Here is a 144,179-nt window from a genome sequence, read left to right as displayed (position 1 = left end):
CTACCTTCAAAGGAGAGCCACAAGATTGCTGCCCACTGCTCCTGAGGGATCTGCTGTACTCTGCAGGCTCTCTCCATTGCAGTAATCCATTTATGGATATCATCCCCAGATTTGTAGGGGGGCACAATCTTACTCAGGTTTCTTTTATCAAAAGACCTGTCTTTATCCTTGTGGATATTGTTGCCACCAGTGGGTTCTATTACCCCACTCTCTCTAGGCTGTCTTGCTCTAGCAAGTCTCTCTTGGACCAGGGCAACCTCTAGTTCTCGCTTCTGGATCCTAAGCTCAGCCTCTCTCATTTTGGCCTCATGTTCCCTTCTCTGAGGGCTAGTCATCTCCCTTCTGGAGTGACCATGAGAGCCTCTAGAAGCATGGGAGTTGTCAGAGTCACCTGAGTGAGTCCTTCTCCTCCTAGGCTTCTGGTTAAGTCCACCTGGGGGTCTGAATGGGTTGTTACCAGATTCATTCCCAAGTTGGCTTAAGTTAGCCTGGTTCAGTCTACTGACCAGCACCTGACTATTTCTGTCATCATCTGACTCACTGCTTTCCACCAATCCTCTTCTTCCTCTTCCTCCTCTTCCTCCTCATCTACCTGAGGAGCTCCAGTGATGGGGGCTTCCTCATCTACCAGGATGATAGGGACAGGGGTATCTACAGTGTCATCCTCTGAAGGATGGCCTCCATCAGCATTCCCAGTGGGGTTTGCCTTAGAGGGCTTTAGAGTCTCAGACTGGTCTAAGAGCTCTCTTAGGTGGTCTGTAGTAGGGGAAGGCCCTGTCTTCAGACCCCTTAAGACACAAAGCTGTCTTAGTTCCTTAAAGGAGAAAATAGCAAATTTGTATGGTGCCCTTGGAGGGTCACTCTCAACAGGAATGTTCCCAGTGGAACCCTCTGCTCCAGACATTGCTCTAGTGTGGGTGGATGTGTTGCAATCTACCTACACTGGTGTTTACCTACTAAACCTATCTAGTAGTTGTAGCTAGGGTGTGCTACTCCCTTTGCTCTGCAACAACTAAGTTCAGTAGAACTTAAGTATACTAGTCTTGTTTTATATGTACCTAGCAGGTACCTGTGTGATCTTTCAAATGATAATCTCAAAGATTGTAATGGTAAAACAACAGCAAGCTCAGATCCCAATCCGCTGCTCACCAATGTGAGAAGTTGGCCTGGTATATAATGTTCACTTATTCTTAGTGATCACTTTGTACCATGCCAAGCAACCCTTATTATGATGGTTGTAATTCAACCTTGTAGACCAGTTATCCTAGTGGTAACGTGGACAAAGCAGTCTTAGGCTAAACTCTGAAAGGCATGTGAAGCCAGCTGTATTACCACACACAACCCCCTTGAATACCAAATGAAAGGACACCACACAGATATATATTGAAAATATATATTGATTTATTAACTATAAAATCCCCTGGACTCTTTATGAGCACAGAAGCACAAGCGTTAAATCACAAGACAGTTTAAAATACACAAAAGTTGCACAATATGGATGAGCCCTAGGGGCAACCTAAACCATATACTAATAAAGTGGTATAAGAGATACCAATAGGAAAGGGAACAGGCCTAGGGCCTTGGGAATCGCTGGAGCTATTCGAGACTAGCAGTGACTAAGTCGGGAAAGGCCCGCGGAACTCGGGTGCAGTGTTCAAAGTGCACGCACTTTCCAATGCAAAGTCTATGGTGTGTAAAAAGTACAAAGTTAGAAAGTTAGGAACCTTCCAAGTGACCTACGGAGCTGAAACTTAAGACACAGGCCCTTGAGATGTGTACCAGTGTAGGAACACTGGCGGAGCTGAGTTACCTCACCCACAGGAAGCGGGTGCACTGGGTCGAAGTAGTGTCGGGTTTCGTCACGCTGGTCGATGGTGCTTGGAGCTGAAGATGCTGCAGGCGGCTCGAGGTGAAGAGTTCCGGTGGATCCAAGGGTGGATCTGAAGATGTGAAGACCTGAAAGCAGAGGGGACAATGTTCAAAGTCACTAGCCAGTGACTACCGTGGAACCAAATTGGAACCAGGCGATGTCGGGTGCAAACAGGCATTGTTGGGTAGCTACTCTCTGCAGCCACGTGGACACCGGGGGTCGAGGACGTCCAGGAGTCGGTCACGAGCTGTCCCACGCAGGCTTCTCGCTGTTGGCGGTGTCGGCAACTTGATCGGAGCAAACAGGCCTTGGCAAAGGCAAGCCACGCAGAAGTTGAAAGATGCTTAACACTCGGACCAGCAAGGTCAGAGCGGGTGCTCCTTTTTACAGGAGCTTGGGTAGGTCTGGAGCAACCAGACCTGCTGTGTAAATTGTCGGTTTCGTCGCCAAGATGGCCGCTGACCACGTGGCTAGTGGCCGGGATGGCGCATCGAGTGGCACCATGCAAAAGGGCCCCACGCAGATCGTGGAGATGCTGGAGGGCTGATCTTCGGTGCAAGGGCTGCTCGGTGGTGGGGGTTCTCAATCCCCAAAGCACAACGTCGAGGATGCCTCAGAAGCTGCGCAGTCAGCTTTTCAAGTGTCTTCCAAGAGGTCCGGTCCCACGTCACTCGGTGCCTCCATGGGTCCCTTCTTTGCAGGGACTGTGGATCGGGCTCTGAGAGGTCTGGGAGTCTGGTTCTTGTCGGGCTCTGGGCTCGGGCTCCGGCGGGAGGCAGCGGCAAAGCAGACGTTGAGTTGCTGGTTGGTACCTGTGTTCACAGGGTGGCCACTCCTAGGCCACAAGGGAGATTCTCTTCAGTCTTCTGAGCAGCAGAATGTCGAAGTCCAGTCGTCTTCTTCGTGTAAAGTTGATTCAGGATGATCTGCTGTGCAATGGCACTGCTCCCACTCTTATTCCCAATCTGAGGGGTGGATCACCTACTAGGTCCCTCCTCTGGGAGGAACCAGGAAGGGGGCGGTTACACCCCCTTTCCTTTGTCCAGTTCCGCGCCAAGACTGGGTCTGGAAAGTCCCAGGACCGGTTTGGACTGGCCTATGCACGGGGACACCTTGTGTGCCCCGGGCATGTCTGATTCTATTCAGCCCTGTCCTACCCAATACACAAAACCCTGTCTGGGGTGGTGCTCGCACCTCCCAAGGCAGGAAATCCTTTGTCCAGGCCACCGTCTGCCGAGTTTCTGTCAGCAGCAGGATGCCAGACTCGTGTCTGTGGTGGCAGCATCCATTTTGTGATGCTGAGGCTCTGGTTAACTTTAACCGGGGTTAAGGCTACACACATGTCGTGTCCCTCTAGAAGGGTGGAATGCTATCCCCGTCGACAGAACTGTCGAGGGGATAGTATTCCAAATCGTATGACACCTTACTCGACATGTTTTGATAAAGCCAAACCAAAGATAGCAAATAACCGCAAGGATTATAATGCACTTAAGAGTATATGGTATGGCAATATCCCGGAACAGCTTAGGGAGTGGTTCCCGACAGCTGCAGACAGGCTCAGCTCATGCTAGAGCACCATCTCACATATTTCCAAGCACTCTGCCTCCAGGATTGATGAGGCCTTCCATAGGAGTGGCTGATAGGAACATATGTGTCCAGTTTAGGGTTAGGCACAGGCATACTGTACCTAAGTAAGAGGTGATTACACCAACTTACCCCAGCTGAGTGATCAGCCAGTTGTGTCAAATATGGAGGCCAGGCCAGGGGTGGCACAATACATGCTGCAGCCCCTGGTAGGCCTTGGATACACCTATGCCCTGGGCACCTATGGTGCACTGATACAGGGGCTCATAAGGTGAACCAGTTCCAATTCGTAATGCACCTAGAGTGCATTGGCAATAATTTAGAGAGAGAACAGCAGGCTGTGGGTCTGATTAGCAGGCCCACAGCCACATTAAGTCATAAACCAGTGAAGCAAAAAGCAAAAATTTGGGGTGACCATAGGATAGCAGACCCTACTCTCCTACAGGTTCAACAGGATTTCTTGGATTATTTAAGTGCGTCTGTGAACCATGGGGTTTTCCTGTTGCCGGTCAGGCCTGGGGGGTTCTTCAGTGGTGCGAGGACGTCGGCGCAGTTGGTGATCCACTGTGCGAGGTTGCGGGCTGCGTCGTTGGCATCGTTGGTGTTGGCTGGCGGGTTCTGGCTTAGTGATGAGAGCAGTTGGTCTGTGGTGATTTTGCTTCAGCATCTGCGGGGGATCTGTCATGTGCGGTGGTGGGATGTGTTCTTTTTGAAGGTGAAGTGGATACATCTGTGGTCCGTCCAGTGTAGTTCTGTGGAGTGGCTGAAGGAGACGTGGTTGCTGGTGGAGAAGATGGGGTAGAGCGTGTGGTCGGCGAGATGGGTGGGTGTTTCAACCAGTTGTTTGAGTCCGAGGTTGGCCATTTGTCGAGCAGGGTGGTGGTGTTGTTGTCGCTGTTTTTCTCCAGGTGGAAGTTCAGGTCCCCTAGGAGAATGTATTCTGGTGAGGCTAGGGGTGCGGGCTGATGAAGTCGGCGATGGTTTTGCTGAATTGTGTGCGTGGTCCCGGGGTTCTGTAGATGAGCGTTCCACTGAGGGTGGTTTTGGGGTCGATGTGAATCTGAAGTGTAGGTGTTCGGCGACGAGGAGCGTGTCTTCGGTGGCGGTTGTGATGTCGATAGTGTTCTTGTGGACGATGGCGATTCCTCCTCCGGTTTGGTTGATGCGGTCCTTCCGGGTGATCTTGTAGCCGTCCAGGATGGCTGTGGCGATGTCAGGGGCCGAGGAGGAGTTCATCCAGGTTTACTTGAGGAAGGCAACATCTGGTGCTGTTGTGTCGAGGCGGTCCCACAGTTCGATGGCGTGCTTGTGAAGGGAGCGGGTGTTGAGGAGGATGCACTTTAGGTGGTTGTTTTTGTTGCGGGGTTTGGAGGGTGTTGGGCGGGTTCGGAGGCAGGTGAATTTGCAGGCTTGACAGGTGAAGGCTCCGTAGGTGAGCTTCGGGGTGGCTCGGTAACAGGCGGGTGGTCGTTCGGTGTTGAGTGCGTGGAGGGCCGCGGTGTCGTATCTCAGTCGCGTCCTCTGGATGTGGTGGGGGCCAGGGTTTCTGGTTCTGGGCGCGGTCCAGGTGCGGACGGGCACAGACGGGCTTGGCTTAGGCGAGCCTTCGGCAGGCCAGCTGCGCTCGGCCGTACTGCGGCCGCCATTAAGTGGGAGGGGGGAGGAAGGGTCAGCTGGGAGGCAGGAGGGCAGGAACGCCAATGGGCATGGGGGGCGGGGCCGCACGGGAGTCAGCGGTGGGGAACGGGGGAGTAGCGGAGCGAGAGGTAAAGAGTAAAGGGAAACAGGGGCGACAGGCACACGGGGGTACAGAAATGAAAAAGGGCAGCAGGCACTGGCACACGGGGTGCAAAATAGAGAGGGGCAGCAGACACACAGGGAGGGTCTCCCAGGAGGGGACCCGGAGCGGAGCAAGGCAGGAAGTCGACGCAGGTCACCCGAGGAGCGAGGCAGCAGAACAGTCGGCTGGCAGGAGGACGTCACAGGCACAGGTGGCGCTGCAGAGGTGGGGAAGCGACCTACCCGGAGATTCTCATCAACAACGTGTTGCTGGCAGTCAATACTTCAATGTTATCTGTACAAGACATCCATGGCCACCTAGCTTTGTAGGTGAAGATACCAGACAGCTGGAGGAGCAAGAATTATGCCGTTGAGTTCCTTGAGGCCATCAATAGCGTGATACACTGTGAAGCTATGACAGAACTTCGGCAAGCTTTGTATCACACCTAGATAATTGATGAGAGCACAGATATTTCTGTTACAAAAATGCTCATCCTGCACTTCAAGTTCCGACCTGTAACATCAACAGAGCACAAAACGCAGTTTGGGGGCATAGTGAAGCTGACTGTAATGCTGAGGCTATCACTACTGCCGTGAAAGAATTCTACACTGCCAATGAACTGGACCTCATGAAAATGGTCATGTTCACATCCGATGGTGCGTCTGTGATGCTGGGTAAGAATAGTGGTGGTGCTACTCGCCTTAAACAATCCATTCCTCGTCTAGTTGAGCAGCATTGTGTCGCCCATCGAGAAGATTTGGGAGTTGATGATGCCTGGAAGAGGGTTCCAATGATTAAAGAGATGGAGACATTATTGAGGACTGTCTACACTGTGTTCTCCAGATCTCCTGCAAGGAAGTCCAAGCTGGATGAAATTGCATCGGTCACTGAATGTGAAGTTGTCTCTTTTCGACCACTGAATGAAGTCCAGTGGCTTTCAAGGCATTTTGCTGTTGCGGCACTATTTCGTAATTACGAGACTGTTCTTAAGTACTTTGATCATGAGAAAGTTGAGGAGAATGATCTAAATGCTAAATATTGTTATAAAAAGCTATCGAACTCCAACTACCATATTTCCCTTGCAGTACTCAATGACATTTTTGGTGAACTTGAATCTTTGTGCAAACTATTCCAAAAAAGCTCTATGACTACTGTTGAAGCTGTACAGTATGCAAGAGCAAAGATTGGCCAAATTAAGCAACAGGTATTTGGGGGCCATTGTCTTTTGAAGCAGCAATGTAAGAGATCTGATGGTGTTGTACAAGGAAAGGCAAGAGTTTGACAGTGGGCCTATTTTGTCTTTTGTTTCCTTTCTTTGTGAGCACATGCAAAAAAGGTTCCCTGAAGATGATCTAAAAGAATGGGCAAGTTTTGAGATCCAGGCAATAGCAACACAATCACATTTTGATGTTGGGACTGAAAAAATTCAAAGACTTGTTGAAAAGTATAACGATTTCTTGGCCCTGGGTGATTGTGAAAGACCAGAAGATGTTGTTCGACAGTACAGAGATTATGAATATGTTGTGACAGAACATGTAAAGGGTGGGTTATTTACCACCTTTCAAGACATGGTGAATTTCACTGTAAGCAATGCTGCCCAGTATAGTGTGGTGTTTCAGCTTGTTGATGTCTGCGCAACATTTCAGGCATCTAGTGCAGACTATGAATGAGGATTCAGCCTCATGAATGCTATCAAGAGTAAATTGAGGAATAGACTAGAGCAGAAGCATTTGGCTATGCTGATGAGGACAAAGGCCTACCTCCTGAATGGGAAAGTTGACCTAGACTGAGTTTATCAGCACTGGAAAAATGGTAAGGATCGCCATGAGAAGTAACCCAGTCACTCATCTAGTGACAGCACTTGATGTGTCTGAACAGCCCTCTCCCTTCTTGTGTATATGTGATATTGTATAGGCTAGCAACATTTTCCCACCCAATGAACTGTGCTCCAGTTGAGAATATCTTTTATAATCTTATGATGGTACCACCATTGAAGTCTTGTGCTTTTTTAAACTTGAAGTGTACTTGCCAGTGTAACCAATTCATGTCAAGGAGTGCTTATCCAATTTGCAAACTGCCCTTAAGACCCTTATTGTGGCGCTGTAAGTGTGAAAATGCACCATCTTTTCACTTTTTAAAGTAAATGTTTTGAGGGCCATTTGGCGCCGCAGACACGCACGGTTTAGTTCCTCACATAGCCATGGTTGCAGCACACAGAGACCCTCCACTGCCGCACACAGAGGAAAAAAATTAGAGGGAACATTGATAGTGACATGTGTCTGAGGAGAGCATTGGGTGTAGATCGCTCACTCCATGAGATTTTAAGAAATTTTGATATTTGTGAGATGTGACAACAAACCCTATAAACAACACGCAATGTCACAACTCTGATGCTGATACTTTACTGATTGGATGTTAGGGAAATATGTTGAAATCACATTGATTAGAGATATTTTGTGAACAAACAGAGGATTTAGGTCTCATGTGAGGTTGTAAAGTGTCACTTACCAGACTTTGCTTCTCCAGGGGCTCCTCCCAGGTGAAAAAATGTATGGGTATGCTGGAAGGACTGCCACCAGTTATCTGGACCTCCAGGTGATGCTTGGAGGCCAGGCTATGCACCTTTGAGCTCAGTTTGTTCCACTTCTTCCTTATTTCTCCCTATGTGAGTGGTATGGTAGCTACAGCATTCACTTTGTGGATTATTCTGTTCCACATTTCAATTTTCTGAGTGATAGTAGTATTTTGGACTTGGCTCAAAACAGATGTGGCTATACTCCAATGATTTCATCCACCATGACTCACAACTCTTGCTCAGAAAACTTTCTATATTCGGTCAGGGTATTATCAAAAAAGAGGAACTAACAGTACAACAACTAATTACACCCAGTTGAAAACATAAAAAAGCAGGAGAGGTGTGTCAAGAGTGACAAGTGATAGAAAAAACATGGCCTACCTTCTCTGTACCAGATTTACCTCACAAATGCTTTGGATCTATGGCATGGCAAAGAAACATCGTCTGAAATAGGGTGTGTTTTATAGTGTGCTATGCAGGTATCTCTAATTGACCAATGAACACCAGGGTGCTCATTATGAAGTCGGGCGGAAAGCCTCTGCCCAACACCGACTCTGACCATCCATCTGACCTCTGTATTCCGAAGCGACCGAACCCTGTTCGGTCGGAGTCCTATTGCTCACTATTGGAGCTTGCTTGTTTTCCACCCGACAACTGTCCATAACACAGGCTCGAATGAGGAAATGGGGTATTTGAGGAAAACTCTGCACCCTGTCACAGGCAGCCCATGGTGCCTGCCACACAGTGCAGGGTTATACACGGGGGTTGCTTAGATAACCCCTTGGCCATCAACCGTAGGCCCCAGAGGCAAGTGAGCCTTGCCAGGGCCCCCAAAATGTACTTGTCAACAGCCTTTCCATGTCAGACAGGCTAACAGGGAAAGGCTGTTGGAAATCAATAGCATAATCCTGAGGGTGGAAACGATGTCCAAAGGGGTGTAAAAAACATTTCTGACCAACGCGAATACTCCATGAGTCGCTCAGAACCGATTCGTAATGACCACACGGTATATATTCGACAGCGATAATCGTAATCGGGCAGTCAGAATGGAAACCGACTGAGTCAGTCAGAAGGGCTCCGACGCGGACTTGGATATTCCAACTGTCGGGAGGAGGCTTCCCGCCCGACATCGTTTTCGGCCCCCAGGTATGTTGCATTTGCAGCCATCCAATGAGCACTTTTCAGCTGCTTTGTTGAGCACGAACTGCAATGGTTTACTGAAATGATGGAACAGCCAGTTAGTTAGAGAACCTTGTAGCAGCAGGTAACGCTGTGTAGAATGTTTGAGTCACAGTGATGGTCTCCTTGAAGAGCGGGTCTGCGCTCCTGGGAGTGCGGTCAGTTGGCAGTTGAGGAGCCCAGCAGCCGGTCCTACTACTTGCCTAGTTGCTAATAAAGTGTTATTACTCACTTCGGGGTTGGGTCATCACTACACTTTTGTGGCGATGATTTAACAACCAAGTGGTGAGCACCGTGCGTGCTGTGATTCCTGTTTCACCTTTGTACTCCATCTCAACTTCGTACTTCGTATTGTGCTGTTGCGGAGATTCCAACATTGGGCTGGACGCACACTATGGTCACGTAAGGAAGGAAAACTTTGTTTTCCTCTTATAATTACTGTTGTGGCTGTTCAATACTGCTCAGGTGTCCCTGAATCTAATTAAAACAGTAGGCGTTAACGTTGCCTAACTACTAATTGGCTACTGTGCAGGCTCCTGATTGCTCTTCAAAGTTTCGAGTGTTGCCTAGCAACTGCTCAAGACCTGCATTGCTTAATAGACATGCATTTTCTGTACTGTGCCACCAGTTTGGGAAATTCTATGTGCTGATAAAGTGTTATTACTCACTTTGAGGTAGCGTTATTACTACAATGTATTTTAGTAATTTGCTTGGCAGCAATACGTCGCCAGGATGGCATTAGCATACTAATCATCAGCATTGTAGTCCGCTGCATCGCTGGTAAGGAGTACTCCGTCGTGGTGGTCTGCTGCTCAACCTCCTTGCACCATAATTGGGTGGTTGGAGCACCACTGCCTTGGGGATATGTTTTGGGCCGCCGCCACAGTAGTTTGGCGGTAAGACTGCCAAACTTGTAATTCGGCCCTGTGTCTGCGCTGCATCCAGAAAGTGAAATGTGAAAATGAACCAACACAAACTTGTTCCTGGACTTTAGTCAGTGGATCTAAAGTCCAAATCTGTAAATCAGGCCTAAAAGTGGGATTCAAACTTTCCCACGTGGTTCCAGTACCAAGGCACTTCACTTTCTTGCAAGAGAGGTAATCAGGATATTCAAAGAGCTGCTTTGATCCAGGGCTGTATCACTGATAGCCAGGCTCTAGGAGGTGAGGGGACATCACTTGAACTCAATTGAACTTTGCACATTGCACTGAAGAGCTGTGTGCTAGAGGAAAGAAGGGGTGACTTGAGCCAAATAAGCTGTTTGCACGAGGAGGAGAATCCCTGTCTCTAAATACAAAGTTGGTAGTGGCTCAGGCATGTTATACCAAAATATTAAAAATATCATTGCCTTTTCAGCATGATAACCAAAATATTGGTATCTGGAATGTTGCTGTTAAGAATATTGTTTTTTGGTGTTGTACTTATTATTGTTTCTAAAAATATATTTGTATATAAAATAGCTGTAGCTGCATGTAACATACCCCGAGGATAGAATTCTACCAAGCCTGGCCTCTACTCAAGAGATATGTAATTCTCTGAATAATTTCTTTGTAAAAAAAATCGCGGTTATTAAGAATATCATTCCCCCCACTACCCATATGGTCTCCGCTGACTATACTCCCATTAATCCACTCTCACTTACCCACTTTCCAGATATCTGCTTAACACCCTCTCAAAGCTCATGACCCGGGTCAACTCGGGTTCCCCTAAAGATTGCTGCCCTCCTCCTGTTCTTAGGGACATTTTTTCTGCCCTGCCCCAAAGTATTCTTCCCTTCCTCAAAGAATCCCTCAGCAAGGGCATAGTACCTAGCTCACTTAAGGATGATATATTGGTCCCCCTTTTAAAGAAACCTGGGGCGGACCCTTTAAACCCTTCCAACTATCGCCCTATTTCCCTTTTACCCTACCTGGCAAAGATTTTGGAGGCTCATGTCACTATGTGCCTCTAAAAGTTCATTGAAAACTCCAAGTTCCTAGAGCCGAACCAACCTGGCTTCCAGCCTGCCCATTCGGCCGAGGCCGTATTCCTGGCAGTACTAAATACACTGAGAGGAAACGCAGATAAGGGGTCCCTCCGGCTCTAGTGATCCTGGATTTGTCGGCCGCGTTCGCCACGGTCGACCATAACATTCTGTTACACCGTGTCGGGCAAGCAGGCATTCACGGTCCTGCCTATGAATGGATCAAGTCATTTCTGTCGGGCAGAACCCAAACTGTACGCTTGGGCTCTTTCACTGCCACTAAGCTAACTACAGTATGTGGAGTGCCGCAGGGCTCTTCCCTCTCCTCACTGCTGTTCATTCTTTGCATCCGGCCACTAATCCATTCACTCAAAACCAGGAGGATAACGGTCTTCAATTATGCCGATGATCTTCAGATCATTATTCCCCTGGACTCCCCAAATGCTGCGGCTGAATTTAAATCTGTGATGCTTCATATCCAGCAGTGGATGAATCACAATCAGCTCAAATTGAACCCAGGGAAAACAGAACTAGTACTGCCAGGAAACAGCGCCGCGCACTGGGGACCAAACTTCTGGCCGAATAAACTTGGTCCTCCCCCCACGCCGTCCCTTTCAGTGAAAAGCCTAGGGGTGGTCATCGACTCTGCCCTCTCACTCAAAGGACACTTGGGGGCCGTCATCTCTGTTAGTTTTTTCCAACTGCAAAAAATTAGGAAGATTTCCCACCTGCTATCCCATGAAGCTCTTGTGCAGGTAGTGATCGCCTTAGTGCTCTCAAGGCTTGACTTTTCCAACTCCCTCTACATAGGTTTACCCCAGACCTTGCTTAATCGCCTTCAATTCATCCAGAATCAGGCGGCAAGGCTAATCCATAAAACCCCTAGATGGCAATCTGCTAGGCCTGCGCTGCAAAAACTGCACTGGCTGCCCTTAGCACAAAGAGCTGCTTTCAAGACGGTTGTCTAATCTTCAAAGCACTCCATTGCAATAGCCCTGAATTCTTGAACAGTCTGATTGTAAAGCACGTCCCGGCCCGCAATCTCCGCTCAGCCCACCTTCACTTACTTACCATTCCTCCCATCAGGCTGAAAAAGCAGGGAGACCGCAGGTTCTCACACCTAGCACCTAGGTTCTGGAACTTTCTCCCCCTCGCTATCAAGATCAGCGACAACCTATTGAGCTTCAGAAAGGCCTTAAAGTCTTGGCTATTCACACAAATCTGCTAACTTGCACCATCGCTTCATCAGCATACATACCCAGCGCCGGGAAACTTATGGTGACAGTGCGCTTTACAAGCTCCTATTAACATTAACATTAACATTAACTGCACGCATACATCGGGATCCCTTTAGACGTAACCCCCCAGCGGACTAAGCCTAGGAAAATTCTCGTAAACTTTCATACCTACTCCTTGAAGGAACATATCTTAAATCAAGCACTTAAGCTTAAGTCACAAACATTATCGGAATAGAGCCTCGATTCTAACGTGTCCGCATCTCAGTAAACTCCAACACGGGAAAAAGTGTTGGAGTTTACTGAGATGCGGACACGTTAGAATCGAGGCTCTATTCCGATCAGGACGCTCAAAAGTTTGGATGCCGTACCTTCAGTGTTCTGAATAGAAAATGGATTTATAAAATCTTGTGGACAAAATTGTTACCTGTAAGAGCTGGGAACCAAATATTGGTTTTTTTCAATAAATAGAAAGTCAAGGATCACACTGTATGCAGTAATTACGGAATACCCGATTCACTCCAACATCTACCTATATAGGGATCACTATTTGGAAGATAGATAATAAATGACCTTCTGAAACTTTATATTTGGATTATTCCATTAGAACTTCTACTGTATTGTCAACCCTCGCTTCTCTGTACCCCCTGGATATCTGGGTTGTTTTATCGGAAGTGGTCCTGAAGAAGGTGGCCTTGAGCCGCCGAAACGCACGTCGACCAAGTGCGGGGTCTCACATTGACCTTGGAAACCTGTACTCATGATTTTTCTTCCGTGTTTCAAATGTTGTGGGAATGTGTGAAGTTTGAGTGAGAATGTGGAGATTGTTATGAACGTGTTTGGATGTTGGTACCTTTTCTCTTTTTTCCAGGGGTTGTTTCAATAATGTACTAGTTTTCAGTCATTTGATTTGTTATAAATGTCTGATTCATTTGCACTTTGTGATGTTTTCCTGTGTTCTCTTTTTCTGTATTTATAAAAATATTTTGTCTTTATAAAAATTGTAAATCTTATTATATTTGATGAATTCATAAAACAATGTTAATTGAAGCAAATTTAGGGAGCATATATTTATAAACATGAAATAAAAAAAATATATATTTTTTTGTAATATTGCAAGTCATGGTTCAGTCTTTGTCACCAATATTTGAGTAATTGTATTTATCAATTATGTGGTAGGTAAGGGAAAATTGTTCTTTCTTGTCATATCATTAATATCGCAAATAACATACAACAAAACCGTGTAGAAGACTCCCACACTGCAAAATGTCACAATGTGATGTGGTGCAGTCTGTGCTGCCTGAAGATGTGCTGTTTACTGAGAGGTTCACCACTCAGTTTTCTCCCTCCCACTGTGTACCATCCGACGTTTACTCTCGTCTTCAAGGCACAAAAGGATGAAAGTAAAATACCACTGGAACATCGAGATTTATCTATTTGAATATTTTATGAAACAAATATATGATTTTCCCAAATATTACTGTCCACAAGTGCTGAAAGAGACCAAGCGGCAGAAAAGTATATATTCAAGCAAAACGTTTTGGGAATATTAATATGAGCACAATGATGTCAAGCAGAAAGAGTACAAAATTGGCACACATCAATAAGCATAAATGTGCTTGGAATACTGTCCTTAAAATGCCTGACAGTCAATGATCTACTGCCTCCCAGGAACAAAAATGCCCCAGCAGTAGTTCCTGTAAAGCAAATCGTACCAGCCAAGTAAATGAAACAAACCACACCACTTGAGCGTACGCCTAAACCTAATACAAAAGATAATGGCTTAAAGTGGCACTGTATGTTTGCTGTGATTTGAGCTTATTATACAAGAAAACAATCCTACCTGTGCTAGTGTTGGTGGTACCTCCAGTCCAGATTAATACAAGGGGCTTATTTATGAGATCCTTGCATCACTTTTGCAGCACGTAAAGTGGTACCTGCCTGACGCAGAGCTCTCCATCTGATTTATGAAGTCAGGCAAAGCCACCCTGAGTGGCTTTAAAGGGTGTCATAATTCTTGAATAAGGCAATGCAGTGCAATTCGCTGTGTCACCTTAATCTGCGCCCAGGTGTTCCATGGTCGTTGTGGTGGGCTCTCCTATGCGTACACCTAGGACTCCAGGTGAAATGGTTATTTTCTTCTTATTTTACACTTTTTGGTGTTTATGTTGCACATTGCAGTAGCGATTAAATTTAAAGGTCCTGAAGAAGGCAAAGGATAGAAGTGTCCATATGTATTGCCGAAACATGTCGACCTAGTAACAACTCTGGCAGGTATTTGTTGAATCTGCCCGATTTTGCACTGTTTTTAACCTTGGGCATTTGAGTGATAATAATAAAACATAATGTGACTCTCAAGCACCCAATTTTAAGTCACCCTTTTTTGATACACTATTTATGCACTGCAATTCTTTCACCCATCACAAATCACTACCAGCTGACATCTGGAGGGCTATCCAGTGATCCATAATTTGATGTAGGCCATCATTATCAGGTCCTTTTGTTCATCATTTATGCTTCATGATGGAAATGCCAGGAGGAGGCCCAGATGAAGACTACGGCGGTATCGAGTGGTGACTGATGGGTATCCTTATTCTGAAGGGGACTTCTTTGCTCACACACACATAGATTCTTTAGGTTTTTTAGATTACTGCACCGGGCGGCCGCGCATGCGCATTGGGATGGCAGACGGCGGCGCGAAAGAGAAGAGGGAGCCCCGGGACGCCGCAGACCAGGTAAGTGCCTTTTAATTTACTTCTGTTGTATATTTACATTTAAAAGGGTATATAGGAGAGGGTGGGAGGGAGGCGGGCGGCGCGTAGTGGGGCTACACGGAGTGCGTGGGTGGGCGTAGTTTCAGGCCCACTTTGCGTAGCTCCACTCAGCCCCACTACGCTCACTACGCCCACCCTTAATTTGGAGTAAACAAGAAACATCACTTAACTGTGAGAATATTTTGATTTGCCTATCACTGGCCCATGGTGACTACATACCATAGTTGAGAAATGTCAGAAAGGTTTTGAAAAGATATGATTATCAGGTGCCTTGTCTTGGCCAGACTCAGATAATCTCTTGTCCAAGGGAATAGTAAAAAATTCTATTTCATGGAAAATGTGTTGAGGCCATGTTTTTATTAGAGGCTAATAATCAGAATGAATGCCTTGGAGTCACCTGCTTTGGCTGCTTGTGTCAAATCAGACCTAGACTCTGTTTCCAAGTCTGTTTTAGCTTGTGATATAACTTGGTTGCAATTTCTACACGCCTCTGGAATATATTTTATGGTCTCTACTTTTTAGGAGGCCCAGTAGTAAGGATGTTGGTATCCTACACTGGGTATTGAACCATGAGTGGGATTTGAAGCAATCCCTTATAGCTTTCCTTGGCCTGCTAGAAAGTGGATCCCTCAAACTAACAAGCAAATCCTAGTGTATTTGTATTCTAGAGTTTGGGTCTGTGACTATTATCATTGTTTGGCTAATTTTTTCCAAAACACCTCCCACTCTTAAGTAAACCAGGCTAATAAACAAATAGATAGTGCCTATGTTCTATTACAACAACACATCTGATTGAAGGGTATCTCAATGTTGCTCCCAATTGTTCGAAATGGGGGTCTTTAGTTGGCCAGGGTTTGCACTTTTGTCCAAGTAGGGACCCTTCTTCCTAGTCAGGGTAAGGGAGTTACACTCCTAAAATAACCCCTTCTCATCCCCTTCGTAGCTTGGCACGAGCTTTGGCAGTCAGGCTTATCTCAGAGGCAGTGTGTAAAGCATTTGCGCATAACCAACAGTAATACAGTGAAAACACTACAAAAGGACTTCACACCAGCTTAGAAAAATATCCAATATTTTTATATATCCAAAACAAGACCAAAATGATAAAATCCAACATAGAGTGCTTTAGAAATCTATACTTTGAAAGATATCCTCAAAATTGCATAAGTATCTAAAAAAAAAACAGTTCCTGCAAATTGGTAGCTCTGTCTGGGGCTACCATGATGCTGAGAACAACAGAGTCTAACAGCATGGACAGACTTGTGAACAGACTTGTTGCGACGGACACGTTGGTGTGACAACTGCTGCGGTTGCATTCAAAATGGAAGCTGTGCAGGGTTGGTACCCTCGGGATGCGGTGCAGGCAGCGGCTCAGTGATGATTGTCCAGGCGGCATCGGTGAGACCAAGGCTTACGGTGCAGGGACAGACGAGGCGGTGCTCGATGATGTGTTGGCAGGTTGCGTGCAAGCGACAGCAACGGTTAGGTGGAGCTGGCATCAGTCGGCCCAGAGGGCTGTGTGGGATGAGGCAGTGCGTTGTGAAACTTAAGAGCATTGCCCACAGCCACAAAGCGTTCATGGGTGCCGACGTCAGCAGCAGCAATGGCATTGGTGAGACCAGGACGACGGAGTGAACCGAGTCAGTGCGGCATGCGGTGCCCACAGATCACGGTGCAAGCAGCGGCTCATGGGCAGCGGCGTCAGTCGTCATCGTTGTGAGACCAGGGTTGAGGTGCGAGATGCAGACTGTGCATTCTGCATTGCCGTCAGGACAGGACATCAGCGACGGACACAGTGACAGAGTCGGTTGTGTTTCCTTCTCTGTGGCAACTGAAACAGCAGTTCCAGAAGTGGTATCCAGAGGTTGGTGACGTCTTTACAGTCCCTGAGACTTCAGAACAGAAGGCAAGCTCTACTCCCAGTCCTTGGAGATTCTTAGCACAAGTAAAGAAAGTTCAGTCCAGTCCTTTCACTGCCCAAGGCAAAAGCAGCAACTGCAGGCTAACCCACCAAAGCAACAACACAGCAATGGGGTAGTCCTCCTTGCAGCTCTTCCTGCTCTCTTCTTGGCAGGTTCCTTGATTCCAGCAAGTTCTAAAGTTCTGGGGTCTGAGCCCCAATATTTATACTTTTGTTCTCTCGGGCAGAGAGTGTCTGTGCTTAGTCCAAACCAGTTTGGTCCTCTCTGGCCCATCTTCCCAGCAGGAGGTGGAGACAGCATTGTCCACAGCTGACAGGCCCATTCTGGTGCAAGGAAACTCCTCCCACTACTCTAAATGCAGCCCAGGTCTACTCAGCCCAGCCCTGGCTCATCTAGGAAAGGCAAGACGCACCTCAACCACTCCAGTGGCTGTCTGAAGAGAATCCAGATTCCCAGCCTCTGTCACTCCAAAGCCAGACAGGCAATCCATAAACCCAGCAGAGGCACACAGAATGACTTAGCAAGAAAATACCTACTTTCCAAAAGTGGTATTTTCAGACACAAAACATAAAAATCATCTTTACTAAAAGATGAATTTTTACATTCTGAGTACAGGCATACTAAACTCCACTCCCCTATCATGTCCCAAAAGGAATGTAAGCTTATAAGATGTTATAAGTAAAACTCCCATTCTATTCTATGGGACAAATAGCCTTTCTACAGGAAAAAACGAAATGCTCTGTAATTCACTACCAGGACATGTTACGCACACCAGTACATGTCCTACCTTTAACATACACAGCACCCTGCCCACAGGGGTACCTTGGGCCTACCTTAGGGGTGACTTATATGCAAGTGATGGGACAATTAAGGTCTGGCAAGTTGGTGCACTTGCCAGGTCGACATGGCAGTTACAACTGCTCGCAGACCCTGCAGTGGCAGGTCTGAGTTACCTTTTCAGGGCTACTTCTGTGGGTGGCACAATAAGTGCTGCAGGGCCAGTAGTAGCATTTGATTTATAGGCCCTGGCACTCTTAGTGCAGTGTACTAGGGACTTAATAGTAAATCAAGTATGCCAATCATGGAAACACCAATCCATAACACAATTTACAACGGGAGCACTTGCACTTTAACACTGAACAGCAGTGAGAAAGGGCGCAGAGACACTAAAACAGAAAAAACACAGTCAAAAACGGGAGGTCAGGAAGCAAAAAGACAAGGAAAACACGCTAAAAGATGGCAAGTCTAACACCAATGTGCAGAATAGGTTTTTATTTATGAGAATTAAACACAATATTGTCCACAATTTAGTAACCTTTCTGGAAAAGGGGCTCTGGAAAATTAATTGTCCCCTTTATCCTTGTGATAACTCATCTGTTCAGTCAACAATACATTTGATCCTTTTCTGCCATTTCTATAAGGTACTGAGAAACGTGTTCCATTAACAATATTATGTACATATTACTTAAGATACTAGAGAGTTGCAATTTCCTTTCTACAAAGACTTTTTACATAAGCGATATGTGCCTCTATTGCTAGTTTTACTCACCATTCAATCAGATTAGGCAACCTGTTGATTGTAGCACACAGAGGTAATATTATCGCACCCTTTCAGGCAGTCCTTATGTTTGTGTTCACTTACTATTCAATTATGCTGAGAAGCAAATTAAGTGCAACATGCGGTGTTCCTTGAGATGACTGCATTAACCTTCATGCTGTCAACCTGAATGCACTTTATATTTATTGCCGCCATTTTTAATTATTCCTATTTACAATGTTAATACATTGAATGTATTTTTTACTTTACTTAAAGAGTTTTTACTCTTTTAGTCCAATTTTTATGTCTCATTTATGGCCGACTTGAGCCGACTAATGTACATTGACTGACTGACAACAACACCAAACCAATGCTAATATTCATCATCATCATCATAATTATAATACCAGGTGTCAATATCAACAAATTCAAAGGTATTCAATTTACTGACCTCAAAATGATGGGTAGCCCATGTCTGGATTAAATATCCATTTCAAAGCTTTATTTCGATAAACACATGATATCATAAAAGCGCATTCAAAAGATAAAAAGAAAGACCACAATTCATAGGTCTTTACATTTTGCAGAATTAGTTTCAGTAAAAACATTCATATTACAATAAATAAGTTAAGAAACATATTAAACAATAGCAGCTTTGTGAAAGTAAAAATTAGGAAAGTTTGATTAAAAGCTGAGTCATCTCAAGGATTTTGCTCTGATTACCCAGGCCCAGCTCAAAAATTTAGCAACCCCACAAACTAGACATGTGCTGGTATCGGTCTTTAGATTAAATATCATGACTAGCAGATCAGAACCAATGTCAGTAGGTTATGTTTAATAACTTGTCTCCAATGGTTAGAAGTCTGGGTTGAAAGCAGTGGTTAAAACATGGAGTTATTAGATATGACAAAGTGTGTGTCTGAAGTGACAAAATTGCCTGAATGAAGGTCACATTTTGGACTCGTTGCACCTTAGCGCTTTAATTCAAAAAGGTTTTAATATTAAAGTGTCTGGGAGTCTTTTTTGTGATTTTGGTGAGCTAATGGTAGAGCTTCAATTAAGTTAGCAGGAACACTCAAGGCTTCTGGGTACCGTAGATAGGTTGGTTGTGAAAAATGGTTTGACTAGTATATTTTCCCAAAGCACATCTCAACTGAAACTCTTTGTTTGTGTTTTTGACAGATAGTTATTGCGTTTTGCATTTTTTATTTGAGGTCTGTTTTTTTCCCACCTTCAAAACTCTTAAGGGCAGATGTACAAAGCATTTTTGTGGACGTAACGCCTGCGAGTCCCATAGTCACATGGTTTTCAGATGAAAAGAGCTTTTCACAATGTTCAAAAGCCATTTTATGAGCTGGAAACAGTTTCATTCAACCTCATAGAAGGACTTGGTGACCATTTCTCAATTGTAAATAGGAGGGGGTATGAAAGAGTGCTCCCCCTTGTAACTGTGAATCGGAAAGGGATGTATCAATGGTTTGTGACTGCTACTGCCCTGCAAACCATTGATCAGTTACCAACCTCTGAGTTTAGGTAGCAACTGATGTGTCCTTATTGGACAGCTTTGCCTCTCGGAATCAATCGAGCAATCAAAATTCTTTTTTACGCAATGTTTCCAATGCATATAAAGTACACAAGGTAAAAACAACTATAATAATAAAATATGTACATATGATAAAAAATGCATCATGGAAACACAATTAAAATTCACATTTAAAAGCCGAAAATTAAAAAGGCAATCATCCTGGAAATGTATATTGCATTGTGCCCTTAAAATTGATCATTAGTCGCCTCACTTTTATCGTTTGCTTTTCCATTCTGTCATGGCCCTTCTTCTATTCAAGGTGGAAAAGAGAAACAAAAAGGGATTGGACAGTTCTTTTATGAAATGGAGAGGAAGTCGACATTGTTTAAAATGCAATTTGCGCAAAAGGGGGAGAATTAACATTTTCCTCTGTAGTTTATATAGACTGCAAAAGGACAATAAATGCAAATCTAACTGGACTGACCTTTCGTCACAGGGGCAAACTGACAGTTCGTTTAGCGAATACATATTCTTTGGAAAGCCCATCATCAGAGGTATGAGATTCAAAGGAAACCTAACTAAGATAAAAAGATGTTAGGGGTTAGACATGAATGCTAAGAGTCTCATTTATGAAAAGTGACACATCGCTGCGTGAAAACAGCGATGCGTCACTTTTCATTGCGTCCTCCTTGCGACACTCCCGTTGCGGCATATTTACAGTATGACGCATCATTGCGCAAGGAGTTACAGATACGTCTGTATTTCTGACGTATCTGTATGGCACAAAAGTGACGCATTGCTGGAGTGTGCCACAAAAGTGACGCAACTCCAGCAATGTGTCCTTTCACATGGGGCAAGCCCCATGTGAAAGGGCCTGCGTCAGTCTTACGCCTGCTGTGAGGCAGGTGTAAGAAATTGACGCCCTAGAAGTCTTATAGATTTCACTTTGTCACTTCTATGACCTTTTCTTGCGTCAGAACGCCCCCCTGCATACATTATACCTGGTGCAGGTATAATGTAGCACAGGGGTTTACAAAGTGACGCATCTACCTAGATGCATCACTTTGTAAATATGGGCAACTAGGCACATTTTTGACACTGCTGGTGCGTCACAAAAAGTGACACACCAGCGGTGTAAAAGTGACGTAAGGGCTCATAAATGAGCCCCGAAGTATCATTTGCCAACCTGGGTGGAAAGGGGAAACGTAAGGTACAGCTTTACTAATTATTTTTTTGCGATTTACTTCCACTCTTTCTTCTGCAGTCTTCTCCAGGAAGATTTGTTTGATTCTTACTTTGGACACAGATCTACAACTAGATGGATTATCATATTGATCTCCCAAACTCTGGGTTCCCAGCTTGGAATTCACATATGCAACCAAGTGATCCTATGTAATTTATCTAGGAATGAACAGTCCCTGATAATATTTTGGGTCAGGCTAACAGTGTCCCTCCTCCAAATCGAGTGCCATAACAGAACAGGTGCTAACCTCACACTACCCAAAATATATGTGGCCTCAAGCTCTGTGTAACAACATAAATTTGAGCAATTTCTTGGGAGGGTTAACAATCTTTTATAAAAAAAAATCCTCTATTTTTTTGTAAAGGGTCTACTGCCGCCATCCCCCACACCCGCCCCGTACGAAGCTGTAGCACTAGATTTTGCTGCATACACCTTTTTTGTTGCCTCGATGGGTTTGTTCCACAGCTTCTTAATAAAGCTGAATATGGCCCTTACACTTTATTCTATTATTAGAGCTCTGTTGTCCACAATGTTTGACCATGTGTGTTTTCTATCAAGCAAAACCCCCAGATAGGAAAAGGCATCCACCACTGCCAACCTACGAGACTCTATATAGAAAGCAGGTAATCTGTTAGGGAATGCCCCTGCCACTAATACAAAAGATTTAGCTTCGTTAACATGAAGGTTATAACCAGTCATAAACTTTGAATAGGCCTCTATAAGTTTTTGTAGCACCACCCCAGTTCTTGCAAATAAGACAGGATTATCTGCGTAAAGCAGTATAGGGAGGGGTGCTACATCAAAACCGGAACATCTTTTGCAGTTCCAGACATGGCTGCCTACACCCCATTGCTATATATTGAAAATGGAAAGGGAGCAAAAATGCAACCCTGTCTTACACCATGTTTTATCTCACAATCCCTCATACACTCTCCATCGCTGCCATAATGGACACAGGCAGTAGCTTGGCCATACATCTAACTGATACAAATCTCTGCTTCGATACCTATTTGTTCCATGATAAAGGATAATTTAGGGTGGGAAATGCAATCAAAAGCAGTAGACAGATCCATGAAGGCCATATAGATCTTCTTGGGCTTTACCAATGTGAATTTGGCTATGTTCGGACACACGTTGAGGCACTGATCTATTGTTCCCTACCTTTTTGGAAAGAGTATTGCAGTGATATCAAGACGTTCCTCTCACTAGCCCAGTCCTCCAACCTATTCAACAGAAGGTGTCCCATCAGTTTTGCTGTGCTATCTAAAAGGGAGATGAGTCTGTAGTTTTGAGGGTTAGACGTACCCCTTCTTATAGATGAGAATTATTATTGTGGTACTCCATGAGGCTGGAGGACCCATCTTCCTTATTGTGTTAAAAAGCATTGATTAAAAGTGGAATCCAACTCTCTTGCTGAGCTAAGAAGAAATCTATCAGGACCCCATCCAGGCCTGGGGCTTTTGTGGCACTACACTGAGCCAGGCCCAGTGTGACCTCTGCTATATCAAAGACCAGGTTTTCCTTTTGTATTGTCTGCAGGAAGTTGGAAGGGATTTCTGCAGGTGCATCAACAGCCCTGAAACTTTGCTCAAAAGGAGCCACCATGCTCGCCAATGTGTGTGTCTAATTTTAGTTCAGTATCATCTTTCAGAAACAGGGCCGTTAATCACTCTCCGGAAATCCATGCAGTTTTTTAGAATTTGTGCATGTGACATGCTCACCCACCCTTCCTCCCTCAGTCCCCTGACTCTGGCTTTCCGTGCCCCCCTATATGCTATACGTAAGGCCCTCACAAGTTTTTGATCTCTTGGGGTGGTTCTAAGGGCAACGTGCAGATTTTTTAAGGTCTTAGAGCAGGCTACATCCAACCAGCCCACCGCCCGGGTCACATGGGAGGAATTCTTCTGGAACAAATTATTTTTGACCTTAGCCATTATATCTACAAATGCCATCATTAAGCCTTCCGGTGTGTGGGCTGGATCGAAACATATAAACACCTAACTCAGTTTTTTTTTTTTAATTATCAGTGGAACAACTCGGTCTTTAATAACCTTTGCTCATTTGAATGAGTAGCCGTTATTCCTTGCTAAAATTGGCTTGGGTACTTTATCAGTTGCTGGGTTATTACCCATGTTTTACTACAACATTTTTCCAATATAAGTTACACTTTTTTTGTTTTAGGCCAGCTGCATTTCAGGTGACTAATTTTAGAGTGCAACTGGCTATCCCCTTCGTAGCCACTAATTTCTTTCAACTGGTTTGGTGTGAGACGTGCTCATGGTAGAGGCTGTGGGGATGTTATTCAGTCAATCACAGGACTCTAGGTCTTGCAACAGGGAAAACGATTGTCAACCCTTACGGCGTGTCTAGCTTTGTCTATGAAATGGGGAAGATTGGACGGTAGATGTAAGTGCTATTCCTCATCATCCCAGAAGATATCAGCCTGGGGATCTATAAAAATACCCTAAGGGAAGGGCATGAACCCAAGACCCTTGAGGGGGTGCATTGTAAAGGGCCCTGTGTAAGACCCCCCCCACCCTTCTGTCATTAAAATTAAGGTCTATACAATCACACACTAGGACTTTCGAGGACCGACCCACCGACTCCACTCTCCTTGCCATGATTAAATACTCTGATTCACTTCCTGAATCTCGTCAACCAATGCAGGGCGTTGGTCATGAGTTGCTCCGTAGTCCCTTGTTGACCCTCTCTCAGTTCTGGGGTATCTGCCAGGATTATGACAAAAGGACATGCAGCCGGCGGGAGATCTAAAATAAGTGGCCTCCTCCTACTCTTAAGGACCTCTTCATTCTTTCTTTGCCTCTCAGTGGACTCAGGTGGAATATTTGGTCCTAGGTTCTGCATTGCCTGCTCTTGAGTCACAGCTAGTGATGTAAGATCGGACCTATATGGGCGTCTTGATTGTTGGGGACCTGCTACTTCCCCCTGACAACTAAGCTATCCTCGATTTTTCCTAGCCTTAGCATGAGCGGTTGGATCAATGATAAAATGATAAAAACAGTTTCTCCAGTCTATTGTACAGTTTGCCATATATTTCAGGATGTGTCTCTTTTGACAATCTATATGGGTCCACTGTGGAGGCCTTGTTGCACTTGACCTTCAAACTTCCCCTTTTCCTTTTAACTGAGGGTTCAATTGTGGGAGTTGCACCCATTACAACCTGGCATAAGGAAATGCTATATGGGCTTACAGGTTGACCCTCACGGTTTGTTTAATCTGTTTGTGGTGGTTCTAATGTGACCAAGTTCAGGGGGATCTCTCCTAGGTCTGACTCTCTCCTCCCTTCTTCCAGGGAGACACAGTGTTCAATCAATACAATATCTTTAGATAATACATGTGCCGCTCTTGTCAGAAAAGAATCTAAGTGTTAGTTACTCCCCCCCTGAATCTCGCTGTTGTATTTTTCGCTTACCCATTTTAGACAAAGATTTTCCAGTGTCCAGTTTCTGAGTCCACAGCTTAGAGTGGGCCCAGCCAAGCCTCTTCCGACTGCTGACGGGCACAGACGTGCCCACTCTAGGCCCGGTCTTCGCTTCGACATGGCCCACACAGCTGATGCCAAAGAACAATATGTTGGGGCCTCCGGGCGCAAAGCAGAGAGCCTCAGTGGCTCCAGCGGAAAGGACTGTTGGGGCCTGAGGACCACCCCTCTCTCCCACTGAGTTAAGCTTCCTGCACAGTGGGAAGCCACAGAACAATATGTAGGCACCTCTGGGCGTGAAGCAGAGAGCTTATAGAAGCTCCTGCTACAAGGACTGTTGGGGCCTGAGGTCCGACCCTCTCTCTCGCTGAGGTAACCTTCCCGCGCCGCGGGAGGTGAAAGAACAATTTGCAGGTGTCTCCAGGCACGAAGCAGAGAGCGTCAGTGGCTCCTGCTGTAAGGACTGTTGGGTCTTGAGGTCCGCCCCTCTCTCCTACTGCTTCTAGAATCATGATGCCCGCCTTAGGGGAAGCAGGTAGAAGCCCAGGTGACCTCTGCCTGTTCCACCGATATCTTACCTAACAGGTAGGATTTTCTAATAATAGCAGCACCTTTCCCTTTAATGGACACTGGCTGCTTAAAAAAAATATATGTTTCACATTTTGGAGAGCAAATGCCAAGACAGAGGTTTGCTCTATGTTGACGTCTTCCATTCTTGCATTCACAGCCAATCACAGGGGGTTGCAACTCATTTAGACCAGCAGTTCTGTACTTGTGGAAGAAAAGAAGCACAAATTATTCATTAAGTCATAGCTTTTTCATTTTTTTTCCTGATCTGCGATCATTTTTGTTATGAATGTTTATAGCAAGGCATGTTTGGAAAGTCGTTTACATTTTATCCAGGCAAAAACAAATACAGAATCTTACTTGAGCCATTCGAGTTCTCTCGTGTATCTGAAAGGTGCTACAGCATGCTTTCCACAATTCCTCACTAAAGAAGACAACATAAAAAAATAAATAGATATACAAATAGATAAACAAACAAAAACATATAAAATATCCTTGTATGATCAAACGGGTTGGAACAATTTAATTTTTATTAGATCATTTTTAAACATGGTTTTGCCCTGATTGCTCGTTTTCTAAGACTTAGATCTCACCAGCCACTTGACAAGCAGCAAAAAGGCATCAATGAAAAAAACTTTTTTGACTTCCGACAGCGACTTACGTCATAGCCACCTACTCATAGCTGGATCGAGACTAGCTGTAACTCAGAGCACTCTCAAATGATGCTGCAACTTGGACTATGTCCAGAGATTACATCAAGCAGGCAGACATGTGGCTTAATGCTGCACAACTGTGGAAGAAGACAATAAAGAAAAAATCCTCTCAGTGCTCAGTCTGTTTTTCCATTCTCCAGGGACTGCAAACAAAAGTGCGCATTTCACATCTTTCACAGGACATTGTGCAACTAGAGGCCTTTTAGTTTAGCTGAACATACACAGGCTCTGCAGACAAGCACATTTAATTGACCTTCATTAGATCATGTCGTTTTCAAGGTGTTCCATCATGATCTGCCACCTAGCAAGGCAAAATGCAAAACAGTGGCGCCATGTTTAAGCTTTTATGTTATTAAGCTAGTCTGTGGAAGTTAATTTAAAAAACAAGCCTTAAAATTATTACAGCTCATGAATTCATAAGTTTGAGAAATGAAGAGTTGGGAGCAAACGTGCGGATGCTTGAAAGGTAAAAAAAAAAAAAGCTTTCTAAAACGTTGTTTCAGTAGTAAGGCACATCTGAAGGCACAGGACAGAAGCAATTACAGTGAGCATGTACTCTGCCTCTCTTTGTAATGCGCAAGGCCGATACACAGCGGATGCAGGCCGCCCTGTCAGGCCAATTATATTAAAACAATTGTTTCATTTGGAAAGGATGCTGCCTGCGAGTGATCCGCCATTGTCAGTGACACATTCAATTAAAGGAACACGGAGTGGGTGTTCTTAGGCCCACTGTGGCTTGTCTGCTCGTATTAGTCAACAAAGAACAACCTGTGAAACTTAAGCAGGGACTGCTGCTCCTGTCAGGTGGCTTGAACAGGCGGTCCCTTCCCGGGGCCTCTCTGTGTCTTCATTCCCTTTGTCCCTCCCAGCCAAATGGCAGCGTTTTCTCAGCAGAGCTTAAGAACGCCATGCCAAGGAGGCTTGTGAAAGCAGAACAAGATGGCAGCTGGATTTTCTCCGACAGCTGGTGGGGGCACAGGGTGGCAGGTTGAGCCGGCCGGGGAGCAGTTGGGATAGCAGTGAGGTATGACCACCATTACCGGTCTGCAGATGTCGTTTTCCACTCCGGTGGTTATGCCATTTGACAGTCAGGCACCTAGTACTGCGGCAGAGCCAGGCGGATCTTTAAACATACAACAGAACCGTCCATGTTGTGATTACCTTGCTCTCGCGCAGGAGCACTACACCACAACCTGGTGAATGTCACGGAAAAATTAAAGAAAAAACCACAATAGCATTTATACATTTATTTGGTTCCAGCTGCGTTTCGCAGACACCTACGCGTGTCTGAGTGTTACACAGTGGTGGAAAAACGCAATATAAATGAAAAACAAAACATTAGCACACAATATATCCCAAAGTAAGGACAAAGAAGTCAATACTTACGGCCTGAGTGGGACCGTTGTCAGCACAAACTTCTGTTTGGTGACAAAATGGTGAGGTACAGATTGCGTCAGTGGATGCGTTCTCGCCCTTTTGTAGGGTGAAATAGCACAAAATGGTAGTTGTGCACCGTGTAAAACGTCAATAACAGAAGAATGCACAACAATTCCTATTCTTATGTATTTAACTAAGTTAATTATGCCCACGCTAATTAGTGCATCTGCATAAACAGAAATTAACACCCTTGTGATAACAGTAATTAGTAGATGCGTAATTTGCACCCAAAGTTGACAATCCCCTTTGTAAGTTAGCCATTAAAATACACCAAAAAATACATGGAAACTTCAAAACTAAATTAAATATAAGTTTACCAACAAAAAAACACAACTTGTATAGCACACTGTCTATACAGAATGGAGCTTTATTTAACCTGTGTATGTTCTGGGTATTGCCCAATTTGTTTTTGGTTGGGTGGGAGGGCAACGAGGTCCACACTGTAAGGCCATCTCATTTACACGGAATAAGGAATTGGAAGTTTTATCTTTTTGAATTTTAGGTTTTTCCAATTCCAGCCGGAACTGCTCCTTTCGAAGCAACCCTGTGCAGATACCAGGACTTTCAACTTGGTAGCCACAGGAGATGGGTTACCACTTTCGATTTATGGTAATTCTGATTAGCCTTGTGAGGGGTCATCTTGTCTCTTCACACTTTTTTTTAACCCTTTTGGATCTTTCTGTCTTTACACTGTCTACAATTCCGTTTATATGGTGATGGAAACATTAAAAGATGTGGTGACTGCCAGTTGTAAAAACGGTTTTTAGCTTTAAGTAAAGGTAAAATAACGGTCAGTGATTACCTCATAATGGAAAAGAGAGGACTACTTGGTATTTACAGTTTGTGAAACCTCACCCCCGTTTGAAAATATATAACCTAAAAAGAGGTGCCTTGTAAACCGGGTCTTGTGTTTTTGGATTGATTTTCTGGTAGGGTGCCAGCTTTGGTACCGTATGTACCGCCAGCCTGTGAGAGAAACTGAAACACCCAGGGTCCCTGTTGTGGCAGATATGCTTTGTGCACAGTCAGGCACAACATCTGGGTAAGTCAGGGGGTGATGAGCCCACCTCTCTATTCGAGCAGGAGGTAAACAGTTTTACAGAAACCTTTTTCAGAACAGTAATTTGCAATCAGAGCTGGAGGCATATAGCAGAGATGGTGTAGTTTCACAAATGCTCCCCAGACAGGGAGTTTTTGAGGTAGAGGAAACACTCCTAATCATGACATGATTTTTGAAAATGTGTTAATTCCAGAGCCAACATATTAGGAGTACGCACCTTCGCAAATCATATTTTATATTGAAAGGCAGCCGAAGCAGCCACACCAATGACATTTTCTTCTTTCTCTTCACCACTCATTAGGTCGAGCTTAGACAGCACCTGTGCTGTCTAGAAGATCTGTTGTATGTAGTTTTGGGGGCTTTAACTCCTCCTATTGGTTTTGATTTGTATATCTGCTTGACTCTTAAAATTCCTTGCTTACCAGATGGTGAATTGTCTTCCTGGTCCCTCCTTTTTGTAACTTGTTTACTCCCCTGGAATATGCCCCAGGACATCTTGACTTCTGCTTTTTTCTATTTGACTTTAGGCTCAGGAACGTTTATTTTTTTTCCAACCAGCTCTTCACATATGCGAACCCTCGGTCCAATACTTGCTCCCTCTCCTTGGGCTGAAGCAGCCTCCTCCTCCCTCCTGCTTGTTGGACTCTTTTCTCCCCTGCAGTTCATGCAGCGATGCTGATCCACCTTCCCTTGTTTTATTAGTGTCTCAGCTTTTCCTGTGCAGTGCAAAGAGGAGAAAGCGGAGCTTAGCGGAGTCCAAGGGGTCAGGGGCAGAGCTGCAGCATCAGAGGAACTCCTCTGATTAGAACTGTGTTGAAGAAAACAAGCTGGGGGTTGATGCATGGGCCAAATGTTGGAGCAAAGGCTGATTAATATATGTTGTGCAGAACCCTCATTTGTAGATGGCGTAAACATCAGAAGACTACAATGCTGTTGGTTCCGACAGCACTTTAGCTTCAAGAGCCCAAAAATAGCTTTTGGGCTGGGCGAGGTTGTGTGAATTGACGAGTCAAAATCCAGTAGGAATTGTGCATGGCGTGAAATTCTTGTGGCATTTTTCCGATTTTACACAAAGCAGCCACATGCAGAAATGTTATGCGTTCTATGCATGCAGCTTGCACACATAGTGGGCACATGTATGTTTGCATGTGGTCGACTGCCCTAGAGGTGACTGTGAATATTCCTTGTTCTCAGGTGGAGACTCAGTAAGCCAAAGTTGTCCCACCTTGGAATAATCCCCCAGGCACAACCCGTCCCTCTCCCAGAGCACCACCACAAGGGCCCCCATTAGACACAGAAAAAGTTCCGGAAGTACCACTGCATGATCGACTCAGGTAAACCAGGACACAGACATTTCATTAATGGAACTATATTTGAAATAACTGGAGGTAAGAGGTTTTATGTGTGTGCCGCGTTCATAAGGGATGTCACTAAATATATTTATATTCAACTGTCATTCTGAGTTTTTCACTTTAACAGCAGAGATTTCGGCTCCTGAGAACAGAAAGCTCTCTAGCTTTATTGTTGAGGAAGCTGCTGGGCCTTAGTCAATCAAATCAGTTAAATAAATAACTGGCTAAAAGCAAAAATGTGTTTTGGTCTCAAAAATCACCCATTGTCTTAGTAGTCTCTGGCATCACCTGGCCAGGATACCGTCACTCACGATGAAGTTAGCAAATGGGCTAATTGGGCTGCCTCACTGCCCCTTGCATGGGTGGAATTAAAATGTGAATTACACAATATCAGACCAATGGATATCAGACCAATGGATGAAGAGTGAAAAAACAACAGTTGATGGACAGAATGCAGAACAATGTCATACATTCACCCCAGTACAGAGATCTGGGCCTAACTCCATCGTTTTTTTGCTCACCATGCCATTCCAGTTTGAACCCAGCCATATGCAAATCAGTCTTGTCCCTGTGCCCCATGAGAACAGTCCAGCCTTAACTGCCAAGCCAGGTCTTCCCTGGACTGGAAGCAAGCATCCTAGGACCGGTTTCGGGCTTTCAGCCCTCATCAGCCAGGATAGCTTGATTCCAGTGGCATGGAGAGCACGGGACTCACATCTGAGCATACCCGTCCCACTCGGGGTGATAAATGCAAAAACAACAGTTGATGGACAGAAAGCAGAACAATGTCATACATTCACCCCAGTACAGAGATCTGGGCCTAAATCCATATTTTTTTGCTCACCATGCCATTCCAGTTTGAACCCAGCCATATGCAAATCAGTCTTGACCCTGTGCCCCATGGGAACAGTCCAGCCCGAACTGCCTAGCCAGGTCCTCCCTGGACTGGAAACAAGAACCTATGACCGGTTTCGGGCTTTCAGCCCTCATCAGCCAGGATAGCTTGATTCCAGTGACATGGAGAGCACAGAACTCACGTCTCAGCATACCCGTCCCACTCGGGGTGACAAATGCAAAAACAACAGTTGATGGACAGAATGCAGAACAATGTCATGCATTCACCCCAGTACAGAGATCTGGGCCTAAATCCATCATTTTTTTGCTCACCATGCAACTCCAGTTTGAACCCAGCCATATGCAAATCAGTCTTGACCCTGTGCCCCATAGGAACAGTCCAGCCCGAACTGCCAAGCCAGGTCCTCCTTGTGACAGAAAGTCCATATAGGTATATTACACAAATAATTTTAGCAAACTCAAAAGGTCTTGGCAAAACGCCAGACCTAAAAAGAATTGTTGTCAGAGACCAAGTCCCAGGGATTCACAGATGATCAAACGCAACTTCTAATTTGACGGCCTTTGAAAACAGCACATGCTTACAAACAGTATAATAAAAATATTTATTCCCCACAAAAGACCCAGCCTTTTGGAAATGTTATGTCACCAGGTTTTGGGTCTTTAAAATAACTGTGACCCTTCCAAAGGGTAGATAGGTGTAGTTAAGGCAGCAATACAGAGAAATTCAATTTGAGCCAAAATGATGATTCACTCTGCATCATTACATAAGTAGAGAATGTATTTCAAATTTTTAATAAGCCTATGCAAGCATGGGTCACTTGGTAAAATATGTAATTGGTCCCTCTCAGTATATTTAGTTACTCTAAGTCGAGATAAAGATGAGGAAATCCAGGGAAATCTGCTCGCAAATGACTGATTTCCCATACTCATCTAAAACCCGCCCTCCTTTCCGCCACTTGTAATGCACGTCTTTGTAATGGAACTGCAACTAATGGCAGGCTCGTCCTAGAAGGAGCGCCCTTTACTCCCCTGCTTTGCCTATAGCTGACATTGCTCTCTAGACCTTACTTGTATGTTTTCTTCATTCGTTGTTTACAAGCTTGAGTGTAGAATATTAACGCATCAGTGAACTCCACTTTATTATACACAACAGCTTCACAACACACACATCTTCGCTTTGCGTGCACTGCCATGCACACCAGGCGCGCAACACCCATTGGGCTCACCGGGCTTCAGCCCCCCCCGTCGTCTTCTTCAGCCCGGGCTAATTTGACACGCACTGAAATGACTGCGCATCAGAGCTGAGAATGTCATTTTTATGATGCTTTCTGAGGCCCAGCAGCCCGAGCCAGCCAGCCTCTGAACAGTTTCAGTGAACCCCCTGCCCCCACCTCTTGTTTTCCTTTACTGGCGCTGAGGTTATATCCTTGCCTGAAGGCAGGGATTTCACCTAAGCACTTGATGTGTTCAGCATGGGGTGGGAGTGAGAAGATGCACACAGCAGGGGGAAAGGGACGGCCAGTGCAGGTGACGCTTTTCCTTTGTAAAGGAATTCCTGCTGGCGTCATAGCCCAGGGTGTGCTTTCTGTGCACTTGTATGGATGTGTATTCCATACAAGTGCACAGACAGCAAACCCTGGGCTATGACGCCAGCAGGAATTAATTTACAAAGGAAAAGCTTCACCTGCACTGGACATCCCTTTCCCCCTGCTGTCTGTGCACTTGTAGGGAATTCACATCCAGGGCACTGCTCACCAGATAAATGGTGAACAGGGCCATTTCTCTTTTTGCATCCAAGGGCACCAACGATGCAGAAGCAGAGGAGGCCCTGGCAAGGAGAAACCAGGAAACATTTGACCCACACCTGTCCACACTGTGAGATTTTCGGGAGGGGCTAGATGCCAGGACGCAGTGCTGCTGATCAGCCCAACCCAACTGAATAGTATCAGAAGAGCAGGCAGCCGTTTTTTATGTACTTTTCAGTAATTTTAATGCATTTTTCAGCACAGCATTACCTACTGCCTGCATATCTAGGTTACTCTAAGTGAATGTTGTTTTTGACTTACATACATGGAAACGTCAAAGAGGAGAGTTCCCTCCGAATATGCAAATGTAGTGTAAGTTTATAGTGTTCATTTTTTGGGGTGCTAGTGGGTAACTTTAGGGTTCAGGGTGGGTGTGGGTTTTAGGGTGCCAGGGAGTAATTTTAGGGTTCAGGGTGAGTTACGGATTGGGGTGCCAGGGGGTAATTTTAGGGTTCTGAGTGGGTATGGGTTTTAGGGTGCCAGGGGTAATTTTAGGGTTCAGGGTAGGAATGGGTTTTGGTGTGCCAGGGGGTAATTTTAGGGTTCAGGACGGGTATGGGTTTTGGGGGCCAGGAGGGTAATTTAGGGGTTCCGGATGGGTGTGGGCTTTGGGGTGCCAGGGGTAATTTTACGCTTCAGGGTGGTAATGGGTTTTGGGGTGCGAGGGGGTAATTTTAGGGTTGCATGTTTTCTCCGCTTAACCTGAGCATTAATCGATCCTGATTATCTGCCATTTTAGCCCCACCCCATTGATTAACATTAGCCACGCCCCTTCATTTGCCATGTTAGCCCCCCCCCCGAAATTAAGACCTAGTTGCGCCCCTGATGCACACCAAGTTGTGGACGTAGTTGCATGCGTGTTTGGATGCTTCCTCCTTCAGAGTAAGGCGTAAATACATCTTCTGGTTACCAAACTCAGTCCTGATAGCCTGAGGACATTGTATTATAGCGCAAGTGGAAACCACCTGTCATCGCGTATCTGCACAGCTAAAGTTTTATTGAATGCACCTCTGCCTTTTTCGGTCTCCTTACTAATTAAAAATAATGGTCTGTGATGTCATGATAATCCTGCAGCACCTTTGTCAGTCGCAAACCTTTGATTATGTGATGTCACATCGCAGAAATAGTTCCTTTTCCTAGCCACGATCATCAGAATGTTTGCTTGCATGATGTCATAATGCACCGTCCCTCTCATGACCACATCTTTTAGCATGTTTGGTGATATCACAATGCACCACAGTCCCTTGAGGCACCTTTGTTCTAGTGTTTGTGAATATATATATCATCATTGAACAGTATTTCCTTTCCCATCTTTTACACTGCTGGATTGTGTGATGTTATAATGCACCATCCCTCTCAAATTCGCATTTTTTTGAACGTTTGAATGTGCTATGTCACAATGCACCAAAGCCCTTTAAGGCGCCTTTGTCCCAGTATTTGTGAGTATCTGATGTCATAGTAAACAGTATCTCCCTTCCCGTCTATTACACTGCTGGATTGTGTGATGTTATAATGCACCGTCCCTCTCAAATTCACATTTTTTTGAATGTTTGAATGTGCTATGTCACAATGCACCAAAGCCCTTTGAGGCGCCTTTGTCCCAGTATTTGTGAGTATCTGATGTCATAGTAAACAGTATCTCCCATCCCGTCTATTACACTGCTGGATTGTGTGATGTTATAATGCACCGTCCCTCTCAAATTCACATTTTTTTGAATGTTTGAATGTGCTATGTCACAATGCACCAAAGCCCTTTGAGGCGCCTTTGTCCCAGTATTTGTGAGTATCTGATGTCATAGTAAACAGTATCTCCCTTCCCGTCTATTACACTGCTGGATTGTGTGAGGTAATAATGCACCGGCCCTCCAATGACCACAGGGCATATTATCAAGAAAGGGCCTTACATTATCGCCGCTTTTATTGGCAGGAAACTGCTGATAAAGCGGCGATAATGGGCTTGATAATATGCTCTATGAATTCCAATCGAAGCCCATGTTAGATGGGAAGACATGTAACATGGGCTTCGATTGGAATTCCATAGAGCATATTATCAAGCCCATTATCGCCGCTTTATCGGCAGTTTCCTGCCTATAAAAGCGGCAATAATGTAACGCCCTTTCTTGATAATACATCTTTTAAAATGTTTGACTATGTGGTGTGACAATGCACCACAGTCCCTCAAGGAACCTATGTTTATGATGTCATGGTAAGGGCCACTGGAATTATGTAATTGTATGGCCACTTCAATTCTCTCATAATTAAAGATTTGCTGTAGATTATTTAAAAACAATTGTTTCTCACTCAAACGGTTCAAAAGTTACTAAAAATGCAGCCACACGTGTTGCCATGCAGTGAAAGGATCTTTTCAAAGCTGGGCTGGTCACCTTTCTGTTGGTTATTGCTATGCTTGGCTATTAAACTAGTACTAACGAGGAGCAGAAAATGCCCAGACGGGGGGCCCGATTCACAGAATGAACTTAAGACTCAATCCTAAACTTACTACTATTTTGGTATTCCCAGAATACACTTACTACTTTTGGCATTCACAGAATGAACTTACTACTTTTGGTATTCACAGAAGTTAGGATTTTGTCTTAAGACAAACTTAAGACAAACTTAAGACAGACTTAAGACAGACTTAAGACAAAATCCTAACTCCTGTGAATACCAAAAGTAGTAAGTTCTTTCTGTGAATGCCAAAAGTAGTAAGTGCATTCTGTGAATACCAAAATAGTAGTAAGTTTAGGATTGAGTCTTAAGTTCATTCTGTGAATCGGGCCCAGTGTTACCAAGTTTACAAATGACAAAATAATGAAGTAATACTATTACAAAATGGGCTGCATTATGCAGCATAATTTGCCTTTTCTTGCCACAAATTGTACTCAACCCTGCCGCATAATTTAGCCCTCTCCTGCCGCATAATTCCAGTGGCCCAGGTCATAGGGCACAGTATCGCCCCTCCCATCTTCTACACTGTTGGATTGTGTGAGGGCATAACATAATGCACCATCCCTCTCATGACCGCGTCTTTTAAAATGTTTTTGTGGTATCACCATGCAGCACATCACCTCAAAAGCACAGTGTTTGTGACTATATGATGTCATAGTGAACAGTATCTCCCTTCCCGTGTTTTACACTGCTGGATTGTGTGATGTCATAATACACTGTCCCTCTCATCACTGCATCCTTTGAAAAGTTCGACTGTGTGATGTCACAATACACCAGACACCTCGAGGCGCTTTTGTTAGAGTGTTTGTGAATAGATGACTGTGTAATGTCATAGTGAAATGTATTACCCCTCCCGTTACACTGCTAGGTTGTGCAAATAAATAATGCACCGTCCCTTCTATATTCGCGTCTTTTAGAATATTTGACTGTGTGATGTCACAATGCACTACAGTACCTTGAGGAATGTTTATTCCAGTGTTTGTGATTATTTGATGTCAGAACGGTATTTCGCCTCCCATGTTTTACATTACTGATCCGTGTGATGATATAAAGCACCGTCCCCATTAGTCTTTCTACACGGAAAGTGTCTTCTTTTTGTTCTCTTTATTCTCTGCACCGGGGTGGAGGGAGGGTGTGCTATCGTCCACCCCCTCTTTCCGCGTACATACCCGGCCGGTGGTATGTTTACACCTCCAGTCTAATATGTAGTATCGCAGATCAACCCCCACTCTCTTTTGATCTTCTGTTGTATGTAAACAACCATTTATTTAACACAGATGTTGTGAGCATTTTTATATGCTTTGAGTCCTGAGCTAATTTTACACACAGGACTCGCGTTCTTTCACTACTATTTTTACCCTTTTGCATGCTTCTTATTTGAACAGGCTGTATTCATTCTAGCAGATGCATCATGTTATGTGATGCTGTGTGCAATGGAATGTGCGGTTTTTGCAGCTATAAATAAGATGAGGTCTGAAAGGGAAGGATGGGTTTTGCTAGGTAATTTTAATTAACCAACCAGCCTTTTAACATCTTATTGCCATCACCAGGGCACTTTTGTTCCTTTCCCAGCTATGGTCAATGCTTAATGCTTAATGAATGTGGAAAAACAGTAGATTTCATGCCTCATTCTTTCTATTTTATTACTTAAAAATAGAACATTGTTTACGTACTCTGGCCAGTACGGATGCTGGCCAGGACGTTCTACTGTTGCTCAGTGTCTTAATTTATCTATGATACTGAGCAAATATACTGTTGCTCGCCCCGGAACTATCCATCTTGCCTTCATGGACCTGTCATCCGCGTTTGACGGTGTTAACAGGGTCAGGCTGAGGCAGTCCATGAGGGCAATGGGGGTGGAGAACAATATTGTTAATTTTCTTGAGGACCTGCATAAATCAACTAAAGCTAACGTCAGGTTCTCACAGGATTTGCGGGTCGCTAGTGACCTTGAGATCAAGAGGGGAGTCCGGCAAGGATGCATTCTGGCACCTTTTTCATTTAATTTTTACATAAATGAATTGGATAGTGTATTAAGAGCAACTGGAGTTGATTACCCCTGTGTAAGGCGGAGTGGCATTCCTGTCCTGCTATATGCGGACAACGCCGTCCTCATATCCAGGACTGAATTGGGTCTGCAATCCCTTTTAACTACACTCTCTAGATTCATGACTGATGGGGACCTGGCAATTAACAACTCCAAGTCCTACGTCTTGAAAGTGGGGCAACAATCGAAAAAGAGTTTTCAATTTAGTGTTGGCCCTGCTAAGATCCCCCGTACAAATGTATTTTCCTACTTAGGAGTTATTTTTGATGATCAACTTAAATGGGGACCTCTAATTTTGAGGAAAAAGGGGGATCTGGCTCGGGTAAACACAGCAATTTTTAATTTTGCCTCTAAAATAGGGAAGAAACCAACAGGAGCCATGGTGCAGGTTTATCAAGCCAAAAGCTTGGCCTTGGCTACCTACGGTAGTGAAATTTGGGGATATACTGCCGCAGATTCCCTTCACGTAGTGGAGAATGATTTTTTGAAACGTCTATTGTGTGTTCCGCGTGGAACCTCTAATCTAGCGGTCCACGAGGAACTGGGGGTCCCCTATTTAAGTGATGCTCTTGCTCTGCAACCACTGATTTTTTGGCTAAAGTGCTGACTGAATAAAGATTTGACTCTCAACCATTTGATTCTAAGAGAGTGTATGTCCCTTGACAATTCATCCCGTATTCCCTGGATTAGGTATATTAAAAGTAGTTTTGAAGGGTTGATGAAGGGCTAAAATCACGCTCTACCATCTGATCACCAAAAAGAGCACTCCTTATCTGCCTTGATAGCGAAAATGTCACATATGGCCCTACCAGAGAGAACCTGAAAATATGCTTAAAACCCTCAATTTTTGCTGTGCATGATCAGCAAACCAAATCCCACAAATTCCCTGAATCCTGGGGTTATAGACCCAAGACAAAGGCCAAAAAGACATGCCTTAAGCTAACAAAATGCACTAGGCCACAATAATGTTAAACATGCACTCATTGCATCGGAAAAAACTCACTATTACACCTCCCAAATTAACCAGGCCAAAAACTCTGTAGGAAAACTATTTCAGGTGGTCACTCATTTGTCCAACCCCCCTGCTCCGCGTTTAGAAGGATCACAGTCTCTATCGGACTCTTTAGCCAAATTCTTCGAAGATAAAGTTAGTGCCATCTTCTCGACCTTTTCCCATTCTCCCTCTTCCCCTACCCCTATGGCATCCCCTACCAATAACGCACCAAACATTTTAGCCTTCGAAGAGACTACGCAGGAACATATCCAACAGCTTGTTGTTTGTACTAAATCGGGGTCACCCCTTGACCCTTGTCCACCCGCCATCCTTAATCTCATCCCTGAAGCCATTTCCCCTGCTCTGACCACCATCTGCAATGCAATGTTCTCAACTGGCATTTATCCATCTGTTTGGAAGGAGGCTATTATTAAGCCACTTCTAAAAAAGCCCACTCTAGACCCTCTTCTTCCCGCCAGTTACAGACCTATTGCCTGTCTCCCTTTCCCTGCAAAAATTTTCGAAAAAATCATGAACACACAACTTTCGAACTATATAAATGACAACAATCTACTTGACAACACCCAATTTGGGTTCAGACAAGGTCACGGAATGGAGACAGCGCTATTAAAAGCAGCAGACGAGATAAGGACTACAATGGATAAGGGAGGATCTGCGGTATTAATACTTTTAGATCTCTCCGCAGCTTTTGACACGGTCGATCATGTCACCTTGATCGACCGTGTCTCGGCCTTAGGAATAAAAAACAAAGCCAAAGAGCTTCTTGCCTCATTTTTGGCCAACCGTCCTCAGACAGTGAAGATGGGCAATTACATCTCCCAGACCTTTTCTCTGCCTTGCGGAGTACCACAGGGCTCCTCGCTAAGTCCGACACTTTTCAACATTTATGTCTCGGACTTAGCGAGGGTTATAAAATCTTATGGAATCGCCCTAACAACCTATGCGGATGACACCCAATTGGTGTTATCTGTATACAATGATGGTATATCGGTTGCGGCTAACTTCCAAGAGGGAATGATGGCAATAAGCTCCTGGAGGTCATCCAACTGTCTTAAACTAAATTCTGACAAGACAGAGGTGATGACATTCGGGAGACTGCAACCTATCTGGTTCCCCCAATGGTGGCCACCTCAGATGGGAACCCCCCCCAACCAGTTACCAAGGTACGCAACCTAGGAGTCATATTTGACAACAAAATGACTTTCCAACAACACGCCAACTCTGTGGTTTCCTCATCCTTTTACATTTTAAAAAGGATCAAAAAATTAATTCCATACCTACCTCCGTCTGCGGGCAAAACTCTAATCAGTACCTTGGTTTTTTCGAAAACAGACTATTGTAATGCCCTTTTATTAAACGCCCAAGAAAAGGTCCTCAACAGACTTCAGACGGTGCAAAATGCGTCGGCCAGGACTCTACTAACTATCCCCAAATTCACATCCATCTCTCCCTATATCCGACAGCTGCATTGGCTTCCTGTGAGGAGTCGAATTAAATTCAAGGCTTTATGCATAGCCTACAAAGTCATCCACAACCAAGGCCCACTATTTCTAAAAAAAGCCTTCTGCCCGCTTGAGCATTCAAGAACTTTACGCTCATCATCAGCCCATCTGCTGAGGGTTCCACGTACAAGAAGGGCCAATTGGGGAGACAGATGTTTCTCCACTTCGACAGCCAAACTCTGGAATACGTTACCCCTCCACATTAAAACTGCTCCCACACTCATCAATTTCAGAAAAAAACTCAAGACCTGGTTGTTCTCAGCATAATTTATTTTTTTCCTTCCTCAGTGAGAGTTCTGTTACGATAGCGCCGAGACACCCATCTGGGTATTTGCGCGCTCTAAAAATCGCATAAAATAAATAAAATAAAATAAATAAATGCATTTCTGTTGCACTGAAAAACAATGTGGTAAATTAGCCTGACGTGAAGTACAGTAACTTTCCACAGCATCAAAACCAATGCCCACACACACGTACACAAGACCCAGCTGGTGCAGGTTGACACATCTTGGGAGGTTGACACATCTAGGAACCTTCCACTGAAATATTATTTTGAAACATTGCTTGCACGAAGTAAAAGCCGCAACCTCTCGCAATAGCAGTACCTATCGTAAGTTCCGCTCTCACATATATCTTTAGAAATATGTACAGGACAAGATGTTCTTTGTTTATGTTCTGTGGTCAAGCATGTCCAACCAACCGTTAGGACACCTGACCGTCCCCACTGTCCTAGGACAATGCAGTCAAGCCACCTGCGTCAGAAAGTATGTCAGGACAGTGTCAGTTCTGTGATTCTAGGTATAAAAGATTCACCATCACAATTAGAAGGCAGAACTCTCCAAGCTGACTTTTTGGGCGGTTCTCCGGTCGACCGACTATCTGATGCGGGACTGCCAGAACCTACTCTACCAGGTGATGCCTTCCTGAATAAGATAGCATTTCAATCTTCTTAATAATCTTAACTTGCCAGGTGCTTTATCATCCATACGCAATTCCTTGCATTATAAGGTATCATCTTAGTATAAGATCCTCTAGGGTTCTTCTCCCTAGATAGGTGCTTAAAGGCACTAGGCCTAATAGAGATGTATTCTGTATAATCCAGCTGAAAATTCAATTGTGCCTTTTCAATCTTAGCCTCTGATATTTTATTCTTGCTAGAATACCTAAACCTGCAGTGATGTTATTCCTCAGGAAAGTTGTGTGTAGACAAAGTATTTTCTTGAACAGGATTTGATGCCTGCGTAAAGCCTCCATTTTACACCAGAATCTACGTTTTACTAGATAGCTACTCCTGTTCACTTCGCAGTATTTTAGGAACAATTGATATCTTGCATAGTTTCTGGCAGAGTGAAGCCAGGTATTCTTAAAGAATGTTTCTTTTTAGCAATAAGCCTTATTGATATACATGTGTGTGTAAAAATAAACGTGCCACTCCAACTTGAAAAGTCGTCATTTCACATTAATGTTCCTTCTTTCTCAGTGCATTATTGAGATGATACTCCTGATCACAGTTGAACGTGGCCACACCCTTAAGGGGGCTCGAAAGGGCCTCAAATCTCCCTCTCTCAGCTGGCGACCACCTCCATCCTGCGAAGACGATTTTGCCGGTGTTGGGTCTGGAGTACCTCTGCAGATTGTGCCACAGGGTCCGGTCTCCTTTGCTGACCACGGGGTAAGACAGGGAGATTTTTTTTTCTTCCTTGCATTGCCCTTGATGTCTGATTGGAGGCGGGCTCTCTGGGGCCTCTCTGCTGGCTTTTGACCTGCTGTCGACAGTCTGTCCAGCCAGGATTAGTACCCTCTATCTTTTTCTCTCTCTCTCTCCTTGTGTGGCCACAATTTGTCACTTTTTTCTCAGATGCCAGTTGCAATTTAAAGTACCCGTTTCTCGCATGTGGTTCAGTGCTTCCTGTGGCTTCAAATGTGGCTTCAGATTCTGTGACTTTGTGGCTTTCTCCTGTTGTGCTTTGCCCCTGCCGGTTGTAAGCCCGGAGGGGATTGAGAGATTTTGTGGTATCCTCTGTTTTGTTTTGCCCCTGCCGCTTTGGTTGTAAGTCCGGAGGGGATGCTTCACACGTCAGAAAGGTCCTACGGTCCTATATTTCCGCTCCCTCAGCATTACTGATCACTGCATGGGGTCAGACTTTCAGTTTCCGACGGAATCTAGTTTTTGGTCCTAAGCATGCATGGCGTCGAGGTTTTATTCCACGACAAATTCTAGATTCATACTCCCTCGGTATTTCAGGTTTTGCATGGGGTCCAGGTTTTAATTCCTGGACAGATACTACGATTTGCCTGTCTTTAGTTTGATTTTCTTCTCTATTGTTTCATTTTGCAAACACTCCAGTGTTGTGTCTCTTATTTCGGGTAGTAGTCACTGCATTACTCTGTCTCGCATTCTGGTTTCACTCCCTTTTTATATTCTATAACAAATGTCATTTACTCTTTTCATTATGCTTTGGTATATACGGATGTCATTTACTGGTTTTAACATGATTTAAAATTGTGCCTTAAACTTTCGTTTCACATTCTTTTTACTCTGCATCTTACTCTTTGGAGCCTCTAGCCCCTGCAAATTCATTTATGAGGACTGCCTTTCCGCCCTTCACCCCCCCCCTTCCTTTTCCTCTTGATTTCTTTCTTCATGGATTAAGTATTTTTGTGCAAGGAGTGGGTATTGTTGTTTCTCTTACGCTTCACCTTCTCAGGAGGCAGCGCCGATCGCCTTTGACAGCTTGCCCTCTGCGCGCACAAAAAGAGGAAGTGGTTTGTCCTATTTGTAGAACACACCCTGCCACCGTCATTCATTACATTCCACGGCACTTCACACCTCCCTCTTCTACAGACGTTGAGCGCCTGCCGCTCGCACCCCCCACCCCCTGACCCCCACCCCCTATCAACTCTCTTTCGCTACTTCTTCATCCCTCTCCACATCCTCCATCTCTCTCTCTCTCTCTCTCTCTTCACCAGCCCCCCCACCTCCTCTCCACTCTGCATCGGCATACTTGCCTCACGACTTACTTCCCTTTTCAGGGTCCTACACCCGGCCTGTCTCATCCGCTCCTTCACAAACAGCATCTACATTCTTTCTGTTTTCTTTTTCATATATCACGTCCCTTCCTTCTTTTTTTTTTAAGATACATCCTCTTTACCTGATCACTATTTATTGCTCCATCTGTATTTGGTTTTAAAATGCATTTTTCGCTGTTTTGTTTCCTGTCCTGTGTTCATCTGTCGTGCTTCATGTCATCAGTCTCATTGCTTGTGCTTTTGATAACATTGCTTGTGCTTTTTGATAGCATCTGCACCATTGTCCACCCCTTGTTCCACCTCCTTCTTCCCAGCCCCCCGGTGTCTGGGGTGCATACTCACTGACATTACCTTTATTGCACCCTTGCTAGGTAGCATCGCCTTCTCATTTACAAACTGAAAAACACGTGCCTCGCACTTTCCCAATTCCATTACATTCTTTTGCCTATCATTTGCTCGTGCAATTGATTGTCAAAAGAGGAGGGGATAACTATATCTTGTCCTACCCCTTGCCTCCCTCTTTCTGCCCTCCCACACCGTCATGTTTTGTCTCCCCTTACATCAGTGATGTCCAACGCCCCACCAAGCATCATCCATTGTAATATCCAGTTTGTTAACGGTATTCCTGAGGCTGTTCATAATACTACCTCTGACCGAATAGCTCTCCTTGACGGCCCACGTCAAGACCTACTGGCATCCACCTGGGCACTCTTAGGCATCAACTTCACTCAAAACACACAAGTTCACATTTCTGCCATTTCTTTGAACGACATATATAACGCCCTCCCAGATATATCTCTCAACCCGCCATCTCAGACACTACCCGCCCTGACCTGCTGTACGCGGAAGAAGCCTCTGATTCCTCCACCCTATCTGCCCCCCCTTCCTACCCCGTGAATACCCAGGATACCCTCACCATCCCGCAAACTCACCCATCTTTATCACTGACGAAGAGTCCTCAGTGGATTCCATACAGTCAGTTGCCCCATCTGAAGCGGCGTCCATCCCACCCCTGGAAGGTGAAGATCCTGACTCCCCTCCACTCTCAGTCTCAGACACCAATTCTTCCTACTCGCAATCTGAGGACGATACAGCACCTCTGTTAAGGGCACTGTTGTCCGATTATTTGCAAGATCACGCAGGCCCTGCATCCCTACCTAACATCGACAACCTACCCCTCTGCTCCAACTTTATGTAGGGGAATGAACTATAATACTAGCGACAATATCACAATATTTCTAATCAACAATAACATCGTGGGTATTTCGGACGGACACCCATCTTGTTTTTTCCACGTGACACCCCTCACCAGCGCGGTTCTTCTCACAATCCTTCAAGTACTAAACATTGACGTTAGCCACACCACGCAAATTACTCTATCTATCGCACCTGCATTTTCGTGCCCCAGTGCCAAACACCTTCAAACATAGATGCAAATAGTACACCCTCACATAGGACACAACTCATTTCATTCCAAACCTAATGCAAGCACTTCGGGAAGTATTTGACAAAAGAATAATAAGCGTATCATCGCTTAAAACTCCCAGGTGGATCCACATACATGTCCGCCTAGTATCTCCAGGCTTAGAAATACCCACCACCTACACTTCTTCCTGGCCCCGAAACCCTATACAGAGTAAAATTATCCTGGCCCTTGCCCGTTATAATCTTGAATTTCCTGACTTCTCAGGTTCAGGGACCCGAAGAATTGGACTTAAGGCTAATACGTATGCACATTGTCTTCTGTGAAATTGGAGACAAGCTCATAAAAGATCAATTCCCTAACTTTCCCAGCATCTAGGGGGAGAGTACATAGGTGAGACACACACACCCTTCTGCACAGAACATACAGCATCACCAAGACGTAACTATCCCCATGCCCAGGATACTGAGTTCTACTATATACCAAACACCTACTGGCTTTTACATATACTTTATCCTAGACCTTGAGGGGTGGGGAGGACCGACAGTCCTATCAAGTGTTTTTCCCAGACACCCACTACAGTCTAAAGTAGCTGACGCCTGTTTTGGGGGACAGCTTCTGTTCCCCGGGTGTACCCCCTCACAAAACATTGCATTACAGGACACCATATATGACCGCATCCTTGAGGCAGTAGTAGGTGAACTCATACTTGATCTCTAGGACCACACAGACTGCACCACCCCCCATTGCAAAGTCTAATTTCTGTCCTCACAAATATCCTATTATGGCGACACCGCTCCAACATGTCCTGAAAATGTTTAGTGGACAGGAACAACGCATACTCAAACATTGTAGGGAGCTTCACAAATTGACTAGAAATATGAATATTCCGTGGCCGTCCGAAGGAAGTTTTGATGTAAATATTCTCGAACACGCCACCACCTTCCTAAACACCAAATAATCTGGTACCAAATTACAAAAAAGGAAGGCCACCTTAGATCTCTGGTGTATCTTTAAAGACGACATGCAAGAACACACTGCCACCCTGCCCCTTCGGCGCCCCCACCATACCAGGCCAATGGCATGTATACCGCAATAGCATCCGCTGAAAATAAAGAACTAGACTTACAGTGCACAACTAATAACTTACCAACTGTCGGATACGGTCAACTCCCAAGTGACCTCTTTACTACACCCGAACACCCTCAACCTGTTGGTGAAGGTGGTACTGCCCCATCGACACCACCCGGCACCAGCAGTGGCCCACTGATCTCCGTCACAGTGCCAGCCACCATACCCGTCACAGTGCCAGCCACCATACCCGTCACAATGCCAGCCCCAGTCAGTCCCCTACCTGTAACTTCTGTCGCCGGTGGCAGCCCAACACTGCACGCCACGGTGCCAGGGTTGCCAGGACAAATAAATGCGCAGTTTTCGCTACAACTGAGCCCTACCTGTTGAGGAGGACGAGGAAAATGCAGACAACGTGTCCCTAGCACCATCGAATAACTCGCACACGTCATCTCACCACTCACTTCGCCATGCACTCCCGCACTACCCTGATCTCAACAGCCTCGGTGATGCCAATGCTCCACAAATCCAGGAGCAGGACGCCATGCCCCGAGACCACATGCAATTCTGCGGCACAAACACAGGCGAGCAACTGATCACATTCTCCTTTGTCCAACAACAGAATAAGGATAGAGAACTACAGGGCCCGCCGGCACCATATTTGGTCCATTATGACGCATGGAGACTGGCCACAGAACTCAATAAAAGCTTAGAGTGCAGTCCCAATGGGGATGCCTGAACAGACATGTTCATCAGAGAAATGCCACACAGCCCCGAACATGACGATATATCCCAGGTAGTCCGACGTGCCTCATTAAAGTTAGAACAAATAACTGACAGATTATCCGAGACACTCAAGATTGCCCACTCTAACTCACCATATACCAAAGCAACAATGAACACTTCACGACAACTTACGGGACAGGCATACCCCTTTGAAATTATGGAAGGGACTGGGGAACTGGGCCATAGTAAACAACTGACAGCCCACTTCCCATCCACACCTTTGCCGAGCGCAGGTCCCTCCCGGAACATAGGAGACTACGAAGGACTGCCAGAAGTACAGTACCATAGGTCCCCCTCCCCGTGCCGTCAGACCGCTGCGCCAGACCACACATATACGACTGCCGGGACAACACAGGTCCACCCCGCACCCCCTGACATACCACCACGGCACCCTGCGCCTGTAGCGGATCCGTTTGCCCCACCATCCGCCACAGCCATGATAGATTCCTCCAGCCAGTCACGCGCCACGAACTTGACAAAACAATCAACAAACCCATTCTACGATAATCAGGAATTCCAAAACACAAGGGACACAGGGGGGAAAAGGAAGAAAAGAACAACAGAGGTAGAAAGACTTACAGTGGGAACACACGGACGACCAGAGGACATCGTATACGATGTCCCTGGCACCGACGCTCACATCAACTACAAGGTCACTGGCACTGCCTCCATGCGAAACACTCGAGGGAGAACAGGCAATGGCATGTTCCTCAGCAGGCCATGTGCCCTGCGGGACAACAACCTAACTGCCAACCAAATAGTGACAATCAGCGATAATTCAGATTATGCTGTCAACCCCTTCACAGACGATCTGGCTGGATGGACAGAATCCTTGGCCCCGCAGATGATCCCCTGGCCAAGAGAAGGTTCTTTCGAACCTCAGCATATGGCCACAGCAGTAAAATGCATCCTGCAGGGTGTAGGGGATGAGGATTGGGATTATGATTATATGCGAGCCAGTCTCGAAATTTGGCAGAAATATGCCATACGATATGACACCACAAGACCAAAGCATCAAGGTGCAGGAATTACCCGCCAGATGCCGCTATTATACAAAACAGCAAAAGACCCCCCGATATATAACTGCTGGTCTTATGCAGAGAAGGAAGCCATTAAAAAGAACCTTCCACCCCTCACGGAGGGTGCCAGCAAATGGATAGTGGCCCTAGAAAAAAATACTACAGGGACCAAACCAGGGGTTGGTGATATGAAAAGTTTGCTTATCTCCCTCATGGGAGGGGAAGCAGAAGAAATTTTCACAAGTATCAGTAGAGGGTTAATAACGATGAACGACACCACGTACGATGGAGAACCATTCGATAAAATAAGGGCGGCAGTCTGGACTAAATTGTGATTAAAATATCCTGACGTTCCAGACATTGGGTCTCTCATGTCACTGACAATGCAAACAAATGAGGACCCTATTAACTTCATTTCTAGAATGAAAGAAATATGGCACCAGGAGTTAGGTGACTCCTGGAATACCACTGGAGGGAACAGCAGGCTTTTTTACCACATGGTGAAGAGAGGGCTGCCAGAGGACGTGCAGGAAAAATTAGATGGGGTAGTAGCCATGGAAGCAAAACCATGGCATGAAATTCAAGACCACATCATACATTTCTGCAAAAAGAAAATAGAACAGGAAAAAAGTAGACAGCTAGCTATTGAAAACGCAGCTGCAAAATTAGTACAGCAGAAGCTTAATAAGAAAAAGGATGCAGTGGACAATGTCATGTTAGCAGCACCTGTCAGCCAAATGACGGCAGTCACCACCTTCCCACAGGCCGCTCAAAACGCGCTTGCCACCAATACCCAGTCTACTCCTCAACAAGTGCAGCAGCCTGCCATACAATATGTCCAGGCACCGGCTCCACAAATGCAGCAGCCTGCCATGCAGCCTGCCATGCAATATGTGCAGGCACAGACACAACAGCAAACACAGCCAGCCATACAGTACGTGCAGACCCCACCACAACAAGCAGTACAGTATGTACAGGCCCAACCACAGCCTACAGTACAGTACATGCAACAACAGCCCCCTGTACAATACGTGGCACCAATGCCTGCTTACGGGAATGACCAGCAGCACTACAACAATGACAGGAATAATACCTACAGAGGCACAGGGATGCAGGGAAGGGGAAATGGAATGGGACAGCAAAGAGCCCCACTGCAGGCAGGGACACGCACCTGCTTTTATTGTCACAAACAAGGCCACATGCTAAGGGAATGTCGTACCAGGCTTTGAGAGCAAGGCCAACAACCCATGGGCCCCATCCAGCAAGCACCACCACAACTCCAACAACAACGACAGATGTATACACAACAGCCCCAGATATTGTATGCCTATGCCCAACCTGCCCCACAGCAGAGTATGCAGCCCCAGCAGATGCAAGCCCCCATGCAGCCCCAGCAAATGCAAGCTCCCATGCCGCCACAACAGCAAGTATCCACGTACCAAATGGTGTCCCAAGCCAAAAACACTACACCCCAAGGAGGAGTGGTGATTACTCCCAACAATCCTTTCACACATGGCATCATCCAACAATACCAAGATGGAGGATACACTTGCTAGGACAGCCCACAGACAACTCTTGTGTGCCCAGTTTTATCATGCATCATGTGCGGTGAAGATGACCCCACCGTCCTGGTCACGATAAATAACAAAACATATAGCTTCCTCATTGACATAGGCGCCACGTACTCCTGCATTACAGGCGGACATCTGCCTATTTCTGATCAAGTAGCGGACACACAGGGATTCTCTGGGGCAATAGCAAGGGTCCCCTTTACCAAGCCAGTACCCTTGCAAATAGGAGACCTGGTGCTGGAGCAACAACTGCTTTATTCACCACATTCTCCAGTCAACCTTTTAGGGAGAGACCTCATGGCAAAACTGAACATGACAATTCACTTCCATGAGAACGGAACAATGGTTTGTTCTATACCAGGCACACCCCTAGCAAGAATGATGGCACTCACTTTTGACTCTTCCTTGAAAGATCAAATGAGGGCTCGCCCTGTGGATGAGCAAGCATTCTCCACTGCGGTACACATAGTTGTAGCCAACAGACCAGAACTGCACAATCGCACTGTCCAACTCCCAAAAGAGTTCCTCTTCCGCCCACAGTCCCAGAACTCCCAAACCTCAGGCAGAAACATGATCTTAGGCATACACGCTCTTCACGTTACACCTACATACAGGGCATTCATAGCAGGAGATGACTATATGTGCTCCTGGGCCTGTGTAATTTTCATCGAGCCCGGACACCAAGTGAGGGACATTTCAGATGAACAGCTCTTTGGTGACCTTCCCATAACAGAGATCATCTATCAGTATGAGGTACCTCTCTCGGTGACAGTGGAAAAGAGAACACCCACTGCCCCACAAAAATATGACTCAGTGCGTGAAGCAGACTTGGCTCAAGTCCCGCCACACCTGTGGACCACCGGTCCCAATGACGTAGGCCTCATTCGTTCTGCCACCCCATTTAAAATAACATTGAAACCAGGTGCAATTCTACCCAGAATTAAACAGTACCCACTATCTAAGGAAGCAGAGGAGGGCATTGCCCCTACTATACAAGCCCTGCTAGATCAGGGGGTCATATACCCCTGTGTATCGCCTTGCAACACGTGCCTGTTTCCTGTTCGTAAGGGCAAGACCAACCAATGGCGTTTGGTTCATGACCTGCGTTCGATTAATAACATAGTGATACCAGAGTTTCCCATCGTCCCAGACCCTTCTGTCATCCTCACCAATGTTCCTCCGAATGCACAATACTTTTCCATGATCGACCTGAAAAATGCGTTTTTCAGCGTCCCCCTTCACCCAGACAGTCAGTACCTATTGGCTTTCTGCTACAAAGGGGTGCAAATGACTTAGAGAAGGTTGGCACAGGGGTACTGTGAGTGCCCCAGCGTCTTCAACAGAGTGGTCAAAGAAGACTTATCAAATTTCCAATGTGACAGCACTCTGCTGCAATATGTCGATGACATTTTGCTCTGCAGCACCACAGAACAGGAGTGCAGAACAGACACCATCTCTCTACTCACCACCCTAGCTCACAGAGGCCATAAAGTGGACAAAAACAAACTTCAGTACTGTCAGACAGAGGTACACTACTTAGGCCAGGTACTATCAGCATCAGGAAGACGAGTAACACCAGATAGAGTTGAGGCTATAAGAAGCACCCCAGAGCCCCAAACTGTGAAGGAGATGCAAAAATTCCTTGGACTTGTGAATTATGTCCGCCAATAGATCTTTGACTTCTCCACAATAACTGCCCCCTTGCTGAAAGCAGTTAAAGGAGCAAAAGACAGACGCAACAGACTAGACTGGACACCTGCAATGACAGCTTCCTTCAAACAGCTTAAAGATGAGATAACAAATGCACCAGTGTTAGGGACACCTGATTACACAAAGGAATTATATCTTTTCACCCACTGCAATGATCAGGTCATGACTGCTGTCCTTACTCAGAAATACCCCATGGGCCACAAGCCAATTGCCTACTTTAGCGGCTTGCTAGACTCAGTTATGAGAGGTCACTATCCCTGCGAACAGGCTCTCGCTGCTGCAGCCTTTGCTGCGGATAAAAGTACCCCCATTGTCATGGGATCCTCGCTGACCATGTACACAGTGCATGCTGTCTTTGCCATAATCCAGAAAGCCAAGACAACATTGACTACACAGAGAGTGTCAGGTTAAGAAGTCATACTGTCATTACCCTCCTTGAAGGTTGTCAAATGTCACACAGTCAACCCTGCCACATTCTTTGCCCATCCCATTGCAGCCTCAGATGACGACACCCATGACTGTGCCACATACTGTCCTGACGAATCAGGAGCAGCAAAAGAGGACCCCCTGCCAGGCAGCACTGTATACTTTGTTGATGGGTCCTCCACCATTGATCAAGAGACAGGGATTAGGTACACAGGAGCTGCAGTAGTCAGGGCCCAACAGCACGACTCTTCTGATTCCCTAGACATTGTACAGCAAATTACATTGCCTCCACACTACTCAGCCCAGGCTGCAGAATTAGTGGCACTAACTGCCGCTTTGCAGCACGGGGCTGATGACCGCGTCACAGTGAACTCAGACTCGGCATACGTCACAACAACGACACACTCAAGCATCCTGCGCTGGAAAAGGCGCGGCTTTCTCAAATCAGATGGGACACCTGTATGCCACAAACAATTGCTGGAGAACTTGATTGAGGCCCTTACACTTCCAACTGAGGTAGCGGTTGTCAAATGTGCAGCACACACTAATGGACAGGACTTTGTCTCCAGAGGTAACGCTCTGGCAGACTGGGCAGCCAAAGCTGCAGCCAGAACCCCCTTACCTTTCACTGAGCCTGATCCGTACAACGCCCCAATACTACTTGCCCAAGCTGTAGCACCAGCACAACAGACAAAAAGACAGGAAAAAAGTATAGCTCCAGCACAGCACACAGACAACAACAATGACACAGACACCAGCAATGACACTCTTGACCCAAATGCCTCCTGCCCGATCGACAACACACAACAACACGATTCCATTGCCCAACTGCATCTCAGAGAAATACAAGAAAGTGCACCACAACAAGAGAAAGAGGTATGGAAGAAGAGGGGAGTACAGCAGGACCCTGCTGATTTTATTTACAGGCAGACCATGTCTGGGAAGCCTGTTATGCCACAAGCCTTACTGCAGGTGGCACTGGACCAACTCCACCTTCCCGCACATGTCTCCCGAGATAACATGTCCACAACACTGCAAACAGATTGGTTCATTCCCAATGCCCACGAATTATTACAACTTTTTGTCAATAATTGCCTCATCTGCCAACAGTACTCACCAAATCCAACGCTCAAAACAGTTGCTTCCACCATCCCCAAACCCTCTGGCCCCTTCAAAGAACTCCACCTTGACTATGTTGACATGATCGATAGGTGCCAAAATTACCGATATCTCATTGTGGTGGTATGCCCATTTTCGCGATGGATCGAAGCTGGACCATGCGTCCACTGCGATGCCAAAGCAGCAGCCACATTCCTACTGCGTGACGTCATCTCACGCTTTGGAATTCCCGAGGCCATCAGAACTGACAACGGGAGCCATTTTTCAAACGCCATCTTTTCCTCCCTGACCACAATGCTAGGCATCAGACACAAACTAACATCTGCCTACCACCCCCAAAGCAATGGCATTTGTGAGCGCCTCAACGGCCTGTTAAAAAATAAAATAAGCAAAATCAGCGCCACCATCGGTAAAAAATGGCTCTACTGCCTTCCACTTGCCCTCTACTCACTGAGAAACTCCCCAAGCTCGGATCACCACCTCACGCCCCACCAACTTGTCACCGGACGATCCATAAATGTAACTATCCCCTCCACCAGGCCCAAAACTGACAGTGAGTCATCGTCAGAGATAGTTAAAGCTGAGCTTTACGATTTTGTGTCCACACTAACTCGTGCTACGCAGTTCCTTTCTGCCCAGGAAGGCAGCAGCCGTGATGCGAAGTTATGTACTCTTATCACATTTATGTTCTGTATCATTGTTGGAGTGGCACTAATCACCCTTAATTGGTGTATCTATTTTCTTGCTGTGAAAAGTTATAATGATAGAAGCAGCCAAGATGCCTTACTGTCCACTGTTCCATCCACTGTACCAGCGGTCACACTCAAACATCAGAAAACAGCACACAGCACACTAGGTCCTGAACTCCCAGAAAATAGCACTGCTAGCAACACGCACACTAGTGTGCACCTTGAACTCTCACCCTTCACCTCAGAAAACAGGAATAGTACATGGGATGGGCCTGTCAACTTCTCAGTGCCACAACCAGTTTCCCGTCAGCTCCCCTCTCATCACCACAGGGTTCCCCGGTTTGCTATTTCTCCTCACAGAACAAAGCCCCTTGTCCCCCGCAAGCCTACGAACAAGAGGGCAGGGCACAAGACGTTCCAACACATTGTAGAAATACAAAAGGGCCTAGGGCCCATCTTAGGCCTACAACAGTCAGTAAGAGATCACTCCGTCCACTCCTCCCTAGTAGATAACTCCTGGTACAGGGACATGACAGCAGTAGGGAAGACAATAACAAACGATTCTTGCTATGTATGTTCATACATCCCCCATGCAGTAGGAGCGGATAGACTAATTTTCCCTAAAGAAGTCCCACCTCCCATTGCTATGTGCCTCCTGCACCTGTATCTTTGCCGCACACAAGGACCAACACAGATTACTAAAGTTGAATTGGATAGAGTATTTGTGAACACCACAACTTGGGACTATACCCCCATTGTACACAGGGTTCTCACCGAGACAGCCGCCCTGAAAGAAGAGATAATGAGCTTGCGGAAAAGGGGGCATAATAAGGAGGAGCTTGGATCAATTATCCTGAAACAAGGATATATCTCAGTGTCGGTGCCCGTAGCCAATTGCGATGATTCCCTACCACATGACAGCCGCACATGCCCATGCCGCGATAGAACTGTGCTGAAGTTACTAGCACAAATTTACACAAAGGGCAGATGGATCCCTGTGGATGGCCTAGTATGTAGAGCAGCCTCCTTAGGTCCCCCTTGGGCTGGAGAAACAGATTATGAGGGAGACGTCGATTGGAGGGTTGATGAGGACTGTGAACATATATGGGCTCAGGAAAGTGGCAGATACACCTGGAGTGGGGAAGGAATGTCCAAACCGAAAAAAGCTTTTAAACTAAAAAACCCTTCTCTCTGTTTCATAGGTAATGGCTCCGTCCCTGTTGGGCGTAACACAGACTGTAACTCAATGACCTTCAATTTCGATATGCAGTTCGGCACCTCCACATTAATGGACTACTACTGGGCCTGTAGAGAACGACTATATCTCCAACTTCCTCCTCAGTGGCTCGGACTGTGTTCTTTGGTGACTCTGCATGAAGTACATCTGGTTGTGCCGCCATTGAATGCTTCCCACATACTGTCACACCCAATGACAGGTGATGTGACATTCCTCCACTGACACCGGCGAACAGCGGAGTACTTCGCAACTGAGGCCCTTGGTAACGTGCCAGAAGAATTCCGCTTCTTCAACGAGGCCCAGCTGTTCTTCGGAGGGGCAGTTCCAATGTTCCAAACTCAGGCTAATGCTCGCTGGCTGGAAGTGACGCGCTATGAGGTCATGAAAGCCATCAACAGCACCAGAGACGGACTAAATGCAATCAGGGAAGAACTGCGCCCATTGAGACTAATGGTCTTGGAGCATCGTTACTTCCTCGACATGCTGACTGCCAAAGATGGTGGTTTGTGTCATCGAATCGGAAAATCCTGCTGCACGTTCATACCGGGAAACGATGAAGATAACGGATCAATATCAAGGGCCATTGAGGAATTGACTAACTTGGGAAAAGAAATGACCGACGAAGGAGGTGCCCCTGCGGACATTATTCCAACAGACTGGTTCACTCTTGACTGGATGCCTTCATGGCTAACAGCAATTCTGAAATTGATGATACCCCTTGTTGGGATTTTGATAATACTGTGTTGCGCCTTTCAGATAGGGAGCCATTGCATTAAAAGATTAAGTACCAAGGCAGTAGGGATGAATTATGCTAGCACAGGGATCTACCAGATAGCCAAGTATGAAGACATGGATCGACTTCCCGGGGATGGGACTGGAGTAAAATTAGTCATGAGCAAGATAGCTGCACCTGGCACCCACTATGGTGTGCCAACGGCTCCCCCACTCCCCCCAGGTAGGGACACCCTGAGCACAAGCCCTACAGCAGCCCAATACGAGCGTCTGCTTAAAGAATCAGGTGCCGAATATGCCGACATAATTGCTAGGCCAGATGGAGCTAGAGCAAAGAAAAAAGAGCAGTTCCACTGCAGCTTTAAGTGTTATGTTAACGACATGCCCTGGATACCCCCACTGGCTGAAGGGTCACCGAGATACTCAGTTGAGAGTGTGTTCATAAATGAACAAGACGGGGGAGATGATGAAGGGTTAAAATCACGCTCTACCATCTGATCATCAAAAAGAGCACTCCTTATCTGCCTTGAAAGCGAAAATGTCACATATGGCCCTACCAGAGAGAACCTGAAAATATGCTTAAAACCCTCAATTTTTGCTATGCATGATCAGCAAACCAAATCCCACAAATTCCCTGAATCCTGGGGTTATAGACCCAAGACAAAGGCCAAAAAGACATGCCTTAAGCTAACAAAATGCACTAGGCCCACAATAATGTTAAACATGCATTTCTGTTGCACTGAAAAACAATGTGGTAAATTAGCCTGACGTGAAGTACAGTAATTTTCCACAGCATCAAGACCAACGCCCACACACACGTACACAAGACCCAGCTGGTGCAGGTTGACACATCTTGGGAGGTTGACACATCTTGGAACCTTCCACTGAAATATTATTTTGAAACATTGCTTGCACGAAGTAAAAGCCGCAACCTCTCGCAATAGCAGTACCTATCGTAAGTTCCGCTCTCACATATATCTTTAGAAATATGTACAGGACAAGATGTTCTTTGTTTATGTTCTGCGGTCAAGCATGGCCAACCAACCGTTAGGACACCTGACCGCCCCCACTGTCCTAGGACAATGCGGTCAAGCCACCTGCGTCAGAAAGTACGTCAGGACAGTGTCAGTTCTGTGATTCTAGGTATAAAAGATTCACCATCACAATTAGAAGGCAGAACTCTCCAAGCTGACTTTTTGGGCGGTTCTCCGGTCGACCGACTATCTGATTTGGGACTGCCAGAACCTACTCTACCAGGTGATGCCTTCCTGAATAAGATAGCATTTCAATCTTCTTAATAATCTTAACTTGCCAGGTGCTTTATCATCCATACCCAATTCCTTGCATTATAAGGTATCATCTTAGTATAAGATCCTCTAGGGTTCTTCTCCCTAGATAGGTGCTTAAAGGCACTAGGCCTAATAGAGATGTATTCTGTATAATCCAGCTGAAAATTCAATTGTGCCTTTTCAATCTTAGCCTCTGATATTTTATTCTTGCTAGAATACCTAAACCTGCAGTGATGTTATTCCTCAGGAAAGTTGTGTGTAGACAAAGTATTTTCTTAAACAGGATTTGATGCCTGCGTAAAGCCTCCATTTTACACCAGAATCTACGTTTTACTAGATAGCTACTCCTGTTCACTTTGCAGTATTTTAGGAACAATTGATATCTTGCATAGTTTCTGGCAGAGTGAAGCCAGGTTTTCTTAAAGAATGTTTCTTTTTAGCAATAAGCCTTATTGATATACATGTGTGTGTAAAAATAAAAGTGCCACTCCAACTTGAAAAGTCGTCATTTCACATTAATGTTCCTTCTTTCTCAGTGCATTATTGAGACGATACTCCTGATCACAGTTGAACGTGGCCACACCCTTAAGGGGGCTCGAAAGGGCCTCAAATCTCCCTCTCTCAGCGTTAGGGTGTGGTGATCTATTTTATAAACCTGATGTTATTGTCAAGAAGGATGTGGAATTAATTAAGACAGCCTTCCTGACCTTAAGGAAAGTGGACAGGGAAGCCGAGGAGGTGCTGAAACCAAGTGTTCGTATGTTTTTAATGCTTAAAACAACTCTGATAGCGAAACCTTATCTTATGGGGTCCCTGTCAACACACAAGAAGTTTTTACTAACCAGGTTTCGGATGAATCTCTGCAATCTTTTGTTAGCCAGACCTAAGGGTTATAGTAGAGGTCAAGTGATAGCTTCCTGCGGCTGCGATGGACAGTCTCAGCAGGATCTGCTGCACTTCTTGTTTTTATGCAAATTGTATGAAATCCCCCGCAGGCACTTTCTGGTTATCATTTTTAAAAGAATGCATTTTAGACAGGCTCGACCTGCCCTTGAGTATCTTCAATTGTTGAAAGATGACTGCATTTTTTTTATAGTAGGGTTTTTAAAAGCTGCTGTAAAATCTAGGACATGTATGGATGTGTAGAGTTTGCTGATCTAGGCATGTTTACTAGTTTAGCTGAGTTAGCTTGCGGTATAGGATAACTTTTAAAATCATGTTTAAACATATAATTGTTTTTATGTACCTGTATTTGTGCAATTTTTAAGTTTTTTTTGTCCAAAACCGAATAAAGTGTATTTGAATTGAATACTTACTCTGGAGCCTCTTTGCTAAAAGGGATGTCAGGTTTAGTTCTGCAATGCTTCTTAGGAGGAATAAATATGTATCTCACAATGTATAAAATGTGCATGTCTATAAGTACAGATTCACCAACCATATATTTGTCACTTGTGTGTCTTTTATAGTTCAGTCTAGTTCTTCAATGTTGCGTATGAAAGCACTTCCAGATATGTGAGTTCAGACTACCTGTTATACAAAAAAACACTTTAAATAAATACTTCTCTACAAAATGAATAAATAAATAAATAAGTACTTCTCATTGCAGTGCTATTATGTGCCTAATAGTGTCAAAGATTACATGTTACAAAACTGTAGATGGTGTAGCACCCTGGACAATGCTCTGCATGGCTAAATACTTTTAAGGTCCCAAAGGGGAGACCTATTGGCTATGCCAGTGCTTGTTTTTTTCTTGGTCCTGCCCATTCTAGCCATCAGAGACAGCACATTGACCCGGAATTGACATTATAAATGTAATGCATGTATTACCCAGTAGAGGTTGCCACTGGGTAGTTATTTATCAGGACCATGTTTCCATAAGAGAAGCATTTTTTGGGTTCCTTATAACTTTGGCGCCATTTGAACAATCTTACAAAACTTTCCCCCTCAAAAAGTTTTGGAGTTATTTGTCAAGCAGGAGTCAATAAAAAAGGGGGCCCCAAAACACATTTTCCCTATTCATTTTGTCCATAGGAAAATTAGACACAGCTACAGCCCAAATGGCTGAATGGAATTACATCAAATTTGGCAGAAAGTTAATCTTGGTCTAAGAGCATAGTTATGTGTTTTGGTGTAAATCCATTAAGTAGTTTTGTGAAATTAAGGCTGATAAACTTTGTATATTTCACACCATGGAGGATTTCCGAGCCAATAAATCTCAAGATGGGATCTGATTGGCTGCCACCACATCAGCAAAGATGGACTCGCCCCTGTCCTGACACAAAGTATAAAAAACATATATGGGGAAAGGGTGTGAAGATCCTGCCGACTTAGGCCTGGTGGCCAAAAATAAATACAAACTTTTTTTCACTGTAAATGTGTGGTTGATCTGCAAATCTGCAGTAAAATGTAAAAGATAAAAGAAAACAGTCTTCTGCACTATTAAAAAAAACCTCTGGGGTGGGCCAGGGGGCTGGGGGGGCTATTATAGTTAGTGGAAGGGGGTGCGTGGTCACCATCCCTGAGCCTCCCTGAGGACCCAATTCTCTGGGGACGTATTACATTTGGAGGAGGGGCACACAGCCACCCTACCCGAGCCTCAAAAGGCCCCGGTTCTCCATCCCACATGACCAAAATTCAAATTAAGGAGTGGCATGCAGCCCCCTTCCCCCGGCATTGGAAGGCCTCTGGGACCTCATCCCTGGGCATCAAATTCAAAAAAGAGGAGTGGGCATGTGATCCCTCCCCTTGTCTCGAGGCCCTGGGGACCTCATCCCGGGGAAGGCTCAATGCTTGTGTGCCAGGAATATAGTCACTGAAAAAAACAAAAGTCAATGGGACTTTATAGTTAGGAGCAAATGTCAGTTAAAGTATACCATTTAAACAAACAAAACCATTAATTTCCCCAGTTATATTTATCTCAAGCAACTATAATTCATGCCCTGCAATAACTATAACTCACCCCCCATCATGCACAGTCTTGGCATCAATTATGTCATTTCAGATATGTAGTCATGTTATCAATGATGTCATGAGTGATGTAATATGTGAGTGTCACTATATATCTATATCTATATTCACAGAAAGAAACCAAAAGTTAAAGTAACGTTATAGTTAGGCGAATTTGTCAGTGACAACATTAACGTTTTGAACTAAAAACAACACAGAAGTTCAGCACTTATAGTTAGCAGTGCTAAATATAACTTGTGCCCACGCCATGCACTGCTTATGACCGCACATATGACATCACTCATGACATGTTCTATGACATCATTTATAACATCACTGATGACATCTCAAATTACATAATTGACTACATCACTGATCACCGATTTTGGCCCCAGGTACTTGATCCACTGGGGCCCAGCCACTTCTGGCCGTGTCCAAAAAAGGGGAATGGTGTTGGGTGGCCCCCTCCTCGATCCTTTTTTGGGCCCAAGGAGCCCAACCCCCAGGTCCTGGCCATACACACAAAAGAGAGGGGTGTGGTTGGAGCATGGCCCTGGGGACAGCATCCTCCAGAAGCCAGCTCCAGCTATGTCCTGGGGTGCCCTCCCCCAGGACATAGCGGTTTCCCTTCCTGCACTGGTGCGGACCGGGAAAACAGTTTTTGCTCTTGCTTGGCAGGAGCAATGTGAAAGCTCCTGCTTAGTGAGAGCAAACACTAAGGGCCTGGTTACGATTTTGGCGGATCGGATTCTCTGGCACAAACGTGACGAATATCTCATGCACTGTATTACATGTTCTAATGGAATTGTGATATGGCGGTTGGGATATTCTTCACATTTGTGATGGAGTAACCATGTCCACCAAACTCGTAATCTGGCCCTAAATCCACTCCCAGCAGGCCAAAGTTATGAGGTAACTATAATGTGCACCCTCGCCATGCACTGCTAATTACCCCACATATTACATCAGTCAAGACTTCTTCTATGACATCATTGATAATATCACTGCAATATTTGCAATAACATTACTGATGAGAAAACTGTGCATGGTGGGGGCACGAGTTATGGTTACACGGGACAAGTTATATTTACTTGAGATAACTTTAACTATGACTACTGAATTTCTATTGTTTTGTGTCTGTAAATTAGGAACCTAAATATAAAGTCCCTATATCCTTTGTTTTTTTGTGAATAAATATATATATTTTGATTTGGAATATGCATGGTTTTGATTAATTTGAGCATTACACCCATAACGTTTTTGTTTATCTCAATTTATGTGGCAGAATGAGGAAGACACTAGGCACATATAAGCTAGTATGAGTCACTGCAGAGTCTTATCACCATTATGCGCACACCTTAAAGGTTTTGAATTCTGGACTGGCTCAGAGCTATGTGCTAGATATGGTGGCTGGTATTGCAGGAGGTGACAAAGTGTGAAGGCTGGTCATGGACTTATGTGGAATATATAAAGCTGTGGAAGAATGATAATTGCAATACATGGACAGAAAGGATGTCCTCAGACTGTCAAAGGAACAGGGTACTGGGTAATAAGAATGCATGAAGGTTGGTAATAAGATAGTAATATTGAGGAGGTGATTATTTAAAGCACACTGATGTAAAATATGAGGCTGTCAGGGTTTTGAGTTGTTGACCTGCTAAAAGCACCTGCCACTGCACAGGTGAACAGATAAGTATGACAAAGCAAAAACAATTGGTGGAGAAACAGCAACAAAGAGTAAGAAAGAATTCCAGGACTGGAGCTTACTTTTCAATACTTTGAGCCTAATTTAGAGTTTGGCAATTGGGATACTCCATCACAAAAGTGACAGATATTGCTTCTACCATATTACGAGTACAATATATTTATTGACACTTGTAATGTGGTTAATGGTGTATCCGACATGTTTGTAATCCAGTATCCTATCCGCCAAAGTCTAAATCATGCTCTTTGCCTGTTTGAAGGGATGGCACCAATCTGTGTTGATAGTATGAATCTAGAGTAGGCCTGGCCAGCTGTATGGCACAGGGAAGAAGATCAACATTGATATCAGTAGGATGTAACATACAGGTAACACCTGAAATAAGTTTTACTGGTTATGTTATGGTATGTTATTTTATGTTATGTCATACTATGTTATGTTGTGTTATGTTAATCAAGCTTATAAAGCTCAGAGTCGCCAATCAGTATCATGGTGCTGAGGAGCAGATCGTATTTCAGTGGAGACAAAATTACATAGGTTGGGAGCAATGAGCAAAAATCTAGCGCCACCCAGTCTCTTCCTCTTAAACTTTGGAATTAACATGTAGTTCAAAGTTGAAAGAATGTAATGAGCGCTCAGGAGTGTACTTGAGTAGCCAGGCAGTGATAAAGGAGCGGCCTTTATTATGGAGTGATTTGAAAATGGTACATCTGACTTTAAGGATCGTTCTTTGTTCTACAGGCAGCCAATGGAGGTTTATCATGAGAGGGATGATGTGGTATTGCTTCGTTTGTTTATAGATTAGACGGGCTGCCTGGTTTTGAATGATTTGGAGCATATTAATAAGGCATTTGTGTAGGCCAACATTTGGCATAGTCAATCCTTGAAATGACGAGGGAGATGGCCGCTTGGATAAGGGCCTCAAAGATGAGGAATTTGGTATTTCTATTCATTTTACAGAGCATGTAGGAAAGATGGGGAGATTACTGAGCCAATTTGAGGCTTCATAGAGAGTTCAGTATCAATAGTTACTCCAAGACTTTTACTGCTTTTTCTGGATTGGGTGAGGTTCCCATCTTGGGAGGCCAAAGTGAGTTGGTCCTGCTAGAATATTTCACGAAGTAAGTTTAGAGAACTTAAGGCCATCTTTGGTTACTGTGGCTACGCGACCACCGGTGTTCCTGGTTCCTGCTGCTTTCAGCAGTGGATAATGAAATGACAAGTCCATAGCCAACCAGGAATCCATCGAAGGCCCCAAGCTGCTGTTGTACTCTACAAGAAATGGGGGTTAAAAGCCTGACAATCAAGAGGGCAATACAAAGGAAGGAACTAATGACGGGACAGAGAGCACTGAAAGGGTGAAATTATCAAACAGTGAGGAAAGCCAAAACAGGTGAAGGTCAGAAAAGCCAATGAAACCATGCAACTCCTTACCACTCACTTAGAAAAAGTCTCAGGAAGTCTTAATAGGGCTCTACCTCTCCTGACCTGGAAGTGACCTTGACCTGGGAGGTCAGTGAGTGAGCATTAACCAGGAAGTTAGCAGTCTAGTCATCCCACTTGTCTAATCTTCCACAGCCTGCCCCTTCAGCTCCATCGTCTTACTCGATTCCTGAAACTACCAATCCACACAAGAATTACTCCAGGAGTCAATGCAAAGCCCTATTTTTAATAGGTGTTCTCAGTCTAATTGTTTCACCTAGCTAAGGGCCTATACTAAATCTGAGGATTCCCATTATTTGTCTGAAATATAATATCCCTTCAAAGAGCACAAGCATTTTACCTAGCCTCAAAACCCATAGGAATCAATAATTTCCTCAACCTTGTATTCAGATTTAACATGATTGGAGGAGGCTTGTTGGGAACAACAGTGATCATAGGTTTAACCCTGAAGATGTGAAAAACAGGTGAATTTGTCTGTGGCGAGGGAGCGCTAAGTGTGTGGTTGACTTTACAATCTTTTGAAAGACCGAGAATGGTCCTACACATCGAGGGGTGGACTTAGAGGGGATTGCAAGAATGACATGATATTTAGTGGACAACTAGACCTTACTTTCAACCTCATACTCTAGAGCCTTTTTTCAATTACGGTCTGCAAAACACTTTTAATCAGCTTTTACAAAATTCTGATTGAAGGCTTTCTGTATGGCATGGTGATTCTGTAAGGCAGATGTTACAGAAGGGACTCTGAATATGGACACTTTTGAAGAATGATCTGTGGGTGGATTCCAGGTAAGCCAAAGAAACATGATCTTCCCAGAGAGAAGTGAAAATACACATTCAGGCAATGCAATCCATCTGTAGGTACAAACCACTTGGATGCTCCATTGAAAATGGACCAAGTACTGTTTAAGCATTCCATTTGATTATTGGTCTGAGGATGGTAATTCATGGATTTGAAATGGTTCATACTATCCCTTTTGATTAACTGTTCCAGGAAAGAGATGTGAATTGTTTTTCTCTGTCTCTAACACCAATTTCCAGAAGACCATGGAAACAAAAGATGTGCACATCTTTCTAGTTAGCTCTCCAGCTGAAGGTAATCTCTTCAGAGTAATAAATAAAATGCCTGATTTTACTAAAATAGTCTGTGACCTCAAAAACTGTTGTTTACCCTCTTGATGCAGGTACGTCCACAATTAAGTCTGCCATGGGTGCCCTGCTGCAGGAGAGTCATGGTGTCATCTGAGACACTTAAATAGCATCATCCTACTGGGAAGGTACAGGACTCCATCTCAATACAATAAACCCTTATAAACTGATCATCTGGAAGATTCTTTTTCATTCCACTACAGTGCAAGAATGTATTTTTGAACCTGTCTGAAAAAATCGTGAAAGCCAGTAGTGGGCAAAGCACACTTGTCCTAGAATATATGGGGTCTCTTCTTCTATCTGGATTCAGACTCTTTTTGATGATTAAGTGCATCCACCATTCCATGGTTCTTGCCTGATCAATATAAGATGTCATAATAGAAACAAGAAAAGAACAAAGTCCATCTAAGATAGTGAAAATTAGCACATTTCATAGTAGTGAGATATAGCAAGTTCTTGTGTTCAGTCCATACCGTATTCTAGGTTCCTTCCAGATGTTGTATCCATTGATAAAAGACTCTTTGATCAGAAAGAACTCTCAATCATAAATAGTGTAATTATTTTCCTTGTCTGTTAAGGTTCACGATGAGTAGAAAGTTACTGGCTGAAGTTCAGTGGTTTGGGGTTCCCTTTTTTCCATCACCTAGAATAGTGCCATTCTGCCACAGAATTCTAGACTATAAAACCTCCAGCTGGGGTGTCTGACATAGGACCAAAAAGAGCCTGCCAGATCCATGCCAGATTTCAGGCTAACCACGGGCTATATTAATGAGTTCCTTTTAGATTAAGTTTGGGGACGTATACCTTTTGTGGAATATTTGAAAAACCTGGCAGGACAGAAGTTCATCGGAGAACTATGACCAATTCAGATGTTCTGCTATTGTGTAGAAAATTAAATAATATTAGTAGCATATATAAATGAAAAAGCAAAATGTTAAATTTGAAAATGTAAACTGCTTTGTAAATGTGAAGATATTTAAAATTGAAGGGTAATAATTATGTTGGTATCTTTAGTACGATTGGTGGCCTCAATTAAAGCTCTAGTATGCACCAACAAAACAAAAGCAAAAAAAGCCAAACTGATATGCCAGGGTCTAGCATTTCAGTTGGGCCCAGCTTCTCAACAGTGTCACAGAATGCAGCGCAGCAGCAAAAAAAAACGGGACTGTGTTGTGTGACAGGGAGAGAGCAGGAGAGCGCTATATTCACCAAGAAATGGCTCTCTTCTCCCCTCTTCCTAGCGACAGTGCTGATTTCAGCTGCTGTGCGCCTGGCACACACCTTATCCCCATAGTGCTAGTGCGCGTGCTGGAGTCTAACATAGGTTTTGTTCTGGAAGGGTACCCTTTCTGTACTAAATACTATGGCTATACAATTGAAAAACCATTTCCTACTTTGTATGGGTGCTGTACAGTGCATCACACATGCAAAGTTTGGTAAGGAAAGAAGAAATAAAAAATGTGTCTCTTTTTAGCGCCTGCTTTTCAGTAGCGTTAATTTTTGGCGCTAAACCCGGTCTACGCATGTTAGTAGGGTACCCTTTCTGTAGCAAAATACTATGGCTAGACAAGTGAAAAAACATTTTCTACTTTGTAAGTGTAATGTACAGTGCAGCACACATGTAAAGTTCGGAAAAGAAAGAAGAAATTAAAAAATGTCTAATTTTAATGCCCGCTTTTCAGTGGCGTTAATTTTTGGCGCTAAAACCTGTCTACTAATGTTAGTAGATAGGGTTTAACATAAAAAAGCATGGGTGGTTGCATGGGAACGCCCATGTACCACCCATGTGACACCCCCTTGATGCAAGGTAATACTAAGCAGCGTTTCATGCTGATTTGTGTGACTTTTGGGTACTTTCCAGAGTAAACAAGTTTTGTACTGGAAAGTGAATCAGGAAAAACACTGTTTGTGTTGGATAGCTTCACTTTTGTGATACTAACCCAGCTCAAAAAGTTTGAGAATCTCCCCCATATCTTTTAGAAATAAAGCTAAATGTTGATTTTTGTGTATTTTTTTAAAAAATTAATTAGAATATTTCATAATTTGTGAATCTGTTTAAGGAATACTTGCTTCTGTATTGTTCCGTTTTCATTTAATAGGCATTGCTTAGACCAGGAACTATGACTTCCAGTAGTGATTCCGTGGGGGTCCTCAGAACTCAAAAGTTTAAGCTGTACAGGCCTATAGAACTTATTATTGTAAGTCTTTTTGATATAATGAACTATTTGCAATATTGCTTTTTAGGCACATTGGTTCTGCTGTAAAACAACATGTGACGGATGTATATTGAAGTGTGCCCTTTGTTTTAATCCATTATTATTATTATTATTACTATTATAGTATTATTATTACAATATTATTATTATTATTAGTGGTTCGATATATCTTAAAAATGGTATGTCATTTTATTTTGAACTAATCACCTCATTTTCTGATGAGAATCAAATGCAAAGGAGAACGATTTGGAACTTTTATGGGAATTATGACATTTATTGCATTAAATACAACTGCCCCCAATTAGGACAGAGCCCACATGAGTATTGCCTTTAAACGAGTCTGAAAAAAAGGCGTATGTTCATAGTCAAGAACATCCAATCCAATATGATATTTGTCCAAATGCTCTGTCCCTCCAGCTAGCTGGTGCAATCACAATATTTATCGATTTCATTTTTATAAGGATATGAACATTTTTTCAGATTTACTTTGTTATGCCAAGTATTTAGATTTTAATGCAATTCTATAAAGACACATGTAAATCCATCAAAATTTATGAGCAACTATATCACTGATACGAGCCCCATAACGTCCATTGCAACCTGCAAATCTAATCATTGTTCAAATCATTACTGGCCCCAGTATGCAAAGCATCCTTCATTGATATATCAGCTGCACTTGTTTACTTTTCAAAATTTTGGACTGCTGAACAAGGCAGGTCACAATACTGTGAAAACATGATTTTTTTCCACCCGATCTCCTTCAACAAAGTGTGGGCTGTTCCTTACCCTTTAGGCAGCAGCATTTCATCAACCTTTGAGTGTAACCCGCTGCAGGGCCAGCTTTAGTGCTGGTGGCACCCTGTGAGCCAATCTTTGACAGATGAAGAGGCCAAACTACACTACATCCATTTGGAGGGCTACTGCCACATCCGGCATGTAGTCAAGGCCTACAAGAAGATGGGGGTATTGTACAAACAAGGCAAGACTGCAGAAACCAAACTGGAAGGCAGGCAGGTGGTCACACAAGGGACATTCTAATGGCAACAAACAACAGGAGGGTGCCCAACAGCAACCAGATGTTTCTCAAGCCATTCCAGGCCCATCGATTGTTCATGAGATGCCAGCCACACAGGCCATACTCACAGGGAGGTCTTTATTTGAGGCTCAGGCCCTGAAAGACCTTCAAGAACTTAAAACCAGGATACATGACATGGAGGATGAGTTGGCAAGCTTCCGTGCTATCATGGTCACACTACAAGACACCATAGAGCACATCAGTACGCAGCTTTGTCTCTCCCATGAACAATTCACTTTCCCTATTATTCTACATGTTGTTTTTATAGTTTTATTAATTTAGGCATAGTGTTAGTTAGGTGTTGTAAGCCACCTACCTGTATCCCAGATGATCCCAAAGGGGCGGCGATACTAGTCCCGAATCCTCCATAGCCCTCGGTTTACAGGAGGAGACACTGCTCCGGTAGCAAATCCCAGGGGAATGTGGGTTGGGATGGAGATAGCGTTTAGAGTCAAAAATGCTGTGACCCATCTACTCAGCAGCAATACTGCAGCAGGCATTCACACCAGTTTGATGAATGGTACAGCAGATATGATACCTATAAACAAACAAATAGTAAGGCTTTAGTCTAGTATTAACTTTATCTCTTAAGGTATCACTTGACGAAAGCTTTTCAAATCTCAACCAACCTATAGTTTTGTTGTTGTTTTGTTTTCATTTAAATCATCCATAGAGGCTCCTTTAACAAAATTGACAAAACTGTAGTGAGATGATTTCAGCATCAAACCTACAAACAAATTTAGATGGGTCAACGTCACCCAAATCCTCTCAGGCAGAGCCCTGCCAACCGTATGTACAAGTTGAACAAAAACACTGGTTACCTTTGATTGCAGCACGAAGTTGCGACTGAGCTCAGCGCATAGCAAAATTACGCCTGTTAATGCGCCTCTCCTTTTCTTTTTGTTCTTTTTCCATCCAGGTGCAAGACTAATTTGGGACGTTCTTTGCAGTGAGGTCGAAGTGGAAGGAACAAGGGAACTGGCAAGACGGAGTCCTGAAAGCTGGGAAACAGGTAAGTGGCAGGTGAAGAGGCTAAGTGAAGGGGAGGAGTGTGTACTGTCTTTAAACAAGACTGCTTTAGAACATTCATAAGGTTACAGTCTAATGGTTTGTAAGAAGGAACAGGTGCAGATAATTGACTTGATGAGACTACCTTCTATAAGGTGCTTTAGAATGTTCACAGAGATCGCGTTCTAAGTGATTATAGCAAGGAACAGGTGCAGAAGACTAATTTGATGAGGCTGTCATCTTGAAGGTATTTTAGAATGTTCACAAAGGTCTCGTTGTAATTGCTTATAGCAAGGAGCAGGTGCAGATGATTAATTTGACGAGGCTGTCTTCTAGAAGGTGTTTTAGAATGTTCACAAAGGCCACATTCTTATTGCTTATAGCAAGGAACAGGTGCAGGGGAGTAATTTGATGAGGGCTGTCTTTCCGATGGTTCATGTTGAGGTCTTCAATGCCAGTTGCTTGATTCTTATTCTGGTGGATTTTCTGGATGTTTCAGTGGCGCCTGAAACCTGAGCTTCCATATGCACGGTAAAACATTTGTGAAAGCTATTAATCCTTTTCAAACAAATCGGGGAACATCAGCTGCAGCTAGCTATTACCAATAGCATGTAATATGGTCAAAAGTCAGGGTACAAGACTTTTCTTCACTTAATGTAGAAAGGAATGATATGAGTCATGCTGGTATATTGTGATAGTCAAGAAAGGTGAGCTCTGGCAGGAATCCAGACATTAGCCTTTAGTAAAGGTATTGAGTCGGTTAGAGTTAGGTTTTTACATGTTTAATTACGTAGTAGTTTTTCAGTGTGTTTTTTGACTGGTAGGTTTTTAAGTGTATGGGGGGATTGTGTTTATTGTGTGTTATAAGAAAAATAAAAAATAAAACCCCCCAAAAGATATATTTGTTTAGATCTGCATGTGTAGGTAGTATATGCTTAGGAGGGTGTGGCTTTCCGTATTGTGCTGCTCTATGTGTATTAAGGGGGCGGGCATAGATGTTTAACTTGTCTATTGTGTATAGTAGGTAAGATCGTTTAGGATAAGCTAAGATAGTGTAGGTTAGAGTTAAGGTTAGTTAGGATAGGCTAGGTAGGTATAGGTCGTTAGATTGTTTTTATTAACTAAATGTTTTTCGACTTTCACTGCTTCGTCATCATTTCATATTTATGAGTTGCTAGCATGGAGTAAGTTGAGTTGGATGCATGATGTAGATATTGACTTGCAGGCTTTATATGTAAATCTTGTTTTGTTAGAGGCCTATGGCGAATTTATAGGCTACCTGACAATCGAGTCAAGTGTGGAGCTTTATAAAACTTTAGCCACTGTAATTGTGCCTCTTTTGGAAGTTTTACTCACCTCACAACACTGGCAGCATACTACTGTTGCACTCTATGTGAAAGATATAGAGCAAGTATAGTTGGTATAGTTTTGGCACAACAGATTCCAAATTCCATGCTGCGCAGGGGCACACTGGTGCCTGCCAGTGCCACACTCACCCATTGCACCTTTGTGCAAGTGGGTCATTTGTGTTGGCTGCTTACAAATCATGAATGTATTCACATCAGCCTGTAGAACCTCCATCCCCATTGGCATTGACTACCTGGTAAGTGTTGCACTACATGCAGTTCACTTTGAGTAGGAACTTTTAATGATTCATATCCATAAGTTTCCCATGTCATCTTCCCCTGTGCTTGCTTCTGTGGTCTGTCTCACATGCAGCCATATGTGTGTGCAATGTGCCATAGATGTAATGTATGGTTAAACTCCCACTCAAAACATATGAGGCCTCTGAGGTGCTATGGAACACATTTACTCTACTCAGCCCAATGTAGCATTATTCACCATTTACTGCGCCCCAACAGTAAGCGCTTACATTTCTTGCATACTAACATCCAAGGTACTGGGGTGACACAATGCATCCTTTTGAGGCAGATGATAATTCAGAAGGACTATGGCAATGACTATCGCCTATCATTAGTTCAAGCATGATAAGTTAAGTACTTTCAGATCTGTTCAGTGTGGGCATTGAGGTAATCCTAAGTATTTGATCAGATTGTCATGTTCACTGAGCTAGGAATATGTGGATGAGTGGAACAGTGTTGTTGCCTCACGTGCTTTACAGACCCCATTGTTATAAGGTAGGCATTTGTATGTTGGTGCTTTTCACAGTGTGCCAGTCACGTAACTGACGCTTATTGTCTCACCCTGACGTTCCATTGGGAAGCAACACAATCCTCATTATGGCATAGCAGTGGATTTGCTTGTTGTTGCTGCATATTCAAAGAGAACAGGTGTTAGATATTTTAGCTCACTCTCCTTGAGATGCTCTGAAGTGAGTTATGTTGATACACATCCACCATGGTATAAGTAGTCCTTTCTGCAACAAACATATGACACTGGTTTTTATGAGTGAATTTATTTACAAATGTGGCTGGCTCTGCATGAGCATTTTAACTGTGCCTGGGGCAAAAACACCAACATTGATTGTGAGCAAAAGATGTCCAGACAGAGTCTATTTGGGAGATACGTCATGCAACATGTAGAGGTGAGGAGAATTTCACTGAGGAGGTACAAATTGCCATTTGTGAAGTTAGGCTTCTTCAAAAGTCCACAAGTGGATAAGATTAACAGGTGCACAAACAAAAAGTTACATTGCTGGGTGACAAAGAAGGTGGCATGAAGACAGACGCAGGACTACTGGGAAACTGGCCAGGAGCAAAGACAAATGTTACCTGGCAGTTCGCCAACCAAAACTGGTGTAGTACATATCTTCCTCCCCTGATGGGTGTTGTGCCTCCCCTGCAGTTGGTGGTGTTTGTGTGGGAGGCACCTGAGGCACACACACATAAGGGGTAGACAGTGGCGGCTGGTGACATTTGAAAGTGGTGGAGGCGTAAATGTTGGGGACGAGTGGCCCTATGGCGAGCGAGCGTAGCGTGCGAGCCCTACTGGCATAAGGGATTCCACCTTATGAAAATTTTGAAAAAACAGTTGGGAAATGGTACATTTTTAAGCAAATCTGAGAAAGCAAGAAGGTTACTAAAGCACCTCAGCGTTTCTCTCCTCCACCTTAAAGTCTTGGCTATCCCTCAGCCTCTCTCTCTTCTACATCCAAGCCTCTGCTCTCTCTCCTCTACCTCCAAGTTTCAGCTATCCCTTGGCCTCTTTCTCCTGCACCACTAAGGCTCTGCATTTTCTCAGTCTCTCTTTCCAACTCAAAGTCTCTGCTCTCTCTCATTCTCTCCCTTCAAGTTTCTGCTCACCCTCTCTCTCCTTCACCTCCGAGTTTCTGCTCAGCCTTTCTCTCCTCCAACTCCAAGCCCCCACTCTATCGCAGTCTCTCGAGCCCAGGACCCTGCTGTGCAACATACCAGGCAAGAAAATGTATACTGTAGTGTACGCATGTCCTTTACACACAAACAAATTCTTCAGGGCTGAAGTTGCTCTCCTCAAGTAGAAAATATACCCACAAGCCGCCTGTACTGCCTGCTGGGTTCCTCTTGTTCTTAGCCCTTCATAACAGGCAACCAGGAACAATGCGTGATGAGGGGGCACTTCTATTGTGCTTAAGTAACTTGTTCTGAAGTGCACCTTGCCTTGCCTGCGAGCCTCAGCTTTGTGCTTAAAATCAAGGGTGTGTGTGTGAGAAATATTGGTGCTGTTTTGTGTGTGGCTGCAGCTTATAATCAAGGGTGTGTGTGTGTGTGTGCGTGTGTGTGTGAGAGAGAGATTGGTGCTGTTTTGTGTGTGGCTGCAGCCGATGGGGGTGTGCGGTGCGCATGATTGGAACTTGTGTATGTAACCATAGCTGAAATAATCATGATCTTAAATAATGCGAACCCCATTCTAAAGCAACACCCCTCAGTTTGTGGAAATTCATTTTGATATTTTTAAAAGAGGACGTGCCCATTAAGACAACATGCATGCACTGTGTGTTTTTTTTAGTGTGGTTGTAGTTTTGTTAGTCAGTTCCAGTAGGAAATTTACTCTGAAGCCTAAAATAACATCCAAGTGACTTGTTTACTCTTTAAGCCATGCAGCACGTTGAAGAACTAGGCCCTCTGAGGCAGAGCAGTTGGCATGACACAGATACCCAATGAAACAGTGTTTTCAACTCGGTAATGAGACCGATGGTTGGTATCTTGTTCAAAGTGTCTACTTACTACAAAGGAGTGGGACTTCAGGCAGCCAATGTAAAGTGTCTACGACACCAGTGTCACCAGTGTAGTTGTTGATGTCTAGGGGGAGGCCCTCTCAGCCTCCTGCTTTTTAAAGCAGCCGCGACCCTTCCCCGGCACCACCTGCTGCGCACCATCTAATGATGGAGCCCTGGCGCTTCCTGCCAGAGCCCCTGGTGTGTTGACACACTCGGCCCCAGGCCCTGTGCGTGGTGAGAGGATGTGGCCCATCGGCTTAAGCTGCCGACTCTGGTGCTGAAACCAGGGTTCGAGCCTCGAGGTCACGTCCACATGCATCCTGTGATTTTGGGCAAATCACTTAATCTCCCCGTCCGTCCCTGAATGTGTAATGTAAATACAGGGTCGAGTTCGCGCTATATAAATTATGCACAAAAAACAGTACTCGAACGAGCCCTGAATTGGTTTGAGAGTTAATGCACCTGCTGCTGCAGCTCAGGTGACATTCAGTATTCCTTGTTGGTGATTGGGTGCAGACACATGGATTATTTTCCTTTTACTTTATGGTAGGCCCTTAATGACATCATAGGTTAAAAAATCTTGCCGCTCCCCAGTCCAGCATCGCGACATGGTATGGAACCAGCGCTTTCCTCCAGTGCAGCATTTAGCTAACATTGCATACCCATGGGAACTGATAGCTCACCCCGCCTCTCACGTGAACTGTTATTAGCAGTAGCTATTGAAAGAAAAGAACATTTCATAAACGGTAGGGCACTTCCCTTCTGTTAGGAAGAGATGGGCTTGGCTACTGCGGGGTACCCGCACAGATGAGGCTTCTGAGGGCGAAATGGAGCGCGCTGGTGCTAGCGTGAGAAATATGGGAGATCTTTGTAGTGTTACAGAAGTGGGGTGGGAGTGTGGGCGAGGACCTGGTAGAGCAAGGGGCCGTCGCGGCCGGCATTACGGGGGGGTGGGTGGGGGGGGGGGTTTGCAAATGGGGTCCCACTCGCGACGACCTGAGGGGATGAGGGGGGAGGCGGGACGGTTTTGAAACGAAACGAAAACAAATATAAATAAAATAAAATAAACGTACCGTCCGTAGAGACTCCGTCCCGACTCCCGCCGTCCTGGTTCAAGTCCTGCAGGCAGCACGTCATCAGGAAGGCGGCGCGGCAGACAGCCTCCCTCCCCTCCACTGCCGCGCCGCGATTTTGACTGGTGCGGCCGGCTGCCCCAGGCTACATCATTTTCTCTCTGTATGCTGCAGCATACAGAGAGAACAGGGAGAGCTACTCGAGGGCAGGGGGAGTGGCTTGGGGGAGTGGCTTTCCCACTGTTGGTAATACTGTCTGTTTGGGCGGCCTCAGGCTGCCCAAACAGTCAGTATTAACAACAGTGGGCAAGCCACTCCCCCAAGCCACTCCCCCCTGCCCTCGAGTAACTCTAAACCAGGAAATTCTGCTTTTTCGCCGTGCGAGAAGGCAGAAACAAATGGTAGTTATAAATAACTACCATTTGTTTCTGCCTTCTCGCACGGCGAGAAAGCAGGGGGGGCAGCGCCCAAACACCCCCATGGAGGAATCGCCACTGGGGGTAGAAGATGTGGCTCCCATGGCCTGCACGATTTATCTGTGCCAGCAAGGAAAGCAGTACAGTAATGACAAGGGTCTGATGGCTTCTCAACAATGCAACAACGTCACAATAGAGGACAGTCATTGTTGTTATGTAGTAGTCCAACTTGAGCTTCATAAATGCCATAATGTTAATGATGGTCCCCAGTTTGGTGGAAAACTCACTGGAGTCAGATGTTGAGGCCTGTTGTTCTCCTCTCTCACTCATGACATCAACAATGTCAGCTAGGAACTCATTCATCCTATTGAGCCAAGGGTAGGTGCCTTTAATTTCCTTAGATGTATACTTATTAGGACTGTGGCACCTACGGACTCCCTCTATGCTGAGCACTATGATCTTAACCCCCGCCCGCACCACATCAACCATCCGCTGCTGTACTCCTACCACTCGCCATTGGAAGAAAACTTGGCGGTCCTCAGAATCTGCTGCTGGCCTTGGACCGGCAGATGGGGCATGTCCTGTGGGTGGCGGTTCCACTGGAGACCCGGTGACCCTGTCATTCCTTGCCATGACCGGAGATGGAGATTCTATGGAGTCCAGGAGTTGTTGGAAGGTGTGATTGTCATGGGGGTAGGATGTCATCACCAACAGCTTGGTCATCCAGGACAGGCTGCTGTAAAGGAGGTGCTATTTGTCTCTCTGGAATAATATTGAAATATGCTAATGATGATTGATGATAGGTGTTGACGTAAGTAATTTGGGTGACAAACAGACTTTATTTTCATTCACTTTATTTTACAATGATGCAGGCAAGGTACCCATTTACCATGTTGCTTAGTTGATTTTATTTTTAAGGGCTAGATTGATCTCGGTTCACTTATTGACAACACTGCTGAGAACACTGAACCATGTCACCAGGGTGCCTGCATTCCCTCTAAGCATCACTTAGCCCACAGCTCAAGACAAAGTAATGTTATTTTGTCATCTATTAGATTTTGTTCTGCAATCTGTCTTTCGCACTGTACACCATGCCAATCTGCCTTGCTCTGTTGTCATGCATGCAATTTGTGCATTCATGTGGCTAAGAGGTCATATTTGACACACATCCACACAACTCTACACAGCAAGCAACCTTGCTACACTGCAGGAATGGGTAAGGGCATGTACTTACCATAGTTTACTTATTTGTATGGAATACTGTAGTTTCCTAATATACACAATCATCTTCAGGGTCCCATACAGTAGGCACTGTGCGCCATCTTTGAAGGAGATAGGCACTGTCATACTAGGAAATATGCAACCACTGAAGCTCACTCCATTTCCTCATTACCCAAGTTGTGCATCTGCAGAGTAGCACAAATGTCTTCACTCAACCCTAATAATTTATAGCTTTACATAACTCTTCTGTCAATCATAATTGAGACCCAGGGACTATACTTCATACATTGACTCTCAGTAACACCAACACCGCCTACATTTGTTACATTATGCAATTGACAAACATGCCTACCTGTATGAGAGAGCTATGGCTCATGCTGGAACACATAAAATAGTAGTTAGGATATTCTATAACATGTGCCTACCCTTCTTGCCCACACGACCAGGCCCAAACACCTCACCCTACCACCATTCCCAAACCATATCCATTATTCTGGTCACAGTTCTCTGTTTCACATTCTCCTTCTTTGACACATGTGGCATAGTAAGACCTTTCTTCTCATGGCTCCCTCCTGACACCCACGACACCATCACCCAGGCCCACATCACATGTAGAATGCTGTACACCAATGCCGTCATCTCGGCATCCCTTCACAGCTGCTACCATTGGTAAACTATCACACACACAGCAGTGCTTGACTGTCACTCGGGCTACCTTGCAGCAAACACATCACACCTCCCCTTCTTGACATTCAATTGCTTCCCATTCAGAAATAATGTCAGTTCAATGTGCTCAGTCCCACCTACATGGCAGTAGACTAAAAGGGGCCCACCAAGCTCACACACCATTTATGCAGCCAACCAACACTCATGGACCTCTGGTGTGCAACACTTACATTCACCCCAACCTCCAAAATCCATTTGTACAAGACAGGCATTAGTGTGGTGCTTAACACGGCAGGCAACAACTGTGTAATCTCACCCAGAAAATCAAGACAGCAGCACAAAATATGATTTAGTTGCTAGTGCCTGTACATGTGGTTCTTCACATGATCCTACTTGGTGATCCTTCATATACTTGACACCTGGATTCCCTCTTGGGTGAGAAAGTAATCCTCAGGAAACCCCATTTCAAACCATTACTTTACGCTCCACTTTTGGCTGCCAACCACCAAGACAAGGACATTTGCCACAATCAGGTTAGGCAGATTTCCAAATTCCATGCATTATGTGCTGCTCCAGGCCAAGTATTTTGCTTTGTATTCCGAGACTTGTAGTCCTGGTCACTCATGTTATACAATACACTACAAGTCACAGTATTCAAAGGACAACCTGAACTGGGGCAGCACATCCCGCATGGACCTGACAAAATTTGCAGGGCTGGACTGGGCTGAGCAATTGGTCACTGGGCAAAAGAACTTACAATTATGTGATGTATGAGTTAACATGTGAGACATTCCTGGTCTTTACCTAGCATAAAGCACAGTTCAGTGCAGCAAAGTGTCTTGCTGCGCAGCACTGCTTGACAGTATCAACCACATTGTCCGTTGTTGACACCCTGTAGATCCTGCAGTTCTTCAGCCATAGCACTGTTATGTCCTTCCACTCCTTCCACCAAGTCTGTTGGGCTGAGAGATGCCACCTACTACTCTGATGGGTCCAGCTACTCCTGGTCCTTATGTCCTCCTCTGGTCCTCTGTGCTTCCCTCTGATTATTGGGCAGTTTCTCTTGAGCCCTGCACTTATAATCATGCCAGCACTTCTAGCACCCTGGCACAGTCCATTTTGTTTGGCCTACACTGTTAATCATATCCACTATGGCTGCCAAATGGATTCCTTCTTTTCTAATACGGTCTCTTGCATACAAGCTCTATAAACACGTGGTTTATAAGATTTTAGAGTTTTTCAAAGTTGGCAGCACAGTTAGACAAACCTGTCGACGTGTAGACATTTAGGCAGATCAGCCCCATACACTGTCCACTAGATGTAAGGGAGGTGGCCCTGCCCTGTCTCTTCCTGTCAATGACGGGCCAGCCCTCACGTGTCCTTGTGTGCGGGAGCCGGTGAGCACTTTTAAAGCAACTCCTGGCGCGGGATGATGGTGCTGTCGGCAACCGCCGCAAGGGAGGTTGGGGGAGGTAGTCCTGGCTCCCTTCTTCTCCCCTCCGGTGGCAGACAGGTGGTGGCGCAAAAAGCAGGTCTGACAGAAACGGGCTTCCTGCGGTGCGGGAGCCCGTGAGCACTTTTAAAGCGCCTCCTGGTGCAGGATGATAGTGCTGTCGGCGACGGCCGCAAGGGAGGCTGGGGGTGGTAGTAATGGCTCCCCTCCGGTGGCAGACAGGCGGTGGCACAAAAAGCAGGTCTGACAGAAACGGGCTTCCCACGGTGCGGGAGCCTATTTGCACTTTTTAAGCGCTTCTTGGCACTAGATGATGGTGCTGTCGGAGATAGCCGCAAGAGTGTCTGGGGCGGTGGTCTTGGCTCCCCTCCTCTCCCCTCCAGTGGCAGACAGGCAGTTGTGCAAAAATCAGGTGTTACAGAAACGGGCTTCTTTCCCAATGGCAATTTGGAGGTGACAAAGAGAAGGTGTTCATTTGTGATCACCTCAGAAATTCACATTTGGTTTTCCTACTCACTGAAATTGCTCTTCCTTTTCCTCTGGTATTAAGTCAAGACATCTTGCCTGGTGTTGGAGTTGTTGCCTTCACTGTTTGAGGAATATACTTGCTGCTCTCTCCATTTCCTGCTTTTGATGAATCACAAGTTTTTTTTTGTTTGCAATGCGTCGCTTTTTGAGGATTTGTACTGTACTCCTATGTGAGGCAAAGCTTATTTACAGCATGTAATTCTTGCTTTACGTACTGCAAATCAGCTGTGCATCTCATTGGGATCTGTTACATTACAAAAGTTTGTGCCATCCTTCCCACCGATGCATCAGAAGTTTTGACGCACCTTGGGACTTTATGACATGGTGCACCATACCGTAAATACTGCACAACCAGCACAACTTTTTCTGACACATTGCGCATTCCCGCAGAGATGCGTCAGTTCTCAAAAATATGCCCCTGAGTTTAGTGAGTGAACAGAGCATCAGTCAGAATAAGCAGGGTGCAGGCACAGGAGCAAGAAGGACGGCACAGGCTGTCGGCATCTGCACCCTACAGGGGCAAAGACACACATTGTTGCCCACCCTCCCAGTTCACTGTGCTATCTCACTTAGCTGATTAATGGCATAGACCTGACTTCGGCTTTCTGTACCATGGTGACTGGAACCCTGGCACTGCAGGGAGGATTACAGAGGACCCACTGTGCATGCCCGAACAAAGCAGCACATACCCACCAACACTCAATGTCTCAGTAGGGCTGCTCCCGGATGGGAGTGGTGAGGTGGGGGCACTAGGGGGGGATAAAATAAAAATAAAGAAGCCACTTACCAGGGCTGGCTGGCCGGCCAGCTTCCGCCTCTTCTCAGTCCTCTACCTGACCTTTCTAGCAGCAGGAATAGGAAGCACCCACCCAGGCTCCACACAGCCAACCACAATGCTGCAATGCAGCGTTGTGATTGGTCTGAGAGCCGTGGATCAGTGCTCAGATGGGCAATCTAAGTGTTCTTCATATTCCTCACCAGGCTGTGTAATGCAGCCTGGTGGGGAAGTTGCAAAGTAGACATTACTGTTTGGCCGGCCCGAGAGGGCCGGTCAAGCAGTCATGCCCACTTGAGGAGTGCCAACCATTCCTCTCCCCTGCTCTGGCCAGCCCCGCTCAGCCCCAAGAGTGCCTGTTTTCAATAGGAAAAAAGCAATGATATTGATATGTTATCATCATTGTATTTTTCCTTTTGAGCAGTGGGGCGATGCTCCTCCGCCATAGTGGAGGAGCCGTCACTGCAATGTCCACTGAAGCTGTTTAATTAATATCTGGGAAATTGGGTAACCTTAAACATCTATTACATAGAGCAAAGAAATCTCATGCTCACTAAGCACGTTATGCTACAGTATCATCAGTCTGTCATCAACCTTCCCATTCATGACTGTCCTACAATGTAAAGAATGCCTTTATGCTATCTTATGACACTTTCCTAATGTGAGTATGCATAGTATGTCTTTTTTTTTTAAGAGGACAAGAGATATTTCTGCTTCAGCTGGAAAAGTCTGGTGAGGTTCTTCCACACCCAGTAGGTCCTGGTGTGGAAAAACCTAGCTACTAATAATATGGCAGAGTGAAACCAAGGCTTGCGTGCATGAGTTCATTTCATTTGACATGACTTGTTATCAGACTGTCATTGTCCGCGTTGTACTGCTTTCATGTATGCACATTCGGACTCAGCTTCTCTTTTAGCTGTTTCTCTATATGCACGGTGTGGTTCTAGCCCATTTGCACTGCTGTTCTTGTGCATGAAAGGTCTGCCTTTTGAACAGTGTCCCTACTGTATAATGTAAATAAAAAAGGCAATTCTATGGACATGACTTCTGGGCCTTTCTTCTTTAGTTCTCTTAGATTGAAATCGAGGAGGCAAACCGGGCTTTAGATTGTAAACTCTTTAATGTGCAGTGAAATGGAAATATGAAAGAGATGTCGAGTCCTACCTAAAAGCATCATGACATTCATCTGGATATTGCTAATTATTCTGTTACGACAAGTCAGTGAGTTAAACGCCCGCCCCTGCAATATGTATGTGAAGGTTTGGTTCCCATAAGGCCCACTCAATCATCCATCCTTCTGAGGTTGATAAATTAAGTATATTTATATCGGGTAATACTAATGGCTATTGCTTAAGAAAGGGCACTAAACGCACTATACGAAAAAAAAGTTGTTATTAGTTATGTAAAAACCTAATGAGAGATTGATAAGAGGGAATGGGGGCTATATGTAGGCATATCTTATTTCATATATTTATAATGGTTGTTCATCTTTTAAATCCAAGATGCTGTTCTCACAATACCTGTGAACGCCCTGATTATGTTACATGGTTTGTTCTACATTGTTGAGGTCCTGACGTTTGAACTTGTACACGAAATTACTGAGTTAAAAAGCTGTGCGTGTGACATAAACTGCCTACAAAGCAGTTCAGTAAAGCTTTACTTTCAATGACTAGAATCATCCTATCCATTAGAAACGTTCATTAAAAGTGGTAACATGCAGTGCTTAATTTGTAATTTAAAACAAGCACTGGCGTTGCCAATAGGTCTCGCAGTAGGAAAGTTGGAGCTATTACAATTGCAAATAACAATGCCTTTTATTTTTGTTTTCATTTTAAAAACATAAAGGGCTTTGTCATTTACAAAACCAATAGCTCCAACTTTCCTACTGCGAGACCTATTGTGCACTGCACAGTGTGGGTGAAAGTGGCACTGCGTGTGTGTGAGTGGCTTTGAGTGAGTTGCGTTGCGTGGGTGAGTGGCGTTGCATGTGTGAGTGTTGTTGCATGGGTGAGTGGCGTTGCGTGGGTGAGTGGCGTTGAGTGTGTGAGTTGCGTTGCGTGGGTGAGTGGCATTGCATGGGTGAGAGTGGCGTTGCGTGTGTGAGAGTGGGCTTGCGTGGGTGTGAGTGGCGTTGTGTGTCTGAAAGTGGTGCTGTGTGGGTAAAAGTGGCACTGCGTGGGTGTGAGTGGATTTGCGTGTGTGAGTGGCGTTGCGTGTGTGAGTGGCGTTGCGTGTGTGAGTGGCGTTGCATGTGTGAGTGGCGTTGCATGTGTGAGTGGCGTTGCATGGGTGAGTGGCGTTGCATGGGTGAGTAGTGTTGCATGGGTGAGTGGCGTTGCATGGGTGAGTGGCATTGCATGGGTGAGAGTGGCGTTGCGTGTGTGAGAGTGGGCTTGCATGGGTGTGAGTGGCGTTGTGTGTCTGAAAGTGGTGCTGTGTGGGTAAAAGTGGCACTGCGTGGGTGTGAGTGGATTTGCGTGGGTGAGTGGCGTTGCGTGTGTGAGTGGCGTTGCGTGGGTGAGTGGCGTTGCGTGGGTGAGTGGCGTTGCGTGTGTGAGTGGCGTTGCGTGTGTGAGTGGCGTTGCGTGTGTGAGTGGCATTGCGTGTGTGAGTGGCGTTGCGTGGGTGAGTGGCATTGTGTGGGTGAGTGGCGTTGCGTGGGTGAGTGGCGTTGCGTGTGTGAGTGGCGTTGCATGTGTGAGTGGCGTTGCATGTGTGAGTGGCATTGCATGTGTGAGCGGCGTTGCGTGGGTGAGCGGCGTTGCGTGGGTGAGTGGCGTTGCGTGGATGAGTGGCGTTGCGTGGGTGAGTGGCGTTGCGTGGGTGAGTGGCGTTGCGTGGGTGAGTGGCATTGCGTGGGTGAGTGGCGTTGCGTGGGTGAGAGGCGTTGCATGTGTGAGTGGCGTTGCGTGTGTGAGTGGTGTTACGTGTGTGAGTGGCGTTGCGTGTGTGAGTGGCGTTGCGTGGATGAGTGGCGTTGCGTGGATGAGTGGCGTTGCGTGGATGAGTGGCGTTGCGTGGATGAGTGGCGTTGCGTGGATGAGTGGCGTTGCGTGGATGAGTGGCGTTGCGTGGATGAGTGGCGTTGCGTGGATGAGTGGGGTTGCGGGATGAGTGGGGTTGCGTGGGTGAGTTGTGTTGCGTGTGTGAGTGGTGTTGCTTGGGTGAGTGGCGTTGCTTGGGTGAGTGTGGCATTGCGTGGGTGATAGTGGGCTTGCGTGGGTGTGAGTGGCGTTGCGTGTCTGAAAGTGGTGCTGTGTGGGTGAAAGTGGCACTGCGTGGGTGTGAGTGGCTTTGCGTGAGTGAGTGAGTGAGTGGCGTTGCGTGGGTGAGTGTGGTGTTGCGTGGATGATAGTGGGCTTGCGTGGGTGTGAGTGGCGTTGCGCGTCTGTAAGTGTTGCTGTGTGGGTGAAAGTGGCACAGAGCCTTTGATGTGGCCTGGCGCAGGAGAAATGCTGCTGCTGCTAATTAAATATAAAAAGTGTTTAGGGACTCACGGGTGCCGAGAGTAACAAGGCAGTGCTGGGAGGAGGGCTGCACACCAACTGAAGTGCTCTGGTTGCACGGCCTGCGGCCGGCCGTGTGAAGTGATAAGCCTTTGAAGTACACAGGCATGCTGTGACGGAGGTGTGAGAGGTCTGGCAGGGAACAGATGGCCTGGCTGTGAAGCAGGGGGCGGGGCAGCGCTGGGGAAGCCTGTGGGAGGGTGATTGATGCCTTTGATGTGGGGAGGGAGGAGAGCCTTTTGCGAGCCTGCAGGAGAAATGCTGCCGATGCGCGTGCATGTTTAATCACGTGATTCACGTGAACTTAAAGAAAACCGCGGCTGAAAGCCCGTGGTTTGAAGTGGATTTTGCCGACTTGAATTCTCCCCATTTCCCATTCCTGCGGAATGGTAAAGGCGAGACCTAAAAAATTGCCTGGGCCCAAGGTATTTCCTAGGAGGTCAATGCAGCTTGCACACTCTGCCACTGCCTGAAAATGCCAGTGTCATCATTCCCTATTAGCCATCACAACTGTGACAATTTGGACTATTCCATGTCACCAATGTTGCCTTCACAAAGTATTATTATTTAGAATTTTCTGTCATCTTCTCTGATCATATAGACAGTTCACACCACCATGTGGTGGACTGTGAGAAATATAAGCGCTGGTGTTGAGAAATTAGTGCCAATGCCAAGCACAGGTAAACACCAGCACAAATTGAGCACTTGGAATAAGGAAATAATGTAGGGACTGAGTACAGAAACTCGTGTTATCTGAGTGTACTGTAAAATATCCACCGGTATGTTAGAATTTTAGAATTGTTGCAGCATAAAAAACAGAACAGAAAGTCACAAAAATGATAAATATTAACAATTATAATTGTTATGCTATTAAACATAAAAATGAGCATAAGAGATATTAAAATGAAAGAAAGTCGGGGTCAATATGAATACTGATACATTTATGTATAAAAATTAAGTTGCAACTTTATTGACAAATTCGCCCGTTAGGAACTCCACGTCAACCAAGACTCAGAAATATGTAGTCAGGCAGGCCTGGCTCTTCATATAAGCACCTTGGGACAATACACGTGCATACTTGCTCAAGAGGACCATCGAGATGCGGTTATCGTGTTTTGGGACGTGGTGTATCAGTCGGTGGTGGATGATGTGCGGTGCGAGACAGTCATTCACTATGCCCCAAAACTCAGTTATATAACACCATACCTTTTGCTCAGAGGTGCTAAATTATAACTAGGGCGCACGATTTTATGGTATTTCCTTTTTTGAGATTTCTATCTATAGTTATCCATATTTTATTTTTCACATTTTATCTGTATTAGTCCATATTTAACTTAATTTGTTTGAAAAAACAGAGGTGCAATGGATATAGTTCCACATTTATTTTACCAAGAAATATTTACTCATGTTGTAATGTCTAGATGGGTGTTAGCTATTTAGAGTACAATACAATACAATAAGAAAGCATTTGCATTGCAGAACAGTGTAGACAGCTGAACTCTGCAGCGTAACAAAAGCCCCAAACCCCTGCGGTGTGCGGGTTGAGCCGTCAGTTCCAAGAGGCTTGCTCTGCAAAAGTGGTAGGTGGTGTAGTTTGCAGGAGGGCCCCCTCAAGTTTTGTTAGGACACTGACTGAACTGCTAAAGTAATATATGTGCTTCTTTAGGTTTTTTTTGTATTCCCCTACAGGGCCGGACTGGGAAGCAAAACCGGCCCTGGCAAAGTGCTCGGCCGCCCCCCTTCCCCCACCTCCCCCCGCCGGGGGGTTCTGGGTGCCGCCAAGCTCTTTGTCAGGTTTTCGGCCGATTTTGTTACAGGGCCGATTTTGCAGTTATGCTGCAAAAACGGCCCTGTAACAAAAACGGCCCCCAGGGGCCCCAAACCAGCCTCCCAACCGTGCGGCGCACCGGGGGATTGCCCGGTGCCCGCTACTGCCAGTCCGGCCCTGCTCCCCTACCTGCAAACCTGCACAGCTATTGACCTAGCATTCATGATTGACAGTAGTGAGAATCATCCAAAAGGAAACCTATTTTACGTATTAATCCATATTTAAGAATAAATACAGATAGGAAAATAGATGGCTTTCTGTCTGCATTTATCTGTAAAAATCTGTAAAACTTGAAAACTGTGAGCCTTGATTATATTACAATATTCATATTAGTTTCTAGGTGAGTTTTTTTTAAACTTTTCATTTGCCAATCAAAGTAAAATATGTTTTTCATCATGTCACCACAGATTTTAGAACACTAATAAATATTGCACATGTGGATTGAAAGAAATCATAATAATTGGTGTGAAATTGTTTGAAGAGAAATGAAATGCTATTTCCTAATTATAAACCATATCCACTCTTAGGAGTTTTGATGCAAGGGATGGCATATTTTGTATGATCAAGGGACAGTGTTCCGCTTGTCAAGTAGACATATACGTGAAGTGCTATTTTTTGTTGTGCCTTTCGCATAATTAATTTAGATGCAATTTTTTTCACTATTTTCAATCAAATATTGAACTCTCTCCAATAACAGCAAATTCCAAACTGCACATACATATCATTACTGGAGAGGAAGTGCACTGCAATCAGGGCTTAATTTGTAAAAGTATGAGTGCCGGTGCCCAAAGCTCCGCTCAGAAGCCTTCAGCGGTTGGTATTAAATGTAAGCATGCTAAATACTATAGCTGTATAATCTTGAATCTACTCCATGCCTCTTTTAAAAACCACCAAACACTCCATGCACCTTAATTACACTCTTGCAGGTTCCTGCTTTCTTTCTTTGTGATGTTTTTCTTTCTTTCTATTCTTCTTTCCCCTCTTTGTGTTTTTCCCTCTCTTACTCTCTGTAAATGTCTGATGAGGAAAAGTAAGTATCCGTCCCCAAAAATGAACTCTGACTGCAACTGGGGGACCCAATCCCGGACAATACCTGAGTATTCCTGGTGGTCCAAAAGAAGTGGTAAGACTGATTTAATTGTTCATCTTAACACTAGGCACACATAAAAGTAGCAATGAATGTTGTTAACAACCTTCACTTTTCCACTTGAGTATACTTTGATAGATACATAGTGCAGTCTGTGGAAAGTAGCCACTACAAACCTTGCTTGAGCATCTACAGGCTAACAAGACCCCAAGGTTAGGTTCAGCACACTTTTTGGCAGTGCATAGAACCTGGAAGTTGTGATGGGTGGATGGAAGGCTGGTGGGGAAAGGCTCCACTCTATAGAATGTACTTTCCTAGTCACAGTAAGTAGAGTCTATACATTTCAAATTCCGGACTAATTTTAAAGCACACTTCTTGAAGTTAGCATACTCCCAGAAATCTGTCTATCACTGCCATCAATGGGCCACTTGTTACTACTCGCTTCAAGTGGAGCGTGGAAATATTTGGACTTGTGCATTGTTTCTCAAAAGCAATTATGGATACTGAAAGTAGTACTAGTGGAGTACTTTTTTACATATGCTTAGATTATTTTTTAAATGTCAAACTCTCTATTAGCAGAAGTGAAAAGAAGACACAGTCCATTTGATTTGTGCTAGCTGTATATGAATATTCCCATTTTGGGCTGCATGTACTAAACCCGATTCATAAAGGTAAACTGAGAGGAAAGTTTAACTTTATGACTTTTTAAATTCACAAAGTTCATTTGCTACTTGTAAATGTCATTTGTGAATACTGAAAGTCGATTGTTACTACTTTTGGTATTCACGAAGGGCATTTACGAGTAGTAAATGCCCTTTGTGAATACTGAAAGTCATAAAGTTCGACTTTCCTATCCGTTTACCATTGTGAATTGGGGCCACTGAGATTCCATTGCAAAAGCTGGTCCCAAATTGTGCACCAGTTGTTAGGTCCAGCCTAGCGGCAGGGCGCATGCGCAGCTCGCACTGCGAGGCATGCTCTGTTAGGGTATGTTCTTGAGCGTCTCCCACTCTCTGGCCATATTTGTCTTTGGCTTATGTCATTATTCTTTGTAAATATGGGCTCCTGATTAGATAACAGGCTTGTTAGTCCCTCCTTAGTGCTGCCTTGTCTCCCTATGTATCGTCCCATGAGGACTGGACCCTTTACTGGTGTCGTTACTCTGTCTATTTTATCTCCATCTGTGAGCACTATTTTCTTGAATGATTTTCACCTATTCCACCCACGATATGCTTTCCTGATACAATGCGCAACACCAGGCGCGCTTTCACTTTACGTTTCAGCGTCTGGCCAGTTTGCTTTCACAGGCGCTTTATGTGTTAGATACAGCCCGGCACTGGTCTCACTCTTAAAGCACGCCATTCACAGGAGGCATTGGAGGCCTGGGGGGGAGCCGGCAGCTTTGCCAGCGGACATAGGTCGGCTCAGGCATGCTGCTTTCCTCCCCTCACGCTGCCTATGTCTGCTCACACTCTGTCCCCGCAGCTAGCTTTACAGCCTGATGTGAGGACGATTCAGAGCCTCCACACCCCCCGACCCCACTCCTCCGAGGCAGGCTGAGCAGGCGAACTTCGCACAAAGCTGCTGCAGCTGAAGTGACTCACCCTAACACAAATTTAATTGACCCTTACCTGAGCAGGAATTAAGCATCCTTAGTAATTAAGCATCACCACTGAGTTACATAGGCACCACGTTCCCCTCTCGCCGAGATCCCTTTTGAATCGTTCTAGTGAGTTACATCTGGATAGCATACAGCCAACCACACTGGGGCGTCTGCATGTGGTTTATCATCCAAATGTATATTACTTACACGAGGCTAAGTGCGTAAATCCAATCAAATGGCCCTACCTCCTTATTTACTATTTTTTCCCTCCTGTCGATACCCCCATTTTTCCCTCCCTTATCCGCTTACCCCTTTAAAATCTCCCCCACCCTATCCAGGCAACTTCCCAGGCATTTTTTGATTGCCTAGTCCTGATGATGAGACCATAACAGTTGTTAGGGATCGAAACGCCGTCGACAACCACGTCTTAAACTCTAACCTTCATTTGAGATATATGCGGAGTATAAGATGCTTTTGTTATTGTTATTTTGTATTTTCACTAAAAGTCACTTTTAAGTCATATGCCTGTGGTAAGGAAATCTGCTGATTTCCTAAAACCATGTCACATACTGCCCACTCAATGTTTATGTATTGTTTAGCTTTAATTTTTATAAATACATTCTAAACATCATCCATTTGAACACGAGTAGACCTTATTCTGATTGTAGTATTGTGGCTATATGTATGTATTTTTCTTGAAAGTGACCGCTGTCTCTAATACCTCAACCGTACACGAGGCATACAACTGACTGCTGATTTCTGTATGCTTTCGCTGTTTTCAGTTTATTTTTCAGAAAGAAAAAATGCCAGATTTCACTGCTTTTCGGACAGCTTGGATCAAGGAGTCATTCTGGGCAACCAGGGGAAACAAGCATTTCCAATGCAATAGGTCTCGCATTTACGCAAGTTTGAGCTATTGGCATTGTAAATGACAATGCCTTTTATTTATGTTTTAAAAATCAAAACATAAATAAAAGGCATTGTCATTTACAATGCCAATAACTCAAACTCGCATAAATGCAAGATCTTTTGCATTGGAAATGCTTGTTGTGATTGGACTCAGATTTTGTGAAGCAACCTATGTACTAAGAAGTCACATCACAAAATCAACATTGTTAGAAATGGTGGTATCTAGTTGGCAAGTGCTTGCACCTTTGTCCAAGTAGGGACCCTTCTTCCTAGTTAGGGTAAAGGGGATACACTCCTAAAATAACCCCTGCTAACCCCCTTGGTAGCTTGGCACGAACAGACAGGCTTATCTCAGAGGCAGTGTGTAAAGCATTTGTGCACACATACAATAATACAGTGAAAACACTACAAATGGAGACCACACCAGTTTAGAAAAATAAGTAATATTTATCTAAACCAAACAAGACCAACATTACAAAAATCCACAATAGAGTAATAAAAATAGGACTTTTAAAAGGGAGAAATAGTTCTGTTCAAAGCAAATTGCAGATGGAACACTTTTCACCTCTCAGCAGGTCAGACCTCCCAGCAAAGGAGTTCAGGGGGGAACTGGGGCTGAAGTCATTGTATCCCTGAGACTTCAGAACAGGAGGCAAGCTCTATTTGAAACACTTGGAGATCTTCGTCAAGCAGGGGACACAGCACACGGATCACTGACATAATATCGACTAGCAAAAATATAGGCGAAAAAATATCGACAGACAGAATATCGACTTTGTATCTACAAACAGGTAAGTACAAAAACATCGAGTAAAAAATATCGTTTACAAAAATATAGTTTGTAAAAATATCGACTTTATTAAAAACAATGTTAAATTAAATTAATATTAAAAATTAATTACTAAAAGATACTTAAAAATACTTAAATTACCTTATAATAATTAATTAATTAATTAAAGTTATAAAAAAAAATTTTTACAATCATATTTGTTAAAACATATATATATAGTAACATAATATAATTAAAAAATATCCAATATTATTACCGTAGGATAACGGAAGTGTAAAAATTACTATTCCCACTCCAGAGAGTGCAACAGTAGATAAGGCGTTGGATAGCGTAGAGGTAAAAATTACTATTCCCACTCCAGAGAGTGCAACAGTAGATAAGGCGTTGTATAGCGTAGAGGAAAAATTACTATTCCCACTCCAGAGAGTGCAACAGTAGGGAAAGGGTTGGATAGCGTAGGGGTAAAAATCACTATTCCCACTCCAGAGAGTGCAACAGTAGAGAAAGGGTTGGATAGCGTAGGGGTAAAAATTACTATTCCCACTCCAGAGAGTGCAACAGTAGGGAAAGCGTTGGATAGCGTAGGGGTAAAAATTACTATTCCCACTCCAGAGAGTGAAACAGTAGGGAAAGCGTTGGATAGCGTAGGGGTAAAGAATTACTATTCCCACTCCAAAGAGTGCAACAGTAGGGAAAGCGTTGGATAGCGTAGGGGTAAAAATTACTATTCCCACTCCAGAAAGTACAACAGTAGGTAAGGCGTTGGATAGCGTAGAGGTAAAAATTACTATTCCCACTCCAGAGAGTGCAACAGTAGGGAAAGGGTTGGATAGCGTAGGGGTAAAAATTACTATTCCCACTCCAGAGAGTGCAACAGTAGGGAAAGCGTTGGATAGCGTAGGGGTAAAAATTACTATTCCCACTCCAGAGAGTGCAACAGTAAGGAAAGCGTTGGATAGCGTAGGGGTAAAAATTACTATTCCCACTCCAGAGAGTGAACCAGTAGGGAAAGCGTTGGATAGCGTAGGGGTAAAAATTACTATTCCCACTCCAGAGAGTGAAACAGTAGGGAAAGCGTTGGATAGCGTAGGGGTAAAAATTACTATTCCCACTCCAAAGAGTGCAACAGTAAGGACAGCGTTGGATAGCGTAGGGGTAAAAATTATTATTCCCACTCCAGAAAGTGCAACAGTAGGTAAGGCGTTGGATAGCGCAGAGGTAAAAATTACTATTCCCACTCCAGAGAGTTTAACAGTAGGGAAATGGTTGGATAGCGTAGGGGTAAAAATTACTATTCCCACTCCAGAGAGTGCAACAGTAGGGAAAGCGTTGGATAGCGTAGGGGTAAAAATTACTATTCCCACTCCAGAGAGTGCAACAGTAGGGAAAGCATTGGATAGCGTAGGGGTAAAAATTACTATTCCCACTCCAGTGACTGCAACAGTAGGGAAAGTAGATACTTCATATATTATTTTAAAATATATATATATTAATATCTATAAAAAAAATATTAAAAGTAATTACCAATGTAATATAATATAATAATGAATTAATTACAAATACTAATTTAATTTAATCATCACAATTAGTTATCTATTAATACTAATTAATTACAAATTGACAATTAATTAATTAGTAATTAAAAAGTTACTTAACAATTAAAATCTAATAAATACCAAAAAAAATTAACATATGTAATTAGTTATAATTACATTTTTTCCCACCCTATCCCCCTATAAACCCACAACCCACTACAGAAAATAAATTTGTGAAAATAACATAATTATCAATTCATCAATTTAATAAAATTAATTCTCAATGAAAATTTAATTAATTACCAAATAACAATTATTTAACAATTAATTATAAATAAATAACACTACATAAATTAACATATTTAATTAATTATAATTAAATTACTTCCCACCCTATTCCCCTATAAACCCACAACCCGCTACAGAAATTAAATTAGTTAAATTAACATAATTATCAATTAATCAAAAAAATAAAATTAATTGGCAATTAAAATTTAATTAATTACCAAATAACAATTAGTTAACAATTAATTAATTATAAATAACACTACAAAAATTAACATATTTACTTAATTATAATTAAATTACTTCCCACCCTACTCCCCTATAAACCCACAACCCACTACAGAAATTAAATTAGTTAAATTAACATAATTATCAATTAATCAATTAAATAAAAATAATTGGAAATTTAAATTTAATTAATTACAAAATAAAAATTAATTAACAATTAATTATAAACAAATACCAACAAATAAATTTACATATTTAATTAATTATAATTAAATTACTTCCCACCCTATTCCCCTATAAATCCACAACCCGCTACAGAATTAAATTACGCAAAATTTAAATAACATGAAATTAATTAATTAAATTACATTAGAACATAAATAAACACTTTTAACACATAAAATACACTATAAAAAATTCGATATTATTAAATGTTCGATATTTTTATTAACCTATTTTATGTACTTCGATATTTTGACTATCTATATTTTAAAATTCGATATTACATTACTTACCTTCAAAACGATATTTTTGATGTCTATATTCTGTCCAGCCTATATTTTGTACTCGATATTATGTCCATTTGATATTTTGTAGTCGATATTTTGTCTGTTTACCACAGCACACAGCAAAGTCCTTCTCCTTTCCTTGGCAGAAAGTACCCACGGCAGGCCAACCCCAGACAGCAAACAGCAAAGGGGCAGTATTCCTCAGTTTCTTCAGCTCTTCTCCTTGGCAAAGGTTCCTCTTGATTCCCAGAAGCATGGTATCCCAGGTCTTCACGCATCGTACCGGATCGTCACACATCACAACGAAGCATCAAGTCCGTTGCATCGTTGGGGGACACAGTAAGAAACTGACGCATCACCTCGGCACGTAGTAAGAAACCAACGCATCGCCTCCTCTCCGGTGTGGTGTCCATTTGTAGTGTTTTCACTGTATTACTGTATGTGTGCACAAATGCTTTACCCACTGCCTCTGAGATAAGTCTGTCTACACTCGCCAAGCTACCAAGGGGGTGAGCAGGGGTTATTTTAGGAGTGTATCTCCCTAACCCTGACCAGAAAGAAAGGTCCCTACTTGGACAGAGGTGCAAACCCTTGCAACTAGAGACCCCGACTTCTAACATTGGTGGTCAGTGGTGAGGATCTGAACTTGGATTTGTGTCTTACGTACAGTGATTGGTGTACACTACTAATATAGTGCAGACCATACACAACCACATACTGCTTTGTCTGTTTTCTGGTGTCGACCTGGACGTATTTTTGATACTGAGACTCTGGTTAGTTGTTGCCCTTTATAGTAAAAAGTGCTGCTTGAAAAAAATGTAATTTATCTGTATGGGAGAATATCAGGAGGAACAGGCAGTGGTTCCCTGGACCACTACTTACTACCCACAAGGCTGCTAAGGTGATTCCAAAAGAGAAACATGTGCTAAGGCGATCCCTTTCCATTTAAAGATCATTTACCACCTCCTTCGAAGTGTTGGTAACTTTTCAAAGGTTTATGACCAGATTTGAATTTCCAAACCATAGATTCAATGATTATTGCCTGGCAATTTGAAAGGATCTCCACTATTACATCCATTCCTAAATGCAAATCTGTATGGGTTGTAAATACACTTTACAAGTCAGAAATACTTTTCTAATTGTAAAATAGGTTTGGTACATATAAAAAGGCATTTTGTGTTGCAATCCCAGTGGTTTTGTGCGTAACAGTCTTTATGACCGTAAAATACTTTCATACAATTGCCCATTTATTCTCAGGGTGGGCATAACTGACGTAATTCAGTGTGGGGTAATCATGTGGAATTAACTAAGAAATCCACAACATTATGTGGAATGATGCAAAATGAGTTGCTTCCTCACTTAGCACAATTTCTTGTTGAAAAAATGCCCCCTTGTGTCCAAAATAGATGCAAGCATGCATTTTGTGCTAAGAAATAGGACTAAATACAACAGAACATGAATAGTGAGCACAAGTAACTTCTCGTACTATGTGCTCTTAGGGTAGGATTTTTTCCCAACTTACTCTTTGCATTTAGCATCATTTTGTTGGTACAAAATGCACCCTCGCACCTTAATGGATGCCAGGATGCAGTTTGTCACTAATAAATAGTGCTAAATGCGGCAGAACATAAATAGTCAGTGTGAGTGGCCTTTCATGCTTATCAAATGTGTTCTTGCAGTAAGATTTTTTCTCCCAAATTATGAAAGCAGGAGAAATTTCATAAAAAAATTAGATTCCACATCAAAGAATTACGCAGAATTACTAAAATTACTCAAAATACTCAGGCGACATTTTCATTTCAGATGGTTTGGGACCAATTATTAAAAGATCTAACGGTGACATGCATCAATAAAACGTTTTGCGATTCCTTATTAGCGATTTTTAAGGAATCGCAAATAAGGAAACGCAAAACGGGATGCATGATTTAAATTGCATAAAATTTGCGATTCGGTAAAAATCGCAATTTTTACCGAATCGCAAATATTATGCGAATTCCAATTTGCGATTTCGCAATTCCCATTGATTCCTATGGGCCAAAAGGCCCATAGGAATCAATGGGAATTGCGAATTCGCAAATTGGAATTCGCAAAATGTTGATGCATTCCATGGGTGCAGGGGGGGTCCAAAGGACCCCCCCCTGCACCCCTGAAATGTATTTTGGAGTGCATGTTTCAAACATACATGTCCTAAGGACATGTGTGTCTGTAACATGACAGTGTTTTTAAATGCAAATTAGAGCATTTGAACACATTTTCGCAAATTACCACGAGGTTCAACCTCGTGGTAATTTGCACCCCCTAATTGCGAATTCGCAATTTTAAAATTAATCATGCATTGCTTTTAAGGAATCGCAAATTTGCGATTCCTTAAAAGCAATCGCATTTTTGGAATTCGCTAAAAATAGCGATTTTCCCAAAAATGCATGATGCATCTCAAAACATGATTTTGCATTCGCAAACGGCCGATTTTAGCTAATCGCACCGTTTGCGAATGCAAAAATCGTTGATGCATGTGCCTATAAGAGTATATAAAAGAGTACTACAGAGGTACTACTTTAAGTACTCCAAAACGATTTTGTGAATAAATACTTACGTTCTGCAGAAAGAACATGATGGCAACCAAAGCAGAAAAAATCTAAACAAAAAAAGAACACTGAAAAATAGGAACAGAACAACAGAATACAATTTCCAGGCTTAAGCTTTACCCACTTTTGATTCGTTCCTCTAATTTCAAGCAAACCCTAAAAAGTAAATAAGCAAAGTATCTGTTTTTTATACGAAGAATAATGCCCGAAAAAGGTTCAAATCAAGCAAGCATTTGTAAGAATAATGAAGGGGTGAACATCCTGAGCTACACCAAATACCATGAAATATTGATCTAAAGGCAACAGTATCTCTGCCTTCAAAGCCATTGTGTTACTCGATAATCGATCATCCTTGAAAGTGGAGGAGAGACTGGACAAGTTATGACACATACTGACAGAGGTTTCATCGATTCATGGAAAGTGATCAGAGTAATGGATTTGGAAAAATATTTCCTGAGCATCATTTCAACATGTGTGTCTACCAAACTGAAATGATGGAACTAAGTAGTGACTATTTCCTCAATTCAAACTCAGCTATTGATATTTAATCTAAGCAGAGCTCCCTGCCATCGTTTTTAGCTAGTCTGTGCTACTACAGATAATGGCCAACTCTATGGAATCAGTCTTGTCCCTGTTTCATAGGGACCCTCCAGTCAAACCACTAGGCTGCGTCCGCACAAGCAAACCCACACGCTTTCCTGTTTTCTTGGCATTTGAGTCCTTTTTCACAGCGATCTCTGGGGGGACCAATGCAATTTTGTTTTTCAGATTCTCAATTAGGAACAACTTCATCAAATGTGTACCAGCCAATAAAAAATACAGTTTGCACATCTGCACTAATTACAAAAGATGGCATGCGCCCAAACAGGTGATTAGGTGCATACATCATAGGAACGTGATTGCAGCTGTGCAAATGAGGTGCCCCAACCAATTTTTAAACAGGCACACTGGGCCCTATAATATTATCACTTATTATAAAGTTCCCACTGTGAAGTGAGGAATTACGTGTGGAGTTTTGTGCTTCCCACGCCAAAATCTGCATGTACACTGGCACGTACTGATTATTTTTTCCCACAAAATGTTGTCAAATTGTACCTGTTCAACCTGCGGGTGATGTTGTAGACACCGCAAAACTTGTCATTTGGATCTCTGTGCAAACAGGGGATTGGAAAATAATAGGCCACTCTATAAGAGGACCTAAATCGCACTATTATTTTTGTATGTACCTCGTGCTGCTATCTAAGTTTGAACTCTTTCCGGTGGCCTGTGTATTTACAAAAGACATCAGTGAATGACCAGCTCCAGTCAACTAAATCTTATCAGCTCATGTCTAATATTTTCATAACAATAAAGTAATATTAGATTTTAGACCATGCTTGCTGGAGAAGGTGAGGGGTAACTTTTGCCTCACTTGTATTTCCTTGTGTGCCAGTTATCTTTGGTCAACCTAGCACTGCCTCTTAGCATTACTGAGGTGCATATTTCAAAATGTTAATCACATTTTGAACGCATAGTCCGGGCAATAACATTTAGATATTTAGCCTCCAAGTGTTAGTTGAAACTTAAACGTGAACTTAAGGCATTATTATTTAAAACAAACATATATCTATGAAACCAATGATTTGCAAATTCGTCGGTCTTCATAAAACAATTCTTCCCAGTAAACCGCAGGTCTTGTTGATGAAAACGTTTTTTGCAGCAATTTGAAGAACATTATAACGTTTGCACCAAATGTGCGAAATCTTTTATTGATCGCGCGAGGTTTTGCGACTACATAAAAGCAATTTTGGATTTACTAAATCCATTTACATGTGTGGAAGGTATTTTCCAATTTCAAATATGTTTAGAAGTGGATTACGAATTGCAGTTTGAATGGGGCATGTTGTGGCTGTCTCTTTCAAACTGCAGTTCGTACCCTGATGTATCAATGGGTTGCGACCATAATTCTGGTTGCACACATTTGAGCAGTTACCTATTCCTTTAAGGAGGTGGCAGCTGATTCTCATAGGGGAATTTGTCCTTAGGTAAAAGAGGATGGAACCTGAGTGGGCGCAGGCAGTGGCCAAAGGCAGGTGGGTGCAGGTCCTGCACCAAACCCGGCTGTGCATGGCCGAAAGGGGTTGGCTACTCAAGGGGATTAGGCGCAGGGCCTGACTCTAGATCAGGTCCTGAGGTTCACCCCCACTGTGCATCACTGAACATTGAGGACAGTTGGGGTTGGCTCTTCACTGGAGGCTGGGTGCAGGACTTTGCTACAGGCCTGGCCCTGTGCCCAACCCCTGCTACGCATGACCATTTGCTGTGCGCAGTAGGGTTGGACATCCCTAGTCAGGTAGGGAGCATGCCCCCATCCCCACTGCTCACAGCCAAATATATTAACATTTATACACAGAGAAGACTAACATCAAAAAATCTATTATTTAAACAAGACTGCTGGTTTTAGGGATTTTGAATCATTTTGTATTTTTCCAGCGCTTTTTATTTTTAGGGTGTTTCAACTACAAAAAAACTAGAGCATAAGAACTTGGATCAAAAAAATGTACCTCTTGCATTCCGGTTGATGGGCAACCACCAGATTGCCCTGGGCTCCTTAAATTTGCCTCTAATAGTAATACCGTTAGCACACCTGGCGCAGTACAGTTAGTATAGGAGAACAAAGAGTTGATATCCCTTTGTGTTGCCAGGACTTGTGGTTGTATGGACTCACCATAGCCGCCAATGCCCAATCCCGGGTTTTGAACAGTCTTGCACCAGGACTCGCCTGACCAGGAGCCTCTGCGAGCCTCCGCGCGCTCATGAAGCGCTGCAGCACCGCAGCGCGGGATGAAAACGGGACTCGCCCAGGAGAAGCACAGGACATGCCCAGGCGAAGCCCAGGCCTAGGGTGGGCCCATCCACGCCTGTCGGAGCCCGGTAGAGGCTGGCTCCCCCTCTAACGTGGGCTCCATTTTGACCCCCTTATTTTGTCCTACAAAGACTGTGTAGTTATAATCGGGAAAAAAAGTCCAAAACATGTTATCAAGGGACAGAGGCTGCTAACACTCTAGACTCCTTCCTCCTGGGGGTGGCGGATGTCTTATCTAAGGAAATTGAAAGGCCTGAAAGAAGCCTATCCGGAGGAGAGGTGAGCTTAAAGAACCCTCAAGTACTCTCAGATACGGATGTCACCTTGAGTATAGCTGCTCCTAACCCCTTTGCCCTTAGCTGGTGACATGGCACTGGACCCTCAACCTTTAGCAAGTGGCGCCGGTAACCGGGATTCGCCAGATCAGCCAACAGTGAAAAAGAAGAGGAGGGGTGGAAGGTCCCACAGACTTATTAAACCAAGCACTGGTACCGCAAAAGGTCCCCGTTTAAGGGTTCCGCCGAAAGCAGGGTCCAAATCTGGCTATGGTATTGGAACAAACTGTCTCCTGTCTTCTGCAAACCTTAGTGGATAGTTTTAATCGTATTGAAGCTAGTTTAGCCCTACTTAATAGGATAGGGTGTAATATATCTGTAGGGCCCTCTAATACCCCAGAGGTTTCATTGGTTTTGTTGATTAATAAACCTCAAGTTCTTGCCACTGCCACTTCCAAACCTGTTGCAAAGTCGGAGCATTTTACCACCCCATTCAAAACCCAGGAGCACAGGGATTCACACACGAGGGAGGTCTTAGCTCCATCCACATGCAACGGTGGTTATGGCCACCACCTCCAATTAATACCACTAACTTGGTAGCCCAAGATGTAGCCCAAGATGTAGAAGTTTTGTCTAGAGGTCATGGGGTACCATTCCTAATAATCAGAGCATACAACGTATTAATCCTGGCCCGCAGCCCCAACGGTCTATACTTGTATCCAATGCTAGATCCACACCATGACTTAGGCAAGGTGAGGGTCCCAAAGGTTATTCATCTTTGAATGGCCCTTATTTAAACCTCTCACCGGCTGCCTGTTCATATGCAATCATCCTGTCAAACACCCCACAGTTGGAATATGTCCAGTCAGAATCCATACACCAACTGTTGAATAAATCGTTGCACTAGCTGTTGAAGTACATAGATGCTTATGAATGCTCCAACGTAGCCAGCCACATTATTAATGTCAGAAGAGTTCACTGCGTGGGCAATTTCCCTAAATCCATATGGGGGGATTGTATGTACTTAATTTTAACAATTCATGCCTTCTGGAGTATCTTCTGGGTATACTTCCTAATGGTCCTATGGCATCTTCTCCTATTTCCGCTCTACCACTAGGATTCTTTTATAGATTGCAGGGCATTATATATTCTATAGCTTAGAGCTTGATAACAAACCTGCTCCTCTACGTCCAGCGTAGACCTAACCTCCTAGTAGCCATCCCACTAACTAATAGATTTGCAGCTTTGGAAAGGCTTGATCCATGTGATTGACAGGTGGCATGTTGGTCGGCCCAGCTCATTCAGCATAGTGATCCACAAGAGGAGGTTGACCCTATCTAGGCTCACTTACCATCAACCCAGAAAAGTGTCTGATTAAATCCATAAGTTGGAACATTCCTGGCTTGAGAGCCAAATGGTATAATAAAGACTGGCTTAGGAATCGGATCATCCAACAATACGATCTAGTATGCCTGCAAGAACCCTGGGATGTTGCGACTTTTCACATCGATGGGTTTTGCTCAATTCAAACACCTGCAACACCTTAAAGAGCAGGGCGAGCAAGAGGGGGATTACTGACCTTATTTAAAAAAACAGTACGTGTCAAAATTGCCAGAACTGATATGGAGTCCCCATATTGCCATCTGATAGTCTGTAATGGGCCGGAACAGAGGACATGTTGCTCATCAACTTCTATAATAACAACTTTGAGGGCAGCATGTCCCAGGTATTTGAGTCATTAGAGTGCACAATCGATAAGGCTATGAAGATTTATCATAAACCCCTGAATGTAGTCTGGCTGGGAGATTTTAATGCCCATAGCTGCAGTAGGTTAATAACTCCCATATGTGGCATAATTGAAGATCATGGCCAGGTACCATTACATTTTGCTCATACCATATATGGCAATGAATTAAATAGGCTTACGCTCACAAGAAACCTGGTAATGCTGAACCCAATTGATGATCTAACGGGTACCTTAGCAAAGTCCTTTGGAGATACAATAAATGGTACCACAATTGATTACCTGTTGGTTGTGTTACCTTTAAAAATATATTTTAATCAGATAGAAACCCTCGCTACAGGTTTTAGCGACCATGTCGAGATCACTTACCTAATATCTTGGAAAGGCTGTTTTAACCCACCTGAGAGGATTATCCTGGCCCCAACCATAGTGAGAATGGTATAGTGCTTAAATGGGCCAATATAAATAAAACAGTACTAGTACCAAAAATAGTTGGGAATTCACAGCAGAAATAAGGACCTGCTTAGATCCTTACAGCAATCCATCAAATATAGTCCAGGCATTTGGCTTAATACGGAGTGCAGTAGAAAGCAACTTACGGCCGACATAGATGAATCAGCAAACCTTGGCTCCCCATTGGTTTGAAGCTAGCTGCACCAAGGCACTCAGTAATCTAAACATGGCACTAAAGGAAAAACCAAGAGACAGGGCACTGGTTATTCACTTACGCTCCCAATATAAGGAATGCAGGAGGTGGCGACTTAAAACTCTGAAGTAGGATGCTTGGGATAAATTACAACACACAGCATCCTCAAAAAATTCTAAAGATTTCTGGGATATAATACACCTTTTTTAAACCATGATACAGTCCCAACTCTAGGCGTCCATGTGAGAGAGGAGTCCTGGTTGGATTATTATTCTAGTATATTTGGCACAATCTCAGAAAGGGAAATTTCAGCCGGTGATGTCCTTACTATGGATCAGTACACCCCCATTATCTTCTCTATGACAGATGTAAAATGTGGCCTGCTGCAATGTACCAGCACTAAAGCCCCAGGTCCAGATGGGGGACCAATTGATTTATTTTTCGAAAACCCTGACCTCTGGATTTCATTTCTAACTAATGTTTTTAATGCAATCACAGCAGTAGGTCCCCCAGTATCATGGAAAAAGAAAATCACTGTCCCATATACAAGAAAAATAACAAATCCCTCCCAAAAAATTAGAGGCCAATCTCACTTTTGGATGGCACTGTCAAATTAATGGGCCGACTTCTTTAAACAAACTAGAGGACTGGGCTATTGATAAATACATAAAAACATACTAATACCAGCCCAATATAGATTTAAAAGAGAGATGGGGACCTTGGACCAGTGCTTAAGTTTGCATCTGATCTCAGCTAAATACACCCAAGCAAGGTAGAAAATATTTTTATGGCTTTCATGGACCTCTCGGCAGCGTTCAACCGTGTCTCCCGTAGCAAACTGTGGAGTATCCTGAAGGATATGGGGGTTTAGGAAAACATAATTTTTTTTATACGCCAATTGTATACTCAATCCTCGGCATGCGTCAGATATGGTACCCAGGGAGAAAGTACAAGGTCATTTCCTTTCTTTGGAGGTGTCAGACAGGGCTGTGTCCTCGCTCCCCTTTTATTTTCATTTTCTACCAATGGTGTAGAATCTGCAGTGCACCAATTTGTTACTGATGTCTCCATGGTAACAAAAAACGCACTCCTACATTGCTTTATGCAGATGATGCTGTACTTATAGCCAGGACTGGCCTAGTATTACAAAGGCTTATTGACATATATGTGTCCTATATGGCCTTGTTGGACCTTCAGGTTAACAAAACGAAATCCTACTCTGTAATCACGGGGACACAACCTAAAAGATTACCCGCTTTTAATATCACTTCCCGTAGGATTTAAATCACTAAGACCTTTTTATACTTGGGTGTCATGTTTATTAGTGTGGGCACATGGTCAAACATGATTGCAAATAGAAGCAATGCATTAGAAAAGAGCATTATGGCTATATTATCTTTTATAAAGATAAATTAGGTACCAAGCCGTTAGAGCCAATGAAAAAAATAGCTGCAGCAAAAGCTGTTGCATCAGCAACTTATAGGGCAGGGATTTGGGCAGCAATAAAGGCTGAAGTTTTACAAAGGTTAGAAGATGGTTTTATAAGAAAGTTTTATCTCTTCCTAAAAGTTGTTCAAATTTTAACATGTACCAAGAACTGTAGTAGTAGTAGTAAAACTTTATTCGGCTTCTGTACATAGCAAACCATAAAAGTACACATATATAACAATACATCCAACATGTAAAAAGAATATTGCATATTTAAAAAATATCAAACAGGTATCAGCTGCCACAAAAATTAAAAGCGATAAAATGATAAAAGAGATAAAATCATCTACAGGATCCAATTAAAGGTTCTTTCTATGTCTGATACAGAATTTTAAATACCTTGCAATATTCAAAGCAATCAGTTCAGATTCAAGAAATTGAAGAACCAAAAAGGCGGGGCGACATTCAAGTAAACCAAGACTTTTTTAAATTGGTAAAAGATATTGTTTTCTGGGTTCTAGATCAAATTTGCAGAAGAGGGTGTGGTGTAATGTTGATTGGAGAGAGATGCCATCACAGGGGCAATAACAGGTTTGCTGGGACCAATCATTAATGTTAGGAAAAGTTGTTAACCTAAAGATTGTATTCATTCTGAAGCGAGTTAACAAAAAACCTGTCGTAGGTGTTTAGATTCCAGGTTAGGTATGGCTGGATCAACATAGAGGTTTGGGTCGATAAGGTGTGCTGTGTCGAGGGTTTAGAGACTTCAACGGCTAAGCGGAGCTCTGCTAAATGAGATAAACATTTACTCTTCAACACTTTCCTGGTAATTTGACCCAGCTCAGTGGGGGTTAGAATAAAGATGTTCAAGACCCATCTCATACAGGGACCTTTTTACATAATGGAAGCAGCCAATCTTTGTGACATTTTCTAACGCACTATGCGCACTACTGGTACCATCCAATTATGTATATACCACATACAGCGGTTGAGGATGGTGGAGCATACCCAATACCACTACACAATATCCTACCACACTTACGCACACAGGCGGGCAAACACAAGATAAAAACGATCCGCACCACCAATCTGGCCTGGCAGAAGATGGCTAAACTAGCCAATAAATTGCCGCTATACGTACCAGCACTACCACTGCAACATCATCCAGAGTTATCTGTCACACAAGACAAGGTGAGAATAGAACTACTTCAGAATATGGGAATATACAAGATGGAAGATCTATTTGACAATGGTGTTTTCATAGACCTTGGTAAACTTGACTATTTAAGAAACCCCACTCTGCTTTTTAGATTCACATACCATAGATTACAAGGAGCTATCAAAAGATTATACCCAACGTTCCCACATGAACCATCCACCCTACAGGCTTTGCAAATGATCATCCAAAATCCGCATAATGTACACCTAGTTAAGAAGCTGTACGCCTTGATTCAGGCGGATATAGGGGTAAAGGCATCTAAAGCGCTTGACAGGTGTAATACACATCTAGACACACACCTTACTGAGGAGGAATGGCATACCTTCTGCTCACTTACTGACCTGTTCACTCCGAATGGTAACTTACGAGTTATACATTATAAATAATTGTATCAAACATACTATATCCCGCTAAAGCTGCATAAATGTGCGCTTCGAACAGACGCACACTGCAAACGGTGTGGTACTGACAATGCAGTTTTTCTCCACCTAGCATGGCAATGCCCTGATATTGGAGTATACTGGGAAAAAGTCATAAACCTGCTTAGTACAATGCTGGAGACACAAATAGAATCTACGATCCGGGTTTGTCTCCTTGGATTAGTGACCAGTCTGAGATCCCTTAAACACCAATTTTGTGTAATTGCATCACTTTTAGCTAAAAGGAGGGTATCAATGCATTGGGGGGACAGAAGTTATCCTAACGTTAAACAGCGGCTTCAAGACATGGCATACTGCAGGGACACCTTGCAGACCTATGAGGAAGAACTACCTTCTGGCTCCAGGCCTAGAAACTTCTGGATACCTCTATCGGATTACCTTCAAACCCATCACTGTGTAGCTGCATCAGTCGCAGTCAATAAAGAACTTGCTTCCTTTTCCATACGCCATACGCGTTTCAGGTTCTCCCTTCATCAGTGGCGTTTTAGCAATGGCAAAGTTGAGGCAGAACATACAGTTACTCCTTTTTATCGACCTGCCTCCGTGGGCGTGGCCCCCATGGCCTTCTGGTCGATGTAGTACATTTCATAGTTTTCCTCCTGTGAGGCTGCCACAAGTTTGCGCTTTTTGCTTTTTGCTTTTTGCTTCGCCCCCAGTTTCGCAGGTTTATACCTCGGCTGGTGGGAGCAGCAGGTTGTGTACAAATCCCAACAGTACAAAGACCACGCCATTCTCTGGATACGGTACATAGATAATATTTTCTGTATATGGAAAGGTACAGAAAAAGAGGCACATGAATTTTTAGCTACCCTTAACACCAACGACTTGAATCTTAAATTCACATTCCAGCTAGACAAATCTGCCCTTGAATTTTTAGACCTTAAACTGGAGGTTAAAAATAATAAAATCTGCAGTTCCCTATATAGAAAAACAACGGTTGGCAACAGTTTGCTGCACGCAAACAGTTGCCCTCCTAAAAGTCTGATACGCAGTATCCCCTATGGGGAGCTCTTATGGGCTCGCAGGAACTGCAGCACAGAGGAGAAATACGAAGCTGAAAAATTCACCATGACTGAAAGATTTTTGGCCAGAGGGTACAGTGCTAAACTTATCAAAGAATCCAGCAATAAGGTTGACACCCTTAAACGTAATGACCTCATTTTCTCCACAAATCCAAATGAATTGACAAAGACTAATGCACCCATTAGATTTGTTACCAAGTATAATACCCATGCTTGGGAAGTCAGGAAAAGTCTAAAGAAATTCTTGGATGTATTGAAAACTGATGATGACCTTAAAGACCATGTGGGTGATTATCCATCCTTAACTTTTCGTAAACCAAGATCTTTACGAGATCATTTATGCAAAAATGTAATCCAAAGTCAGAAAAGATTGAACGATGTGAAAGGGTTTTATATCTGTAACCAGTGTAAAGCCTGTAAATACAGTAGTAACTTAAAACCCTTAAAGTTCAATGACAATAAGGCCCCATTCAGCATACAAAAACATACCAGTTGCAACACGAATATGCTATATACACGTTAAAATGCCCATGCAACAAGTACTACATAGGCAGTACCATTCACAAAGGCAAAAAAAGAGTGCTGGAACACCTGCGGGCTATCAATAAAAATGATAAAAACCATCCTGTGGCTAGACATTTCCAGGAGTTCCACAAAAGTAATCCTAACTTAGTGAAATTTGCAGTGATTGATTGCATTTTCCCGAATATCAGAGGAGGAAATAGATTAGCTGAATTAAGACGTTTGGAATCTAAATTTATCATTAGATTCAACACTATGCTCCCTAATGGACTTAATATGGATGAGGAACTGTCAGTTTATCTGTAAATATATGTAGTTGTGATAATTAGCTGTAATGTGATGACAATATCCGTATTGATGTTTTTTAGATTTTGTGTTATTAATTTAATTTTGTGCACTTAGTGACTCTAATGGTTTTTAACTCACTTATTTCGTCTCTGATCTTTTACAGATATGAAAAGTATGCACAAATCCCTAGAAACACAAGTGATTAGTGGACGACTTCATACTTACAGAACATATAGACAAGATTGCCCACTTGGGCTCTATGCTTAATGTGGATTTTCAAGCGTTTTGGTTTACATAACAATACAGTCAGTTATATGCCCACTGGGGCTGTACAAATTTATCATAGGATATTATGTTGGATATAAGACATTGTGTAATCTATAATTATTGTTCAAGCACTGAATTTGACTATCGTTAGTACTGAGTATGTGTATTAGAGCTGGTGGCTCTAGAGGCGAAGCAGCCCACATGCACATTATTTTGCCAGTTTTTTTGATGAACACAACCAGAAATGCAAATAAGTTTGATTGCATTATTAATTTATAGTTTATCAATATGCTACATGACATATGTAAAGAAATTCATTTGTGCTTGCATTCACTTTGGTTTTTTGATATTTACAATGTTTCCTACTCCCGATAATTCTAAAATGTACAAATGCGTTTAATCTGTACCAGATGATATTATATGGCGCTTATCCCACATTGCAAGCATCTGTTTTGTTACATAATTTCAGGAATATTCATGCTCTTGATGTTTATGTTCGTTTTATATAACTTTATTGAGACGGAACAACAGACAATTCCCTGTGTGGAAGTATGTTGTCTATGTCGTTGAGCACGTGACTATACACTTTATTAGTTTGTATCCTAACACAGTCTTTTGCCTGTGAAGAAGGAGTGACTGGAACTCCGAAACGCGTAGGACATCGTGTCTAAATAAATTTGCACTAAATACATGTGGCCGTGGCTCCAGTGTTTTGACTCGCCTTAGATCTAAGAAGTGTAACATTGGTGGCAGTGTGTGGATATATATATATATATATATATATATATATATATATATATATATATATATATATATATATATATATATACATACACACACATATATATTTATTATATATATATATTACTGCAACAACTCCGTATTAACGAAATTAGACAGCACTCCGTGGTCGTGTTTCAAGTTGATTTATTGGCAGACCCCCTGCCCCCTCCGGCAGACGCGTTTCACCTTTCGGCTTTGTCAGTGTCAGCGAGTGTGTCCTAAGGAAACCATTATATCGTCCACCTCTTTCATAAAAAGTGAAAGTGGACTACCCCAGCATGTCCTCTACAGTGGCCATCTTACAATGGACTGGTGGAATAGAGTTTAGGTTCACATTTTCATTAAAAGTAACGGTTTCGTAAAAGTGCAAGTGCAATATTAAAAACAATGTTTTGTAACAATTCATAATCAAAAAATTCTGTTCTTATACGCACAACACACATCATATTAGGGGAAATTAATGATACTATGTAACACAGAGAAATATATACATTTCATTGCTCCTGACTCAAATTGATCCTTAAGGACACAAATTTCCAAATTTCATAAAGAAAATTCCAATTGTCCATATTTTCTATATCTATATATATATAGAGAGAAAATTTCATAGTATGATCTCAATGATGTGGTCATTGCATATTTTGCTGTCATAGTAGTAAACAATTTATTTCTTTGTCCCCTCCTGTGTTGTTAGTGTGTATCCTCATGTGTTGCCCTAAATGGGCATGCTCAACTCTTTATGTTTTCTGTTATCGTTTTTGCCCTGCATGGGCCAATTATGTCAGTTCCATTTTGACTTCAGGATCTGAGAGAGTGGAACCGGCTAGCTAATGGATTAAAAAAACATATATTTTTATTATTATTTGTTATTTCTTATATTTTGTTTTGGTACAGAGACTGATAAGTGCTTGGTGTTATTCTGTCCTATCGAGAGTCAGTGTTCCATATGATCCCATTAGAAAACCAATTCTCCAATCATATTTTACTCTCTTATCTTTTCCTTTCATTCATATGCTACCTTTGTCTTGTGATTTCTACCTCTTGTGTCTATTCTAGATGAACCCACAGTTCCTCATCGTTATTTAACCCTATTGGATGTTTACTCTGTAAGTCAATTATATATTTCGATTCCAGCACCCTTAGAGCTTTTACCCGGTTCACACCCCTCTCTTTTCTATCCACCTGATCTAGGCAGAAGAACGTGAGTAGATCTCGATTGCTATTGTGGTGAGTAACGGTGGGCGGCCAGCTACGCTCCGTCTGCGGAGTGTGCGTAGTGCCGCCTACTCCGCATTTTGCGGAGCTGGCGGAGCCAGGCGGCACTACGCACGCTCTGCAGATGGAGCGTAGCTGGCCGCCACCCGCCTCCCTCCCGCCCTCCCTAAATACTTTAAAATAAAGGAACGCAATAATTTTAAAAGCACTTACCTTGCTGCCGCTGGCCGCCGCGTTCCCCGGGGCTCGTTATCTTCCGTCTTCCGTATTTTTCAATAATGCGCATGCGCGGGCGGCCGCGCATGCGCATTTTCACGAGAAAATGCGCATGCGCGGCCGCCCGCGCATGCGCATTATTGAAAAATACGGAAGATGGAAGATAACGAGCCCCGGGGAACGCGGCGGCCAGCGGCGGCAAGGTAAGTGCTTTTAAAATTATTGCGTTCCTTTATTTTAAAGTATTTAGGGAGGGCGGGAGGGAGGCGGGTGGCGGGGCTGGCGGCCAGTGGTTTTGCGGAGTGGGGCTACGCGGAGTGCGGAGGTGGGCGTAGTTTCTCGCCCACTTCGCGTAGCTCCGCGAAGCCCCACTCCGCGAACTCCGCCCAGGGTTAGTGGTGAGTTTCAAAGTGGCGTGCCACTGGATAACTTTTGTCCCGGTTTGTTATCGCACGCATGTGCTCTAATATACGTTTCTTTGCCGGGTTAATTGTGCTGCCAATATATCTTTTCGAGCATGGGCATTCTAGACAGTAGATGGCAAAGTCTGAATTGCAATTGAGAAATTTCGTAATTTCTCTTGTGGGTCGTGGGTCATCCGGTCTCCCTTCGTACTTCATTCTTTTTTTGTTATATTTGCATGCCTTGCAGTGCATGCAAGGAAAGAAGCCTTTGATGGGTTTCATCCTAGATGGTTTGGGTGGGTCCTCGAAATGACTTTGTATCAAATGGTCATTCAGTGACTGACAGCGTCTATAGGGTATAGACGGATGTGGAGGTATAATATCTTTTAAAACGGCATCAGTTTTTAAGATGTGCCAATTATTGTTAAATACCTGTACCAGTTCACTAGATCTCATATTATAATTGGTGATCATCCGTGTGAAACCCTCTAAATCAATTTTCTTTTTTTCTTTCAGAAGGTCCTTTCTGTCAATTAGGTCTACTCTACTTGCTGTGTCTGCTAACAGTGTTCTAGAATAGCCTCTTTCTTTGAATCTTATTGTGGCAGCATCTCTTGCTTGCATGAAATCTTCCGTGTCTGAGCAATTCCTTTTCAGACGGAGCAATTCTCCAAATGGGATGTTTCGAATCATGCTTTTGGGATGGTGGCTTGCCGGGTGTAACATGGTATTGCCCGCCGTGGGCTTTCTGTAGAGTTTGGTATGTAGTGTGTTTCCTACTACATAGACCTCTAGGTCCAGATAGTACACCGAGGTATTGCTGATGGTACTAGTGAATCTTAAATTTAGATCATTGTTGTTCAGAGCGGCCACATACTCCTCAGCCGAGGCCCTGTCGCCGCGCCAGACAACAAAGAGATCGTCGATGTATCTGGCCCAGATCATAATTTGATCTAACCATTTTTCATTGGTCCCACCCCAGGCCACGTGCTTCTCCCACCAGCCCACAAACAAGTTTGCGTAGCTGGGGGCGAAGCACGTGCCCATCGCTGTCCCTCTAGTCTGTCGGTACAGGGTACCTGCGAATAGAAAGATGTTGTTTTCGAAACAGAATTCCGTCATTTTCAGGAGCATGCGATTATGTTGATGGAATTTCAGCGGTTTTCTGCCAAGGAACCATTTGACCGCAGAAATGCCATCCTTGTGGCCAATGCAGGTGTACAAATTTGCGACATCAAGGGTAATCAGAAGCATATCCGAGTCCCATTTGATGTCATCGATTAGCCTAAGGAAATCCTGGGTGTCCCTTACGTATGATGACAGATCTTTAACAAAGGGTGCCAAGTACGTGTCAATGAATCTAGATGTATTTTCCAGTAGACTGCCTATCGAAGAGACTATCGGTCTCCCTGGGGGGTTCCTGATGTCTTTGTGTACCTTGGGAAGGTGATAGAAAGTGGGGATCACTGGATTCTCACATTGTAAGTAATCAAATTCATTTTTATTAATCATGCCCTCATCACTGCATCCCTCCAGCAGAGTTTGATACTCTAGGGTACATTTCACATAGTCAGTCCTGTTAATTGTTTCGTAGCAGTCTTTCTTTTGTAGTTGCTTCATTGCCTCTTGTTTGTACTTGTTCTTGCTGAAGATCACTATATTTCCACCCTTGTCGGAGGGTTTAATTTCAATAGTAGTGTCTAGCTCTAGCGATTTGATGGCTTCCCATTCTTTCTAGTCATTTCCGTGGTCTTTGTCGCCATTTTTTGGAGATCTAGGAGGACTGCATCATTGAAGACGTCCACTGCTTCATATGTGGCATGTGGGAGGACCCGAGATTTTCTATTCAGGTTACTCGGATCTCTCTCTTGATTGATTACCTCTCTCCTTAGTGCTTCAATGGAATTAGGGACGTCCTCCGTACCAGCTAGATTTTGCACCGCCATGAGTGTCTCCAGGTCGTTATCTCTCAGTCCAGCATCTTCATTCTCAATTTGTTCAGAGATCGTTCTTCTTTCAGTTGAAGGTTTTAGTGCAAACATTTTCTGTAATTTTATTTTTCGAACAAACTTAAAGAGGTCTATTCTTGTTTGTACATGATCAAATTTTGCTGTTGGGCAAAAGTCAAACCTCTTTTAAGTACAATTTCTTCATCTGTGGTAAGTTTTCTTTCTGATAGATTTATGATTGTCTTTTCTCTTACTACCATCTTCCCCTCCTGCCCTTGCTGCGAGTTACCATTGGGGTAGCTGCCTTGCGCCTACCTCTCCTGCCTCGTCTTGTTTTCCTCCTCTTTTTTGTATTGGTTTTTGAGGTTGTTGTTGCTTGGTCTGGGGCCGCTGCCATGTTTCCTTCATAACTTGATATTCGTCTAAAAAAGGAACCACAGATGTTTTTTCTGTACCCTTTCGCTTCTCCTTGTTGTTGGTTGATTCTTCCTCTGAGGCTTCTGCCTCTGATTCTGATGTATCTCTGCTAGCAGGATTTTGGGTACCTTGTGCCAGTCTTTTCCTTGTGGCATCAAACTTACATGCAAATGTTAATATTCGCTCAGACAAATATTCTTGTTTGTCTCTTTGAAATTTCGTTTGTTTTCTCTTTTTGATCCCGGACTCGTAATCCTTCAGTCGTTTTCTCATTTTGTTGCGCAAATCTTTGCTGGTTTTTGTAACCTTATCTTTGCTGATGTTATCCTCCAGTCTTTGTATCTCTGCCAGAGCCCTCTTGGTATTCTATTGCATTCCACGTAGCGTTGGAGAGAGGTTGCCTCCCACCACTTCCGGATCTCTGGTTCCTGGGCTCTCTCCAGTGGTTGAAATAAAATGTGTAAATTGCTTGCGGGTAAAGTTGCAGTCACTGCTCCTTCCGCTCTTATCGTTATCTCTGTACTGCTTCTGAATATGTCAGCCGCCTCCCTCTCTCTTTCATCCATGCTAGACATGCTCAAAAAGTAAGGTCGAGTCGACGTGCACACTCTGTTGCAATCAAGTCTAACTCCTGGGGCAAAAGTTTGCTGGGGTCTGCCGCTATGGAACCAAAAATCGGGACTGAGGCTCAATTAATTTAAATTGGATTCTGAGGTATTCGTGCATGCAGCACTTACCCGGACTGGAGTCCCACAGTATCCCAACGGCGTCCCTGGTCCTCTCAGTTCCGGCTTCGGCGTAGTCAGTTTCCCTCTGTATCTCCGTCGGATTCCACTAATCTGGGTTCCGATCGTGATCTTCTGTGTGCCTCGGGCGGATGGCCAAATTAGCTTACAACACAATATATATATATTTTTTTTTTAATACGCAGTAATTATTCTGGAGAGTTATGCTGTGCATTGTGCACCCTTGATGTTGTTTGAGTGTGTGTTTCAAGCTGGAGAGATACAACAGAACCGTAACAACATCTTAGAGGTCTGGCTTTAATGTACCAATGCATGTGACCACAGGTATTCCCCAACACTTTTTATATGTATTGACCGTACACATTTATTTGATTAAAGTAAGCCCATTTGGCTTTGCCAATGCTCGGAAAAAATAGAAAAAGCTTTCCATTTGGAATGCAGATAGGAATAAATAAATTAAATGGGTCACAAAGTGTGATGACTGAGCTGTAAAATAGTCTCTCATGTATATCAGTGGAAGTATGTCGTAGGAGCTGGAATGATACACCAGCTGCCCCTAGCACGAGGTGAGACAGAAATTCTCCACTTGGTGGAGCCAAACCCCACTATGTAAATATAAGAATTGATGACTACAGGTCAAGCATAACCATAACTACTTTGAAACAGTACATTAAGCTTGTCAGAAAGGACCGATTTGAAATTCCTAAATTTCAGTTTATTCAATTTAGTGATTTGGTTTTCACCACAAAAACATTTGCTACAAGTGTACACATTCTGTCATTAAAAAAGCCATACAAATTAAAGCAAATTGTCGTGTCTTTAAATTTGTATATAAAAGACCTGCGACAAAAAAACTGAATGAAATGTGTAAACAAGGTCTGGAAAGTTTATGCATCTAAAATCGCCTAAAAAAGACCCCACATTTCTGACACATTTTCTGCATTCTGCCTGAGGCTGAGCCCATGCCCCACAAGCCGTGCCTGTAACAATTCATTTTGATTGCTCTGACGGCGACAGGTGAATACACCTCTCATAAACCGAAGGCTTCATTACTGCTTGCCGTAACTCAATCCAAATAGCCTCTGATGGCACACCGCACATGCACACTAGCCAGTAGAGATTTATACTGAATTCCATGTCTCCTTTTCACTTATGAGCAACTGGAAGTAGGAGCCACGTTAAATCCAGGACTGTCATAGGCCGAGAGAATTACTGTTTGGCAGTAAACCAGGTTTAAAGTACTGAAGCCTAAGCATCGTCTCCTAAATGTATTGAGCACAAATCAGAAGGGGACGTCTTTTTTTACTATAATGCAGGGACTGTTAAAATAGCTCTGAACGCGCGCAGGCACACAGCACCTCGTGACGGAACCATTCTAAACCATTAGAAACAAGGATTACCAAACCAATAGTCGGGTTTATCAGTGAAAGAAAATGGCTTACGCTATCAAGTTCCGAACGTTGTGCATTGGCGGTAAAAAATCGTTGAGCATTGGCGGTAAAAAATCGTTGAGCATTGGCGGTAAAAAATGTAAATAAAAAAATGTAAACATATGCAGAGAGCCGTCGGCTAAGGCCAAACGTGGGCAAGCCGACGCTGCATTTAAAAAGGAATACACTTTGGGGTAGATTTTGAAACATTTTGCATTGGTTTAGCAAAAAACATTTTTGGAGGAAACTTGCTTTGCACTGGAAAGTACCCTAAAAGTAGCCAAAGCAGCGGTTACTTAGCATCCAAGGGGGCGTTACATGCAGGGCCGGTCTTAGAACTTTTGGGGCCCCGGGCGAAAGGGTAGATGTGAGGCCCCTCTAATTTGCATGTATCACATCACAAGAAATGACCACAGAAAGTGACATTGCGGGACTATTGATCTTATTTGGCATCACTGAAGAGACCTAACGTGGATATCAGTAACAATGACAAAAAGATAAATATACAAATGAAATAAGTCCATATATTTTCAAACTGTATTAAATGGATTACATTTGTCACATTGGATGGAAAAGCTAGTTCCAGGTCTTAGAAAGATGGATGTTTTTTCACTCAATGTTAACTGATCGTTTCCAGATGAGTGCTTGATAGAAATTCCAGTTCTGTCTCATAAAGGGGGGAGATCCTGTTGAGGTAAAGAGGGGTGGGATCATTAAAAATATAAAATTACATAAAACCAAACCTCGCACATTTCAAAAGTCTCCCTTACCATTTTGTGTCATTATGCTGCCACCTTAGGATGACATCAATACTAAGTAATTTCTTTTAACGTAAATCTTCTCACCAGTATACCACACGCACATGCTAAGAGTCGTAGGACAATCTTTTTTGTGTGTGGGCTCTTTACTTGCCAGAATTATGTTGAGTGCAAAAACACAACACATATAATACAAAATTACAAGACACCATTGCGAACAAATTAAGATTGTACATAAATAAAAAAAGACCTAGAACAACCGAGACCACTACTAAATCATACATTGACTTGAAGGTATGCTGCCGATTTAAGTTTTTTTTTTTTAAATCAACGTTTTTGATTTGGTGTTAGAAATGCAAGTGGCCGGCTTTAGCGCTGGTGGAGCCCTATGCAACAATATTTGTTAGTGCCCCTAATTACTTCCTCTGCCACGGATTCCCTCACTACCACCCTTTAACAGTGCCCCTCGAGTCTCCATAACCACATTCTCACTGAGATGCATTTAATTTGATTTACAGCGCGACTGATACCAGTGTAGGGTGTCAGAGAAATGTATATCACACACATTATACAGAGACAATCTCTCATAAATGTCTAAATCACTGTATAGGAAATGTTGCATAAGACAAAGGACTACAAGGTGTAGGAGTCATCAGACAATCATGTAACTAGGCATTATAGTTTATTAGGAATTGGTCTGGATAAACACAAACTCTGAATTTAGAACGTAATACCATGGTTGGAGGCCCCTTAAGTGCTGCGCACGTTCAGCGGCAGATGGCACGCTACCTCCGTAGTGCTGCCGTCGGCCGTTGAACGTTCAAACTGCACCTGCACAATGGACCGTCCAGCACTGGAGCTGGACGTTCCATAGCAGTTATGCGGTTAATAGCCAGAATTGAATTCTATCCAAATGAACCCTTTTTGCAACATTAAGATAACCAAAGACTGGGGAAAAAACATAATCCTCCAATTTATACCTTGAAGTTTGCATGCAACTCTTAGATGACAGTTAATAGCTCACTGTTCAATGTTAGGATTTTGACTTATTAACTGACTTATTTACAATATGTGCACTTTGTGATCTGCATGGTACATGTTCTTTACAGCAGGCACATTAATCCTCTGCTCTACCTTTCCACGAGTCAAAACTTCGACTAGACTAAACTTCGATCTCTCTCAAGGAGGAACATTAATCACTGGAGTTATCATGACATTTTTATTGTTGCCGAAAATTGCTGGAGGCCAGGAAGGAGGCCAGGAAGGAGGCAGCAAGTGCTTTTTAAAACATAATATACTTGCAAAGATGACGCCCCCACCCGAAGTGAGCGCTCAGTGCGATGTCACCGGTCCCACCGCCCTAGAGCCTCCCTGCTCAAGGGTCCTGTGACCTCAATGACCGGGTCACTGACCATCTAGGGCATGGGAACTCACAAACTTTCTCTGGGAGGGGGGGGCAAATTTACAGTGTGGTTTTTGGCCGAGGGCCGCACCGGTGGGGGCGGGGTCAGAGGGAAAAGCAAAAAAAAATTGTGACCATGAGGTTTCACATAGGTCCCTGCAGCAGATGCCTTTGTCCAGTGAGCCACCAGACCAGCATACCCACATCTCTTTCTCTCTCTCCCTCTGTCTCCCTTCCTCTGTCTCCCTTCCTCTGTCTCCCTCCCTCTATCTCCCTCCCTCCCTGTCTCTCTCCCTCCTTGTCTTTCTCCCTCTGTCTTTCTCCCTCTGTCTTTCTCCCTCTGTCTTTCTCCCTCTGTCTTTCTCCCTCTGTCTTTCTCCCTCCTTATCTCTCTCCTTCCCTCTGTCTCTCTCCCTCTGTCTCTCTCCCTCTGTCACCCTGCCTCGGTCACCCTGCCTCTGTCACCCTGCCTCTGCCCCATCTCATAAAAACAAAAGTAGCGCTTCACTGGCAAACTCTTTAAAGTGGCGCTAATGTGCTTTGGGTTTGAATAAAATCAATGTTGCCACTTTTTTCGATCCACACTGTCTTGCTTTAGTTATTTTTCAATTGTAACCTTTTATTTCTGTCCATCCCGAGGGAACACATTTAAAGTGAAAAATGTCAGAAAAAGACAACCTTTCAAGCGAGCATGGTTTTTTTTGGTGGGGGGACAAAGAAAGGAAAGAGGAAGTAATGGCTACTGGGCACAAGGACGGGGCCCCACACCTGGATCTTGCTCTAGTGCCTAGAGGCCCAGGGAAAGGGGGCCCCCTCCCCTGGGCCTCCAAGCAGTAAAGAAGCATTGCGTAAAACACTACCGTGACAGTTCTACATACATTTTAAATGCACATTCCCATAAAAAAAATAGGGGATACAAAAGTACACACGAGCCAGTTGATCTGGCTGCTCCCTCCTCCCCTCACCCACCTCTCCTTACCTGTGTCTGCTGGTTCTGCTAACAAAGGGGGCCTTCTGTCACCTAGCAACAAAATGCAGAAAGGCAATGGCCGGTACTTAGCAGAGGTGTTGCCTCCCCCCTGACACTGTGAGCACACATAATTGCTGGCCCAGTTGCGGTGCAGTCCCTACTTCGTTTGTCCCTCCCCCCCACCCCTGTACACCCAGGAATGCCATCACACCCTGACAGCAAGGTCAAGACACCTCGCATTTGTAATTTGATTGCGTGGGGCAGGGGGCCCTGGAGGTTAACTGTGAAAGCGTGCCCTTTCACAGTGAAGCAGGGGGCCCCCTGAGCGCGAGGCCCTGGGCAGCTGCCCACACTGCCCATGCCTAGCGCCGGCCCTGGTTACATGAGTGGAACGCAAAACCCTATCGACAAAGAATTGTAGGAAGGGTTTTGCGCCAAAAGATAATGCCACTTCAAAGAAGGCGCTAATAGGAGAAATGTTTTTATTTCTCCTTTCTTTTCCGACTTTGCAGCCAAAGAAGGCACTAGTAGGAGAAATGTTTTTATTTCCGACTTTGAATGCGTGCTGCACTGTGCAGCATACATACAAAGTGGGGAAAGCTTTTAAAGTTTTCTAGGTATGGTGTTTTGTACAGGAAGGGTACCCATCCTGTACCAAAGCTATGCTAGACTCACGCACACACCCTAGCGATATGGCGCTGAGGTGTGTGTGCGGCGCTGGGCAGCTGAAATCAGCGTTGCTAGGGAGGAGGGAGGAGAGAGCCATATCTTTGAATATATGGTACTCTCCTGCCCCCTCCCTGTCACACAAAGCAGCGAAGCGCAGCCTCTTTGGGTGCAACGCTGCATTGCATGTATTTTTTTTAAATCAGCTCCTTAGAGGCATATTTACAAGGGAATTGTGCCACCGGAGCCTCACTTTTTTTGATGTTCCGGTGGTTCTATGCCTTGCACCATATTACAAAGTGGCATTAAGTTACTTTTTGTGGCTTGATGCCGCTTTGTAAATATGGTACCCTTTCACACAAGTATCTGCGTGAAAGGGGTGTGCATTGGATGTTGCTGTGGGTATTTCACCACAGCACCCATTGCTTTTTGAGGCTGCCCCAGAGGTACAAGGAGGTAAATCTGAGGCAGCACCAAAAACTAATGCCATGCAATAGCAGGTGTTAGAATGGCGCAATGAGGAGAAATATTTTTATTTCTCCTCGGATTTGCTTTTTTTTACATGTGCTGCAATCTGCAGCATACATAGAAAGAGCAAAATGCCATTAATGGTTGTTTAAGTGCAGGAAGGTGTCCCTTCCTGCACATAAACAATCATTAAATAATTATGATTTGCTACTTTTGTGTTTGCTGTAGAATGCAGCACACATCAAAGTAACAAATCGCCATTATTGATTGTTTATGTGCAGGAAGGGACACAAACAATCATTCCCTGCAACCAAGCACCCTTGCGCAATGGCGCTTTTAGTGCCAGCGCTAGGGAAAACACAAGGGTGTGCCATATTGTTGTAAATATGGTGTATTCCAGAGTTTTGGAAATGGCAGAGCATGGCACTGCAAAGTTTGCTGCAGCTCTGCGCTTCTTAATTTCCTTGTACATATGCCCCTTAGAGCCATGTTTATGAATTTAGTGGCGCTTAAGGTATGCATAGTTCTTGCACCACACAGCGTGGTGCAAGAGCGATGCAACTTGTAAGACATATATTTGAAGCCACGCAAAGCCTATTTGTGTGGCTCCAAAAATATGGAGTAACGCAATGCAGCACAAATCCCTGTGTTGTGTTTTTCTGCCCTGGGGGCATTCCATGGGCATTGTCTGGGTGTTCTCACACAACTCCCATGGTTTTTGATGCATTCCTAGATTTACAAGACCTTGTAAACCTGGGAATGCGCCAAAAGATACGCCTCCCCAGGGGATGTGTAATGAGGAGAAATATATTTATTTCACCTCACTTTTCCTCTCTCCAAATCGCATGATTGTTTTTGACCAGGATTAGCGTCCCTTCCTATGCAAAAACAATCTTCCTACAACACAGGTACCCTTGTACCATGGTGCAAAGGTCCCTGCGCTGGCGCTAGGCTGCCAAAATGACAGCAGTGCTAGGGAGAAGGACATGAATGTGTCGTTTTGGATAAATACAGCACATTTCTGCCCTCTCCCTGTGACGCAGGGTAGTGCATCAAGATGACTTGCTGTGCTGCCCTGCACCACTAAAGTTACAAATATGCCCCAAATTTCATAAACTGATATTCATTGTCACGTATGGGGCAGGCCTTTGGGGAATTGACAAAAACCTCTCGCCAATACAAATTGTGGAAAATCAATTCGTTAGGTATCTCCTCGCCTCCTCAAAAGCAACTTCGGTGTACCAGATGCACATCGAATTGGATCTACCGTATATATCAGATGTTATAAAATCTGAACCTCCCCTTCTTTGGCACAAAATTTGGACCACCCCGAGACTGATTTTAATAGAGAGGTGATACAAGACATTTTAAAACTGGAAGGGGCTAAACATTCTCTATCAAAATGGCTGGCCTACGTGAAAAAGTTCTTCCTTGAAATTGGGCGCCCAGAATGGTTTACAGATCCTTTGTCATTAGAAAATATCTCACGGAAAGGCCTAAGAAAGACGCTAATGGCCCACCTGGAAATAGCCAGATGGAACAAACAGAAGCACTGTGATACTATTCTGGCATATCAAAGGGTGACACCACATAAGGGCCTTCAGCTTTATCTTTCAACAGATTTTTCGTGCTATTCAAGGATGCTGCTCACCAGATTTAGACTGGGTTCTTTCTTCCGATATGTAACATTTCCAATATGTAACGATTGGTCTCGGACTCTTTGCTCCTGCCCCTGTGATAACATATCTCAACAAACTAATATCCATACCATTCTTTTCTGTAAATATTATGGGTTGTTGAGAAAAGCTTTATTATTACCCCTGCTCAAGAGATGGAATCTCAGGTCGTGTAAACTTGCCTTCGAGCGTTTACAGGAACTCGAAGATAGGGAGGTGATAACTAAAATGGAGCAGTTTTTAAAATTATTGATAAAATTTAGGAATACTTTAGACTGATATCGGAGAAAACAATCAGTTCTGTTCTTAACTGTCGTCTCTTGCTCATTGCCTGTACCAATGTTTTTAGCTTGTCACCGAGCACTGGATGACTTTTTAAATTGTAATCTCTCTTGTTTTTAATGTTTTTCTGTATAACAATGTATGCTTATATGATATTTCTTTGAATATCGAATAAAGCTTATTTTGAACCTTTTGAACCTTTGATATTCATTGTCATCAGTTAACTAAAGTGGACTAAATTCATTCTTGTAGACAGGTTTCTGTAAGAGGCACCAAAGGCCTTAAGGCAGCATGTGTCCAGGCCTTTAGGTGGCACCTGTCTGGCCTGCAGTTGTCACGCTGCAAAGGGCCGTACTGCCTCTCATTAATGATATCTGAAAACGGCCACAAGTGGTCCCACTCCCGTTTATTGCTACCTTTCCACCTCGCCCAGCTGTAGGGTTGAGTGCAGTGTCATGGGATCGGGGTCAATCATGTGGGCCGGGCGGCTACCTATATTCCCGCCAATGATAGTTCAAAACTTGGTCCTCTTCTGAGAGGACTCAAGTGAGCCACATAAAATCATGAAGCCATTGCCTTTGATTAGGATTGAGTCAGAGATTATACTGCTGGCTGCGGGTGACCTCTGGACCACTCTGAGTTTTCAATGATGTTGTCTTGTTGGTTGGCATCATGTTCTGCTGACTGTCTCAGAGGGTCAGTCTGTCAGTGGCTCTATTGGGACTTATTGGTGTCTCAGCACCCCCATTGGGGACACCTTGAGCAGTGTCAAAGTCAGCAGTGTGTCACTGATCTTCTGGCATCCCCAAAACCTTTTTGAAACCAGGATACATTTCTCTGAACTGTCTCATGGTTATGGCGGGCTGATACCATGGCGCCTTCCACAGCTGTAACTGTCAACTGCCCCTTCTCATGTAATGTGCTGAATTGCTTCCTGGTCTCCCTGGGTTGCAAGGTCTGGGCTCTCCTAATTTGGCTGGCGTCATTGTTATTACAATTTCTCTTCTGTTGTGTCCTTGCGGGGTCTTGCACTGGTGCCTCCCAGCTGGGCCAATTGGGAATGGTGTCACATCTCCCCCATTTTAGCATTAGGGACCACAGGGATTATAGAGTCATACAGTGTGGAGTGCTTCTGTACTCTCTGAGGAACTTGTGCAGGCTGATCTCCAGGTCTAATTCTTCCTCCACTGCCATGCGCAGTGTCCTGTGTAAAGTTGTCATGAAGTGCTCCACATCCCTGTTGGCTTGGGGCTACTGCTGTGTTATTTTCTGGTGTCAGATTCCGAGGTGCTTCAGCAATTCTTTGAACTCTGCTCCTTGGAATGAAGGTCCATTGTCCATTCTATTTTCTTCTGGGATGCCAAGCTGGGAAAACACCCTTTCCAGCAACAAGCTGACTTTGGAGAATGCTGTGGATTCAACCAGTTCCACTAGGGTATTTTGAGTGCCCGTCTATCCATACCATTATGAAATGCCCATCTGGAAAGCTGCTGAAGTCAAGACTGACTTTTCACCATGGGTCGTCACAAGGTTCTTTGGTGGCCACCTGGGGTGGGAGCTTCAGCCTAACTCATTAGTTGGGATGCTACACAGTTTCTAACTAACATATCAACAACTTCCTTGAGTCCTGGGAACCATACCCTTTCCCTCAGGCAGGATTTCGTTTTAAATGTGCCTTGGTTCCTGGAGTGTGCCAGCTCAGTCACTCTTTTGCATAGCGACTCAGGCATGACTATGTAGTGTCTGTGCAGCAAAAATCCATCTGGGTTCACACTCAGCTCATTGCTGGCCCACCATAGCAGTGAAAGGCTCTCCTTAGGGGTAGCCCTCCACTGCTTGACATCTCACAGGAAATTTGTCGCCGTCCCATCATGGAGAGTGTGAATGACTTTCTGGAACACTTCAATGATGTTGCTGAGCTGACCTCAGTGATAGTCAGAGATGTAAGGCACGCACTTTCACTTACACATTGCATGTAGTCTTCTGCCTATGTGACTTAGTCAGCTGGCTCTTTCTCTTAAGGTGCTGGGTGTCATGATAGGAAGTCTACAGGGGTTTTCTCTCCTGGTCTGTAGGTGATGGTGAACTGGTACTGGTGGGGCTACACAGCCCACTGTTCAATCTAGAGAGGAGGGTGTGGTACAGTACCTTTGAAGATCAAGGCCAATGGCTGCTAGTCGGTGATTACTTTGAATGTGCGTCTACACAGATATAAGTGGTAGTGTCTGCAGCCCACATTTAATTGGGGACGTAAGGTTGCTTGCAGCGTCATACAAGGGGTCATACAGGGGTCAATCATGTGGGCTGAGTGGCTCACTACTGTTTCCTTGCGACTGGCTCCTTTATATGCTGCCAGAGGCCGAGAAATGTTCTACCAATGTCTCTGGGTGCCACAGATCTCATATCTTTTCAAATATTCTGTGTGTTGCTAGCTCCCTGAAGTCTTAAAGTCAATTAAAGATTACTCAATTTATCAATGCTGAAATGATCTAAGCTTCAGATCAACAGTTGGTGATCGTTGCACACAATTCTAAGTAGGATCTGCATCAACTCACAAGATACTTGACCAATTAGCTGCCCTTTCTAAGGCAGGCTAAATTAGAGCTGAAACGTAATATCTTTGAGGCAACCATTGAATCAATGGCCCCACAATGCAACAGGATCTCTACTGCCATAGTTGTAATTGCAGAAGAGGAAGGAGCAAGCAGAGTTATGCCAAGAAGACATCAGAAATAGTGGAAAAGCCAGATAAAGAGAGAAGTGCTGCGTTGCTGTAGGGTGCTCAGCTTTTGTCTCTGTTCTACAAATGTGACTGGTTGAGTTGGACTTACAATGTTGAGGGTGCTGTTCCTGACACTATAGGTCCTGATTCACAATAAAGACTTGCAAGTAGAGTAATGGTAGCATGATTTTGAGAGGGGAGGCACCGACCCCACATACCTCTCACTAGAATGTAAATTGATACTTGTATAGCGCACTACTCACCCGCAAGGGTCTCAAGGCGCTTGAACAAATACTGCTGTGGAACCCATCCTGGCTTTCCCTGTGAGGCGTCCACTCCTGGGCACCCCCAAGGTGGAGGCCAGGCCTCCTTAGCGTTGTGGGGGCCGTTGTGGAGATTAAGCAAGCTATTGCCCAGAGTTGCAGAGTGGGACTCCATGATTGGAATAGGCACCGAGGCGAGAATTATCAGGTCCGTGGAATTTTTGAGCCCAAGACCCGCCGAGGCGGGGAATTGAACCCTGGTCCCGGGCTAGACCTCTGCATCAGGGTCTGCCGCTCTAACCATTAAGCCACACTTCTCCACTAGAAGGCACATCCATGTTCATAATACACACAGGTTAAAAATAATCAAGACACAAAAGTGTACAGTAATGTTGCATGTAGTTCCTACTAATCCATAGGAACAGCGCATTGTTTGGACAACATAAACTAGGGGCTTGGTGCCATGACTGATTCAGGACACCCCTGCAGGATGTGTTGGCCTATAGACCAGTTAGCTCACAGAAGCACCATAAGCCCCCCTAACCTACTAGGGAGTAAATGGTTTCTGGCAACTACCGAGCATGACAACCCTGACCCCTCAGGGATAGTGGAACCAGTGCAGAATCTTTTGCTCAGTCACTCATGCTCTCTTATTCATCATTGAAGTATACAAAGAATACACAGTGGCACGTTTTCAATATATTTATTGAACAAACGTTATTGTTGTATAGAATACATGTGCTGCAATGATTAATAGACAGAAGCAGATAAAAGTGATTGCAAGCACCAAAAGCGTGAATAGTAGATATAGTTCTACCATGGTGCTAACACAATGTATATATGCTGGCATATAAAACAAGGCAGTAAACTAAAGTACTCCTACTGTGCAAACCCTACTATAAGTGTACCTAGAGTAAGTGTAGGTGCAGAGCCAAGAATACCCCCAAGGGACACTCCAACCCCATTACCTGGTGGGAGAGAATGAAGAACCCCATCTTGGTCATGAACTGGACACCCCTCACAAGATGTCAGACCCCTGCATGGTGAATTCTCAGCATGCAAGGACCTCTGGTGTCAGCTGGAGTGCCTCTTCAGCTAATCTATTTGCATGCTCATCCTTTGAAATAGAAATCAGCCTTGCTATGTGCTTATAGATTTGTGATGTTATGGATATGTAGATAGCCCTGTCGCCCCGTGGATGAAGATAGAGATGACATTTGTACATAGTGTGAAAAGAGACCTTGTTCATGGTGTTCAGGGCATTGTGATAATGTTGTGCAAAGCTAGATGTGTAAACAAGTTTAGTTTCAGGGGAACTATTCCAACATTGTCGCACACCCAAAAATGTGCAAAAGGTTACTGCTAAAAAATAGGACAATGCAAGAAATAAGCTGCTTCGCTACATGGGCATAGCTCCACAATATAACACACACATCTTATACTAAGGAATGATACCTAAACGCTATCTAGAAAATCAGCAGAACATTTAAAAATGTTAAGAAACTATTCTTTAAAACATCTTAAATCTATCTAGAATCATTCTAAAAAGTCTGCAAGCCATGATAATATGTACGCTAAAAAAGCCTTAAAGTTGAAGTCATCTAAAAGCAAGCTTCCCTTAAAAATATGTCATAAAAAGCCTTAAAAGTTTAATATACTGTTTGAAATCCCAAGCACCCAGGACACCACGGTACCTGGAAGAAAATTAAAAACAAAAGCTGTTTTGGTTAATTTTGTTTAAAAATAGGCAAAATCGTTCCCACACGGAAAAGCCATTTTCTTGTATGTGTTCTGAGTGGTAGACCGAGCATTGCTGTTGGCCACAACCACAGATGACGATCCCAGAGGCGCACCTCAAAGCAGGTTTATGGAGCAAAGGTGAATCCATCTAATTCCCACAGCAGCCGTTAAGGGAGGTGTTGCTACCCATAAGTGATCCGCAGAGCCACTGTTCGCATCACTAGGAGTTGAAGCATCCCAGGGTGACTCTAAGAATGCATTCAACATCAATGGAATACGCTGTGGACAATAATACGCATGGGCCTTTAAGGGGTTCATCAGTACTTCAATGTCTGGTAGCACAACCAATTCTGATCCGAGACACATATTCAGGATGCATTTGTGACTGCAAAGCAGACAGCGAAAGACAGGTTGTATGCAATCAAGCCAGACACGCCTGAAGGATAAGAACCAAAGCTCATTCAGTTCTTGATGCCGAGGTGTGCCGAATCAATATACCATACGCTCATGACAACGCAGCACCAGCATTGCTGTCTCCATTCTGGGTTGAACTGGGATGTCCATTGTAGAGCCCAAAAATTAAAATCAGAATTCCCGCCACAAGTAGCAGGACAAGCGGGAGCCCTCCAAAAATGCTTCCCAACACTGAGTGTATGAAATATGCTAAAACTTAAAAAACCGACTGAAAGGTGGTAATCAAACAAGAGCTGATACATATAAAAAGTGCACTACTCCCTTCATATCAGACATGTTAAAGATACGATGGACCAGCTCCCCAAACTGCAGCTGGAAGTTAGTGTGGAACAGTGTCTGTATCTCAGACAAGGACCTTGCAACCTGGAGATCAAACAACTCTCTGGCCATAGTTAAGGCCAAATCCTTTTAAAAAGCATGCTTTTCAGTTGCTTAGAGAATCAAATTGTATGTTGGAAACATTTATTGAAGGCCATAGCGCTGCCTCCCTACCTGTGCAGGCAAGTGCAAACAGTAATTGTGTACAAGTCACTATGGAATTAAGCGTCACTAGGTAAGTGATGCCGATTCCATTCCGCAGCAACCTTGATCATTCAGCATCAAATAGCTCCCATGGAAGAGCAGCCTGAACACAGTATGAATTACGGCACCTGGAGAACCCTTCAGATAACAAGAAAAGTTTGCTATCGAAACATTGCATCCCCCGTGGAGAGAAATGTTCTTGCAGACTAAGGAACTTCTTAACTCAACCTCACAATCGGAACCACGAAGGAAAACCTCTGTGTCCCCATTCCTGCAACTAAACCTGGGTGCTAATTCCCAATAATCATGCACATAGCCTTCCCCTAGTGCTTCATATCTGCCTACCTGTTGGTATTGGCAACAGTATTGAAATTTCTAACATTGTGACTGTTAGGGTGATATAACCATGGATTATCCAGTTACTGGATGGTGTCTCAGCCACAGTGAAAGGTAAACGGTCTACTTTCTCAATGTGCAACATGGTATATTTTGCATCTCTGTGTGCCTTTATCATCTGTCTTTCTGTTAGATTGAATGCCAAAAACAGACTTGTATTATTGATGTAACACCATGGCACATGGCCAGAATGCAACGTTTGTAACGTCCAGCTCAGTATTACGATTGACTGTAATTGTGACTGTCCATGTTGTAAAATAGACATTTCTTGCTGTATTTTGTCAATTGTGGAAGACACTATGTTACCCAGTGAATAAATCCTGGATGAGAATGTGATTGTACCATTGTCTACCACAACCAAAGCCTTTTCTAAGTTAACCCTATTGATCTTGCGCAATCTCTCAGCAGCTTCCTGTTAAGAAATTTTCCACAGCTCATTGTATATACCATACAAAAAGCGCTTGGCGTGGCTACCGGAGACCTAACAAAAAATCCCTGAGATCCATGTCATCAGAAAGAAGGGGCAAGTGTTGCTTCACCTGGGAAAGTGTTGAGGTTTTTAGCCAATCTAGGCATAACTTCCCAACACTATGTGACATCACCGAGTGTCCTGTTTGTACATGTCACTGATCAGGCCTATTGATCCTAAACCCTTCAGTGTTACCCAGGTATCTAGATTGACACCTGTTTGTGTCTATCGGCCAAACCAACAATCCCTTCCAATTGCGATCTGAGGAATTAAAAGAACCATTACGTAACATGGTATCTAGTGTATCCTCACTGAAGTTTGTTAAGTGCTGCCATTTCTCAAAGCGTGAGAATTTGGGAATATGCGGTGTGTTCAAATCCTTAATTTTTGATATACCAAGACATGAAGTTTAGGTAGTGAACTCTCTGATTCCTCCCCGCTTGAGGATAGAGTACTAGATGGGGATCTGCCGGAGAAGGCCATATCACTCATCTAAAAAAAACTGGTCAACAACATGGCAGATCCCTTGACTCATCTGAGGGCTAAATGGGACCACGATGTAGCGGGGTTAGATGATGACGAATGGTTGGCGGCGGTGGCATTCCCCCGGGAAGTGGCTATATGTTCCAGGCTGCACTTGGTGCAGCTGAAAATTCTCAACAGAACCTATCTGTCTGGGTCAGTGTTGGGTCATATGGGATATGACTCTGACGGCTACTGGGTAAGGTGGTGTGGACAGGAGGGAACATTTGTTCACACAATTTGGGAATGCTCGACCATCCAGAGATATTGGGAGGCGGTAGCGAACCTTATGGAGGAAGTGTTAGGGCAGCAGATAGATTGTAACACTAAATTGGCCCTCCCAAACATTTGGAGCCTTACGGACCTAAACTCCAGGGAGCGTACTTGGGTCACCTTGGGCCTGATGGTGGCAAAACGCAATATTGCGAGACCATGGACGGCCAGAGCCCACCGTGTTTCGAAGACTGAGGTAAAGATATGGACTGTCTGTAAATGAAGCCAGGGGGTGCCCGAATAAATGGACGCAGATCTGGGGACAATGGAACACCCACAGAGGGGAGATATGTGAACATCCAAGTTCAAGAGAAGATGTTATAAATGGGACCTGAATATGTCTTAAGGGGGACTGAAAGCATCGCTTGTGACCGCTATGTCTTCAGTAGCATTTGTAGTATAACAATATTGCCATTGTATATGTACCATGATATTATCATTGATCATGCCTTGCTTTCAATAAAAAAGATTTATAAAAAAAAAGACATGAAGTTTGTTGCACTGTTTTGTTCAGGAAAATCATTTCATGTGGTATAAGGCATGCTCTAAATAAGTCTCTGTTACCTGAACCTGCCAACCTTTTGTCCCCCGGACCGATTTTGTGTCTATAGTGTCTTTCAAAAAGTCAAAACCCTTTATAGACAGTTGGGAAATAAAGGTAGCAGAGTATATCAGCTTGGTGTTTGTAAGCATATTTTTATTTGCCGGTGTAGGTGCAAGCCTGTAATAATACGAGATTGGGTCTGATGTTTCAAAACCTGAAAAATAAGCAAACGTTTGAGCAACTGTCTTTGAACTACCTTTCAGTGGTGTTGGGCAGTGTTCCCATTGTGTGTAATTCTAAACAGCACGTGGTATACTAGCTTTGTACAAAATATGGTGACCATAATGTTGGTAGCAGAACATGTCTCATTAGTTGGATGTACCATCATACAATTCATCATTAGAAAATGCAGGTGATTAGTTTATGTTGCTGTACTTGGGGCAAATGTTGGCAATTGTTTTTTAAACTGCATTGATTTTGGTTATTTTAAGAGAACAAGGTTTAAGACAATTACGGCTGCTGTAAAAATTTGGAATGCTTTTTTAAAGAAGTCTAAGTTGGGGAGATATAACAGATATGTCAGGTTGTATAATAACAGATCATTCCCTCCTGCAATATTTTCAGATCAAACAATGTTAGAATGGGCGGCAAAGGGGATTCAACAAATTGGTGACCTACTCAACTCTGAGGGGAGGGTACAGTTTGTAGATTTAAGGAATACATATGGTATCAATAATAGAGGTTTTTTTAAGTACCTTTCAGATTAGGAGCTTTTTAAATAACAAAGTGGAAGGGCCAGCGGGTATTGATAAGAATGAGATTTTGGAGAAAATAAGACTCCTAGGGGATCGCACAATCCGGTCCTTTTACGCAAGTTTGGTAAAAGAAAAATCTGATGACATGGAAAAACATAGTAACAAGTGGGCGGAGAAACTAGGTGGGGAAATTGTTTGGTTTCACGAATCATTGGACCTAGGACGAACAATTCTGTGTTCATCTCCCTTGCAGTCTCAACATTACAAAACATTATATTCGCTCTATTTTACCCCTGCTAGGATAGCAAAGTGGGGTGGCACTGCAGGGATCACCTGTCCCTGTTGCAACTCCGTTGAGGCCGATAGTGTGCACATATTTGCTACGTGTCCCCAACTGCACACATTGCTTAGGGACATGGAGGGTTTTCTCACAAGGTCATTGGGGATCCAAGTTATACTTACTCCATCTTGGATTCTTTTAGGGGTGGGCCCAGACGAGAATGAGCTGCAGCGGGAATTCTTGTTTGTTGCAATGGCAGTCTACAGACTGACCATCGCCAGGGCTTGGTTGGACAAAAATCTGCCGGTAATGCAAATCTGGTTGGCTAACCTGCTGGCTGCATATAATATGGAGAAGAATATTTATGCACGGAAAGGTAGGAGAGGAAGGATCCTAGGTTTGAGAATATGGGAGCCCATAAACAGATGGAAGGAGGGATTGGGGATACACCATAGTTGTTAAAAGGATTTATGAACTTATGTCTTCAATGGAATGGTAATTGAGGAGGCTGGATTATCTATGGAAATGTATTGTATGTGTATAAAAGATATGAAGTAAAGAATTATGAAGTTATAAATGTATAATGTATAAAGTGTGCTAAATGTTTAAAAAAAGAAAATAAATATAATAAAAAAAAAAAATGCAGGTGATTGCTCTAGATCTGTGAGCAAATAAAGCACAGTTTCAATGTCCCAATCATCAGAAAAAGTACTAGAGGTGATTTTATTATTTATTTATTATTTATTTATTTATTTATTAATTAAACAAATAAGGAATTTGTCCATACACATCATATGATACCCTGTCCCAAACAATTCCTTCAGGGACTGGAACTGCTGTAATATTCACCAGGGACAGGTCCCTCAGTTCACTGTGCGATGTTGCATGTGGTTTAAGAGCCAAGTTAATGAGTTGTACTGCAGAGCATACTGGGAGAAAGTGTCTATTCAGAAGCAGGAAAAAGACAGTCACTAAACCAATCCAAAGTACCAGGAAAAGTAATCAAGTTCTAATCCAGAGATGTATCCAGGGAACGACAAAGTAAGTCTTTTTCAGCCAATGATAGAAAGCATGCATTTGTAGCCTGAAAGGGAGAGGCGGTGTTGGCAGTTCAGGTTCACTTGGATCCGATGAGAAATCGTCATAATGCACGAAGTAGCCAGACGCTGTGCGGTCTAGTCTTGGCAGCTCAGCAGGTTTTGTAGAACTGGTTGATGACTCCATCTGTGGCATGTTTACATAGATGTTGTCAATTTTTCACATTGAAATTTCTGTACTTGTTGATTGTACAGTTGTAGTTGTTTCAACAGGGAGAAGTATAATTTCTCTGTTAGTTACAACTTCTTTTTGGAGAGTTGAGTTTTCATTTGTTATTAAAGCTTCCGTTGGAACATCCTGTACAGTAGCGAGAGGAGTATGGCAGCTGCCCAGGAGCCCACGTGGCCTACTATTAAGATCAGCCACATAATGTGGTTTGATCAGATCAATTGAGAGAAACCTCTTGTATCGGCGACTGGCTAGGGGCGGAAGTAGTACAGTTCTGGTACCCTCAACAGTCAGGACAGGTACAATCACTCTGTATGATGGCCCAAATTATATTTTGTCCACTATCTTTTCTCTGACCAGCTCCCCAATCTTTGGGACCCCGGCAGGCCTTACGGGAACTACCTCCAGTGGCGCTGTATTTTACTTGGACATTGCTTTGTTTGGCCCGGAAGTCATTGAGCCCCTGTAAAACAGCCAAACGTTCCTTGATGTCAAATGGTGTTTCAGTCGACACTATGGTGACACTATTGAGTTCTGGTACCCATATAGGTGATTGATACAACTGCCATCCGAGCCTAGTACCCTAGCTGTTAAGGATTGCTTTAAGTCACCGTTCTTCCTCTCAACAACCAAACTTCCCTCATGACGGTAGGGGGAGGAGTACCACAAGGCCACACCCAAACTTCCCATGGTTTCTTTGTAAGCCTGAGTGCTAAACACCAGACCCTGGTCGGAATGTAGTGTGCCAATTGCATATGTCCTGATAAAGACTCTCAAATCCTTTATAACAGTTCGAGTGTCAGCCGAGTGCTGTGGCCAAACCCAAATTCTGGAGCATGAATCCACTGCCAGCAAGATGTACGTGTAAGCCCCATCTGATTGTAAGAGGCAGCAGTGGTCAGAATAAACACAAGTCAAAGGCTTGCCTGAGATCAGTAGAGGTGTCTGTGCTAGACTTGCTATGGTGGAGCTTTTCATCTGCTCACAGATGTTGCATTGAAGTACAAAGTTCTTGGTCTGTTTTGATAGGCCAAGGGTGGGCCCGTGCATACCCGTTGGAACCCGGAGGAGGCGGGCCCTCCCTCTAACTTCTTCCATCTTAAACCCCGTAATTAAGGTCTGGATTTGGATTTGGCAATGCAGACACAGATGGGTAAATGGAAATAAACAACCAATGGAGGTGAGTCAAATAACACTTTAGATGCCTTCCTTATCAGAACCTCTGACGCTCTGAATAAGGAGATTCAGATTGTGGAGTGCAGGTTATCAATGGGCGATCTAGTAATGCCTGATTGCCCAACTGTCTGCACTAACATTGGGCCCCCAACTGCACATGCGGAAGACCTGCTTATTTCCTCTTCCTCTCTATCACCCAAGCAAACTGTAACTCGCTCAAAATGTCAAAATTATCGAGCTAATGCTAGAGCCTACTCTCCACCTGCCCATGTTGAACCGCCTCCAAAAGGAAAAAAGGGGGTGGAAGATCAGCTACAAAGCCAGCTTTTGCTGCTCTACAAGAGTTTGCAACAGCCTCCATACCTTCAATGGACGCACTGCTATCAAAAATGGAACAGTCTTTGACACGCCTATTCCAGCCCTTTTCAGACAGGCTATGTAGAATTGAGGCAACTTTGGAGTAAACCTAACTAAAATAAGTATCAGTGGTGCCAACCAGGCTGGGGCTATGGAGATGTCCATGCCCTCTGAGCTTACTGTAATACCGCAGCATTCTCTGATCACACTGATAGTTAAGCCCTCAGGGCAAGAGGTCCCCAATCAGTAGGTATGATGGCCGGTGAAGTCAGAAATCATTCCCAACCTTCAAAACTTGCAATCCATTCATCCCCCCATCACTCCTCCCGTCGTTCTCTGCAATCACAGAGGGCACCTAGCCCATCTTTGAAATCTTTTCCGTTGACTGTGGCACACTCTAGAGACTAAGACATCAAAGTGAAAAATGGGGCCAGTGTACCTTGTGATTTTAAATTTGGAGCTTTCTCCTGCCGCTTGTATCTATGTTATAGTTCTGGCGAATGTTCCTAAACTAGTGGACGCTCAGGCAGAAACCATGGATCAGCTTATGATCAAGGCATGCCACTGGATCAGCAAACACAGGGGGGTCAAGTGGAGCTACTCCCTTGTATCCTAATGGCAAGAAGGGTGGCTTTGGTAGGGAACTCCAGGAAATCTATTCTGGGGGACTGTGTGGTTGTTAATTTTAATTCGCACCATCTGGTCCAACAACTGTTTAGGCACTTATCTGATACAGCTACATAGCAGACCCGGTTGTTTGCACTGCAATTTGGCTTTCTACAAACCTGATAGACCCTTTAATGGGGCTCAAACCTCCTTGATCCCATACAGCAAAAACTATCATGAGCCTCTTCACCTCTCCCTTGGCTGCCCTTCTATTCCCCTCCTCATCAATAACCGCTTTAGTGCCTTAACAGATTTGGATGGGTGTGATTGACAGGGAGGAATGGGACCACTACTAATCAATCCCAAAGTCCTAGGAACCTTGGGCCCAACTCCCATAAATCCCCAGCGGCAATCCCCAATCACACACTCATTCCCAGAGATCATGTTAAACTAGTCTCCTTAGGTCCAAAGTGTCCAACTTATATTGGTTAGCAATTGTCAATAAACATGACCTGATTTGTCTCCAGGAAACATGGAAAACGGGACCAACTGATTTAGACGGTTATCATTCCTTTTACACTCCAGCCCGTCCTTCTGTTTCTGGATGCGCCAGGGGAGGGAATTCAACTCTGTTAAAAAATACTTTAAAACTAGCTGTTTTATCATTTTTAACCCGTTTGGTGCTGCTGTCGGGCAACGGCCATCGCGAGCACTACCTCGGTAGTGCTGTGCACGTCCGTTGGCCGACGCGGCCCCACCCGTTTAATAGAACGTTCCGCACTGGCACGGAACGTTCAAAGCAGCAAACGGGTTAATGATTCTCCTTATTATCATTTTCTTTACCTAAAAGGACCAAGTGGCGACACCATTCTTTTAATCAACTACTATAACAACAATTTTAATGCGAAAATGAAAGAGGTCGTTGATGTGTTGGAAAGAGATGTTAATACTTTTATTAAGAGTATTAAGCAGCTTCCACAAATCCTATGGGTGGGTGACCTTAACGCACATTGCTGTACTTTATAAAATAAAACAGTATGCAGTTTGTTTAACGACTAGGGTGATCCAACCTCTCACTTTGTGCACGACGCCTTTGGCAATGCCCTGAATAGATTATTTTTTATTAACAACGTGGAAATTATGAATCCTACTGACCCTAGCTCCGGCACTCTACAACATACTTTTGGATTTTTCAGCCAGGCTTCAACCCTGGACTATCTACTGATCTCCTCGCCCCTGAGAAAATCTATCTCTAATACTGCAATCATGCCATATGGCTTCAGCGACCACCACGCTATAATTGGTGACTTGGTATGGGGAGGAGCTGTTCTGGAGCAGCAAGACATGTGAAGCCCATGATACCAAGGACAAATTGGATAATTTTAAAATGGGAAATGATAGATAAATTAAAAACTGTTGCAGGGGTGGTCGGTAATAGACTTGACAACATCATGACCTGTCTGGCAGCGAACCCGGATCCAATACCCGTAATAACAGCCTTTGACAGAATATTATCAGAGGCAAAACAGTCATTAACTAGGAAAAAACAACTTCTAATATCCCAGGCCCTAAATGGTTCGACCAGTCATGCATGAAAGCCCTATCAATTCTACACCAAGCTCTTAGATCTAGTCCTAGGGATGCAGCACTAGTCAATACCCTGCTGCTTCGTTACTCAGAGGCTAGGAAGCGGAGAACAAATACTCTCAAGGAAGATGCTTGGGTGAAACTCTATCGAGCAGCTCTTTCCAAAAACTCCAGGGATTTTTGGAGAGTCATCAATGCCCCATTTCTTAAATCTTCTGAAGATCCAAGTACTGTATGTCATATGGACGAGGATTCCTGGATTACACATTTTCCCTCTATTTTTAACCCTTATGTAGAGGGATTGGCTAGTCAGCTGATACCCAATAGCTCTCCTACAAAATCGTTCTTATGTTTTAACCTGCAGGAAATAAGACTGGCCCTCTCACAGTCCTCTACTAATAGAGCCCTTGGCCCGGATAGCACACCAGTAGATCTTTTTATGGCGCACCCTGATCTATGGGGGCCGGTGCTCACTAATGTTTTTAATGTAATTGCCACAGTGGGCCCACCCGACTTGTGGAAGAGGTCTGTTATAGTTCCAATTCATAAGAAAGGAGACAAATCCCAGCCTAAAAACTACCGGCCAATCTGTCTCTTGGATAGCACCACCAAATTGATGGGCTGTGTTTTACTCAACAGACTAGATGATTGGGCCACTGACAATATCCTGATCCCGGTACAATACGGGTTCAAAAAGGGGAGCCGCACCCAGGACCAAAGCCTCAACCTAACCCTATTAATGACCAAGTATACCAAAGTAAAGCAGGAGAAACTACACCTAGCATTTATGGATCTCTCAGCAGCATTTGACTGCGTAGCCCACCACCATATCTGGAAAATAATGGCAAAAATGGGTATTGACGATGCGCTAGCTACTTTTATCAGACAGCTTTATTCTTCAGCATCGGCAACTGTGCCCTATGGAAACCAGGATGAGTGCTCTAGGTCATTTCCAATCATGAGGTGAGTCTGCCAGGGGTGCATCCTTGCCCCATTCCCTTTTTCCATCTACACAAATGGGGTGGAAGTACCCCTTTTGAATTCCACACCAGACGTCCCAACGATCAAGAATGTGCACACCCCAATTCTGCTATATGCAGACAATGCTGTCCTGATTGCCCATACTTGTTGAGGCTTGCAACAACTATTTGGGATTTATGTAAGCTATATGAGTAGTTTAGATATAAAAACAAATGAGGCGAAGTCTCTTGTTCTAATAACTGGGCGTAGAGAGAGGAGGGTTCCACACTTTTATATAGAAGGACGTGAATTAGCTTATACAGACATCTTCTCGTACCTTGAAATAACCTTTGAGAGACAACTGTCTTGGTCCAACATGATCACAACTAGGGGCTTAGCAATGGAAAAAGTATAACAGCACTTAGTGGCATATTAGCAAGAACCTCGTTAAAATTATCGCCATTTTAGCGGAAGGAAACTGGCGCTAAAACGGCGATAATGGGCTTGCTAATATGCATTATAGAATTCCAATAGGAGCCCCGGTTAGATGTCCTGCACATCTAACCTGGGCTTCTATTGGAATTCTATTACGCATATTAGCAAGCCTATAATCACCGTTTTAGGGGCAGTTTCCTGCCGCTAAAACAGCGATAATTTTACTGATGTTCTTGCTAATATGCCCCTTAATTCCTTTACAAAGATATTGGCTGCAAAGCCCCTTGAGATGATCAAAAAGGTTTACTCTGCCAGATCAATATCAGTGGCAACCTATGGGGCAGGGATATGGGATACACCAACGCCTATACCTTCCAGACTATTGAAAATTCCTTTTGGAAAAGACTCATTTGCCTTCCAGCTAGCTGTTCTAACTTTATATGCCATGCCGAGCTGGATGTCCCTTACATCGATGATGTAATTATGTTGGCACCCATACTGTTATGGCATTCAATCTGGAGAAGACCTTCAGTAAACCTTATGCAGAGGCTAATAGAAGACTGCCTTATCTTGGAACGCACTCAAAGGATTCCATGGCTATTATATATTAAAAATAGCCTCCCTTTTCTCACTTTAGGTCATCTATTTACATCTCCTCCAGCTTACTCTACAGTATCTAAAAAATAAGTCAAAACATTTTTTTTAATCAAAGGGCATTGGAGCGATTCAAACTGGTCTCCGCAAAAGCGTCTGTAAAATTATATCTAGAGAGCCCAATTGAACAGGAAGGTGCCTCAGGATATTTATCACATGTGACTAATTCACGTCATCGATTTATCCTAGTAAGGTTCCGTCTGAACCTTATCCTTGCATGTTTTCCTATCCAGCAGGCATCTACGCTATTGCTGACCTTCGCCCTGCCCGTGTGATGGCTCTTCCTCTCAATCAAATTTACATCTTTTGTTTTTTTGTAAATTCTATAAGACTCACTGCAATAGATTTATCTGGCCACTTATGCGTAAACATCATTTTATCCAATTTCGCCCAGCTCTGTATTTTTCACAATCATTACCTGATGAATTAGTATGCTTTTCTGTGGCCTCATTTTTACTTCTTTCATTTAAGACCAGGCGGCTGGGTAACTACGTCTTATGAATTATGCATTTTAATCTCACTCTTAACTGCTATTGAAGGGGTACCATGAGTTCTGGTATGAACAGCAGTGGAGTGACACAATCTTCTATCTGGGGAGCCATCCCTATTGGCAAGAAAATTGTTAGTATTCTGTGTTTTTCCTGTGGGCTCGCATGGGGAAAACCTGCTTCAAACTGTGCTGTCTTTTGTGCTATCCAGAATGGGATTTGCTCCTGGCTGATGGGAATCTTTCCCATAATGGCGTTCAGTGTTTGGGGGCTAATACCTGTAGTAGTCAATTGAGGTTGTGCAGCCTGAGAAGCCCTCTCAGGTTGGACTGTCAGTGTTCTCATTATGTATTGTGTAAGATTTCTGTAAATGTTTACTAAATCTCTATGAAGTGTACGCATTCCTGCTGCTGTTAAAGTAGCAATGCCTGGATGTGGTGTATATGAAGCTAAGACTGGCTAGGTTGCTCCTTCTTTGCTGAGTGGACCAAGTCTCACATTTTCTGTGGTATGGGGTAGGGTGCTTTAAACTATTTAATATGCTCTTGGTAAGTTAATGGGACTTCTATGTCCAAATATGGGACATATTCTTCTGGTGGTTCAACTTCAATGTAAGTGTGAAACAACTGTGTAAATGCATCTACAGGTGGGAATTTATGCCATGAGTAGAATAACTCTATTCTGAACGCTTCGTGTGCTTCAACCATGAAGGTAACATCTCCACCCGTTGCCGGGAAGCGATGTTGTAATAGTTTCATAGTAACTGCCTGTCTGAAATTTTCTGTAATATTTAGAGCAGCTACCTCAGTCATTGACAGAGAAGAAGTATTTAGTTAAAATATTTATTGAGATATGGTATGCAAAATGTTAGAACTTCTAATCCTCCAAGCTTGAAGAACCCTCAGCTAATACATAGGGTATACCTATTTCCCTTCCAATCTCAGACATCTTCGGTATAAATGTGAGTAGGGTGTCTCTGAGAAAGCACAACTGAACTGCTCAGATTGACTGTTGAACAAGACCCTGGCTAATGTGCTCCATCTCCAGCCCGGCCTAAATGAAACACATCATACACAAAAAAATAAAGTGGTACACTGGCTAGCTAAGAACTGTGGCTATCCGGTGGCAGAAGTAAGCTGTATACTTCTAACTAGAGGAGTAAGTTAGATCGGTCCCTTATACAAGAGCCTAAAGGGAGACTGTATAATTATTCATTTTAGAACCCCGGGCTGGGCTAGATTAACTCTGGACAGAGCACCCCGACCATTACAATTCAACCAGGATATGTTGTTACAAACCCTTGGTTTCTTTTATAGACATCTATACCGACACAATTTAGGGAAGTTGATCAAGGCCATCCTAGTCCAACCCCCAATCCGTCAACTCATCCCCAATATGCAGTCACAGTGTCAAATAGATTCCAAACCCTGAGTACTCTACAAGACATCGATTGACAATGGGGTACCTGTCTCCCTAGCATAGAGCCCTTCCCTACAGAAAATGATATAGGTGATTATGGTGCAGATGGACTAGCTGATAATTATTTATTAGAAAATGAACCAATCGCTGTCACTGATACTGTGAACATGTATGTAGAGACTGCGCTTACAAATATAGATAAAGCGAGTAAATGAGAGCCCCTTAGTGTTAATCCAGGACAGATATTAGAAATATACAATTGTAACTTGGAATATCGCCAGAGTAGTTAAGAAACAGGACTCACTTGGCTGGGTAGAATTTATTAACGAACATGACGTAATCTGTATGCAGGAAACTTGGTGTACTGGCCCTATTTACATGGAAGGGTTTACCTCATACTGGTTACAAGCAGTACCCTCCCCTGCAGGAAGAGCGAAAGGGGGGCTCTTGGTTCTAATAAGCTACTGACTATTGTTAAAAGAGCTGTCACAATTGGAGCACATTCTCAGATTATTTGGTTGTACTGTAAAGACGGTAGGGACATGGTCATAGTTAATTACTATAACAATGTGTTTGATCAAACTCCCAGTAACATTGTAATTGAGTTAGACAAAGGGCTTGATAATTTATTAAGTTTGACCAGGACTAATACCACAATCATATGTGTTAGAGTTCAGTATGCAAACATGTCGTTATCTATGACTAAAATCTGTGGGTATAGAAACGACGAGGGCGATGACTGTGTACACTTCCCACACAATGACTATGGCGGTGCTTTAAATACTATGATGGCCAAATATGATCTGGAATTGCTATAAAGTGCCTGTGATACCTGTGGGAGTCTATTTCTGACTTTTATAGGTAGAAATGTTGCATCCGTTATTGATCATGTGTTAATTTCTACAATTTTAAATTATATGTGTTCCACCCCAAGGATTGCCCAGTTAGCACTCAGTGACCACAACTGTAATATTATGTCTACCCTTGCTTGGGGCCTTAAATTTGTATCCCAACAAAGTACTATTATTAACATTGCCCCTATTAGACCGAATGGGACACAAATTAAATGGGAGGGGGTGGATCCAACAAAGGTAATACACAAAATGGTTACTTAGGGGCTCATTAGGATAGCGGATTTTCCGCATCCTCTGGGCCGGCGGAAGCCACCGCCGGCCTAGAGGATTTGGAAAATCCACTGCGGACCCACCAAAGACCCACCGCCACATTAGGATGGCTGGTGGGTCCTGGTTTCAGTCCGCTGCTTTTCCGCCGCCGTTGGCTTACACGGCTTACACAGTGGAAAAGCTCTAATATGGTGGCGGTGTCTGTCAGACACCGCCAGCCATATTAGGATGGGCTTAAAACAATGCTTTTCCACTGCGGGTTTTCCGCCGTGGAAAAGCATGTGGAACTTCACTGCAGGGGCCCGTTGCGGGCCCCCTGGGTGAAGGGGGGTGGGGGGTGCACATGGGGGGTACCTATGGTACCCCCCTGCATTTGTATGCAGAAATCGGCAGGCACCGCACGGTGCCTGCCGCTTTCTGCATACAAATGCAATGTATGCATTTTTACCATTGCGGCGGGTGCAGCTTCAAGCCGCACCCGCCGCAATGGTATAAATAGAGGATGTGACTGCCAGGGTGGCGGTCACATCCTAATTTCACAGGAGGGAACTCCGCAGGCCATGCGGAGGTTCCCTCCTACTCTGGGGTCGCGGACGGACGCAAGTTCGTCCGCGATCCTAATGGGCCCCTTAATGTGGTGCAGAGATTTTCTATTGTCGTAATGAAGATGTTATTGCCCCCCAGCTGTTGGCAAATTTTTGTAAAATTAATCAAGTTATCCAAAGGATTTTGACTGCCCACCTTGGAAAAAAAGTAAACAATGTAGGGGCTGGTTTGAATATGCATGCTCCCAGGCTCTAAAACTGCTGAAACAGGCTTTACATAATAGACCTAGTAATAAGGAATTATCCAAAAACCTACGTTTTTGCTATTAATCTGCATTGAAAATAAGGAGAAGGGAGTTACAGGAGTTAGCATGGGACACATTACAAATGGCAGCAGATACAGCTAACAGCAATTTTTTTGGGCAAACCGTTAATGCACCGCTTTTAAAGTGCGCATCAATTCACGAGTTACTACCACATGTGAATTGTGAAGCATGGGTGATACATTTTTCAAGTATTTTTAATCTGATAGACTATGAAGTATCTAGGTCCCAAAGCCCAGCACAGAGTAGATGGCCGGTTATACCTCTAAACATTACACTGGAGGAGGCTCAGATGGGACTAACCGGTAGTAAGGGAGGGAAAGCACCGGGCCCAATCCCAGTAGATGTTTATAAAGCAACTATAGATTTATGGGGCCACATCCTTATCAGAGTTTTTAATTCAACAGTGACAGATTCCATACCACCGACATGGGGCCAATAAGTTATAATTCCTATTTTGAAAAAAGGAAATAAATCAGAAGCTAAAAATGATCACCCTATTTCTATACTTGACTCATCAGTAAAGTTGATGAGTAAAGTATTACTGGTAAGATTAGAAGAGTGGGCAAATGAGAATCAGATACTCTCCCCAGTGCAATACAGCTTCAGAAAAGGGCTAGGCACAATAGAGCAATGTATTAACTTAGAACTTTTAATAGGAAAATACACTTGTGCCAAGCAGGGGAGTTTATACCTGTGTTTCGCAGATCTTGATAGTGCCTTTAATCTCTTTGATCATGCTATCTTATAGCCTATTCTGCTTAACCTTGGAGCTCCCAAAACCATATTTTTTTTCCTGGCAAGGTTGTACGAAACACTGTCATGTAAAGTTCGATATAGACAGTGTGGTGAGTGCACAGCAAATTTTGCTGTTAACTGAGGCACCCGCCAGCGTTGCGTCTTAGCACCATTGCTCTTTTTATTATTTATAAATGAGGTCGGCAAAGCCCTTCAACCAATGCAGGCAGATGCACCTCAAATTTCTGGGACTTCTGTACCAGTTTTGCCTTATGCAGATGATGCTGTGTTACTCTCTAGAACACCGGTCGGCCTCAAACAATTAATGGATACATTTGGGATTTTTAATGCTAGTCGGAAATTGCTAGTTAATAAAGCAAAAACTTTTGCTATGGTATGTGGCCCTAAGTCTAAGAAATACAAGACTTTCTACATCGATAGTACCCCAGTGGAAATGGTAAATCATTTTTGTTAACTTGGAATAACATACTCAGGCAATGGGAACTGGACGCTCAAAAATGATTAAAAGTACACATGGGAACTTTCAATTTGCATCAAAGTTAGGTGGTAGACATGGTACACATATAGAAGGCTAGTTGTGTCTCCATTGTTTTATACGGTGCAGGGGTCTGGGCCCATAACTGTAGCAAGATTTTACAACAGGAAGAAAAACTTTTTTTTAAACGCCTTTCAAGCTTACCTCCCTCAGCTTCTATTAAGTTTTTATGTTGCGTTCTATATACAAAAAGTCTTAAAATTAGGATTTTTCTCAACTTACTACTACTAAACTGAGAAAAATCCTAATTTTAAGACATTAGGTGTTCACAGAAGGCATTTAGGAGTCCTAAAGTTAGGAGTCCTAACTTTACTACTACTAAATTCAGAAAAATCCTAATTTTAAGACTTTCGGTATTCACAGAAGGCATTTAGGAGTCCTAAAGTTAGGAGTCCTAACTTTACTACTACTAAATTGAGAAAAATCCTAATTTTAAGACTTTCGGTATTCACAGAAGGCATTGAGGAGTCCTAAAGTTAGGACTCCTAACTTCTGTGAATACCGAAATGAGTAAGTGTCTTCTGTGAATACCAAAATGAGTAAGTGCCTTCTGTGAATACGAAAATGGTAGTAAGTTTAGGATTTTGTCTTAAGTTAGTTCTGTGAATCGGGCCCATACTGCTGAATGCCTCACTACAATATTGAAACAGTAGTGTGAGAATGTTTGCTGGAAGTATTAGGATACACATTGAGGAATTGAACGTATAAAACATAAGTTTGCTGGTGCATAGAACAGTGCATCCACAGTCCATAGAGGTTTGAAACAGCCTATGCACTAAGTCCTCTTTTAATCCATGACTATCTAGATACTGACTGGATCATTACACTTCTGCAAAGAAAGTTTGTCACTAAATTTATTACAGCTTCTGTATTACCACCGTACAATTAAAAAGAACATACTGCTGAGTGGCTCACTAAAATACTAAAATAGCAGTGGCAGAGTGTTTGGTGGAAGTCTAAGGATACAGACTGGGGAATTGAAGGCATAAAACAGAAGTTTGCACCTGCATACAAGACAGCATGTATACTCCATACGGATTTTAAAGAAATCGATACCCTCAAACCCACTTTGCATATTTTAAATCAATACAAACATTTAAAGAATATATAACTGAATCCATAACTGCTTCACTTTTATTGCAATAAATACATTAGTAGATAGTGCTCACACCTTTATTATTTTTCAACGATAAATGTATTCTTGTAACATCTCATAATTTAACAGACATTCCAATGCAACTTCATCAGATATGTCGATCAGATCAATTTCCTCGTCAGCAGGTTCTGATTTAATGTGTTCTAAAATTTCAACATCATTTAAAACTTCAACAAAATCTGCATCAAAGCTTTCGTTTTCAAAATTAAAATTCATGTCTGCAGCACTAATTTCCCCTTCTTCACTCTCATTGCCTGTGACAGATACGATTAGTTCTTCAATTACACTCAAGGTAATATCCAAAATCTCCTGAGTATGAGGCTGTTCTCTTTCCATAATTGTTCCTTTATGTTCTTGCTCCTTGTATAAAAATATAAACAGATAATTTTATCACTTTTCGTAATATATAATACAAAACTAACGTTTTCACCTATTTTGGCCTACAAAAAATACTATATAAATACCGTTATCTAATAACATTCAATTAGTAGAGTTTTAGTCATTTGCAAAATTATACAACTATAATTACTTTTAAGGATATCTTGTTCTTAGCTTTTCTTAAATGTTTAAAGCAGTCAAGACAGGCTGTTATAGTAAAATACACTACTAAAAAATGTAGAACATGTCTATTCACCTTACCCTTTCCAAAAGAGTGAATGTGTTTTACTATAATAGAAAATATACTATTCATTGTCCTGAACAACACTGTGTATCTGTGTATATTTAGACATCATTATCACACTACTTTTTGAATACTTCATGTGTTTACTCTATCTCTATTCCTCATCTATAACTTAGTCTAACCCTACTAATTACCTACCCCTTCCAATTTCGAACTATCCTCTCCTCTAATATTTATCTGCAACCTTGTAGCTTACGGTTCTTTATTTTTCTCACTGCTTTTAACCTATAATTATGTAACATTCATTAACCTAGGCCTCTCAGTTTATTGTCTAATTTTCATATTATTAATTTCCTTGTGTTCTTCTCCTAACTTTTCTTTATGCAGTTGCTAGTTATCTATTCTGTCAATCCTTCAATATCTTGTGTTTTTCATTATTGTTCCTTCTTAATTCAAAAGTCTTTCTACTATTCCTAACTCAATGTGTTCTTTTCCCTTAAGACCTTGCTTAGCACGAATTTTATTGTTTCTTCTTTTAAGTTAGAGAAAATACATCGACTGAGTACATTCAATATTGTCTATAATGTCAGGTAAGTTTACTTGCTCACTAACTTGTCAAACAATGTTCTCACAGAAATATTTCAACTTTCTCTTCACGAATGTCTAAAGAGCAACTGAAAACGGGTCTGAACTCCGAAACGTCTTCGGTGAAGTGCGCACTCGTTAGTGAGCGCGCGCCTCACTAATGATTCCCCACAACTCTGGTAAATGACTAGATCACAACCGCGTCTTTCAGCTGCGGCCCGTGCAGGGACTTGCGATGGGGCAGGCAGGATGGGCGTGGGAGGGGCAGGGTGAGGGGTGATAAACAACGGAATCTGCATAATTGCAGGTAACTAAACAATTACATTAATAAAACGAATTTCGGGCCATATTATCAACAAAACGCGATATCAACAAAAGGCGACACATTATCCCCGCTTTTATCAGCAGGAAAGTGCTGATAAAGCGGCGATAATCCATTTAGTTTTGTTGATAATATGACCCGAAATGTATGCTAATGGCTTCGTGGTGATGATCACGCGTGGTTAGGGGGTCGTACATGCATGTTTAGGCTCTATTTTAATTAATTTTTTTAAGAAAAATCACAGCTTATGCGTACAGAAATATGTACAATTACGAGCAGGAGCTGCATGCTGATTGGCTGTCAATACTCCAAACCAGGAGTGTTGCAAGCCATCTTATTTGTCACGGCAGCCGAGTCATAAGGAAACAGTACAACAAAGTTGACAAATAAGGAAAGGGGGCACAATAGAAACATTCTGAACCTATAGTGTTCCTCAGGGGTTGGTAGATTTATTGTACGCGTACCAACCACTTATGGACCACGTACAGCTGTAATGTTGAAAGTCGTCACATAAGCGTACGAAAGCAAGAAAACTAAAAATAATTTTTTGATATTTATGAAGTGTATTTGTTTATGTGTTGTGTGGCTTTAAAAAGAGCTGTTGTGCTTATTGCGAGATTTTAGTACCTACAAGTAAGTACAGATGCAGAGTCTTAAGTTTATGAAGAACACTCTGTTCTCCTCATCTGTAAAATGTACACCATCTCTCCTATAGATGCCTTGCATATTGAAACGCAGATTGTTGTTGTAAATTGACCCCATTCGGTAGTCTCGGAGAAAGGCAGAAACAGATTTATGCACATGTTTCCTAGCTTTTTCAAACTGTGGACAATAGTGGTTGGACCGCTTCCATCTCTGCCTTTTGCAAAAACAACAGTTGATGGACAGAATGCAGAACAATGTCATACATTCAACCCAGTAAAGAAATCTGGGCCTTTGGCATATATTAGAATATACAAAGACAGTTTTCGGGAACAGTGCCATCAATTGGGCAAAGGTGTCCTTCATGAGCATTTCCAGAGCTACCCCAGTCAAAGTGCCTAGGTCATTGCCACCACAGTGCACAATTATAAGGTCAGGGTGTTGGAGATGCATAAAGGATTTCACCAATGGCATCAATTGGTACAACTTTAATCCTCTCTGTCCAATCCATTTAATGTCTACATTTGGTAAACCTAGGTCCTTGTGAAATCTTTTCTGTTGTGCGTACCTTTGACTCCAGAAAATATAGCTGTGTCCCACAATCCACACTGTAAGCATTTTGAAGAGAGGTCTGGATGCACTCTGATGGCGTCTGTAAATGAAATGCTAGTGTAAGATTTTTCTAAAATGGTGGACAACATGCAGTTGTCAAAAAAAGAAAAGAAATCATTGGTCGTTTGACAACATTTTACCAAAAACTAGGTTCCATGTTTCTGTTTTTTAAAAGCCTTATTTTTATTGGTTAGGAAAAAGTGATAAAAAAGAAGGTTACATAAGATAAGCTGGTATATTCTCCAGTCAAGCACAATTGCTGTTTTAATTTGCAACAATGTATGATGAACTTTTCACCTGTGTGCTGAGTTAGGTGTTCCCTGAAGTGTTTCTATGGTAACTGGCAGATTCTGGAACTGGGAAAGGTTGAAAGTTCTATTAGTGCGAAAGCTTTGGAATGTTAAACCAATAGAAATGTGTGTTTTCTTTTAAATTAATGTGAACAGGATTTTAATTGATTATTTTTATGTATGTATGCGTAAAATGAGAGGGAAAATGTTCAATTTGACGGTTGTGCTGCAAACACTGTACTCTAGAGATTTTGTAGAAGATTATCCACTGTGTGAGTGGTATTCTTGTTAATCTAGAACTCAATTTCAAAGGTGAGTTGAAAAGTTGTATGGGAGTGCGTCTGTGCGGTGTATCTTTGTACATTAACGAATTATGGGGTATATTATCAAGACTCGGCGATACAATTATCGCCACTTTATCGGCAGGAAACTGCCGATAAAGTGTTGATAATGTTATCGCCTGTATTGATAATATGTTCCTATATTCATCCGTTGTTAGAGTGGTAATATAGTAGTAAATGTGTTTGGCTATAATGCATGCTGTTATGTTTTTTTCTTTAATATCATTTTGTGCCTCTTTACATTAAGGGATTATGGGCCATATTATCAATAAAGGACGAATCATTATCTCCGTTTTTATCGACAGGAAACTGCCGGTAAAGCAGTGATAATGCTCTCGATAATATATCCTTGTGAATTCCCATTGAAAGCCAGATTATGGTATTAACCTGGGCTTCTATGGAAATTCACAAGGATATATTATCGAGACCATTATCGCCGCTTTAGTGGCAGTTTCCTGCCGGTAAAAGCGGCGATAATGTATCGCCCTTTACTGATAATATAGTACTGACGGGCATATTATTAAGGACCAGTGTTAAAATTATCAACGTTTTATGGACAGGAAACTGCCGATAAAACGGCAAAAATTGGCTTAATAATAGCTTCTTGTGAATTGCTATAGAAGCCCAAGTTCTAGTGTTAACCTGGGCTGGTATGGGAATTCTCAAGAGCATAGTATCAAGCTCATTATCGTCGCTTTATCGGCATTTTCCTGCCGATAAAAACAACAATAATCTATCGCCTTTTGTTGATAATATGTCCCGAAAATTCATTTTATTAATTTAATTGTTTACTTACCTGCAGTGATCTAGGGGGCATATTACCAAGGGGGGCGATAGCCAATTATCACTGATTTAGTCTCCGTTTTCGGCCGCTAAGCGGCGATAATTCAATCACCCTATTAGCAACCTGTCGCTAACTGATGTTAGCGACAGCTTTTAGATGATAGCGAGAAGTTTGGGACCCGCTTTGCATGTCAGCGATGTGTATTGCTAATGACATGCAAAGTGGGCGTACCTAACCAGTTAGTGACTGGAAGCAGTCGCTAACGTCGCTATCGTCTATTAGCAAGGCAGGCGTAGCGTTGGAAATATTCACGCTAAGCGCGAATATCTCCAAATACTAACACCTGCCCAGACCAGTTCTTAGCCATGTTATCCAATGGGAGGTGGATAACATGGCTAAGACCATTTCGTCTCTAATGCGTGAATATCGCTGTATTCTCAACGATATTCACGCATTTCACCACTATCGCTGGAAATTTTAGCACAATGGAGAAAAACGTTGCTAATAGCATGTTTTTTCCTCTAACTTATCCAGCGATAGGCAGCAATAAAAAAATTGTCGCTAACCCTATTCAGCGATAAATATCGCTACTTGTTGGCAATATGCCCTCAGATTCCGTTGTTTATCACTCCTCACCCTGCCCCTCCTCCGCCCCACCTGCCTGCCCCATCGCAACTCCCTCCATGGGCCGCGGCTGTTTCTATATTCCGTTATATTGTACTGTCTATTTATACTCTCATTTTTTATTAAATTTTCCTTGCTTCATACTCCTTGTTCTTTTGCTGTAAGTCCTCTTATTTTTATACTCCGAGGTTTGTCCTCATACTCCTCCCTCTGTTCTTGTAAGTATTATAATAGAATATTTGATATATTTTTTTTTGTAATGTTGTATATATTTTTTTATTATAGGTTGTGTTTATCGATACTAAACATACTGCATCATGCCAACAAAGAACAAGCAACGAAAGAAAAGTGTGTATTTGAACAGAACTCACCAAGAAGATTTACATGAAGAGAGATGTCAAACAGAAAGAAAGTCCTGGTGACAGCAGGAGCACTTTTTTGAGGAAAATACTAAAGACCAAGAGTAGTGTTCAGAAACCGAAAAATGTCTTTAGTGTATCAGCAACGAAAAAAGAAACTACTAATAAAGAAAAGAATAATGGAAAATCAAGTGCAGACAAAACTGTGTATAGTACAAGGAGAAAAAAGCAATTCATGGAAATTAGGAAAAAAAATGTTTTATAATAGATTGGTATAAAATTTAATGAAAGAAATTAAGGTATATAAGAAAAAAACAGTATTTTATAAGAAGAAGAAAGCTATAAAAAA

Source organism: Lissotriton vulgaris, chromosome 3_1, assembly GCF_964263255.1.
Source record: "Lissotriton vulgaris chromosome 3_1, aLisVul1.2, whole genome shotgun sequence".
In the NCBI taxonomy this organism is placed as follows: domain Eukaryota; kingdom Metazoa; phylum Chordata; class Amphibia; order Caudata; family Salamandridae; genus Lissotriton; species Lissotriton vulgaris.
This window is presented reverse-complemented; position numbering follows the sequence as displayed.